Genomic DNA, 115,079 nt, shown 5'->3' with positions numbered 1-115,079 from the left:
TGCCCCACCCTGGCTCTGAGCAGGTAAGACTCATGACTCTCCCTTCCCCCTACCTGTCCAACAGGTGAGTCACAGGGCGCCATGGGAAAGGACAGACGTCTTCACTGGCCTGCTAACTCAGCGTCAGGCATGAAGCTTCTTTGGGCTTATTCATCTTTGCCCCAAAGTAGTAAAAACATACTTTTATAGCATTTCATACAGCATTTTGCTGGGCTGGAATTTTTTTTTCCCCCTAAAGATGGAATGAATGCTCATGGAATTTAGAGTTAGTACGCCTGGGTTTGAGTTCTGCCACTTAGTGACTATATGATCTTAGACAAGTTACTTCACCTTTCGCCTGTTTCTCCTCATCTGTAAAGTGGGTACATTAATTATAACTATCTCATTAGGGTGTGTGGGGAATAAATAAAGTAAGGTTTGTGAAAGGACTTGGATAACTGCTAAATGTTAGAATTTAAATTCATGTTACGGGTTTTTTAATTCTCACAATTCTGGAAAATTGCTAGGACAACAAAACTATCCTCATTTTAAAGAGGAGAAAACTGAGGTCCAGAGAGGACACAAAATTAGAAAGTGGCACATCCTAAGCTAGAACTGTTCTAATTACAAGGCCCACCAAATCACAGGTTCACCTGGTGGAATAAAATATCAAAGCAATGAAGAAAGGGTGGGAAGAGACAAAAACAACACTTGGAGAGACATTGAAGAGCAATTTTTTGAAACGAAGATGAAGTATTGGTGTGTGTTAGATATCTAGTGCTGCTACAACAGAAATACCACAGATGGATGAGTTTGACAAAGAGAGATTTATTCTTTCACAGTCTAGGAGGCTAGAAGTACAAATTCAGGGTGCCAGCTCCAGGGAAAGGCTTTCTCTCTCTGTCCTTGTCATCAATCTTCCCCTGGCCTAAGAGCTTCTTAATGCAGGAACCCCAGGTCCAGAGGACACACTCCCCTCCGGGTTCATCATTCTTGGTGGTGGTGGTCCCTGCTTGATTTCCTCTTACATCTCAAAAGAAATTGACTCAAGATACAACCTAATCCTGTAGATTGTGTCCTGCCTCATTAACATAGCTTCCTCTAATCCTGCCTCATTAACAACACACCCTAAAATCAAACCAAACCTGTTGCCCTCGAGTTAATTCCAACTCCTAGCGACCCTATAGAACAGAGTAGAACTGCCCCATAGCATTTCCAAGGAGCAACTGGTGGATTTGAACTGCTGATCGAGCTCTTAACCACTATGCCACCAGGGCTCCATTAATATCATAGAGGTTAGGATTTACAACACACAGAATCACATCAGATGACAAAATGGTGGACGATCACACAATACAGGGAATCATGGCCTTGCAAAGTTGACACACATTTTGGGGGGCCACAATTCAATCCATAACGTGGTGTAAGGAGACTTTGGTGAGTTTGGAAGAAATAAGGCAGCAGATCTAAAGAAAATCTATCACTGGCATAGAAGGCGTGGGCATTGAGCCCCTCACTGGTGGAAGAGCCTGGGTTCTTCGGATGGAACTTCCTGATAGGCAGGTTAAGACCAGGGTCCAGTATTTTATTTTTGTGGTCGATAAAATGAATGCCCGCTGGTAGCTGCACAGTATGTCAAGGATCCTACAGACACTCATTCATTCAGCTTGTGTGTGTGTGTGTGTGTGTGTGCATTGTGGTGGGGGGAGGGAAGGGAGAGTGGTTGCTCAGGAAAGGAATCCCGCCCCCCAAAAAACTATAGCTCCAAAGCTAGCACACACAGGATAGGGCCGGGTGAATGTACCCCAGCAGCATCTTTGACCACTTTCCCCACCAGCGAGGGAATTATGGCTAACATTCTCCCTTCTGAAGCTCGTGCCATCCAAGAAGTCTTCCTGGAGGGGGCCAGGGAGACGTCAACATTCCTGAACACATGCCAGGGCCACTGCCCTTTGCCTGGCTTTCTGAACCACCCCGCCCCCCTTCCAGCCGGTCTCAGCATTGTTATCCCTACCTTACCCCCACCCACTTGCTTTCCATCCTGCCACATAGTGCGGTGGCCAGCCCAAGGCTTGGGAGGAAAAGAGCTCAGAGGAAAAGAGCTCAGAATCCTAAGCTGTCACCACTGTGGAAGGATGTCACTTCCTCTCCCTCCCACCTCTCCTGCCCACCCTCCCACCCCTGCACACATGCGTGTGCGTGCATGCGTGTGCGCTCACACACACAGTTCCCAAACCCAAGCCTAGCTTAACTCCCTCTTCTTTCTCCTGACTTCAGCATATAAGTGGGGTAGGGCTGGCTGACTATAGAGGGGTGGAGGAGCTTGGGTGGAGTGGAAGGGCAGAAATAAGGCTTCAGGATAAAGTGTGTGTGTGTGTGTGTGTGTGCGTGTGCACACCACTGGTGCTCGTGTGTGTCTTCCCAGCAATGTTCCCTGCATGTCTCACCCTGGAACATGCTGCAACACGCTGGCCTCAAAGTTAAGCACACAGACTGGGGCTGGGTGGAAGCACCCACAAGAGCAGCAGGGAAGACTGGGATAAGAGCTGTACCCCCACCCAGATCAGGAAATGTTCTGCACATTTATCAAGCACCTACAATGTGCTTGCCAGACACTGAGGACACAGAAAGTTGTGTTGACTAAAATCAGCTGTCTGTATAGGGGTTTTGGTCTCATGGGGGAGGAGATGTGTAGGTAGACAGAAGGGGGTCACTGTGACCACAGTCTCTTCAGGAAGACTGACTGAAGTGAAGGAAAGGCCCCATGGCCATCATATCCAGTTCCCTGCCTCCACGGTTTTAAAGGCAGGGATTTCTGTTTTTGACAAATCTCTGGCAAAAGAAGTTCTCCATTCTCCCTTAGTAAATGCCTTTGTCTCCTTATTCGAACAGAGAGAAGTTCCTTCTAACGTCTAGCCTATTTCCTATTCCTGCAGTTTAAACTCATGTCTCTTGCTCGAAGCTCCAGAACTACCAAAAACACATGGTTAACTCAACCTTGCAGCTTTTTGGGGCCTCAGAGTAAAGAATGAAAAGGCACCAAGGTGGCCTATCCCAAGCTGTCCCAGAGACAGAAGTAAATGGCCAAAGGGATCCAAAGAGGGGCTTTCGGGAGGGAGTGGAACTGGTAGGGGAGGGGGAAGGCGCTTCTCTTGGAGAAGGTGTACAACAGCCAACGTCTGGACAGCCAGGCCACCCCTCCTCAGCTTATCTCATTTCCCCTCACCGTCCAGGAGGCCTCTGGGCCATATAAGGAGGTGGAAGAATGTCTGTTCTCTGTCCAGACACAGCCCTTTCCCTGCAGGGCCCCTTCCCCAGACAGAGGCAGATAGAGATTTAGATCCCACACCCACACACCCACACAGTCCTCCACGCTCACACCTCAGGGACACACTCATGGACACACACGGATACAGACTCAGATATAGGAACACCAGACACCTCGGTTTTCCCTTTCCACCACACACACACACACACACACACACACACCCTTCTCCTCTCCTCTTCAGCCTAAGGTGGCCTAAGGGGTGGCCACCTCTATAGAGGGAGGGCAAGGGTGAACAGTGTCAAACTTCAGGCTGATCTAGTGCCAGTAGCCATGGGGTCGACTCTGCCTCATGGCTACCCCACGTATGTCACAGAAGGGCTGTGCTGCATAGGATTTTCAATGGCTGATTTTTCCGAAGTAGATCGTCAGGCCTTTCTGCCGAGGTGCATCTGGGTGAACTGGAACTGCCAGCCTTTCAGTTAGCAGCGGAGTACGTTAAGCATGTGTGTCACCATCACCCAGGGACTCCTCAGGCCGATAGCGGTACTTTTTAATCACACTGGCGCCTCTCCCCTGGTTTTTCAGCAGAAGAAAAGGAGAGCAGACAATTGGAAGTTCTTCCTGGGTTGCAGACATTGCATCAAAGGCAATACAAAAACCTAGAGGCATCTCTCTGCCCAGGGGGAAAGAGGGCTCCTGTCCTGGTCCTGCCTTCAGAAGGCCCCCACTCTGGTCCTGCTGGGGTTGTGCCCCTCCACACAGGGCAAAGGGACAAGCATACAGAGTTCACACCTCTCCCTTCGGGACCACGCCCTGGTACCCAAAACTCAGAATCCTTTGCCCAGCACTGACTTGGCTTTCAGGGCCTGTGGGCCCCTTATTCTGGCTGTTCCTCTGAGAAGGACAGTCGCATCATAGCTGGTATGCGTACACTTAAGCCAGAGAGGTGACAAGGGCTGCAGTTATTCTGGGGCCAGGGAGCAGGACATGCGAGCTGGGCTATCTGCACCCATTATATGTACTGGAGGCCCTTCCTGTTGTGGGTAGAGCCAGGGGTGGGACAGGAAGGGGAGATGGTCCTGGGGCTCAGGGCTGGGGGCCAGGGAGCAGTTCTCCTGGGGGTTGCCACTTGCTGAGGAGTGTCAGAATTCTAAATTCCACCCTGACCTTTTAGGCCATTGTGGGAGTATACTCATCAAGATAAACCCTATTTAACGTAGTTTTTGCTTAAATGTTTAGACCGGTGGTATGTGGGCCTCCACTTCCATCTTGCCCCTGCCCCTGCCCCCCACCCCGTGTTAAGGGTGGGATGACTCAGGGTGACCCCTTCAGGGCCGGAGGAGAGGACAGGGATGCAGAAGCACCTCCCTGGGCTCCCAAACTCTTCTGGCTGGAGTGGGTCCAAGCATTGCCTGGAGCTGGGAACCCCTGGAGAGGAGGTCCTACCCTTTCTGCTGCCCTTTGTCCAGGGGAGGTGCCTCGAGGCCAGAGGCCGCCCACGCCGCTCCTGTGGGTGTGTGGCAGCTGGCAATGCCGGGAGGGCCCTTAATTACAGAGGTAGCTCAAGCAACACTTCCCTGCAAGGAATGTGGGCGGGGATGGAATGTCAAAGGGAAACCGGGAGACAAGAAAACAGAGATAGGATGGGGCAGAAATAGCATGGCCAGGGCCAGGGGCTAGTGGTGGAGGGGAGAGGCTGGAGGAGGGTCAGGACCTCTGTAGAGAATGTCTGTCCCTGGTTGCCCCCGGTTACCCATCTCAGATTCCCACTGGTACAATTCCAGGACTTCATTCAGGAGCCTAACACGTTGGCTCCAGGCACCAGATCTATTCTGGTAGTGGGTTTCCCTGGCTCTTTTGAGGGAGGGGGAGAAGGAAGGGGCAAGACTTCACCACCTGAGTCACCCTTTTCCTGGGTGCCTCCACGCACAGGCTGATGCAGCTGGGGCCCCACCCCACCCTGCCAGCCAGCATGCCCCTTCCTCCCCTGACAACCCAGGAGAGATGTCTGCCCTGACTGGTGCCCCTCCCACCCCCAGGGATCCACCCCTCCCCCACCACACACACACAGAGGGGGGACAAGGGCAGGAATTTCTCCTCCACCTGTGGAGAATGCTTGAGAAGAAATAGCCTAATCAGAGCTGCCTTCCTTGTATAAATGGGGAAACTGAGGCTGGAGCCAGAAGAGGGACTTCCCTAAGGTCACACAAGCAAATTGCTGGTGGGCTGGGACTAGGACCTTCGTCTCATGTCTACCAGCCCACTCCTCCCATCTCTTTAGGTCTCTTTCCACCCTAACAAAGGTAGGGTACAGTGGGGAAAGAGATGAGGGATGACTTTGTGGAAAGTATGCTTGAGGTGTGACTTCTGGACAACCTTGGGGTTAGAGACCCAAGGCTGGGGCTTGGGGCGGGGGTGGGGCGGCAGGACCCGCTCAGGGTGCGGTAACTCAGCCTCACTTCCTCTAAGCCGGCTAATGGCGCCACCCAGGGCCATAGTAATCAATTATGCAAAGAGACCCCGCACCCACCTCCCTGCCTTCCTCGCTGGACTCAGGGGCCAGGACTCAGAGGGCCTGGCCTAATACATTAATCCCTTCTTCCCCAGCTCCATCCCACAGCCACCAGGGAATTGAGAGTTGAGATCCTTGAATATTTCATCAGCACTTCAGCCTCCAGTTGAAGAAGCAGCCAACTTACAGCTCATGGATAATTTATGGCCCCAGCAGAGAACCTGGAACTAGTGAGGGGGAGGGGCAGGGTGCATAGGGGAGGGGGAAGCACAGACCGGGTGTTGATAAAGGGTGTAGGAGAGGAGCCAGCTGGATCCAACATGTGTATGAGTGGCGGAAAGCTCCAAGGCCAGGGACATTTCCATGTTTGAGAATACCAGTGTATTTAAAAAAAAAAAAAGCTATCAAAATAATTATGTTAAAGGTTAAAGTCATTTGACAAGTATTTTCTGACTTCAGTCCTGTGCCTGTCTCTCTGTGGACGTATAACCTCATTTGGAGATAACAAAAATATTCAAGTGGGAGGTCTTTTATGGCTGAGAAGCCCCAGGGCCCAAAGGGTCCCCTGATCCCCACATTCACTGGACCAGCAGAGAGAGGCAAGACTTCCCATTTAGTGTGGCTAAGCCCTGCCCCTTCCCAGCCTCTTCTTTCAGGAAGGCCACAAGGATTTAGCTAAGTGGTCAAGGGAAATGGAGGTAATCTGGCTTGGCTCTGCCTTACTTTCTTCTAGGAACGTAAATCGCACTTGCATTCTTCTAAAAGAGAGATAGAAAAGGTAACCAGAAATAGAAAATGTCAAGTTTGGCCCCTTCTTTGTGGGTGACCTCCCTTAGTGAGTTCTTGTATGTGGGGAGGATGGGTAAAGGAGCAGGAGTACCTGCCCCCTTACCTCAGTTTCCCCACCTGAGTCGTGGTATGAGAGGCACTCCCACCCCAATGGCTGTTTAGGGACAGAAGAGATGCTATCCAGGCACCCCAGTGCCAACTGGGACCCAGGCAGGTGGTGATTATAGGGTGGTGATTATAGGATTACAGGTCAAGTCTGGGGTTCAGGCTTGGGCTGGGTCAGGTGGGCCGCCCAGGCCCCCAGCACAGTCTGATCTAATCCCTGTGGCATCCTGGAGCTTGGTCTTGGGAAGGGAGCAAGGCAGGCCTGTGCCAGTGAGCTCAAAGTGAGCCCTGTCCCTAGGGGCCCAACCCAGCCTCTCTGGGCCTCAGTTTCCCCATCCATGAAATTGAGGCCATCTGTCAGGGCTGTCCTCGGACAGCAGTTACAAGGGCAGGCCTGGATGAAGGCCCCACAGTGGGGAAGCTGTGGGGGCTCAGGTCCTGGTGCTGCTAGGCTCTCCCCAGTCAGGCTGAGCTGCTGGCTCCAGTACCAGCAGGACACAGCCTTCTAACACTTGAAGAGACCTCTCTTTGTCCCCAGGGGAGACTCTGCTCTCAAAGAGACAGGGAGCACCAGGGAAAGACTTCAAGAACTATTTGCCAAACCTAAAGAGGGAATTTCTTCCTTTGGAATTTATTGGAATTTTGGGGGAGCCTGTGGGACTCCCCCTTCTCCAGGCTGCCACCAGTCAGGATTCAGGGAGGGGCTGGACTAAGTGACCCCAGCAAGTCTGACTTCCTAACATCTGGCCCAATCCCATGGAGCTAACAATGGCGGGGGGCGGATCTGGAATCAGGCCTGAGAGAGGGTGCTTGCCTGCCCACTCCCCTCCCTCCCTCCCTCTCTTCCTTCCTTCCTCCCTTCTCAAGCTCCTTGCTTCCCTCAGTGGGCTGTGGCACTGGGGGCTTTGTCTCCACACTGGCCCCCACCTTCCTTTCCCAGGCCCCAGCAACACCCTGAAGGGACAAGGCCAAGCCCAGAGACCCAGGGCTCTCTCCCTTCTGTAAGCAGCAGTGATTTGGCGAGAAAAGGATCAAATGTAGCTCAGCCACCAGCTGCCTCGAGGAATCTTGGACAAGTTGCTTTCTCATTCCTCAGACTCACTTTTAACAAGGGAATGGATATCTAGGTTGTAAGACTGTTTTGCATGTTATAAACAACTTGTCAAGTGCCTGGCACCTAGTAGGTACTCAATCCATTGTAGTAGTTATGCTTTCCCTAGGAGGGGGCCTTTCTGGTTCCAGGACACAGCTGTGGAATCATTCTGACTCTGACCCTATTGTGTGAGGTTCATCCCCAGTGCCCTTCTGGCCATCCCTAACCCACCCATTCTACAGATGCTGGAGCCGATGAGGTGGTGGGCTGGGCTGTGGAGGGGCCAGGTAAGTAGCTGGGCCAGGTGAGACAGAGATAGGGAGGAGTGAGAGCGGCTGGGCTGGGAGGGGTTGGAAGACTGAGCTGGAGGGCCCCAGAGGGCCCACGCTGGGACTCGGTCTCACCGGTTTGGGGAGCTGGCTAGGCAGTGGGGAGACGCTGGCATCAGGGAGAGGCTGGCGGCTCCCTGGGAAAGAGAAGCTGAGTAAGGCACACCTGACTGGGAGGGGTCGGCTCAAAGCCTGGATGGGGGCAGGGTGCCTAGAGAAGAGAAGGCCTCTGCTCCCAGGGAACATCCCCCCGCCCCCGCCACAGACTCCACGCTCAGATGCACACTCAGACACACACATCTACACACTCACTTCAACTGCAACCACTCAGCTCTCCCCATCCCTCGTGTTGTTGCTGTTTGGTGCCCTTTTGTCCGTTCCAACACATATCAACCCTATGTACAACAGAACAAAACACTGTGCGGTCCTGCGCCATCCTCACAATCATTGCTATGCTTGAGCCCATTGTTGCAGCCACTGTGTCAATCCATCTCCTTGAGAGTCTTTCTTTTTTTCTGTGACCCTCTAATTTACCAACCATGATATCCTTCTCCAGAGACTGATCCCTCCTGATAACATGTCCAAAGTATGTGAGACATAGTCTTGGCTGTCCTTTGCTTCTAAGAAGCATTCTGGTTGTACTTCTTCCAAGACAGATTTGTTCATTCTTTTGGCAGTCCATGGTGTATTCAATATTCTTCTCCAACACCACAGCTCAAAGGTGTAAATTCTTCTTCAGTCTTCCTTATTCATTATCCAGCTTTCATATGCATATGAGGCGACTGAAAACACCATGGCATGGGTCAGGTGCACTTTAGTCTTCAAGGTGACATTTTTGCTTTTCAACACTTTCAAGAGGTCTTTTGCAGCAGATTTGCCCAATGCAACGAGTCTTTTGATTCGACTGCTGCTTTTCCATGGGTGTTGTGGATCCAAGTAAAATGAAATCCTTGACCACTTCAATCATTTCTCCGTTTATCTTGATGTTGCTTATTAGTCCAGTTGTGAGGATTTTTTGTTTTATGTTGAAGTCTAATCCATACTGAAGGCTGTCTTTGACCTTCATCAGTAAATGCTTCAAGTCCTCATTGCTTTCAGCAAGCAAGGTTGTGTCATCTGCATAATGCAGGTTGTTAATGAGTCTTCCTCCAATCCAGGTGCCCCGTTGTTCTTCACAGAGTCCAGCTTCTGGGATTATTTGCTCAGCATATAGATGGAACAGGTATGGTGAAAGGATACAACCCTGACACACGCCTTTCCTGACTTTAAACCACACAGCATCCCCTTGTTCTGTTCAAATGACTGCCTTTTGATCTATGTACAGGTTCCTCATGAGCACGATTAAGTGTTCTGGAATTCCAGTTCTTCGCCATGTTATAGTCTGTTATGATCCACAGTTGAATGCCTTTGCATAGTCAATAAAACACAGGTAAACATCTTTCTGGTATTCTCTGCTTTAATCCCTAGTACCCAGCTCTAATTCCCAGTCACTCAGCTAACATAACCTTATACATTACTCACTGTAACATTTCTTGTTTACTGCCTGTCTACCCCCTGGAGTGGAAGCCCCATGAGATAGATCTGCCTTGTTCACTATTGTACGCCCAGCACCTACATGCCTGGCACGTAGTAGGTGTTCATAAATGTAGGCTGCATGAACCCTACAGAAACCACATTCGTGAATGTAGCACACTTGTCACATGCACACAGACCCCTGTGCAGAGAAATGCCAGACACTCAAAAACACACACACAGCACGCGCTCACACCCAGATTCACACATCCACACACACACACACACACTTTCAGACCCACACCCAGCCTTCCAGATTCCGAAGTCTGTGCTCACGCCAGGCACACATCTGCGCAGACACGCTCAAGCACATCCCTGCTCCCCACCCTCTGAAGTGCCAGCCCCTCCCAGAAACAGGGGGAGGGCCCCACAGAAGCTGACAACACAGCAGCTTGAAAGGGGCAGGGTGGGGCACGAGCCCCTTGGCCTGGCCACTCTGGCACCTGGGAGCTGCTGGGAGACGCTCCCAGACTGTTGGTTTCCCCAGCTGACCCGCCTCTGGGAGGAGGGAGTGAGGTCACCAGCACCCTCAGCCTTGATCCAGCCCAGCTCCAGACTCAGATTCGGGTCTCCTAGCCCCCATCCAGACCAAAGGCCCAGGGGAGGGGCTTAGGGCAAGGCAGGGAGTCCTGGGGACTGAGGTGGGTGGGGCCTGATCAGGTCACCAGGCACATCTAGGGGGAGTAAGGGTGTGGATGGTGAGAACTCGGTTTCCTGGCTTGGACTCCACTTTCCAGGAGGAAGGGAAGATGCTTCAGCCTCCTGGGAGAATATAGGGAGTGGGCAGAAGTGTCACCTGCCTGGCCCTGGCCCATAGAAGCCCCTTTTGCCCCCACCTCCCTTCCTGATGTACAGTCAGGTTTCAGGAGAAGGGGGGCACCAGTCAGGCAGGGTGCGAGGAGGTAGCTACTGGGCACCACCCTTGCCCACACTCCTCTGAACCCTCTGTCCCCTGGAGCTGATGCAAGATTGGGCAAGAGAGGTCTGGCCCTGTCCCACTGCTCCTCAAGAGGTCCCAAGTGATCAAACCCTATCCCGAGGGCTCCTCTGGCCACTGACGGGCTCTAGCCGCAGTTCTGGATGGGAGAATGGACAGAAGCCATGCTCGCTCTGGCCCTAAGGAACCCAGGAAGTAAATGCCCTTGGCTCCCTCCCCACATTCCCTGGGGAAAGCAAGGCAGAACTAGGAAAATACATACAGCACGTCCCATCTTAGAATTCTGAAACCACCATCCTCCCGACTCTGAAGGAACTGGGTCCTCACGCCCCCTGGCGGGGATCAGCCATGGCATGCTACTTGCTCTCACACTTGCATGCTCACACAAACAGCAGTCCACAGAGGGCTGTGGGAACCACCATACTGTGCCCTCCTCACCACAGCATTCTACAGACCAGGAAAGACGAGCGCAGAGCTGGGGAGAGACGTGCAGTTCCACAACTCAGCCCCGGGAGACTGGATCCCAGGTGCCGCAACTCACTCAACAACAAAGGTTTATTGAGCACCCACTGCCAGTGCACCAGGAGCCTCTGGACTCCAGGTCCAGTGCTCTTCCTCGGCCCCAGCGGCCCCCTGCTGTCTCTGCAATTTGGGGTAAGATGCCAACCACCAGGATCTGGAACCTTCTCCTCAGGAGACAGGTGGCCCCCATTAGCCCACTGCTGGCCTGTAGCACCACCACCATCCTGTGGTCCAGAGGCAGGATGGGGCCTGGGGAGGCCACACTCACAGGCAGGACGGGGTGGGGGCCGGGCAGCTGTGTCCATTTTAAATTTTTAATAAATAGCTGCTACTGCTGCCCAGGCTGGAGGAGGGGCGACGCCATTGGGCTCAGGCTTCTCAAGCTCTTGAGAGGTGCAGGGGCAGCCCCCTTCTCATGCCAGTTCAGGCTCTGGCTCTGAAAAGGAGACAGCATTGGGGTTAGCCCCCTGCCCACTCCCAACGGGTATCAGGGTGCTATCTGGGAAAGGGGGGGTGGAACGTGGGGCACGCAGGAGGGACCCTCTCCAGGAACAGGTCTATGCTGGTTCCATCTCCAGGAAGGATGCCTCGCCTCCATCCCCAGTCAGGGCAGCGCCTCCAGAAGAGTGATCCCAGAACACACACAGAGCACTGCCACTGCAGCCCGGTGGGTGGATCCATCAGTCCCAACCTCTAGCACTGACCACATCCCCACGCCCTCCACCAGGACACAAATCACTCACCAGCCTCAGCCTCGTCGCCCTTGGCATCCGGTTCCTGCCACCAATCAGCATAGAGACCTTCCTCATAGTCACCCTCCCCCTCAAACTCAGTGTCAGGTGGGGAGTCCTCAGGCTCCATGGGTGGCTCTGCCTCCTCCAGCACCATCTTGAACAGCCCGGGGTGGAGGAGACACCAGATCACAGCAAATTCTTGGCCAAGGGGACCTCCAGTTCTATTCCTTAGTCCCCAGAGCTCCTCCCTCCCCAGTGTTAAGACCTAACACAGGAATGATTTGAGGGTTTTTCCCAAAAGGTCCTTATCCCAAAACCCTACCCCTGAACTGATGCGTGGGCTCCACCAGCAGAGATTCAGTGTTAGCATAAGTAGTGCCCTCTCCACAGCCCCCTTACCTTTTAAGTATAAATCCCCTGGTGAGAAGAACGCTATTCTATGCACACTGCTTGCTCCTGCTGTTTTCCCTAGCCCCCTGTGCCTAGATAGCTCTTGTATATCCCCTTAAAGCCAGGAGTCAGCTCCAGGATGGGGTTCTCAACGAGGACCAGAACCCTCCTCTGGTGCCCCATCCTGACCTCTGTTTGCTTTTCTGCCTCCCCCACTAGACCATGAGCTGCTTGAGAAAGAGACTGTGCCTTTCATCAACTTACCCCAGCCCCAAACACTGTGCGTGGCAAACACCAGACAACAAATAACAGTAATCAAAATGGCTATCACTCACTGAGCACCTACTATGTGCCAGCTCTATTTAAGGTGCTTTACACACTTGATCTCATTTAATTCTCACCACAACAATGGTGTGAGATGGGCATTATTTGCCCCGTTCAATGGAGGAAGAGACAGAAGTTCAGAGAGCTTACTGAAAACTTGCCTGGAAGCTACCTAGCTGGTAAGTGGTAGAGCCAGGTCTGGCAAGCACCAAAAACTGGGTGCTAACCATTGTTCACCCTGCCCCCATGTTTGATGAGGAGGCCATAGACGGGTGAACTCAGGAGGGAATGAATAAATAGCCACTGAGCAACAAACCTCGGAGAAGTTCAAGTTCTCAAGCCCTCATTCATCCATTTATCTATTCATTTACTTGTTTATTCAAACTCAGTTTCTGAGCACCAGCTCTGTGCCAGGTACCGTGGGAGGGCTGGAAATAACCAGGTCTCCATCTTGTCCTGGAGCACAACCCTCCAGAAGACTGGCTGGAGAAGGGGGCTAGGGTTGAAATGCAAATAACCAGCGCAGCAAATAACTCCAGTTATGGCCAAAGGAGATCAGGGAGGCACAGAGGGTCAGGGTTGCAATGAAGCCCAGAGGAGAGGGCCAAGGCATGCAACAAGGGCCTCCTGGAGGAGGTGCCATCTGAGCTGGACAGGATTCAGACTCGTGGGCAAAGGGGAGGGGGGATGAGAACACTGAGCCAGGGAGAGAAGGGAAGGTGTAGATAACAGACAGGCAAACCTCTTCCGCTTCACAGCAGCTGACTGCTGGCGGTTGGGGCTGAGCTTTGGCACAGAGGCCCAGGGCAAAGGCCCGAGGTGTCCTCCACCGTGGCCCGGGCCTGGAGAACAGGGGGTCATTTACCTCATCATCTGACTGCAGGTACATGTGTGCAAATTCCAGCAGCTCCTGCAGTTCAGCAGTCTGATTGTGGTAGAGCATGGCTTCCTGGGAAGAGCAGGGGCGGGAAAGCACGGTGGGAAAATGGTACGGGCAGCCAGGACCCCTAGAATCTGGATTCCCTTTCCCTTTTCCAGCTCAAGGAGCAGGCAACAGGTTTTAGCTCACATGCTGATCAGATCATCATGGCTGCTAGGAGTGATGGATGGGTTAAGGATTCTGGGGGTTCAGTGAGCAAGAGTGCCTCGATCGATTAGCAATGTCTGCCACTGACATGCAAAGGAGGAGTGGCATCATGTGCCCCACATTTGACAACCTTGCCCTAGACTCCAGGGGGTTTCCTCCTTGGTCTAGTTAAGGGCCCCCTAGGGAAGAAGTGCAAAGGTCAGAAGTGATAGTAATGAGGGTGGGGAGGATAGTAGCAGGAGTGGACACTTATTGGGTACCTTCCACAGCCCAGGCACTGAGCTGGCAAGGTAGTCAGTACAAGTCCACTTTGCAGATGAGGCAACAGATTCAGAGACTGTCAATGACATTCCCAAGACCACACAGCTGGTGGAGCTGGGGTTTGAACCCAGGACTGACTCCATCCACAACCCATGCTCTTTCCTCTTCCCATCCAGCCTTCCAAGGAGGCACGGTCTGACCGAGCGTTTTTAATCAAGCCGTGTGCCCCTCGAGTGCCTCGGAAGGCAGTGCCCACCTCCCGGGGCTGGAAATCCTCCTCCTCCAGCCCCCAGCGAGCCCGGTGGAAGCGGTAATACACCAAATTCTGCTGCATGACGCTGTCTTCAGGATCAAAGAGCATATAGCTGGCAGCGCTGCGGGCGGCCTGGCGCACGTCATTCACTGTGGGCGGGCAGGGCAGGAATGAGGATCCCAGTCACTTCCTCACATTCAGGGACAACCCCACCATGCCCACCCCACCCCATCTCCCAATTCAGTCCAGTGCTCCTCACCCCACCCAATAACAGTGCAAACTAACATATACTGGGCACTTGCCATGTGTCAGGCCTTGCATAACTCATTTAAACCTCACTGTTATTATCATGGAAACCCTGGTGGCTAGTGGTGAAGTGCTACGGCTGCTAACCAAAGGGTCGGCAGTTCAAATCTGCCAGGTGCTTCTTGGAAACTCTATGGGGCAGTTCTACTCTGTCCTATAGGGTAGCTATGAGTCGGAATTGACTCAACAGCACTGGGTTTATCACTGGGTTTGTTATTATCATCCCCATTTTACAGACAAGATACCTGAGGCCCAGAGAGGTTAGGTAACATGCTCTAGCTCATACAACTGGAGAATGACACCACTGGGGAATTAGAACCTGGCAGCTCAGCTCTCAACCTCTCTGCCATCTGACCGCACGAAGGGTCTCCCTGGCCTCTTGGTCCTCAGCCCCTCCACTCCAACTCCAGCCTCTGTCTCAGGTTTGGGCCTTCAGCACTGCAAGAACTTTGGAAGTTGTCCATCCCAGGCCTCAGTGGATGCCAGGTCTCCCTCCAGTGAGGAGATCCACACTCTTAGGCCACAAGTCCTGGTGCTGTTTTTTATTAGCCATGTAATTTGGGGCCAGCCGCTTGCCCTTTATGAGCCTCAGTTTTCTTATCTGAAAAATGAGTCCATTTTTCCTAACACCAGCTGCATGGGGTTGGTGAGAGAATCAAGTGAGATAAAAAGATGTGGCAGAGCTTTGTAAACTGCCTAGTGCTGTGCCCTCTAGTTTTCTCTCAAGGCTGCTCTATGTCCTCACCCAGAAGCCTCTCATCTGCCCAAGGTCCCCAGGGTTCTTTTTCAATATCCCTCCATCCACAACCGAGATTCTCTCCCATCTCCCAGGGTCCTCAATTCTGAGGGACAGCTCCCTGTAACTCTGTGAGGTCCCCAGTACAGTCCTCTCCCTCACCCCTTCCTCCCCTGTCCAAGCCGGCCCAGGAGGCTCACACTTATAGTAGGCAAATTGCAAGTAGTGGTACATGGTGGCCACGAACTTTTCCACGAAGTAGCCACCCACGTTGGGGGTCAGGTTGGCCTCACAGTCCACCTTGCACTGCAGGGATTCTGCAAAGAGATCTGGGGGTGGGAGGTAGCAGTAAGAAGCTGGTGGGCTTAAAAACTCAATCCCACTGTTGGAGATTACTTCAGATAACCACCATTACCTACTAAGCCTCAGTTTCCTTGTGAAGGAAAGCCTTCCAGTGTCCAGAAAATGGGTTGTTACAATGAAATGATACAATATGTATAAAGTGTTCCACAAACAGTAAGTGATACTGAGAAGACATACCCTGGGGTGGTCCCATGTCCCCGGCTGATTTATCATCCCTGGCTCAACTCCACAATAAAGCCAGAGGGAGCCAGGGTGGGGCCTCTGGGAGAGTGGCAGGGGGAGTTTAAGGCTCAACTGAAGCCAGAGAAGCTGAGGACAGTTCGCCTTGAGGGACCACAGGGTTAGGGATCCTGAGACGAGATGTGATTTCTGGCCACACTGAACAGGTTGCTTTCTGCATACCCGCCAGGATGTTTTCCACCTCAGCACCTTTGCACCTGTATTGCCCTCTGCCTGAAAGGTCTGGGAGTCTACCCCTCCCAGGCCCTTTTGGAATGTCACCATCTCTTAGTGCTGATGTACCTTGGAGAATCCCTACTGTAGCCCTCTGCACCAAGTGTCAGGACAGCTACACCTGTCTCAGTTAACAGACTGAGGGCTCCGGGAAGCAGAGCTCATTCAGCACCCCCACTTGGTGTCTGTTGGGGGTTCTCAGGCTCTATGGGTAGTTCTGCCTCTAGAGAGCCCCACAACCAGGGGTCTGGAGCAGGGACCTGCGATGGCTGGGTAGAAGTCTTTGAAGTCCACCTGCTCCTGAGCCCCCTCGCAGCCGGCCAGACATCGGGCAAAGACAGCTAGGTACTCAGCCAGGGCCCGCTCCATGTCCTCGATGCTGCTTCGGAAATCCCCGCTGTTGTAGAGCTTCACGGCCCGGAGAAACACGGCCTGTGGAAAAGGGTGACAGGGAAGGTCAAGGGGACTTCCATTCCCACCCCTCTTCTACAAGTGGGGGTCAGGGAGGAGCGTCAGGGCCAGCCCCACTCCCCTACCCCTCCACCCCACCTCGTAGGGCTGGGCCTCCAGGTCCGTGAGGGGCTCCTCTGCGGCGTCCAGCAGCCCCCGGTAATAGTTGAGATACTTGGCGGTTAGCTCGTGCTTCGGATTGCGCTGGAGGAAGGTGTAGGCCGCGGACACCGCCTTCTCCAGCCGGTTAGCCTGGGGGGACGAGGGGATCGATAAAGCCAGAGCCCGCAGCCCGGAGCGCACAGGGGATTTCGTGCTCCGGTTGAGGGCAAGGCTTCTCCCGCCCGGTCGGAATACCAGACGCCGAGAGCAGCGCGGAGCTGCGCCCGAGCGCAGACGCCGAGGGTCCGGGGCGCCCACCTTGAACAGCGCGTAGTGCAGATACTGGTAGGGCATGCGGCTCTGGAAGTCGCGGAGCAGCTGCCGCGGCGGGTAGGGCACCTGGAAGGCGGGCAGCGTCCGCTTGCAGCGCCGCAGGCAGGCGGCGCGCTCCAGAACGAGGCCGAAGAGCTGCAGCTCGCGGGCCCACTCGTCGCCGCGCCCGCTGTCGGGGCTGGGCGCGGGGTGCGAGGCCCCCGGTTGCGCCTGGCCGCTGCAGTTGGCGTGGCAGAAGGCCTCGCTGTCCCGCAGCAGCCGGTGCAGCCGCAGAGCCGCCTCCAGGTAGCGCGCGCTCTCGCGCCAGCTCTCGCCCTCGTACTGCTCCAGCGCGTGTCCGTAGGCCGCGGCCAGAGGCATCAGGTCTTCGGGCGGGAAGCCCCGGAAGCTGTACTTCTCGTACTGCGCCCCGGCGCTGCCCAGTAGCAGCCACAGGAGCCCGCACGCCGCCCACCCCATGCCCCCTCCGTGCCGTCGGCTCTCGGAGCGAGAAGGCTGCCAGCCGGACCGGAGGGCGCAAGGCCTCGCCGGCGCGTCTGCTGGGTCTTAGCGCCCGCGCTGAAGGCAGCAGGCGGGGGGAGTAGCCTGAGTCAGGTCCCCAGAGGGACGGAGGTCTGCCTGCCTCCTCTTCTGGAGAGGGTCCGCTGATGTCCTGACTCCCCTACGTTGGCCGATCCCCTGCCCTGGCCTTGGGGATCTTGTGACACCATGACAGATGATGGGTGGGTGGGTGGGGAGAACATTTCACGCCAGGAATGGAGAGCCCAGAAAGCTCCTCCCTACACGAAGACAGCCCCCACCCTAAGATCAAGAAATTGAGGGAGCTGCCACGTCCCCCTACTGGTCTCCCCTCACAGCGCCCCTTCGGCACGCTCCCCACCCGAGTGCCCGACGAGTTCACACTGAGTGTCCCCATGGCCCACGTCGGGGAGGCTCATACCTCGTTCACTCTGCACACCCTCCGTTATCAGTGTTTCCATCCCCAGGTCACAAAGTTCTCGAGGACCAGCTTTTAAAACGGGGACAAAGCAGCTCTTCCCCGGAGAAGCTTTCCGTTGGAGGACAGTAGGGGTGAGGAAAGCACTAAGATATTCCTCCTATTCTGGAGAGGCCTAGATTTGGGGGTGACAGCAAAGGCAGCAAGGACTGCCTCAGCCAGGCTTTAGGACCCGGGGCATCCGGAAAAAGACACTGAAAGTTTTGTGTTTTTTTTTTTTTTCCTTTTTCGGGCGTTAGCTCAGACTTCTCATCTTTCTTGAGCCTCTCTACCCCGCCGGGCCCCAGATCTCCCGGCCCGGGTGGAGTTGGCGGTGGGGGAGCCGGAGTGCTTTGTGGTGCATTTCTCGGTTTCTAACACGTTCAGCCTTGCCCTCTCGTCCTACCCTCACCACCACCCCCCCACCCCACGCTGTCCAGCCAGCTCAGTGTCCCCAGCCCCCATTCCACGTGGACCAGCTTGGGCGGGGGTGGGAGGGAGGACAGGAAGGGGGGGAGCTAGCTCTGGGAAGAAGGGGAAAGGAGGTTGGCCGCGGCAGCTCCCTAGTTCGTCCTCACTGCCGGCCGACCCAGCTCCAGGCACCATGTTCCCCGCGGGCCCCCCCAGGCACACCCTCCGCCGGCTCCCCCTGCTGCAGTTGCTGCTGCTTCTCGTGCAGGCCGTGGGGAGGGGGCAGGGCCGTGCCAGCCCGGCCGGGGGCCCTCTGGAAGATGTGGTCATCGAGAGGTACCACATCCCCAGGGCCTGTCCCCGGGAGGTGCAGATGGGGGATTTTGTGCGGTACCACTACAACGGCACTTTCGAGGACGGCAAGAAGTTTGACTCGAGGTAATGATTGGCGCCCCCAGACTCGCCACCCCCTTTCCTGAGCGCCCTGCCAGCCTTTCTTCAGTTCTGGGGTCCCCTGTTGCCCCTTTTAAGCTCTGCATCCAGGCACTCACTCCATGACCCCCTAACACCAAACACAGCATCTCTGGGGACTCCCAGACACCCATCTCCCCAAAGACACTCCCTACTCCCCGTTACAAACCTTTATCTCTCAAAGGACTCCGATTTCTTTCACACAAGCTCCTCACTTCCCAGGGTACTTGATAATCAAGGTGAACTGCTCTGTTCATTTACCGTTGCTTTTGGTGAGGGTGGGGGATTCTGTCTACAATGTTGGGGGGAAGGGAATGGTGCCTGCTGCATGGGAATCCTCAAGTGGTCTCAGCCTGGGACCCCCTACCTTCCCACTACTCTGACACTCTTTCTGGTTCTTTCCCTGTTTTCAGTTACCTTTGCGTTGGGAGAAGAGGGAGAACTTTAGGGGGGGTGGAGGTTAGCAGCTGGTGGGAGTTAAGGGGGCACATTATAATAAGACGGTAGGATGGAGAGCGGGGCATAGCTGGTTGCAGGGGCCCTCTGTCTACATGTCACATGATTGAACGTGCCACCCTGGGCTTTTTGGAGGGTTTTCTTGCCTTCTTCTCCAGGTCCTGCAGGCCGTCTGCCCTCCCCCAACTCCTCCCTCCCTCTCTCCCTCCATCTTAGCTCTACCAGGCCAGTGCCATCACCCATCTTGCTAACGTTGGGGTTTGAAAAACGGATCTCTCTGGTCTGCTCCAGACCTCTGGTCCTCTGAGGCTGGTGCGGGCAGGACAGAGCTGTGCACTGGCCTCGGGTAAACTTTGGGTTCCCATCCCACACACAAACCCCATATCACACCCAAAGAAGTCAGTACCTCTTAGACCCGTCCCCAAAACACAGCTCAGCCCATGGCAAATAAATTAGTGGACATGACTTTGGAGGCAAGTAGCATTTTGGGGAAGAACATGAACTCCAAAGCCCAAGACCATGGGTTCAAAACCACTCTGCCTATTATGGTGGACAACTGTTTTACCCCTTTAAGGTTCACTTTCTCCTTGTCTGAAAAATGGAGATAAAAACAGTACCTACTTCCTAAGGCTGATGTTAGGACTCACACAAGATAACGAAGGAATCACTGCAAATTGAAACTACCTGAATACCCGTTAACACTTGGATGGATAAATAAATTGTGGTAGATCACACAGTGGAATTCTATATAGCAATGAGAATGCAGAGTCTACTATTAAATGTGACAACTTAAATGAATCCCACAAACATAATATTGAGTGAAAGAAGCGAGAAACTGAGTATATACTGTATGATTTCATTTAAAAACAGGCAAAACTATAGTGATAGAAGTGCTTACCCTTGGGAGGAGGTAGTGACTAGAGGCTTCTGGGCTGGTGGCAATGCTCTGTTTGCCATGCTGGTTGCAATGGCTTTGTTGGCTTCTGAAAATTCAGTGAGCTATGTATGTTCACTTTTCTGTATGTATGTATAAAAGTATTTTTAATAATAATAATAAAGATGATGACTAAAGTGAGCTTCATGAGGCACCTGGCTGTCCGCGGATTCAATACGCATGAGCTTTGTCTCTGGTGGGACCTTATGCCCTGATGATTTTTAACTCTTAAAAACTCCTGTGAAGGAAGCGACCCAGACATGAAACCAGCTCAGTGGTTTAGGTATAGTGAGGTCTAGGCAGTAGCCAAGGATCCAGTGGTTAAGCCCGCAGATGCTAACTGAAGAGTTGGCGGTTCGAACCCACCAGCTGCTCCTCAGGAGAAAGATGTGGCAGTCTCCTTTCATAAAGATTACGGCCTTGGAAACCCTGTGGGGCAGTTCTACTCTGTCCTATAGGATCATTATGAGTCAGAGTTGGCCCGATGGCAATGGGTTTGGTTTTTCTGGTAGACAATAGCCAGGAGTACAGCCAGAGCCCTTGACCTCTAGGAGTGGGACGAGGGTTGGGAGTTGGGGGATGTGCCTGGTGGGACTCTGGGAGCCTGGCTGGGCCCAGGTTCATGCAGTGTTGAGCCTGGAAAACTTTCTTAACCCATGATCTCCTTTGATCAAAATAAAAATTTTCCACCCTTCCTTAACTTCTGAAAATTCAAAATAAATTTAAAATGTACCTCAAAAGAAAAAGAAAAGCTATGGCAATTTTAGAATGGGCCTTTTAAAAAAAATTTAAAACCAATCCCCATCCCCACTTCCGGCCAATGCTGCTTCTCCTTCCTTTCCTTGGAGAATCAATGGTGTGCCATGGCAAAAGCCTGGGCTTTGGAGTTCAACAGACCACATATTAGCTGTGTGACCTTGGGCAAGTCACTTAGTCTCTCAAGTCTTTATTATTTCTCATAAGAAAAATGAAAACAATCATGCCTACTTCATGGGAGAAAAGATTCAATAAGACAATGAATGTAAAATACCAAGCATCTAATCTGGCATATAGTAAATGCTCAATAAATATTCCCCTTCCCTGCCCTGCTGGACTTACACCCCCTTGCTGTCAGCAAATAGTAGCATCGGACAGGCCTGCCTGCCCCCCATTCCAGGGTAGTAAAAGCCCCTGGCCTTCTTGGGGGCTTCCCTTTAGTAATAGCCCATCCTCTTAAGAGGGGGGTGGGGAGGTCATGGCTGACCTAGGAGGGAGACGTGAAGAGGAGGTGAGGAGCACGTGGCCCCACAACTGGTGTAGGAAGGAGAGTAGTGCGTGAATGTTGTCTGTGTGCCTCCTGAACATGTATGGACCATGGGCAGAGGGAACCATGTGGCAACCGTGCACAGCTTTGGCCACTGTATCTCATCTCTTCCCTCCCCTAGCTATGACCGAAGTACCTTGGTGGCCATTGTGGTGGGCGTGGGGCGCCTCATCACCGGCATGGACCGGGGCCTCATGGGCATGTGTGTCAACGAAAGGCGACGTCTCATCGTGCCTCCCCATCTGGGCTATGGCAGCATTGGTTTGGGTGAGCAGGGCTGAGGAGGGGCACAGGGTGCGGATGGAGGACACCAGGAGGCAGAATCAGGGACCCCTGGGTCAGCAAACTGGAACTCAGAAAAGCAAGTGACTTGCCCAGCGTCACACTGCACAATATGAAGAGTGGGATGTCTGGAACTAGAGTTTAGGTCTTGTGCTCCTGGGATGCGAGGAAGGGGTATAAGAGGGCCCTGGGTGGCACAAGTGGTTTGTGATGGACTGCTAACCTGAGGGTTGGCACTTCAAACCCACCCAGCAGCACTGCGGGAGAAAGGCTTGGCAATCTGCTTGCAGGAAAGATTACAGCCAAGAAAACCCTATGGAGCATTTCTACTCTTTAACACATGGGGTTGCCGTGAATCGGAAGTGATTCGATGGCAACAGGTTTGGTTTTGGTTTTTTGGGTGGGCTCATCCAAAAATGGCTAAGAAGAAGGGGTATTGGAGGCGGTGGGGAGCAAGGCCAAGCAGGACTCTCGGACCCCCTGTCCACCCCCACCCTGTGGGACCCCCTTGTCCTCACAGCGGGGCTCATTCCCCCGGATGCCACCCTCTACTTTGATGTGGTGCTCCTGGATGTGTGGAACAAGGCAGACACTGTACAAGTGAGCACCTTGCTGCGCCCGCACCACTGCCCCCGTATGGTCCAGGACGGCGACTTTGTCCGCTACCACTACAATGGCACACTGCTGGATGGCACCGCCTTCGACTCCAGGTAAGGGCTGGAGGGGAGCCCGGAGGTGCTGGGGACTACGACATATGGAGGAGAACGTGGGGCCCATCCTGCCTGTCCCACCCCCAACAATATCATCTCTACCTCATTCTCGGCAGCTACAGTAGGGGCGGCACTTATGACACCTACGTTGGCTCTGGCTGGCTGATCAAGGGCATGGACCAGGGGCTGCTGGGCATGTGTCCTGGAGAGAGAAGGAAGATCGTCATCCCTCCATTCCTGGCCTATGGCGAGAAAGGCTATGGTAAAGGGAGGCAGGGACTGAGGGGGGGTTCTCCACAAGAGGGAAAACCAGGGCTGCCACATACAGTTGTCCAGGTTGTGCACTGCACAGGGGCACCCAGCCAAGGAGCAAATAGGGATGAAATCTAGCCCTTGGTGATTGTTTAGCTAAGAACCAAAATCCGTTGCCGTCGAGTCGATTCCAACTCATAGCAACCATGTAGAACAGAATAAAACTGCCCCATAGGGATTCTGAGGAGCGTCTGGTAGATTTGGACTGCTGACTTTTTGGTTAGCAGTCATAACTCTTAACCACACCACCACCAGCGTTTCCTATCTAGCTAAGAAGAGGTGCGTTATTGTGATTTACACAAAGCCTCAGTGTGAGCTGGTAGTGCCCCTGAAGAAAACCCAGCTCAGGCCTCACAGGGAGAGCAAGAAATAGGGCCACTGATGCCATGGAAGGAAAGGGTTCTGGAGAGCAGGGGCAGCACCTTTTTGCATGGTGCCTACACAGGCTTTCCTGAGTTGAGAAGGAGCCCCGCTTTGCTCCCTACTTGTATGGTTCAAGCCCTATCCCTCCCCCAGGGACTGTGATCCCTCCACAGGCCTCCCTGGTCTTCCACGTCCTGCTGATCGACGTCCACAACCCAAAGGACACTGTCCAGCTGGAGACGCTGGAGCTGCCCCCTGGCTGTGTTCGGAGAGCCGTGGCTGGGGACTTCATGCGTTATCATTACAACGGCTCACTGATGGATGGCACCCTCTTTGATTCCAGGTCAGGAGAGTCCTGAGGAGGGTGGGTGGGGCTGGGGGGGTCGGGCAGAAGAAGCCAGGACAGGAAGAGAAATACCAGGTGCTGGCAAAATGGTTAAGCTCTTGACTACCAACTGAAAGGTTGGCAGTTTATAACCCACCCAGGGGCACCTCCGGAGAAAGACCTGGCAATCTACTTCCAAAAGATCACAGCCATTGAAAACCCTATGGAACACAGTTCTACTCTGCACATACGGGGTTGCTGTGAGTCGGAATTGACTCAATGGAAGCTGGTTTGGTTTTTTGGTTTGGGGTCATCCCAGACAGCCGTTGTGGGGTGGTTCTAAGCTGCCTGGAAGCGGGAGGGGCCCCTTTGACCCCCCCCTTCCTGGCCCTCCCCACCTTGTATTGCAGCTACTCCCGCAACCACACCTACAATACCTATATCGGGCAGGGTTACATCATCCCCGGGATGGACCAGGGGCTGCAGGGCGCCTGCATGGGGGAGCGCCGGAGGATCACCATCCCCCCCCACCTTGCCTATGGGGAGAATGGAACCGGTAGGGTTGTTCCCACCACCACCACCTCAGTTCCTCTGAACCGCTCACTGACCCTCCCCCGAGTGTAGCCTGTGCCCCGCCCCCACCACGGTGGGATCCAGCCACTGCTCTGCCCCTCTCCCTCATAAAAGTATATACATTCTGTATCAGGCCACCCACCCAGTTCCTGCCACAGACTCCATCCATCTTCTCCAGGGGCAGTCCCGTCTTGTCCTCCCAGTTCTCCCCTTCCATACGGGGAAGGACAGCTGACTTCTGGCTTAGGGGAGGGAGGATGGGTATGGAAGAACTGAAACAGCGGCATAGCCCTGGGATGCAGAGATCTAGTTTTGAGAGCCAGCTTTGCTTGGCACCTCAGTTTCCTTGCCTATAAAATGGGACTAATCATTTTGCTCACCAGTTACAGGGAATTTGCAAGGAGAGTGTAAAAGGGCTCTCTAAACTGGAATGCTCCTTGCCCCACCTGCTCCCCGCCTCCCCCCCACCACCAACAAAAGCACATTAGAAGAATTGACTGTGTGGACAAACATCCCACCCCATCCTGGTTTGAAACCCCAGGGTGAGGAAGAGCTTAGAGACTGGGCAGCCCCTCCTAGACCTCTGAGCTAACTTGCTCCTGAATTCTGGCCTCAGGAGACAAGATCCCTGGCTCCGCTGTGCTGATCTTCGATGTCCACGTCATCGACTTCCACAACCCTACAGATCCAGTGGAAATCCAGACAATCTTCCGGCCCCCGGAGGCCTGCAACGAGACCTCCAAACTTGGAGACTTTGTTCGATACCACTACAACTGCTCTCTGCTGGATGGCACCAAGCTCTTCTCGTCGTGGGTCCCGGGCAGGGCCAGGGCTGGGCAGGCGGGTGGACAGGGGCGAGGGAGTCCTCCTGCCAGTACCCTTGACTCTTGCTCCCCACCCCGTCAATCCCCAAGTCTCTGGTGGAGCTTCCAGACTCTTGCTTCGTCCATAGGTTCCCCATCTCAGTGAGGGAGACAGGAGGCATCAGGAGATGAAACTCTTTACTCCGCAGGGGAAGGGGAGGGGAAACTAGCCTTGGGGGAGAGCTGCTACTTCCACTTCATGGAGGGGAAACGAGCAGGGAGAGATGAGGCCTCCAGGCCACGCTTCAGGGGCAGTGGCAAGAGGAAACTGGGAGTCTCATCTCTGCTCCTCCGCTAGGCCTGGCACTGCTGTGTTGGGGGGTGGGCACCAGGAGGAGGGACTAGGGAGGCGAGGGCTCATCTTGGCCCTTGTGGGAGAAGGGAGTGTGAACTGGCAGAGGCCGGGCTGGCGCCAACCTGGAAATTGTTTTCTCCTCCAGCCATGACTACGGGGCCCCCCAGGAGGCAACACTGGGGGCCAACAAGGTGATCACAGGCCTGGATACAGGCCTGCAGGGCATGTGTGTGGGAGAGAGGCGGCAGCTCGTGGTGCCCCCGCACCTGGCACATGGGGAGAGCGGAGGTGAGAGGGCAGGGATTGGTCTGGCAGGTGTTCCGTCCACTTTGCACTTACTTGTCTTGGGCCTCTATGGCTGATGGAAGGAGTCAGAAAACCCTTCAGGATGATTCTGTAAACATCCTATGCCCCTCTCTTCAGCTCCCAAGTTGGGGAGGGACACTCTCTCCCCAATTCCCCTTACTGAGGCCTGTGGACCAGGGAGCAGACGAGGAAGGCTGAGGAGTCAAGTCCAGACTCTGGTCTGATTAGGACACCTTCCTTCTCTCTTCTCCTTCCCTCAGCCCGGGGGGTTCCTGGCAGCGCTGTGCTGCTGTTTGAGGTAGAGCTGGTGTCCCGGGAGGAGGGGCTGCCCACAGGCTACCTGTTTGTGTGGCACGAGGACCCTCCAGCCAACCTGTTTGAAGACATGGACCTCAACAAAGATGGAGAGGTCCCTCCGGAGGAGGTGGGTGAGGAGTTCCATGCCCATGCACATGCCCCCGCCAGGAAGTCCATTTGCATGGTGCCCTTGAGCAATAACGCAGTGCACGTCCACCATCCTGCTTAAGCCACCCCCGGCTTCCATGTCCCTGCCTCTGTGCTGAGTCACAGTGCCTTAATGTCCTTGTCCTTCTGGCGCCTGTGCACCCCAGTCCCCTGCAGCCCTGGCCTGGTGCTGACTCCCCCATGACACACCTCCACCCTGGCCCCACTCCTATCAGCTCAGGACCCCAGCACCAGCTCCTCTCCTCCCAGTCCTTACTGAGGTCGGGGGGGAGGAGCTGGGGCAGCCTGAAAAAAAATACCCAGCCTCTCTAGTCTCTACCTGGGGGCCCTTCCCCAGGTCGCAGTTGCTCAGCTGTGACCCTCACTCCCCACTTCCCCTTACTTCTTCCCTCCCCCAGTTTTCCGCCTTCATCAAGGCTCAAGTGAATGAAGGCAAAGGACGCCTCATGCCTGGGCAGGACCCTGAGAAAACCATAGGGGACATGTTCCAGAACCAGGACCGCAACCATGACGGCAAGGTCACCGCTGAGGAACTCAAGCTGAAGTCAGACGAAGACCAGGAGCTGGTCCATGAGGAGCTCTGAAAGGCAGGAAGCCCAGGCCTGGTCTCGAACGCAGAGGCCCACGTTTTAGGGGACAGTGGGCAGTGGGACTGACCTTTGAACAGTCACTCCCCTCTGCCGAGATAAAGTCTGGGAGCCATGAAAAAAGTTGCCAGAGGAGCCAATGCTGGTCTTCCCAGTAGCCATAGGTTAAATTCCACAGTGCAGACCTCTATTCCATTTTTATCCTCCAACCCCAAACTCCTTAAAGATTTTTGGAGTTAGAAAGCCAGTCTGACAATTAGTGGAGCCTAGGGATTAAAAAAAAAAAAAAATTTTTTTTTTTTTTAGGGGTTGAACAGTGCCTAGCCCCTCACCCACACCCCCACCACATTGCCAGACACTGAGGAGACTGAGTTGATTTATTCCCCCAGACTCGCCCGTTATTTACACCTCCCCTCGCTCTCCCCAACTCTCTGCCTCCATCCCCCGTTCCTCTGTTGTGGCAGCTCCCCCAGAGTGTGGATGAGGGCTGGGAAGACCCCTCATCACCCTCCCTCAGCTCTGGCTGGTTCCTAGGGAAGGGGGTGGCTCCCGGAGGGCAACCCTACCTCACCCTGTCCACTCCCCCACCTCACTGCATCCAATAGAGGTGAGATGACCCCAGGGTGCTGGAGGTGAGGGCTGGACTTTGTGTGGCCTTTCATCCCTAAAGAAGTCTCCTTTCTCGAAGGGTCCATGGAAGAGGCAGAAAATGAAGGAGAGGTGTGAGGAATCCTGCTTAGATGGGTCTTCCCTTGCCATGAGTCAATTCGGGCTCATAGTGACCCAACAGGACAGAGTAGAACTGCCCCATAGGGTTTCCAAGGCTGTAATCTTTCCAGAAGCAGGCTGCCACATCTTTCTCCCATGAAGCAGCTAGTGTGTTCAAACCACCAGCGTTTCAGTTAGCAGCGAGCACTTAACCACTGTGCCACAAGGGCTCCTTCAGATGGGTTTCAGGGCTATAGAATCCTTGGGTTTTGTGCTGGGATAAATTTGAGAGGCTCATTTGGGGCTGAGGGGTGGGAGTCAGATCCTTCTCCTTTGTGCCAAATAAAAGATTAACCAAAAGGCTCAGGATGTGGTCTTTTTTTTTTTTTTTTGGTGGGGGGGGGGGGCTGCTTTAAAGCCACAGACTTGGGAAGAAAGATGAGACGAACCAGGCTGTTCCCAAGACCTCATCAGCTGGAGGCAGGGTCCTTGAGGTCTCGGCCTTTTCTCTCAGGTTTTCTGCCTCAGGCCTAACCTGGGGGCCTCACTGGGGAAAATGAGCCCAGGTCTGGGGATGAGGGGTGAGGAGATAAGTGTCCAGAGAGGAGAGGAGCCTGCAGGGAGGCATGGAGAGATGATCCTTGTCCCCCAAACTTGCAGTTGAATGGGAAAGACAAGGCCCTTGACCCCAAACACAAGACACAAAGCTCTAAGATTAAATTAAACCACACAGGCTGAATTACACCTTTTCACATGGATGGTTTCCAATACTACAACATGTCCACCTCTCCCTGCTCCTGGCCATTGGCGATTACCACCTGCCCAACCTGCCTCTTGCCAGAAGGAGAGGTAATTGAGTTGAAATCTCCACAGGGTCTTGGGGGAGGAGTCAGTTCAGCTGCCAGCCTTACCATCCACCTTCACCTACCTAGCTGGATTCTGGCCAGTGCAAGGGAGATGGCCCAAGCCTTCCACAGACAGGATGGCCCGTGGACGTGAAGCAGGTGCTTGAGTGGGAAAATGATAGGACTAGATTCACACTGAATCGCCCCCACAAGCACGGACTTCTTGCCCAGGATCCACCAAGACATGAATGCTCCCATGGTCACACTCCCTCACCCCAACGCATCCAGAAAGTTCCTCAAGGCCTTGACAGTAGTTACAAATCCAGCCTCAGATAGTGACCACCCCCTCCCCCCAGAAACCTGACAGGACAGCTCTGAACTGAAGCAGTGAAATGCCTGCTGGCCAGTGTGGAGGCAGCATGAGGCAGAAGAAAAAACCCGGGCTTTGGTCACAAACACTCCTGCTCATATCTTCATTCTAGCTGTGGAGTGTGGGCAAGTTACTCAGCCTTTCTGAGCCACCTGCAAACTGAGAACTACACCTGCTCATGGGGTCACTAGGAGAATGAAACAGCAGGCCTCAGAGCGCCCAGAGTGTTCTGGCACACAGCAGGCACTCAGTATCATTAACATTCCTATCACCTTCCCCTTACAGACCTACAAACACAACTTTCCAACAGCCAGGGATCCTCTACAAGAAGATGAGGGGTACGGATTTCTCTGAAAGAGGCCAGGCTAAGAAAATGCCAGGTGAACTGTTTGTTCTAATTTTTCCTTCAAAAACTGCCCTAGAGAATCTACAACACAGTCTACAAGAACCACGGTTTCATCTACCCTGAGACCAGAAGAACTAGATGGTGCCCAGCTACCACTACCAACCATTCCAATCAGGGCCACAATAGATGGACCCTGATTGAATGGGAGAAAAATGTAGACCAGACCTTCAAATTCCTAAAAAAAAGTTGAACTGAAACTAAGCCCTGAGGTCACTTTGAAGATAAAATACAAACTAGCTCAAAAAATAATGAAAATCACCCTTAAGTACTGTTCTCCTTTAAAAAATCACCTATATGTCAATTGGTATAACAAAATATATTAAGAAAACCTGCTGCATCCCACTTTGGTGAATGGAGTCTGGGGTCTTAAATGCTAGCAAGCGGCTATCTAAGATGCATCAATTGGTCTCAACCCACCTGGAGCAAAAAGAATGAAGAACACCAAAGACACAAGGTAAATATGTGCCCAAGAGACAGAAAGGGCCACATAAACCAGAGACTCCATCAGATGGTGCCTGGCTACTACCAATGACTGCCCTGACAGGAAACACAACAGAGAATCCCTGATGGAGCAGAACAGTGGGATGCAGACCTCAAATTCTCATAAAAATACCAGACTTAATGTCTGACTGAGACTGGAGGGACCCCAAAGGTCATGGCCTCCGGACCTCTGTTAGTCCAAGACTGGAACCATTCCTGAAAGAAGCCAACTCTTCAGACAGGGGTTGAACTGGACCATAAGACAGAAAATGATACTGGTGGAGCCAGCTTCTTGGCTCAAGTAGACTCTGGAGGTGAGATGAGAAGGCAGAGGGGGACAGGCGCTGGTTGAAGGGACATGGGGAATACAGGGTGGAGAGGAGGAGTGTGTTGTTACATCAGGGGGACAGCAGCTAGGGTTACACAGCAAGGTGTAAGTTTTTGTATGAGAGACTGACCTGATTTGTAAACTTTCACTTAAAGCACAATAAAAGAAAAAGAAAAATCTAGGAAAAAGAAAATCACCTATATGAGACCGAATGGTCAACAATTACTTTAAAACAAAGATGAGACTGTACAGAGCTCTCTCTTCAGGTCCCTGGTCACAGCCCCTCTTTAAGATTACAGACTTGGCTGCCTCAACACAACTGATTCCAGACTGAATTTGAAGCTTAGCAGCTTCCCCAGAATAAAGCCAAACCATTGCAGGTCAGAAACTTTCAGCTCCACCCCGGCCACCCTAATCCCCACAGATATATTCTGGCTGTGCTCAGGTGGTCTCCTGGGCTAATCGGTGGTTTTCAAACTGTGTTCTGCAGAGTTCAGAGGCTTCTTGGAGGTTCCTGTGCCTCAAGGGTCAAAGAGGTACAGGCTCTGCTCCCACAACACAGACACACACCTCCGGGGTCAGAACAGCTGTTTTTTCATTTTTTTATTTTGATTTGTTTCACATGTTAACAGTTGTTTGAAGAACAAGTTCCGGTATTTAAAAATTTCAGAGGAAACAAAAGTTCCTGGACTAGATGATCCCTCACAGAGACATATTTACGGAAAATAGCACCTATGGCAAGCACTGAGATTTTGTCCCTGCAGGCCCACAACAAGTGCCCTAGGGCAATCTCTAGATTGCACCCCCCTCCCCATTTCAAGATGAGCAGATGTTGATAGCGTCAGCAGAGACGCCTTACCCCGTCTTGTCTGGCTGTTTCTGTGGGTCCCTTTTATTTTGTGGTACCTCAGAATGTCATTCCCTCCCTGGTTTGGCATGCCCTTGGACTTGTGCCTGGGGTAAGTGCCCCTCTCTGCCCCCTTGAGGGGGCATGTGCCTACTGTGCTCGAGGAAGGACATTGGGGCATACCAGGTTCATAGAAACTGCTCAGTGGAGCCACCCCCACTCCCCACCCCACCCCTTCAAGTGGCGCAAGCCATACATGCCATACCTTAGATAGGCCTCTGCAGTAGAGTGCTAACATCCTGCAGGTTCACGGTTCATTTCCAAAGCTTCTGCTACCCTCCCACCTGGTGGGTCCACCCCTAAGTCTGGTGAACACAATGGAAGGTGCTAACGGAAAGGAGGGAGGAGGGGCACGGGCCCAGCAGCAACAGGCTGCCCTGGATTTCCCTCTGGACACACAGGCAGGAGCAACGCTCGCAGTGGAGCTCCTCAGGTGAGGCGCCCCCTCCTCCTCATGCCCGTGGGCCAGCCCCAGCCTGTGCGCTCAGGAGCCCTGCATTTCCATCCGGTCCCCCTGGCGCAGGATGTCCTGCAGCAGCCCGTTGACCACATCCAGCGTCTCATCCTTCTCCAGCACAATATCATAGGAGTCCATGTAGCGATCCCGCCTCTCCTCCACCTGGCCCAGGTGACAGAAGAAAACCAAGAGGTCCCAAAATACTCTGCTCCCTCAAGCCTTGGGGCTGGGGGAGGAGGGCACTGGAGCACAAGTCCCCAGCTGAAGAATCAGGCAAGAAGAGTTTAAGGTTACAAGCACCTGCCTTTTGAAGACAGGAATGGGTAATGGGCACGGACTGCTCCAATTATTCCTTGGGTCAACGTCAAAGGACAGTAACAAAGATTAAAACCAAAAAACCAGATGTTACCTCTAATCTACCTGGATTGAATTTTTACAAGGCTCGAGCATTCTGGTGAATTCAGCACCTCCTGGCTGGGGGCAAGGGCTGACAGCCTTCTAAATTTACCATACTTTCTGCTGCTTTACGGCCATAATGTTCTCCCCGTCAGTCTCTGGTCTGTCCTTGTATTTTCCTTCCCTACATTATAAACCCACATCCGGAATACTGCCATCTCCCATAGCAACTGCCTCAAACGTATGATTTAGTAGAACTGGTATTCAGCCTCACCATTTTCTGAGCTAGGTGATCTAAATTAGTTAGCCTCCTTGCCTCAGTTTCCTCATCAGTAAAATGGGGAAGACAAAAGTCATTACCTGGGAGGGTTGCTGGAAGGATGAAATGGGTTAATGTACGTGAAGTGTTTAGAGCAGAGCCTGACAGTGAGCGCTCAGTAAATGCTGGCTACGATTAGGTGCCCAGCATCACTCTTTCTCTGAACTCCTGTGTCATGGTACATGGTGAGCACATAGCTGGTGTCATGGATTGAATGGTGTCCCCCCAAAATATGTGTCAACTTGGTTAGGCCATGATTCCCAGGGTTGTGTCATTGTCCTTCATTTTGTGATTTTCCTATGTGTCATAAATCATAATCTCAGCTTGTGGTTAAAGAGGATTAGGGTGGGAGGTGACACCCTTGCTCAGGTCACATCCCTGATGCAATCTAACGGGCGTTTCCCTGGGGTGTGGACTGCACCACTTTTTTGTCTAGCACGTAGGTGTTCTATAAGCATTTATTACAGGGATTGAAGGAGAAGAAAGACGCAAAGAGAGGAAGCCCCGGTCCACTACCCACCTTGTCATTTAGGAAGCCAATTTTGAGAATGTTCTCCACATCTGGAATCCCGTCGGCCATAGTGAGGTCTCCCATGGAGTCTCCAAGCAGGAGGATGTTGGTTTTGCCCTGAAACTGCTGGAAGTAACTGGAGTTCTCACACACAGAGCTGTTCTTGTTGTATGTGTGAATGAGCTGGCCCTTGAATCCCTGTAGGAAACCCTAAACAACCAAGACGAGAGACAGACAGAAGAGCTACAGGGATCCATATATGGCCAGTTTTCCACTGTCTCTGTCACAGAGGAAAGGGAATTCTGAAAGCCATAGATAAGGCCAAAACTTTACTACAGTCCAAACTAGAGGAAAACTATGGCCTGTAGGCCAAATTTGCCCTGATTTTGTAGTTTTACTAGGACACAGTCGTGTTCATTGGTTGTCTATGGCTGCTTTTGTGCACTACAATGGCAGAGTTCAGTAGCTGTGACAGAGACTGTATGACCCACAAAGCCTAAAATATTTACTACCTGGCCCTTAACAGAAAAATTTTGCCAAACCCTGGTCTAAACTAACAAGGTCTATCAAATATCATCTACTCTGGTCAAAGTATAAAGCATGATATATGCTGTTTGGGTTACAAGTATGCTAACCCTCAGCTGCAGTCCATGTCTTAACCTCTGGTCAAAATGATAAAAATTCTGGCCATTGGTTTAAGGAAAAGAAGTCAGAAGTGGTTGCATTGGAGCAGCCAACCGGCTCTAGAAATAACAAGTCAAAGGCCAAGCCCTTCAGTACCTAGGATAGCACATAACCCATGACAGTGACAAGGGGGCTGGGATACCCCACAAACTACCAGAAACTAGGTCCCCCATGGCAGAGAGCTGGCTGTCTTCCAAACACCAAAGATAGAATCCTTCAAAAGTAACCTGTCTTTAGCTGTCAAAACAACAAAATAGTAAAATAAAAATAATTGCCTGAGGGCAAAGAAACCAGCATGCATTCCTTCTCCCTTCCTTCCCCAAGTTAGGGTTGATGTACTGAGCCAAGCACCCTGGCTTATGGTTCCCATTCCTCTTCCATTCCCAACTCAAACAAGACTTGGCTCACATTTTCATCAAAATCCATGTAGTTAGACACAATATGGATGTTGGGGTGGAAAACTTTCATCTGTCGGATAATTTCTTCCAGGATATCACCGACGCCCGCAGAAAAGATGAAAAGGGGAACGTTGTTATGGTAGAGTATGTTAAAGAACATCTTGTATCCCTCCCTAAAAAGAAATGAATGAATTCTGAAACGGCACAATGACAACCAGAAGCACTGCCTCTGCTGTTATTTATCGACTTGGATTACTTATTTTCCAATTAAAAAAAATTTTCTTAATTGAGGTCTAAAATACATACAAGAAAGTGGGTAAAGTGCATTAATTTTAAGTGTTCATAGCAATTAAATTTTATGTATGTTTACAGCCTTGTAACCACTACCGAGATCAAGGTTCCCTCATGTTCTTTCCCAGTAAATACCACCAAACCATTCTGATGTCCTGTCACCATTGATTAGCTTTGTCTTTCCTTGAACTTCATATAAAGGGAACCATATTAACTCTACTCTTTTGTATCTGGCTTATTTCATTCAATATAATGTCTGTGCGATTAATCCACGGTTTATATTTACCAGCAGTTCATTCTTTGTTACTATCCATTTTCCTACTGAGATGGTTCCAGATTTCAGCTATTATGAATAAAGCTGCTATGAACACCTTGTATGTGTTTTATACAATGTACAGTATACACTGTACTTGTACAATGGTTATATGCACTCATTTCCCTTGGGCAGATACCTGGGGCAGAGGTTGCTGAGGCAGAGAGTAGGCATCCATTCTGGGGCACCTTCACTGAGGAATAACCCACTAGCCTCTCTCCCTTATTAGGATACACAATCCTTGGGGACAGCCCTTGCCAATAACTTCCTCTATGTGCCCCATCCTCCTCCAGAAGAGGGCCCTGCAGGGAGAGCTGCTCAGTGAAGGTCACCGACGATCCAGGGTCCCAGCCTAGCCAACGACCAGGTCTCAGTAAAGAACACCAGTCATCATGTTGTCATTATTGTTGGTTGCCATCAAATTGATTCCAACTCATGGTGATGCCACGTGTGCAGTGTAGAACTGCTCATAGAGTTTTCAAAGCTGTGACCTTTCAGAAGAAGATCGCCAGGCCTGTCTTCCGAGGCGTCTCTGGGTGGGTTCAAACTGCCAACCTTTTGGCTAGTAGTCAAGCCCTTAACCATTTACACCACTGGGAACCCCAAAGTCTTTCACCATTGTGAAAAATGAGCTAGACTCCATTTCAGATGAAGCCCTGGTCAGACTCACACTACATCCACAACCAGCAGACTGCCTCCTAGGAAGCACCCCAGGGTAGAAAATCCTTTAGTTGTATCCAGAGAGCAAAAGCAAGATCTTTTCATATCAGTTGCTCATGTTGCCATGTCCCTTCTGACGCTCCCAGTAACTTATCCTTGCCACTTCTCCCCAGCCTCATCTGTAAGCATAACAGTTTCAAATAACCTGGCATAAATGTTTTCCAGAGCACGAAGCTTACCTAAGCATTGCATCGGACTCTCTCACCATCTGGGCAATCTGAACCTTCTGAATTTTCTGCTGGCATAGAAGATCATGAGCTTTGGTCCACCTAGAAGCAGATATCCCACAAAGCCCCAAATTCAAATCACTGAAGGAAGTAAAGTATCCTTTCCTTTTATGGAGCCAAGAACCCTCTGCAGGTATTGACAATGGAGGCCTCATCCTTCTCACAGAACCATTTCCTGAAGGACTAAGGCTGTCCTTAAAAGGAAGAGGTTGAAAAACAAAACAACAGAGAGACAAGAGGCGAGTGACTTAACCGCTTAAATCAAAGCTCTTCTGTATCTCCTCCTCCATGACCCATACCCTCTAGAGAAGTGGGGCTCTGTACAGTGATGCTGGTTTCTATGGGAGGGTTACTTCCCCAATGTACTTATTCCCTGAAACCCAGGAGCCTCAAACTTAACCCAAGGATTCTTTGAGGACCCCTACTCTGGCAGCAGCCATAATTAGCCCTGGGTGTCTCTGGGTAGTTTGTTCTAATAGCTGGGCTAATGGCATTCAGTATGCCCTCCATAAGGTAAGGGAAGCCTCTCATCTCATTAAAACTCACAGCTCCCCCAGCCCCACTCCAATCCATCTGAAGGACTCAGGAGCTTTTCTTCACCACCATTACTTACCATTCCACCATATGAGGTATCTTCTCTCTGGCGGTCCGGTTTGGATCGATCTCAATTGGGTAATAATGGTGAAGTAGCACCTTTAGCTGGGACATCCACATGAAGAGAAAAGCCATTAGTCCATGTCAAGTTTTCCCCACCAAAGTCCTATAGTTTAACATTTAAAAAAAAAATCACTTAGAAGAAGTAACTTCAGGTGAGAAAGTATAAGTTTTCTTGAAGTTCTCATTTGTGGACACACGACTTACAAGAGTCAAGTTTCTTCTCTCCCGTCATCTTCAACCATAACTAGTCAACAGGTTCACACTAACCCATTTGATAAAGTCCAGGGAGTGACTGGATCTATAGAGCTGGTCATTCCTTTGTACTCACCCTGAGAGAGTGAGGTCTAAGAGAGTCAACAATATAAGGAGCTTTTACACTCAGAGAAGAGAGTTACTAGAATTTGTTGTTGTTACAAATTAGCTCAGTTATCCGGGTTTAACCAGCAAGAACCATCAAGAACCAATTAATCAGCCAGAGCTGATCTGTTTCCCAAAATCTGGGCCACTGTCTCAGGTGATAGGCAAGATGATTTCTTTTTTTTAACGGTACTTTTTTTTTAAAATTGTACTTTAGATGAAGGTTGACAGAACTAGCTGTTCATTAAACAATTAGCACATATATTGTTTTATGACATCGTTTAACAACCCCACAACATGTCAACACTCTTCCTTCTCAACCTTGGGTTCTCTATTACTAGCTTTCCTGTCCCCTCCTGCCTTCTAGTCCTTGTCCCTGGGCTGATGTGTCCCTTTAGTGTTGTTTTGTTTTATGGGCCTATCTAATCTTTGGCTAAAGGGCGAACCTCAGGGGTGACTTCATTACTGAGCTACAAGGGTGTCCAGGGGCCATGCTCTTGGGGTTTCTCCAGTCTCTGTCAGACCTGTAAGTCTGGTCTTTCTTTGGGAGTTAGAATTTTGTTCTACATTTTTCTCTAGCTCTGTCCGGGACTCTCTATTGTGCTCCCTGTCAGAGCAGTCAGTGGTGGTAGCCGGGCACCATCTAGTTGTACTGAACTCAGTCTGGTGAAGGCCATGGTAGTTGTGATCCATTAGTCCTTTGGGCTAATCTTTCCCTTGTGTCTTCGGTTTTCTTCATTCTCCCTTGCTCCCAAAGGGGTGAGACCAACAGAGTATCTTAGATGGCCAATCACAGGCTTTTAAGACCCCAAACGCTACTCAGCAAAGTAGAATGTAGAACATTTTTTTCAAAAGCTATGTTATGCCAATTGAGCTAGATGGTCCCCAAGACCATGTTCCCCACAGTCCTCAGCCCAGTAATTGGTCCCTCAGGGAGTTTGGATGTGTCTATGGGGCTTCCATGACCTTTAGGCAAGATGATTTTAGATGGTACATGGATGAACAAATTTTTTGCTTTAATACTTCAAGAGTCATTTTAATATATGTCACAAAAGGAAAACTAGTCCATCAAACTCATGGTTTCATAAAAATATTTCTTTCTTTTCTAAGTTAACTGCATTCAAATTTTTAAAGGTAGGATAATTTAAAGAAAAAAAATGAATACTTCTACCCACCTCCTAGAGTTGCAGGGAGAATTAAATAATGTCATGTTAAAGTCTCTTGTAAACTCCATAGCTAACAGTAAGAATAACGTCCATATTCCCACCATCAATCATTACACGTCTTGGCCAAAAGGAAAAGCTGAGCATTACCGGTAACAATAGAAGAATGTTAATCTTCTAATGTCTTTATTCTGGAATCTGTGGTCCTAACCAGGAACTCTTTGAAGTGGTATATGACAGTCATCTCTGAGCAAAGAAGGGGAGTAACCCACCTCTTTCTGGCACTCTTCACTGATGATCTTGCTGTTATCCAGAATATCTGGAAAAACATAAAATTCCTGTTACTAGCTCCTCAGAAGCCATCATTTTGTCAAGCCCAACAAGGCAAGTTAGTATGACTTACTGTGAGAAGAAGGACACCGCTTGCCGTTATATGCAAACCTGCTCAAGGTCATGTCAAAATCAGAAATTACCTAAAATGCAAAAGGGAGATGATGCCCAGATAGGTTCCTTCTGTCCTGGCCTGGCCTAATCCTGGAGGGAGTTGGAGAGGGATGGCTCAAGAGGGACAGGGAAAAATGATCCTAGTGAGTACATGTGAGTGCTGAGGAGGGCCCAGTCTCTCCAGTGTGGAGGCATGCTGAAGAATCAGGAAGCCTCTGACTCACTAGCACCCATCTCAATACCACACAGTCCTTCCAGGGTGCCTCCACCTTTATGGCCCAGCTCTACATCTGCAACTTTTCTTGGAGAATGGCTGGCCAGGGCTAGTGTGGAAGATAAGGTCCCAGGTATTGGTATGAGGTGCTTTCTGTCTTAACTAGAGAAGCAGCGTGACCTTATTCAGAAATTTGAAATCAGGTTTTAGGCCAGGTGGGACTCTTCCCCCAAGGCAAAACAGGCGACCAGCCAGCTTGTCCTCAGATCCCTGGCCATTTCTAGGGGCAGAGGGCTTGCAGGTTTCAGCAACAGAGACAGAAAACAACCGGGCAGGAAGCCCCCCCGGCCGGCCCCCGACCCGGCCCAACCTCTGCCACCCCCCGCCCCCCGCGGTACCTGCAACCGGTCTCCCCCGCCCCTGCGGAGTGCGCCGACGATCTCCTGCACCCGCTCGGGCTGCCGCATTAGGACCGTGGACTTCATCAGGGTGCTCACCTGTCCCGAGACCCGAGAGAACAGCTGACCCCGGCACCGGCTGGGGCCAAAGGGGAGCCCTGGACTCGCTGAGCACCCCTGCGAGGCCGGGCCGGGGTGCGCAAGGGGGCAGAGGGCTCCAGCGGAGCTTGGGGCGGATACAGGCCGGGGTGGCGCGACAGGACCGAAGCGGCCCGCTAGAGGCCTCGGAGCGCCCCGGGGGTCGGGGGCCGCCCCACCCCGGATGCTCCTTCCCGCCTTACCTCGTCAGCCATTGCGCTGCGGCCTGCTCTGCGGCGCAGGGACAACGTCCGCCCGGCGACCCGATTGCGCAGGCGTCGCCTCCCGGCGGGAGGCGGGGGTGGGGGAACTGGGGGAAGATCGAGGGCGCAGGCCGCCTTTGGGGGCTAGTGCCCTGCGCTAGGAAAACTTGAGCATTATATTTTGAGAAGGGTGAGGGTCCCAAGAACTCGAGGTTATGTGGGAGTGCTGGGTTGCCATAGGGCCTTGAGTGGGCACCCGCTTCTCTTTCTGGAGCAAAAATCCTGGCAAGAGTGGCCATTTCCTTGAGATGGGCAATATCACAACAGACCCAACTGAAATTAGAAGAATCATTACGAATATACTATGAAAAATGGTGCTCCAACAAATTTGAAAAGGCATTTATACAAAGCCAACAGCCAACATCATCCTAAATGGAGAGAGTCTGAAAGCATTCCCCTTGAGAACAGGAACCAGTCAAGGATGCCATTTATCACCACTCTTATTCAACATTGTGCTGGAGGTCCTAGCCAGAGCAAAAAGCAAGGAAAAGAAATAAAGGGCATCCAAATTGGTAAGGAAGAAGTAAAAGTATCCCTATTTGCAGATGATATGATCTTATACACAGAAAGCCCCAAAGAATTCACAAGAAACTAATAGATTTCAGCAAAGTATCAGGATACAAGATAAACATACAAAAATCGGTTGGAGTCCTCTATACCAACAAAGAGAACTTCAGAAAGGAAATCATCAAATCAATAGCATTTACAATTGCCCCCCAAAAGATAAAATACTTAGGAATAAATATGACCAGAGATGTAAAAGACCCATACAAAGAAAACTACAAGACGCTATTGCAAGAAACCAAAAGAGACCTACGTAAGTGGAAAAACATACCTTGCTCATGGATAGGAAGACTGAATATTGTAAAAATGTCAATTCTACACAAAGCGATCTAGAGATAAAATGCAATCCCGATCCAAAGTCCAACATTTTTTAACAAGATGGTGAAACAAAACAACTTCATATGGCATGGAAAGAGGCCCCGGATAAGTAAAGCATTACTGAAGAAGAAGAACAAAGTGGGAGGCTTCACACTACCTGGTTTTAGAACCTATTACACAGCGACAGTAGTCAAAACAGCCTGGTACTGGTACAACAACAGATACATAGGCCAGCAGAACACAGAATTGAGAATCCAGACGTAAATTCATCGACGCATGACTGGCTGATATTTGACAAAGGCCCAAAGTCTGTTAAATGGGGAAAAGACAGTCTTTAACAAATGATGCTGGCATGATGGGATATCCATCTGCAAAAAAATGAAACAAGACCCATGCCTCACACCATGCACAAAAACTAACTCAAAATGGACCAAAGACGTAAATATAAAATTTAAAATGATAAAGGTCATGGAAAAAAAATAGGGACAACGCTGGGAGCCCTAATACATGGCATAAATAGAATACAAAATATAACCAACAAAGCACAAACGCCAGAAGAAAAACTAGATAACTGGAAGCTCCTAAAAATCAAACACTCATGCTTATCAAAAGACTTCACCAAAAGAGTAAAAATACAACCTACAAACTGGGAAAAAAATTGTCGGCTACGACATATCTGATCAGAGTCCAATCTCTAAAATCTAGAAAATACTGTAAAACCTCAACATCAAAAAGACAAATAACCCAATTAAAGAATGGGCAAAGGTTATGAACAGGCACTTCCACAAAGAAGACATTCAGATGGCTGACAGATACACGAGGAAATGCTCATGATCATTAGCCATTTGAGAAATGCAAATCAAAACTACAATGAGATATCATCTCACTCCAACAAGGCTAGCATTAATCCAAACAACACAATATAATAAGTGTTGGAGACGTTGTGGAGAGACTGGAAAACTTATACACTGCTGGTGGGAATGTAAAATGGTACAACCACTTTGGAAATCCATTTGGTGCTTCTTTAAAATGCTAGAAATAGAAGTACCATAGAATCCAGCAATCCACTCCTTGGAATATATCCTAGAGAAATAAGAGCCTTCACATGAATAGATATATGCACACCCATGTTCATTGCAGCACTGTTCACAATAGGAAAAAAGGGAAACAATCTAGGTGCCCATCAACAGATGAATGGATAAACAAATTATGGTATATTCACACAATGGTATGCTGTTGTTGTTGTTGTTAGGTGCCATCAATTTGGTTCCAACTCATATCGACCCTATGCACAACAGAACGAAACACTGCCCTGTCCTGAGCCATCCTTACAACCATTGTTGTGCTTCAGCTCATTGTTGTAGCCACTGTGTCAATTCACCTCGTTGAGGGTCTTCCTTTTTCTGCTGACCCTGTACTCTGCCAAGCGTGATGTCCTTCTCCAGGGACTGATCCCTCCTGACAACATGTCCGAAGTATTAAGACACAGTCTCGCCATCCTTGCCTCTAAGGAGCATTCCACACTTCTTCCAAGACAGATTTGTTCGTTCTTTTGGCAGTCCACGGTCTATTCAATATTCTTCACCAACACCACAATTCAAAGGCATCAATTCTTCTTTGGTCTTCCTTATTCATTGTCCAGCTTTCACATGCATATGAGGCAATTGAAAATACCATGGCTTGGGTCAGGCACACCTTAGTCTTCAGAGTGACATCTTTGCTCTTCAACACTTTAAAGAGGTCCTTTGCAGCAGATTTACCCAATGCAATGTGTCTTTTGATTTCTTGACGGCTGCTTCCAAGGCTGTTGATCGTGGATCCAAGTAAAATGAAATCCTTGACAACTTCAGTCTTTTCTCCGTTTATCATGATGTTGTTCATTGGTCCAGTTGTGAGGATTTTTGTTTTCCTTATGTTGAGGTGCAGCCCATACTGAAGGCTGTGGTCTTTGATCTTCATTAGTTAGTGCTTCAAGTCCTCTTCACTTTCAGCAGGCAACGTTGTGTCATCTGCATAACGCAGGTTGTTAATGAGTCTTCCTCCAATCCTGATGCCCCGTTCTTCTTCACGTAGTCCAGCTTCTCGTATTATTTGCTCAGAATACAGATTGAATAGGTATGGTGAACGAATACAACCCTGATGCACACCTTTCCTGACTTTAAACCAATCAGTATCCCCTTGTTCTGTCCGAACAACTATGTAAATGTTCCTCATGAGCACAACTAAGGGTTCTGGAATTCCCATTCTTAGCAGTGTTATCCATAGTTTGTTATGATCCACACAGTCGAATGCCTTTGCATAGTCAATAAAACACAGGTAAACATGCTTCTGGTATTCTCTGCTTTCAGCCAGGATCCATCTGACATCAGCAATGATATCCCCGGTTCCACGTCCTGTTCTGAAACCGGCCTGAATTTCTGGCAGTTCCCTGTCGATACACTGCTGCAGCCATTTTTGAATGATCTTCAGCAAAATTTTGCTTGCATGTGATATTAATGATACTGTTCTATAATTTCCACATTTGGTTGGATCACCTTTCTTGGGAATAGGCATGAATATGGATCTCTTCCAGTCAGTTGGCCAGGAAGCTGTCTTCCATATTTCTTGGCATAGACGAGTGAGCACGTCCAGTGCTGCATCTGTTTGCTGAAACATCTCAATTGATATTCCATCAATTCCTGGAGCCTTGTTTTTCGCCAATGCCTTCAGAGCGGCTTGGACTTCTTCCTTCAGTACCATCGGTTCCTGATCATATGCCACCTCTTGAAATGGCTGAATATCAACTAATTCTTTTTGGTATAATGACTCTGTGTATTCCTTCCATCTTCTTTTAATGCTTCCTACGTCATTTAATATTTTCCCCATGGAATCATTCACTATTGCAACTCGAAGCTTGAATTTTTTCTTCAGTTCTTTCAGCTTGAGAAACGCCAAGCGTGTTCTTCCCTTTTGGTTTTCCATCTCCAGCTCTTTGCGCATGTCATTATAATACTTTACTTTGTTTTCTCGAGAGGCCCTTTGAAATCTTCTGTTCAGTTCTTTTACTTCATGAACTCTTCCTTTTGCTTTAGCTGCTTGACGCTCAAGAGTGAATTTCAGAGTCTCCTCTGACATCCATCTTGGTCTTTTCTTTCTTTCCTGTCTTTTCAGTGACCTCTTGCTTTCTTCATGGATGATGTCCTTGATGTCACTCCACAACTCGTCTGGCCTTCGGTCACTAGTGTTCAATGCATCAAATCTATTCTTCAGATGGTCTCTAAATTCAGGTGGGATATACTCAAGGTCATATTTTTGCTCTCGTGGACTTGCTCTGATTTTCTTCAGTTTCAGCTTGAACTTGCATGTGAGCAGTTGATGGTCTGTTCCACAGTCGGCCCCTGGCCTTGTTCTGACTGATGATATTGAGCTTTTCCATCGTCTCTTTCCACAGATGTAGTCAATTTGATTTCTGTGTGTTCCATCTGGGGAGGTCCATGTGTATAGTCACCGTTTATGTTGGTGAAAGAAGGTATTTGCAATGAAGAAGTCGTTGGTCTTGCAAAATTCTATCATTCGATCTCCAGCATTGTTTCTATCACCAAGGCCATATTTTCCAACTACTGATCTTTCTTCTTTGTTTCCAACTTTTGCATTCCAATCACCAGTAATTATCAATGCATCTGGACTGCATGTTCGATCAATTTCAGACTGCAGCAGCTGATAAAAATCTTCTATTTCTTCATCTTTGGCCCTAGTGGTTGGTGCGTAAATTTGAATAATAGTCGTATTAACTGGTCTTCCTTGTAGGCGTATGGATATTATCCTATCACTGACAGCGTTGTACTTCAGGATAGATCTTGAAACGTTCTTTTTGACGATGAATGCAACACCATTTCTCTTCGAGTTGTCATTCCCAGCATAGTAGACTATATGATTATCCGATTCAAAATGGCCAATACCAGTCCATTTCAGCTGACTAATGCCTAGGATATCGATGTTTATGCATTCCATTTCATTTTTGACTATTTCCAATTTTCCTAGATTCATACTTCATACATTCCAGGTTCCAATTATTAATGGATGTTTGCAGCTGATTCTTCTCATTTTGAGTCATGCCACATCAGCAAATGAAGGTCCCAAAAGCTTTACTCCATCCACATCATTAAAGTCGACTCTACTTTGAGGAGGCAGCTCTTCCCCAGTCATCTTTTGAGTGCCTTCCAACCTGGGGGGCTCATCTTTCAGCACTATATCAGACAAAGTTCCTCTGCTATTCATAAGGTTTTCACTGGCTAATGCTTTTCAGAAGTAGACTGCTGGGTCCTTCTTCGTAGTCTGTCTAAGTCTGGAAGCTCGGCTGAAACCTGTCCTCCATGGGAAACTCTGCTGGTATCTGAATATCGGTGGCATAGCTTCCAGCATCACAGCAACGTGCAAGCCCCCACAGTACGACAAAATGACAGACACATGGGGGAATGGTATACTATGCAACAATAAAGGACAATGAAGAATCTGTGAAACATTTCACAACATGGATGAATCTAGAAGGCATTATGCTGAGTGAAATTAGCCAGTCACAAAAGGACAAATATTTTATAAGACCACTATTATAAGAAATCAAAAAAAAGTTTAAACACAGAAGAAAACATTCTTTGATGGTTATGAGGGTGAGGAGGGAGGGAGAGGGAAATTCACTAACTAGATAGTAGACAAGAATCATCTTAGTTGAAAGGAAGGACAACACACAATATGGGGAAGTCAGCACAACTATACTAAATCAAAAGCTAAAAACTTTCCTGAACACAACTGAACACTATGAGGGACAGAGTAGCAGGGGCAGGGGTATGGGAATCAGGGTTTCGAGGACATTCAGGTCAATTGGCATAACAAAGTTAACTAAGAAGATGTTCTGCTTTCCACTTTGGGAATGGCCTCTGAGGTCTTAAAAGCTCACGTGCGGCCATCAAGATGCATCAATTGGTCCCAACTCACCTGGAGCAAAGGAGTATGAAGAACACCAAAGACACAAAAAAAATATTAGCCCCAGAGACAAAAGGACCACATAAACCAGAGACTCCATCAGCGAGAGACCAGAAGAGTGAAATAATGCCCGGCTACCTTTTTTTACCATCAGTGACCACCCTGACAGGGAACACAACAGAGAGTGCTTGATGGAGCAGGAGAAAATTAGGGTGCAGAACTCAAATTCTAGTGAAAACACCAGACTTAATGGTCTGACTGAAACTAGAGGAACCCTAGAAGACATGGCCCCTGGACTCTCTGTTAACCCAGAACTAAAACCATTCCTGAAGCCAACTCTTCAAAAATTAAACTGCACTATAAAACATAATACTCAAGAAGAGTGTGCTTCTTATTTGAAGTAGATACACAAGACTGAATGGACAGCTCCTCTCCGGAGGTGAGATGAGAAGGCAGAAAGGGACAGGAGCTGGGTGAATGGACATGGGAAATCCAGGGTGGAAAGGGGGAATGTGCTGTCACATTATAGGGATTGCGACTGGGGTCACATAACAATATGTGTGTAAGTTTTTATATGAGAAATTAACTTGGGCTGTAAACTTTCACCTAAAGCACAATAAAAAAAAAAAATTTAAACTTTTTGTACATTAAAAAAAAATGGTTATGAAGCCAAAAAAATAGTGACCAATTCAAGGCTTAAAGGTTGCATTGCAAAAAAACTCCACAGCCTGGGAAGGGACATTAAAGAGCCATAAAGTGAATTTCTGGCTTCTGGGTAAAGTGAATCTGTTAAACACCCAGAAGGTGGTTCTTTTACCGGGCCCACTCCTCACCAGAGAAGAAAAGGAGTGGCTAACACATATCCAGGGGGCAGGAAGACCCTGGACAACCGGGCCAGGATGAAGCTTAATCAGCTTTTCCCTTCTGCTTCCTCCAGCTTGGATTTCCTTGAACTCAGCATCTGGGGAGCCAGGTGTGGAGCTCTCCAGGCTAGATGGATGAGATGGATGCTACAAGGATACTGGGCACCGTGTGAAGTGAGTGACAGGAACTGGAATGAATAAAAAAGCTCTTATGTGATGTTGGTGCTCACAGTTCTCCGCTGGGTTCAAGGACATGGGAGGAGATGCTGGGTGGTCTTCAGCCTGAGAGGTGTGGTGGGGGAGGGGAAAGGGAAGAGGGCAGGGACAGGGGGAGTTCCAGAATCTTAGAGAACAATCCTGAGAGTGATCTCACTGCGGGCCCAGGATTCTGGAACTTGGACTGCCCGATGGGTCCTATTTGAAAGATGTAGTAGGGAAAAGGAGCGACAGCTGGCTAAAGGGGCCACCCGCAACCCTCCCCGACACCCTTGGAGAGCAGCCTCTCTCCGCTGATCCCAGGGTGCCATGGAGATGGAGAGCACGGCGGCCTCCACACGTTTCCACCAGCCTCACATGGAGAGGAAGATGAGTGCGATGACCTGTGAGATCTTCAATGAGCTTAGGCTAGAGGGCAAGCTCTGCGACGTGGTCATCAAGGTCAATGGTTTTGAGTTCAATGCCCACAAGAACATCCTCTGTAGCTGCAGTTCCTACTTTAGGTATAACAGGGTTGCTGAACGCAGCCTAAGGGGAAATTGGGCTCATTTTGAGACGGACATTTTGATTCATGTTGTTTCCCGTCCCATCATAAGTTCAGGGACATTATCAAAGCTCTGGGCTCCTTTGCCTTCTGAAGAGGCATAACTAGTGCTAAAGCCTCTTCGCTCTGATTCTCAACTGGATTTCAACCACCGATTGGTGGTCCTTTTCTCTTTAATTTCCACCCAAATATGTCTCGTTTTTGGGAAGGCTGGACACCTGTACTAGATTTCCTACTTACACTCAGATGAATTTGCTACTTCAGCCACCCCTTATGTCCCTATCCCAGGAAAGACTACTTCAGAAAGGGTGATAAATTAACAAGGATTGGGGGATAAAAAGTGAGATGAGAGGAAACAATCAAGGAAATATTTATCAGAAGAAAAAGGGAGTTTTGACCAAAATAATTGTAACTCAGGAAGTGGAAGGACTATTTTATTCACGAGCTGAAAATATCTGAGTAATCAATTCTAATGAAGATATGATAAATGTGTCATACCTGTTGCTAATAATTTTCATTCATCTTGACTCTGGAACAGGGTCTGTAAAAGGGCCAGACAGTAAATCTTTTCAGCTTTGCAGGCCATAAGGTCTCTGTTGCAACCACTCACCTCAATCTTTGTAGTGCAAAAACAGCCATGTTGTCATTGTCAGTTACATAGAGTTGATGCCGAATCATAGTGACCCCATGTGACAGAGTAGAACTGCCCCATAGGGTTTCCTAGGCTGTAATCTTTATGCAAGCAGGTTGCCTTCCCTTGGAGACGCTGGGTGGATTTGAACCGCCAACCTTTTGCTTAGCATCATGCATTTAACCATTGTGGCACCAGGGCTCCTTAAAGAAGCCATAGATAATACTAATAGGCATGGCTGCATTCCAATAAAACTATTTAAAGACACTGGACTTAGAATTTCATGCAATTTTTACATGTCAAAATATTTTGATTTTTTTTTTTGACCGTTTAAAAATGTAAAAACCATTCTTAGCTCATGGGTGGTGGAAGAACAAGAGGTGGGCCAGATTTGGCTCACAGGCTATATAGAGGTTTGTAGACCCCTGTTCTAGAGGAAGAACTTGATCTCTAAGCCGATATTCCCTTTAACCTCTTGGAAAAATGAAGCAAAATATACTAGGGCAGGGACTTTTGTCTTGTTCAGCACCTAGGAAAGTGCCTAGGTACATAGTAGGAGTTCAATAAATAGTTGTGGAATGGTATTCGTTATTCATTTAATATTATTTATTAAGTGCCTATTTTGTGGACAAGCGCTGCTCTGGGTATTAGAAATAAAGCAACGAATAGATAGAAATTCCTGCTTGCATTCTAGCAGGGGAAATAGGCATTAAATATTAAGTAAAATATGTGTCCAATCATCATAAAAACCAAAACCAACCCGTTGCCATTGAGTTGATTCCAGCTCATAGTGACCCTATAGTGATTCTATAGGACAGAGTAGAACTGCCCCATAGCGTTTCCAAGGAGCAGCTGGTGGATTCGAACTGCCATTCTTTTGGTTAGCAGCCAAATGCATAACCACTGCGCCAGCAGGCCCCCAGATCATCATGAGTGCTAGGAAAAAAAAACAAGAAAAGGAACATAGGGAGTGGTAAGTAGTTTTCACCCCCTTGCTGACAGTATGACATTTGAACCAAGAATTCAAGGGAATGAAACCAAAACCAAACCAAACCCGTTGCCGTCAAGTTGATTCCGACTCATAGTGACCCTATAGGACAGAGTAGAACTGCCCCATAGTTTCCAAGGTGAGCCTGACAGATTTGAACTGCCGACCATTTGGTTAGCAGCCGTAGCACTTAACCACTACGCCACCAGGGTTTCGTCAAGGGAATGAGGGAGTGAGAATTACAGAGATTTGGCAGACCCTTCCAGGCAGAGGGAACAGAAAGTACAAAGGACCAAAGATGGAAGTGCCTGTGGTGTGTTCAAGAAGCAGAAAACAGGCCAAAGGGTTGGAGCAGAGTCAGTGAGGGGAAAAGTGGAAGGAAGTACGGTCTGTGAGGTGAGGGTTAGTGGTGCAGATCTCCGGGGACTTTTGTAGTCCCTGGTAGGTGCTTTTAATTTTACTCTGAGTGAAAAGGGAAGTCAGTGGAAGCTTTTAAGTGGAAGAGTAACGTAACCTTTTATAAGAATGAGACTGGCTGCTGGGATGGACTACAAACCCCGGAGGTATCAAGGACAGAAGCATGGAGATCAGTTAGGACATTACTCTAAATAGTCTGAGCAAGAGATGGAGGTGGCTGGGACCGAGGACGTAGCAGTAGAGGTGAGGAGACTCTAAATAGTCTGAGCAAGAGATGTTGGTGGCTGGGACCGAGGACGTAGCAGTAGAGGTGAGAAGTCATCAGATTCTGGATGTGATGCATAACACTTATTAAACAAATGTATCGCTCAAGTTTAGTTTCCTTCAGCAAGGAGGAATTTGGTGGGCAATGGGTTGGTACAGAAGAATAGACCTGGGTCCTAGTCCCAGCTCTAGACCTCAGTTTCTCCAGTCACAAAATGAGAAAAAGACCTAGTTACCACGAGGATAGAAAACTCTGGTGGCGTAGTGGTTAAGTGCTACAGCTGCTAACCAAAGGGTCGGCAGATCAAATCCACCAGGCGCTCCTTGGAAACTCTGTGGGACAGTTCTACTCTGTCCTATCGGGTCGCTATGAGTCAGAATTGACTCGACGGCACTGGGTTTATCATGAGGATAAGGTAAGAGTAACTGGAGTCAAGGTTCTTTGAAGAATTCTCCCCTTGCCACTGTTTATGTATAAAGCACATAGTCTTCCCCTCTCTTCTTCAGGTCAATTGATTTCCAACACACTCCCCACATGCTATTTCAAAAACGCCCAAACCTCCCTTAACGAGAAAAGGTAGGGGAGAAAATGGCAAACTGGAGAGAAATGTTTCTGTGGCTGCTAGTTTCTTTTTTTTCTTTCAGAGCTTTGTTTACAAGTGGCTGGAACAACACTGAAAAGAAGGTATACAACATTCCTGGCATTTCTCCCGACATGATGAAGCTAATTATTGAATATGCATACACCCGGACCGTCCCTATCACACCAGACAACGTGGAGAAGCTGCTGGCTGCTGCAGACCAATTTAACATCATGGGTATTGTCAGGGGTTGCTGTGAGTTCCTCAAGTCAGAGCTGTGTTTGGATAACTGTATCGGCATCTGCAAGTTCACAGACTACTACTACTGCCCTGAGCTGAGGCAGAAGGCCTACATGTTCATACTGCACAACTTCGAGGAGATGGTGAAAGTCTCAGCAGAATTCTTAGAGCTCTCAGTCACTGAACTTAAGGATATCATTGAGAAAGACGAGCTCAACGTCAAACAGGAAGATGCTGTGTTTGAGGCCATTTTAAAGTGGATTTCTCATGACCCCCAAAATAGGAAGCAGCATATTTCAGTTTTGCTTCCCAAGGTCAAGTTTAGTTGCTTTTTTGTGGATGCTTAATTGCTCACTCTTGATTCATTTTAGCCCAGAAGGATTGCCCTAAGGGCCACATTCAGATGTACGACAGATTCCAGGGCTGTATCTCCATGCACTTAGATGGACGGTTATTTCCTACTATTCTCCGAATTGTGCATTTCACTTTTCCCTTTCCATTGCTACCTCCTTCTCCTCTAGTTATACTCTTTGAGCAAAATCCTCCCTGGTAGTGGGGGAAGGAGAGGGCAAGGCCTTCAAAATTTTTTATTGGATCTTCCTTTCACCCTTTTTCCATTCTATGAGTTTCCCCAAACCCAAGTTAGAAGTTCAAGTAAAAAAATGTTCAAAAGCTAAATAAACCATGAGTATTGCATACAATTGTAGACAAAACCAAAAAAACCCAAACCTGTTGCCATGGAGTCAATTCTGACTCATAGTGGCCCCATAGGACAGAGCAGAACTGCCCCATTCGGTTTCCAAGGAACACCTGGTAGATTCGAACTGCTGACCTTTGGTTAGCAGCTGTAGCTCTTAACCACTATGCCACCAGGGTTTCCCAGTAGTAGCCAGTTGGTGTTCAATGTTATTGTACAAATAGAGACAGAGACATTCAATTACTAAATAATCACCACAGCTTTTTCTGGTCTTATAGTACTCCCCAGTGGCAGAGGAATGGGCCTTCTAGTTCATTCTTAGCATGTATATGTATAGCACCTCCCCAAAACAAGTATTTAAACTGAGTTATAAATTTCAAGACAAAACAAAATATAATCCTAGAGCAGTTCAAAGGCAGACCGTAAAACCAGGGTTAAGGATATGGCTTTTCCAGGCATCCTCATCTCATCTGAATGACTTTCTGTATTTCCTTCTTAGGTTCGCCTGGCTCTAATGCATGCTGAGTACTTCATGAACAATGTTAAGATGAACGACTATGTGAAAGACAGTGAGGAATGCAAGCCAGTCATCATTAATGCCCTAAAGGCCATGTATGACCTAAACATGAATGGACCCTCTAATTCTGACTTCACCAACCCACTCACCAGGCCTCGCCTGCCCTATGCCATCCTATTTGCAATTGGTGGCTGGAGTGGTGGGAGCCCCACCAATGCCATTGAGGCATATGATGCTCGGGCAGACAGATGGGTGAACGTCACTTGTGAGGAAGAGAGTCCTCGTGCCTACCACGGGGCAGCCTATTTGAAAGGCTACGTTTATATCATTGGGGGGTTCGATAGTGTAGACTACTTCAATAGCGTTAAGCGTTTTGACCCAGTCAAGAAAACTTGGCACCAGGTAGCCCCAATGCACTCTAGACGCTGCTATGTCAGTGTGACTGTCCTCAGCAATTTTATTTATGCCATGGGAGGATTTGATGGCTATGTGCGTCTCAATACTGCTGAACGCTATGAGCCAGAGACCAATCAATGGACACTCATTGCCCCCATGCACGAACAGAGGAGTGATGCAAGTGCCACAACGCTGTATGGAAAGGTAAAGACCAGCGTGGGAGGGGAAGATTGGAAGCAAAGACCAAGCCTGGAAATGATGGTTATTCTGTTTTTTGGGGTGGCTGTACTCATTTTGCAGTATTGACCCCTTCTTTAAATGACTAAGTGGCATTATTATTACTTATTAATCAAAAAGCAATGCATGCAAACATGAGGGGAAAAATCCAGATTGTACAGAATGGCATTAAATGAAGTGTTCCCTACAGCATACACACTTCCTTTCTCTCTACACCCCAGAGGTGACAATTTTCATACCCTTCATACTCTCTTCACACAGGTCTACATATGTGGTGGGTTTAATGGGAACGAATGCCTGTTTACAGCAGAAGTGTACAACAGTGAGAGTAATCAGTGGACAGTCATAGCGCCCATGAGGAGCAGGAGGAGTGGCATAGGTGTAATTGCTTATGGAGAACACGTATATGCTGTAAGTTCCTCTAGTACCACAACACAAATGATTAACCCCTAGATTTTATATTTGCAAATAGGTTTACCCTAACATAGGCAAGCATTTGAAAACCTTTTTTTTTTTTTTAATGGTACATAGCAGAAGGGGGAGGTACAAAACCACTGATCCTCCCCAACTAGGCCCTTCTCAGTAAACAGAAGCAATGGCTAACAGCATTTCTTTTGTAAACTACAGGTAGGCGGTTTTGATGGAGCCAATCGACTCAGGAGTGCAGAAGCCTACAGCCCAGTGGCTAATACTTGGCGCACGATTCCCACTATGTTTAATCCTCGTAGCAATTTTGGCATTGAGGTGGTGGACGACCTCTTGTTTGTGGTGGGTGGCTTTAATGGCTTTACTACCACCTTTAATGTTGAGTGCTACGATGAGAAGACTGATGAGTGGTATGATGCTCATGACATGAGCATATACCGCAGTGCTCTGAGCTGCTGTGTGGTACCAGGGCTGGCCAATGTTGGGGAATATGCAGCTAGACGGGACAACTTCACAGGATTAGCACTGCGAGATGAAGTAAAGTATTCCGCTTCGACAAGTACCCTACCTGTATGAGCCTCTTCATTTAGCTAATAAAAAGTCTAAGCAATAAGAATTAATTCTTTTTTTAAATAAATGCAGTGTTTAAATTTGTAAGAGTACTAAAAAGTGTTCAACTTAAGGGAGTCAGGATTGGATGAACGAGGGAACAGGAGGAAAGGAAGAAGGCACTTATAGTTAACAGTGTATAATTAAAAAGGAAAAAAAAATACAGTACAAACCAGCTCTAAAGAAATATGTTTATTTAAAACTTACATTGAAATGATTAGTAGCTTTAACATAGAACAAGAGAGCTTTAGGAACATAAAGCAAGCTGTTTTACAATGTAACGTCTCAGGCTGTCCCAAATACTGCACCTCCTCTGACTCCAGGGAGAGAGACAAGATAACACTTTCAGTAGAGGAGAAGCCTGGATACTGCTAGGCCAAGAACTCACCGTATTAACTCAGACAAAGTACTTATTTTACAAATAGCTCAGTGAGTCCTAGCACATGGATCATAAGATCTCTGAACAGCTAGCAAGCACTACTTTTCACCAGTGCATTTCGAGGCGGGTTAACAAGTGCTCTATTGTATGTGCTTCACTGTAAGACACTGGTCGTAATGATCATATAGAGTAAGACAGAAGCCCACAAAGGTAGTCAACAAAGAGCAGGAATTTGGCTAATTAACTTCCTTGAAGCAAAATGACTACTATATTATGTTAGTTACTATATCACATGACTTGACCATGAGCTGTTTTGTTTTCAATGACCAAACAGTATAATGTAAGCACTGTAACAAAAACGGACTTTTTCTCAAGAAAGTAAACTGGAGTGATGTGACAAAATGTATGTCAAAAAAAGAGACTAAATTGTTTCTCAAATATTCTCCAGTTAAATGGCAACCTGTAAGCACCTTATTTTTCTAGTGTAAGCAGAGAACTTACTTCACAATTCTGTATATTTTCAAAGACATGAAATACGGTCAATCTATCCTTTTATGTAAGCTTCATTTGAGGAAAGTACAAAAAGTCCCTTTAGATTAGACCAAGTAATTAAAATGTACAATTCAGCTTACTCCTACCTACAGTGTAGTGTTGTTATTAGAACTGTGAAGCAGAGAATGAAGTATTTTAAACATATCACATGCTATGCTATTTAGTCGAGAGAGAAACACAAAGGGGAAAAAAGTGACCTAGAAGCTACTTTACCAGCAGCCTGAAAGGTTTAAAAAAAAAAAAAAACCCACACATCTTCATTTACACTATCTTTTCAGCTTCAAACGGAATTCTGTTCTATATAAAAAGGGACAGTACTTTAATTTTTTTGGTCCCAGAAATATTATATAAAACTACGTGATCAAAAAACTGATGTCAATGACTGAGCAAAACAATTATTTTTCAACTGACACAGCAAAAGCAAAGTTGAATATCAAGATACACAAGACTAATCATGCAAACAACTGCAAGTGAGATGCATTACTTAAACACTAAGCTCATGACTGACATTCTCAGTATATACCATTGGCTGTTTTTTTTGGTTTTTTTTTTTTTAAACATGGTGGGATAGGTATAGTTGAAGGATACCCATTCTAAGATGTAAGTGGTCTCATTCAAAGTTAGAGTTATTACTTTTTGGCATAATCAATTCCTCCCTCTTCCACAAAATAAAAAGCAACAAAACAAAGTTGGCATGAATACATGTTAAACTGTAGTTTTAAAGCCATGTTTTTGACTACTCAGATTACCACAATCTTTAAGTTTTTATCAAAAAGGAAATTTCTCTCCCAAAGAGTCACCTTCGGTCTTGGTTATCATAATGAGAACCTTTCCAAACAATCTGGGAAGTTATTTACGATTTAGAATTTCAGAATGTCAGCCTTGAACAGATTTAAACAAATCTGGTTTCTTTCCATATTAACAAGTTAGTTAGGATATTTCAGAAACACAAGTTATTGATGTGAAATCACACATGTGAATTCAAATGTGACAATTAGGAATTCAGTAGTCAGGAAAACCTGCACACATCATCATGCAATGAAGGACTTACCCCTTCTTTTCAGCCATGGCCTAGGCTGCCTGCTGAGTTAAAAAACAACAGTTTCAATCAAGGTTTCAAAACCAGATTATACCTAAATCTTACGAGTTATAATCTATGCCACATCATGTGAAAAGAAAGAAAAAAACTCTACAAATAACTTGGTAATGGCTGTCTCAGAAGACAACTCTGAGACAAAAAAAAAGAAAAAACACTTACATCATACCCTTCTGGAGAGAAACTAGTGTTCCAGGGAGTCACTAAGTTATTTCAACATGACCAAAAAAAAAGTTTGTTATGTGTCTAAAAGAAAGAAATGAGAACTTCTTCAATGAGCTTTTCTTACTTGCATATACCTCTTATAACTTAGAAAAAGTTGAATTAGCACTTATCAGAATCCAAATGGCTTTTACTAAAATACTACAAATAAATGGAAATCAAAAAACAAGGAGAGGTGGGGTAGAATAACAAAGCCTCACCTAGGAGCAGACTTGCAGCTTTCCCCCCAGTCTCAATTAAACGGTTTTAAAGCATATTTCCAACATGTTTATCGAAAAGCCTTGTCTCAGGCAGGGATACTTAGAAATTTCAGGAAGGTTCTTAGCAGAGGGTCCAAGGGATAAAACATTAATAGTCTTGCAGCAAATGCAGAGTCAAAATTTCCGGTTGGGCTTTTTTCTTTTTATGTTTGATCACACAATTACTAAGAAAGTTGGCTTTAACTATAATGGACTAGAAAAAAAAAATCACTGCACTTGGAATTCAACTTCTAGAGTAGTATACTAGAATGTCTAAGAAGGTGAAGACATTCTGTAAAAAACAAGAAAAATTTACTGGACCCACATTGCAAACCATTAGAACAGGATCTCTTCCTGCTAAAGGCCAAGTCCTTTCTCTGTTAACTAGGAAGGGGTCAACCTGAGTGCTGATGTGTATAAAGCTCCGGAGTGTCTAAGAGAAGCAGATGAACGCACAAACAAACATGAAACACAATTGCAGGGGTAAGGTTTTAACAGCCAGAATTATGCAAGCAAGTTCAGTATTCTGGGCTCAGTCAAAGTTCCAATGAAAGCCTAGGGCAACTGGATAAACTATCGTCACAATCAGGGCCAAGGTATAAAGGAGTGTCTCTTCAGCAACATTTCTCTAAATTGGTACTTCCTTTCCATTTTGAAGAAAGTTTCTTTAGGAAAGGAATGAGGATTCTACAGACTATACATTACAGCAAAAATTAAAAGTGAAGGCGTTGAGTATCGATTGTCATAGGCATTATTCACACTCATTAACTTATCCTCAAATAAGCCTGCAACTTCTGAAAAAAGTTGAAAATTTTTTAAATGCTTTTGATTCTCCAGTTTACACTAATAATACTTTTCTTCCTATAGAAACATATTTCACATATGTAACTTCCTATGTGTTCAATCAGTTAAAGGATAGTACCATACTGTACACAAATAACGCACACCTTCTACATTCGTTTGTCAACCGCTCCCTCCCCAAGATGTATTTTTTTAAGTGTCGCTATGCCAGTTTTTTTTCCATGTTGCTGTAAAAAAAGAACTAGCATAGTGCACTTAAAACACCTTGCAGGAGGAGGCAGTGGTTGGCAAACAAATGTAGAAGGCATGCGTTATTTGCATAAAAATATGGTAACTTTTGCCAATTACCATCATCTCAGCTTGACGGCTTGAAGTCTACAACACAGTTCTTAAATAAATAAAAAATATTCAAAAATGCATGAGTCAATCACAAGTTTTTCATCAGTCATCTCTTCTAGAAATAAACACATACAACAAAACATCAACACAAACGTTCTGAAATCATCTTGCTGAAGATTTGTGCTTTTTCCTTCAAATTTCAGTCTCACTATTGCACACGCCTTCTGCAGAAGAGGGCTCAATGCATAAATTCTCATCTTGTCAGAATCAACCGTTCAGGAAAAAACGAAGAGGAAAATCAAAGTCAATGTGCAAATAAAACTGGTGCTTAAAGCCTGTTCAAAACGTAAGTTCCTAAGACAAAAGAGTTATAACTTATTGGCCAGAAACTGCCAAGTAACTGCACCTGATTTTTCCACTTGTCTTTAATAAGATCTTATTTAGCTAGTACACACATACAAACCCAGGACAGATAAAGATCACAAGCTAACAAAAGTTGCCGCGTATGGAACTGAGTTCCCCATTCTTCAGTTTTTAACTGCTTTTCCTTTACACGGGATAATACTGTAATCAGTTCAGGTAGAAAATAAGTTATCAACATACTTTTTCTAGTAACAGTTTGGATCGCTTCAGCCTCACGAAAGCATGTGTAACTGTTTTAAGCTGCACCTACTAGAGAACCTAGCATTCAATCTGAGAGCTTGGCACTCGTCGCATGTTTAGGGCATGGCGATGAATTTCTTGCATCTGTCTGATCCGGTCCTTCTGCCACATTAAGTTTTGAGGCATAGGGTATCGCTGTGTGCCATGCAAGTACCGGTATGGGATTCTCACGTGGCAAGCAGTGGCTCTACAACGAGGCTGTGGCATGGGAGGAAGAAGCATCCACCTCTTTCTCTCAGCACAGTATCGGTAGGCTTCTTTCCGATACTGTTTGTCAATATCATCACTGTTTTTCCAGCCTCCGATAATGAAAACATCATCTTTGTAATAGCAAATGGCTGCTCCTTCAATGCTTAGGACTTCTGGAGGTAAGCTTTCAAGGATCTCATCAGAAACCTGGCTGGCAATTTTTCGCACCGCCTCTTCATTCTCTAACGAGTAACTCTTAGGACAGCAGGATGCTGTCTGGTAAAAGTTTGAATTAACCACAGACATTTGGAAAAAGCAGTAATTGTCAATAAGTGGCAAAGACTCCACATCTTGCCACTGTCGAGTCTCTGTGTCGTAACAAGTAATTACAGCCTTTAATCCGTCTTCGGTGTCACGATCCACAGGAGTGCGGGCAGCGATGTACACAAACCGGTCTTCAATGGCAAGTGCTTTGACATCTCGAAGAATCTTTGGTGCTGATTCCAAGTTGTGCCATTTATCAAGCTCAGGGTTATAAACAGTCACATCTTTAAAGCCAGGACTAAAGTTGCCATGTCCTCCAATGCTATAGAGCTTTCCTTTGACTTCTGTTAGCCCAAAAGAATGCTTTCTTGTCATCAGACTACAAACATGTTCCCACGTATTCAAATTTGGGTTATACCTTTCCACAGTTTTAGCAAACCCTGGTTCCATTGATCCAGCAACATATACGTAGGATTCTGTTACTGCAACCGCGTGTCCATCGAGGTGATTATGAATATGAGGCAGGTTTACCCATCTGTCCTCGTCAACAAAATATCCCACACATTCACTTAAATAGTCCCCCCCTTCTGACACGCCTCCAATAACCATGATCACGTCCATGTTTTGCCCATAGCGAGGTAATAAAGAGACATGAGAAGCGGGGTGCTGGAATGTTCCAGACTGTATGTTCTCAGCTCTCAGGGCATGCCTCTCCACTGCATCTGCCACCAGCTTGACACAAACTTCATTATTGGCCACCAGCCTCTCTGGTTTGACATGCCGAGTAAGATAAGTCGGTTTCATCTGGGACAATCTGAGCAATTTAAAGAGTTCTTCAAAGTATCTCTCTCTCTCTTCGGCATTTCTCTGAACCCACTTTAAAACTGTTTCAAAGAGAACCTCTTCAGAATCAACCGTAATTTCCAAGTCTGAAAGCCAGTCTCGAATGAGATGGAAAGGTAAAGTATAAAATTCTTCATCCTGAATTACTTTGTGGAAATTTCTCCGTATCATATCAGCAGCTTTCAGAGCAAGTTGGCTCAGGGTGTACATGTGAGCTAAGCTGTGAATGGCCACACAATTAGAGAGATGAAGTTTTTTCTTGAGAAATTCTCCACAAAATTCTTTTAAACGAATTAATAAAAACCTAAAATAAAGAAAAAGAAAGGATTAATTTCCCCATGTGCATATTTCACGAGGTTGCATTTTGAGAGCGTATGAGTTGCATAAATTGAAATGGTGAGATTCATTTCACCTTAGACACAACATCTGAAAAAGCAAATCCTCAAATTAAAAAGTATTATGCTGAAAAAAGTATGTTTAAAAGCATAAATATAAACTACCTTTATATATAAAAATATTTAAATATTATTTATATCACTGTTTATAGATAACTATATATGATTTCTATATAACATACAATTATACACAAAGTGGAGTTCTGAATTATGTAACAACGACAAAGTGGAACACATCCTCTAACAAAATACAACTGTCCCATGCTTTATTTTCACTGGAATTTGCTCTCTACAAATCCCAATCCAGACTTGCCCCTGCTATCCTGTCTTAATCTCTTGCCATCACCAGCCTCTTAAATGGGGCAGGGTCTCAGGGAAGAGATTTTATTAAACATCGACTATATGGTATAACCATTCCCCATCTAGCAGTTTGTCCTACTGTGGTGGCTTGTCTGTTGCTGTGATGCTGGAAGCTATGCCACCCAGTATTTCAAATACCAGCAGGGTCACCCATGGTGGACAGGTTTCAGAGGAACTTCCGAACAAGGACAGACGAGGAAGCATGGCCTGGTGACCTACATCTGAAAATTAGCCAGTGAAAACCCTATGGATCACGATGGAACAATGTCTTGTTTGCTTGCTTTGGACACTTCATCAAGAGGGAGGAGGGATCAATCACTGGAAGAAGATATCATGTTTGGTGAAGTAGAGGGCCAGCGAAGGCAAGGGAGAACTTGCTGGGATGGATTAACACAACAGCCGCAACGAAGGACTCTAACATGCCAATGATAATGAAGATGATACAGGACTAGGCATGAGGTTGTACATAAGGTCGTCGTGAGTCAGAGTCAACTCAACAACAGCTATCAATCTATCCATCTATGTGGTATAAAGTAAGGGCCAAGCAGGACCTATGACTCCTTGGAGGGTCTGTTTGGTCAGATTACCAGAAAGAACAGCAGTCTAGGCTTTGTGTTAGAGGTTTTAATCTTCTTTTCAACAGAGCTTTCTCCTTGGGCAGCTGGGTTCCCATTAAAGCAGGGATGACAAAGACAAACTTCTGAAGAAGACAGGACACAAAACACATAGTGCACACGTAAGGAAAGTCCAGGTTAAAAAACAAAAGACAGTGGTTTGGCATGTAGGTTTTCCGTCCACATATATTCATTTAAAGTTAAATTAAAACAAAAACAAAGGTTTCAGACAAACTCATATATCTGGCAGCACTGAGCCGTGAGGGTAGCCAATTTGAGACCACCACTTAAAAAAAATCCTCCAATGGACCGTGATTTCAGGGGACATCTAGGTCAATTGGCATAACAAAGTTTATTAAGAAAACGTTCTGCATTCCACTTTGGTGAGTGGCATCTGGGGTCTTAAAAGCTCGCGTGTGGCCATTTATGATGCATCAATTGGTCTCAACCCACCTGGAGCAAATGAGAATGAAGAACATCAAAGACACAAGGAAAATATTAGCCCAAGAGACAAAAGGGCCACATAAACCAGAGACTCCATCAGCCTGAGACCAGAAGAACTAGATGGTACCCAGCTACCACCAATGACCACCCTGACAGGGTACACAACAAAGAGTCCCTGATGGAGCAGAAGAAAAGTAGGGTGCAGAGCTCAAATTCTAGTAAAAAAGACCAGATCAATGGTCTGGCTGAGACGGGAGGGACCCCAGGGGACATGGCCCCCGAACTCTGTTAGCCCAAAACTAAAACCATGCCCGAAGCCAACTCTTCAGACAAAGATTAGACAGGACTATAAGACATGGAATGACATTGTGAAGACTGTGCTTCTTAGCTCAAGGAAATACATGAGACTAAGTGTGCAGCTCCTGTATGGAAGTGAGATGAGAAGGCAGAAAGGCACAGGAGCTGGTTGAATGGACACAGGAAATCCAGGGTGGAAAAGAGGAGTATGCTGTCACATTACAGGGAGAGCAACTAGGGTCACATAACAATGTGTGTATAAGTTTTTGTAGGAAAAACTAAACTGTGAACTTTCACTTAAAGCACAGTTGGAAAAAAAAAAAAAAAAATCCCCCAAATGGCAAACCTTAGACAATATAGGGATGATTTCTTCAGGCCAGCCACATTCAATTTGGTAACCACTTGTTATCATCATTATTATGCTTAATAACTAACTATGATATAAAGATGAATAAGACAGGCTCCCTTCACCTTCTTCAAGGAACATATCATCTTAGAGAGAAAACAAATACAAGGTGGAGTGCCTGGGGCTGTAGTGGCTCCCAAACATGTCTAGGTGCTGGAGTCATCTGGGAAGTTGAACCAGTTAGATATATATAATTCCTAGGCTTCCTGCATCCCCACCTGGAGCCCCTGTTTTTGGCAGGCACTCTGGGTAATTCTGAGATAGCATCCCTTAGACAAGTGTTTGGAAATACTGCTCTCTGTGAAAATAGTAACAACTGTCACATAACATTTGCCATGTGCAAGGCATCATGTTGGGTTCTTCCTATCATTTCTAATCCCTACCTGATAACTGCCCTGCAGGGAAGGTATCATCACCAACAGATTCCATGCGGGAGGAGGAAAGGGGAACCCTGCCTCAGAGCTGATGGAAGATTATACATGATGTTGCAGGGCACTTAGAACAGTGCCTGATACAGGGCAGCAGCTCAGCAGCTGACAGACAGAGAGAAATTTCAAGCAAATTGCCTGAAGTGTTCGCTCCTCTCCTCACCCCGAATTAAGCAGGGGCAAATCTGAAAACAAAAACACCCTCCACCCAAATACAACATCATACGACAGAAGCGAACACAGCCTGAGTGTGATGACTTTCATTTTCTTCAACAACCCTTATACTCACCCCATCCACCCCACCTTTGAGAAAAGCATCAGGCAGAACTTCATCGTCCCACCGCCCGATCTGCCTGCGTGTCTGCCTTCCCAGTCTAACCTCTCCATTTATAATATGGATCCTATCCCCCCTCTTGGTTTCAAGGACTTTGCTCCCACATTTATCCCTCCAATCCCGTAGCATCAGTTTCTCCGTTTCCACTGAATACTTCCATCAGCAAACAAACAAGCTCTAGTATCTCCTATCTTAGCAGGCGAGAAAGATATACTCCTGCTATGGACTGAATGGAAACCCTGGTGGCACAGTGGTTAAGAGCTTCACTGCTCACCAAAGGACTGGCAGTTTGAATCTGCCAGGCGCTCCTTGGAAACTTTATGGGGCAGTTCTACTCTGTCCTATAGGGTCACTATGAGTTGGAATTGACTCGATGGCAACAGGTTTGGGTTTTTTTTTTTGTATGGATTGAATTGTGTCCGCCAAAATTTTGTGTTGTCTAACCTCTTTTTTTTTTTTTTTTTTTTTAAAATGCCTGTGTTTAAAATCCTATTTGGGAATGGGCTGTCTTTGTTATGTTAATGAGACAGGATTAGTACAGGGTGTGTTTTGAGTTAATCTCTTACAAAATATAAAAAGAGCAGATTACAGGAGATGCCAAGCCAAATGAAGATCACCCAGCAGCAGAAGCTTAAAGAGACAAGGACCTCCCTCCAGAGAGAGAAAATCTTCCCCTTGAGCCGACGTCCTGAACTAGGACTTCTAGCTTCCTAAAACTGAGAGAGAATAAATTTCTGTTTCTAAAGCCACCCATCTGCGGTTGTTATAGATTGAACTGTGTCCCCCTCAAAACATGGGTCAATTTGGCTAGGCCATGATTCTCAACAGTGTGTTATAGTGCAAATTTCGTCATCTGGTATGATTTTCCTATGTGTTGTAAATCCTATCTCTATGATGTTAACGAGGTGGGATTAGTGGCAGTTATGTTAATGAGGCAGGACTCAATCTACAAGATTGGGTTGTGTTTTAAGTCAATCTCTTTTGAGATATAAAAGACAGAAGTGAGCAGAGACATGGGGACCTCATACATCAAGAAACAAGAGCCAGGAGAACAGCACGTCCTTTGGGCCTGGGGTCCCTGTGCTGAGAAGCTCTTTGAGCAGGGGAAGGCTGATGACAAGGACCTTCTCCCAGAGCCGACGGAGAGAGAAAGCCTTCCCCAGGAGCTGGCACCCTGAATTCGGACTTCTAGCCTCCTAGACTGTATTTTCTCTTCGTTAAAGCCATCCACTTGTATTTCTGTTATAGCAGCACTAGCTAACTAAGACAACGCTCCTTGGCCCTACTCAAACATTTCCATCTGTGTTCAGTTGTTCTGATCCCTTTCATAGGAAGATTTAACTTAAATGGCTCTTGTCAAGGCCACCAAGGACCTACATTATTGCCGAATAAAATGACCACTTATGCTTTGGAAGCATTGGCCACCCCCACCTTGACACTCTTCCTTTCTACACTTCCATGAGATGGATCTCCTCAGCCGAATCCTCCTCAATTGTGTGACATATTGAAGAATCCCCAGCTCCTTCTCTTCCTTATGTACAATCTCTTCCTAAGTAATTTCATCCAAACCCATGGCTTTAATCACTAACTATATGCTAATTTCCCCCAATCTGTATCTCTAGTTCCCAGTGTCTTATACCCAATTGTCTACTCAGACACCTCGATCAACATCTTGCAGACTTTTTTCCCCCTTAACATCCCACATTGAATCCATCTGCCTATTTGTCTCCTCCACCTTCAACGGTTAAGCACTAAGCTGCTATTTGAAAGGCTGGCAGTTCGAACCTACCCAGCAGCTCCCAGTGAGAAAGCTCTGGCGATCTGTTTCTGTTCTGCAGCAGTTCTGTCCTGTCACGTGGTGTTGTTGAGTCAGGATTGACTGGACTGCCCTCAACGACAACCAACCAACCATCCAAAAACCAAACCCACTGCTGGCCAGTTGACTCCGACTCATAACGACCCTACAGGACAGAGCAGAACTGCCCCACAGGGTTTCCAAGGCTCAACTGGTAGATTCAAACCGCTGACCTTTTGGTTAACAGCCATAACCCTTAACCACTGCGCCACCAGGACTCCCCAACAACAACAACACCTTCAAAATAATGATGTCCATGGGTGGCGCAAACGATTAAGTGTTGGGCTACTAGCTGAAAGCTTTGGAATTTGAACCCACCCAGAGGTGTCTCAGAAGACAGGCCTGGCGACCTGCTTCCAGGTCACAGCCTTGAAAATCCTATGGAGCAGTTCTACTCTGCAACACCTGGGTTCGCCATGCGTCAGAATCGACTTGACATAACCAACAGCGACACCTTCAAAATATGAACTGGAGCACTTCTCATCACTTTTACTTTTCCCTCCTCAATCCAAGCCCCCACCATCTCTCACCTGGATCACTGCAAAAGCCTCCTAGTCCTCCAGCTCCTGCCCTTGGAACACAGCAGAAGTCTTCAAACTAAATCACATCATTCCCCTGCTCAAAACCTTCCCAACTCATTCAGAGTGAAAGCTCATCTTTTCACAGGCCAGCAAGGCTCTATGGGATCTGGATTCACTCCTATTACCAACCTGAGGCCTCGCCTACTCTTCTCATCATCCTTCTGCTCCAGCCACACTGGCCCCATGCTATTCCCCAATATCCAGACAAGCTCCAGCCTCAGGGCCTTTGCATGTATTCTCTAGTTGAAAACACTCCCTTGCTTCCTTCAGTTCTTTGTAAAACGTCTTCTCCAAGAAGCATTCTCTATGCATTTATTTAAAAAACAGTTCCTCTCCACCCAATACTTTCTGTATGCCCCGACCATGCTTTATTTCTCATCACAGCTGTAACAATCATCCAACATACTATATATTTTACTTATTTATTGTTCATCTACCAATGTAAGTGCTATGTGCAAAGGAACTTTTGTCTCAATTCCTCAGGATCTTAGAACCCAGTGTCTGCTCTGATGCCTAGTATGTGCTTAATACGTACGTTTGTTAAAATAACAAATCCATAGACCCCAAATTCTCATAAGACCCAGACTTAATGGTCTGACTGAGACTGGAAGGACCCCAGTGGTCATGGCCCCCAGACCTTCTGTTGCCCCAGGACAGGAACCATTCCCGAAGCCAACTCTTCAGACATGGATTGGACTGGACAATGGGTTGGAGAGGGAAGCTGGTGAGGAGTGAGCTTCTCGGATCAGGTGGACGCTTGAGACTATGTTGGCATCTCCTGCCTGGAGGGGAGATGAGAGGGTGGAGGGGGTTAGAAGCTGTGGAAATGGACATGGAAAGAGAGTGGAGGGAGGGAGCAGGCTGTCTCAATAGGGGGAGAGTAATTGGGAGTGTGTAGCAAGGTGTATATGGGTTTTTGTGTGAGAGACGGACTTGATTTGTAAACTTTCACTTAAAGCACAATAAAAGTTATAAAAAACAAAACAAAACAAATCCATAACATTGCCTAAAGACTCCTTCCCATCTCTGTAAATAGCATTCAGCAGCTTCCTAACCAGTCTCCAGCATTCATTCTTGAGCCCTACAATCCATTTTCCACAGCAGCAGAATTTTTTAAAAATCTTTAAATCCGATCTTTTTTTTAACCCATCTTTTTTCCATCACGCTCACAGTAAAATCCAAACTCCTTATTCTGACGCATTTCACACCATTTGCCACTGTCCGCTAGATCCAGCCTCAAGGCTTGTTTTCCCCCCCTTCTCCAACCCAAATTGGATCACTGGATCCTGCCTTGTGCTATTGGCCTGGAATGTTCTCTCCCCGCCTTAGCATGGCCCGTTCTTTCTTGTCATTCACAGGTCGGTTTATATGTCACCTCCTCAGTGAGTTCTTTCCTCTACCCAATCACTATGCTTTCACCCCTTTTTAACGTCAGCACAGCACAGATTACATACAGACTTTCTTTTCATTGCCATTGTCCTTCCCTCTAGAATCTGAACCCCATTAGTGCAGGGCGCTTTGCCGGACCTGACAGCTGCATCCTCAGTGCCCAGCACAGCGGCTGACCCACCGAAGGCGCTCAATGAGTACTAAATGAATGCATTTGCTCAGCGCTCACTAGATCCCCACCCGCAGGCACTGCCCTCCCGACTTGGTCCTGCCCCCCCGCCAGGGGCTGCACAATCCGCTCCATCCACGCGCATCTTCACCTCCCAGCGCCGCGCCCTCCGCAGCCTGGCATCCCTGGCTTACCTGTCGGCTAACTCGAGCACCTCGTGCACACTGCCCGTGCTGACGCGGATCCGCCCGGTGTACATGTACTCGATAACGGCTTCCACCGTGTCGGGCTCGGGCCCGGGCTCGGAGCTCCACTTGCGCATCTCCACCCGGCCCGAGCGGGACTCGGAAAACTGGCCCGAGAGTAGGGGCGTGAAGTACTCGGTGGCGGCGGCCAGCACCGAGCGGTGGGCCCGGAACTCGCGGCCTCCGGCACCGCCGAAGCACAAGGTGATGTCGCAGAAGAGGCCCTGGCGCCGCTGCTCATTCTGCCTCCAGGACAGCTCCGAGCAGTGAGAGCTGCACTCGAAGTCCTCGGCCTCCGGGCCGGGATCTCCTCCGCTGGCCTCCATTGCAGATATTCCCGGCCCAGACCCGAAGTCTACCGTGCCGCTGCCTCTGACTTCGGCTGCTAGTCCCGCTGAGCCGGCGGCAGCCGTCTCCATGCTTTCCATCTCCAGCACCTGAAGGGATGCAGCCGCGGCCGCCGCCGCCGCAGCTGCCACCGCTGCCGCCGCCATCTTGGCGCCAACGCGCCTGGTCTCCGCAACCTCGGAACGTTGGGGCCGTTCTGATGCGACACAGAGGGATTCTGGGATTATAGTGGGCGAGGGGCGGGGCCCGGGCCGAGAGCCGGGGGCCGCGCATGCGCTTCCTCGTCCTTCCCAAAATCAGGTCCACGTTTGACATGGTTCAAACTTAATCTTCCAGTTAACGTTACTTCACTCGACTCCCGAGAATCTCCCAGGGCCTCCCATCCCAGATCTCGGTGGGAAGATGGATTTTTTTTTTCTTCCCCTTAGCAGCATAATCTTGGCATTTTGTATGGTAAAAGCCTTCTTAGACCATCACCCATTGTTAACGTCGTGGGTAGTAATATAGGATTTTGGTTTTAAATGATTTAAAATGGCTTTGGAGTAAAAATACTACCAAAATGAAGTCTTTGGATCGAGCTCCAGCTAAGTGGATGAGGGTAGCAAGTTACTTATTGTCTTTGAGCTATCTTTTAAAAATGGAGGTAACGGTCTACCTTGGGAGATCAGTGTGAGGATTAAATGAGAAAATGCTTGTAAAATGTTTAGCATCGTGTTAGGTCAATAGTTACTGTTCAGTATATACAGTAAAACCTGTGAAAGCTGGAAGCTGTATAAGGTGGAAACGTCAGAAATGGAAAACGCAAGTATTTTCTTCTAATAGAGAGCCGTAGAAAAGTGGTAAGAGTGGCTCTGTGGAGACTGGAATGTAAGGGAACAAAAGTGGAAATAGGGACACCAGTCAGAAGACCAGATATGACTAGATGATAAAATCCACTGCCATCGAGCCAATTTGGACTCATAGCAAGCCGATAGGGCAGAGTAGACAGCTGGTGGATTTGAACTGCCAACCTTTTGATTAGCAGCCAAATGCTTAACCACTGCAATACCAGGGCTCGACTAAATAATAGAGTAAATGAACAGGATTCAGCAGTAGAGAGGTAAAGGATGATTCCTAAGTTTCTGGCTTGAGGATCTGGGTAAGCTTTGGTTCCAATTCACTGAAAAAGAAGGAGGTGCAGGTTTAGGGGAGAAAAGTGTTTTCATTAATTCTATTTTTTGAGAAGGTGGAATGAGCATTTTAAAACTACATACAGCAAATCATTAGAAAGCACAGTAGAAAGAAATACAGATGAAAGGGTATGGATGACACAAGACACTAGGACACCTTCATCGTTACTATAGTTTATTTAAACGAAACCATGATAATACAGAGGAGACTGAGGTGGCAGCTGCCCAGAATCTTTGCGAATTACAGCTGCAAACTGGCTGGAGAAGAGTCCTTGGACCCACACTTTAGTAACAGACGCATAAGTACAGAGAAGATGAGACAAGACCTTTCACAGCTTTTTGCTTTGCATTTCCATTTTAAACATATGTACGTTACAACTTTACACATTTTAAATTACTACTCCACATATTTTGTGACAACGGCTAAGGATGCAAATGGTCCCATCCCCCTGACATAATCAGATGCAGATCTGCAACATGGAAAGTTTCAGCGGGATATCAAACAAACCTCTGACACGTAACATACGAAAAGATCCTTAAAAAAATCAGGGTAATACAATGTTCTTCATGTTAAATGAGGAAGAAAGGGAAGTGAAAAAAAGATTAGGGGTACCTTCAATGCAGTATCTCGACGTCCATTTAAGTTTTAATCTCTTTCTCCAAGGGAAATATTTTTTTTAACTAATGGAAAAAATAACGCCCTACAATGAGGAAAAACACTATCCTGACAATGCTTAGATGCTTCCATATAATAAATACAGCAGGTAGCAAAGCAAACATCACAAGTATTGGCTTGGTTTTTATTTCTATGCTTATAAAAAAAATATCAAGCTTCTTTGTGTAGACTGAATGGTGTTAGCCTGTTGGAGCTGGTTTTCGGCACCGGTACACCAGCAGCTGTTTACATTCCGGGCCCATCCTATAGTAGGCTCCAGTGCCAGCTGTCTGTGCACTGTTTCCCAGGGGAGGAGTTCTTGGCTTCATTTTACTGCAGTAGGGTTCCTGGCTCAGTTACATACTCATGTGTTCCGGAAGAACATATGAAATATCGTCCCATGGATGACGATACAGCCCCTGTTTCAGCCTCTTCTGATCAAGATAGTGTCCTAAAATGCAGCAAACACATTTTTCAGAGTTTGGCTAGGAAGGGAGGATACAGAAGGAAAATCTTTCTAAAACAAAACAGGTAGGTACAAAGAAATGGGGAAGTAAATCCAAATCAATTCAGTAGGTAGGTCTACCAGCCTTGGTAATAGGGAACCGCTGGATTTAACCCTCTTTTCCTGGGCTAGCAATTGAAGTCATTTTCAAAAACAAAGATAAAAGTAAGGGGGGGGGTGGGGGAGGGAGGGGTGGTTAAAGGAAGAAAGAGAAGATTAAGAACAATGATTAAGAAAATAATGACATCGCTTTTGTAGAAACTCACTACCTGGGCCAAGTGGTGTAGCTGAACTGTGGGGTAAAAAAAAAATCCTTAAAACAACAACAAACTCACCAATGAAGCCCATACTCCTTCCCAACACAAAGATGCCATTGAGGGCTCCAATGTCAATATATTCATCAGCTTCCTCCCTGTAACACACAAGTCAACTTGTAGTTTTAAAATGTCACATGACTGCCTTCTTCCCTGTAGACAATACTACTTCTGCCCAGGAATGAGAAGCTGTCTTTGTTTTCAAAGTAGAAAGGAGGAGGAGTGCTCTGGCTGGTAGCGTTAGCAGCAATTTTTGTTTTCTTCTTTATACCTCTCCATATTTTCTAAATCCTTCATAACGAACATGCAGTAACATGCAGCACTTTTATAGTTAGAAGGGAACACCAACAACAAATCAATACTCGTTAGGAAGAAAAGGGCCGTAAGGCTTACCGAGTAAAGGACCCACAGTTTCTGAGCATGTCTACAAATGCAACTCCAATAAAACCATCGACGTTCAGGATAAGATTTGGTTTCTGGGAAAGCAAAAAATTTACAGCATTTATTATTATCTCTCTTTTTTTTCTTTTATTTGCACTTTTCCTCTAGTGCTACCATTACTACAGGATTTGACCACCATTTAAAAATCTCCATCAAAACCTCCCAGGTCATTAAAGAAGACTGTGTCTTCCTCAGTTCCAAATGCCCAGTGTCTAGCAAAGAACCCAACACCTAGCTGAGACTCAGTATGTGTCTATTGAATTTAATTATAAAACAGAAATAAAATTTTCCAGAAAATCAGATTTGATTTCAACTGCACAATCAAAATATGACCTAACTTCTATGCTCACCCCGCCCCCACCAAGAAATTCACCCAAAAATGTAATTTGGGAACTTCTTCTTTTTTACCTTTGAGGTGGTAATCTTCTCTACTTCAAGGGCGTAATCGAGCAGCGGGGTGGCCGGGAAGTGCTGTTTCACGTAACCTTTGAGGATCTGCACGCGCATGTCCGGGTTGTTTATCTACAAATGGACCCCAAGTTACAGAGCGACCCACCAGAGCCCTGCTGGTGAGGGACGTGTTTGCACTTGGGTCGCAGGGTGACAGAACCGTATGCGTTGCATACAGGAGATGTTTCAGGGATGGGAATCTGCCTAAGGGTATGATTCCACATGGCATATATTACAACACTGCCGGGGCTTAAGGTTTTTGAAGTTCTCTTGCATCTTACTTGGGCCTCAAAAGCACCTTTGTAGATTCTCTCTTCCTCTACAAGTAAGGAGCTGAGACTTGGCGATGTTAAGTGACTAAGCCACAGTCAAGGTGTTAGCAGGAGCTGGGACTTCCCTAGCTTTGTAGCCTAGTCAAGCTGTAATGAAGTTCTACACTAAGGAAGCATATATTGGGAGTGGGGCAGCAAAGCACCCCTGAAATTTTAGGAAAAACCAGGACCTTCAGTGAATGGAGACTGGCCATCTGCTAAGAGACTCACACTAAGCAATAATGTCAGTGGGGGAGTAGAATGATTTTAGGCACAGCTCAAACCCCATTACCACAGCGGCCTTCTCCCTCAGGAAAGTGGCAGATTAGGTCAGTCCAGAACCCAAGAAAGAAAGGACCTCCAAAGACTGAGTGTGGCAGTGCAAGTCTAGTGTGACCTTGGAAAAAGGCCTGAGTTGTGGACTGGAGAGGTGCTGTCTGCTCAGAAGCTGGGACGGAGCAGCAAGGTCCAGCAAGCCCTGGATGGAATGTTCCGCAGAACTAACCACCTTCCCTCGCCCTGACACAGCCCTTGCTCACCAAGCAAACTCTGGATCTCTAACCTGAGCTGGCGAAGCATTTGGATGCCTGGAAGGGAGTGTCCTGGATCATACACATGATGGGCACTCCTGCCATGGAGATGGGAAACCCCTTACTCCCTGTTCATGCAGGGCCCTCTTATGTTAATGGGAATCACACTCCATGCCCAGACCAGCAAGGTTCCAGACTAAATAAGGTTTCTGGAGTTACCAGGCCAAGGACGCTGGGACAAAAGGACCTACTAAGGAGTTGCCCCATAAGGCCTTTAACAGCTGCCAGATACCTCTTCTCTTTCATTTTGCTTTCTAAACTCAACCAAAAAAAAGAAGGTAGCATAGCAAGGGAGGCATAACTTTACTTGCATAAAAACACATTACTTGCATAAAAACACAGTGATTAGACTTCCTGCCCCAGTGATATCAGACTTAACCATGTGATTTGCTTTGACCAATGAAACATGAGTGTAGGTACACCGTGAGACTTCCAAGCAAAAGCTGTAACAGCCTTCACAGGGTCCCTTCTGATGTGAGACCAGCATGTCCCAGATGGGCTGCTCCTGCAGCAGAGGTCCCGGAATAAAGATGACATAGAACAGAGCTGTGTAGCCAACCCTCAGTGGATATAATATAAGAAATAAACCTTTGCTGTTCCAAGCCACTGAGATTTTTGGAGTTGTTTGTTACTGCAGCATTATCTGGCCTAAGCTAACTAATACACCCGTTTAACTCCGGACTTTAGTCCTTTCTCTTATTAAAGCTCATTTGGGAAGCTCAAGTTACCAAGTTTCTAGCTCATCATATTTTCATGCTACAATTTAACAAGGTAAAAACTGTTTAAGGGCCGTCTATATTACAACATGGAAAAAAGAGCTACATCTGTTAACACATCCAAAGCTTCACATTTTGGGAGTCGAGGGCGTGGGTGTTCCCAAATAAGCTGATGCTCATATAGGGTCGCTATGAGTCAGGATCGACTCGACGGCAGTGGGTTGGTGTTTTTCTATTGTCATCACCCACCAGGTCTTCCAGGCCCACCCCTTAAGGAGAGCAATAGCTCACCGATTTCACTCGATGACCGATGCCCATGATCAGTTTTCCTTCTTTTTTCATCTTATTCACAAACTCCATGGGGATGATGCCACTGTCAAAGGCTTTACTGAACATCTTCGCAGCTGCGTCCAAGGCACCCCCAAAACGATCCCCCTGTAGGAGAAACAGCCTTGTGTTGCCCTGAGCTGCAAGAGTCTCCTGGAGCGTCGCAGACCACTCTGGTATGTTCTGAACAGCCCCCTGCACAGGGTCTTACACTCAGGGGTTCCTTTTAGGACTTGGCTGCAGCCAAGCGGCATGATGCCAAAGCCCAATGTCCTCGCTCACCTCCCAGGGTGACAGTACTTACAATGGTAAGCAGCCCTGAGGTGAGGCTGGAGACCAGGTCCTTCCCGGCCCGAGCACAGATGATGGTGTTGTGAGCCCCAGAGACGGCTGGCCCATGATCAGCTGTCACCATCAGGCACATCTCAATGAACTGGCAACAGTACTTGGGCAACCTGGGGATGGTGAATAAAGGGGCAGGGAGAGGAGAGTTGGAACAGAGGTGAGCTGTTAAACAGGAGGTATGCTGACAAGGACATGTCCCTGCTTTCCTCATTTCCCTGAACATGTCACTCACATTCAGGAAGGGTACAATCTAAGTCTAATACTATCATAGAACTCCAAGGCAAAACTTCCTGATGCTTGGACAGCTCTGGACTTGGCTGCTATTAAATACAACTTTTAAAATAGGGCTAGCAACCAGGGCTTGGAATCTCTTTGTTAGACAGCAGTTTCAGCCTGAATTGCTACATCAGGATATGACTTGTATTTGTGGCTACGCTCCATGTGCCAGACAGAAAGGAGGTGAGACCTCAGTCCCTTCTGCAGGGTGAGGGCCCCAGGCTTTCTGCACAGTGCTCAGCCTCCCAGCCAACAAAGAACAAAGTCTGCAAATGCCAGAGCAGACAGAGTGAAGCCTGCTCAGGTGTTACAACCCATGAACTTTTTCCAGGAAGGGCCCAAAGCAGGAAGAAGACCCATCTCTCCATAGATGAGGGCATGACACAAACTAAGACCCGGCTTCTGCACAGTACTACCCCAAGCCAGGGGTCCATGGAGCACGTATTCGCTGCCCCCTTGCCCAGCTGTCAGTCCCAGGGTCAGCTAGCTTTGGAAGTTGCAGAGAAAAATCAATTTTCTCTAACATTTAGGCTGATAAGAGGCACAATTTTACAAAGAGGATACAATATGAGGTACTTCAACTATTCCTGTTCAGCAACTCTGCCAGGCCCACTCTTTAAACTATCAGATCCTTCCAGACTTCCCTGCTTACCCCTACCTTTCTCTCAAGAGGCCTGCATTTACCAACTGTCCCATTTCCTTAAAAGTTCCCAAGGGAAAGGGGCTGCTCCAAGGTACCCAATGAGGTCATTGCTTTCCACTCCTCTTGGCTTAGACTGGCTTTTCAGTCCTTGCAAGGCTTGGAGAATAGCCCATGTGTCCTTCCTCTGGCCTTTCAACTGATCTGTGGCCATAAAGACTGACCCTGGAGATACTTTCCGAGCCTACCCAGCTCAGCCTTTGAGGGGAGAATCACCAATTCTGAGTTGCAAGGAGGGCCCTACCATCTTCTGCCCTCCATGCCTCACCTTTTCTGGAACCAGAGGAGGCCGAGGACCCCACCGATGCCCATCTCTTCCTTGAAGACCTCGGTGATGGGCATGCCCGCGTAGATGAGCTCCTGTCCTCGTTCATCGCAGATGCTGGTCATGAATGAGGCGGGTTTGCGGATCAAGCCCAGCTCCTGAGCAAAGATGGGGCAGAGGAAAGCAGGGCTATGGTGACCACAGAGTTTTCCAGGACCATCCCACTGTCTGTGTTCTCACAATCAAGGTGACCCAGAATGTCTTCAATTCTGGAGGCCATAAAACAAATCTCAGACAAACTCCTCCCAAAAAAGAAGTGCAAAAGGTTTTTATCAGATCATATAGGGCACAGAAAACAGGGACGCCATGCCCATGGCACATACTCAGCACTAGTGTTATTTCTGTTCTTTACTGAGTATTTACTAGGCTAGGCAGTATGCTAAGCAGCTACTATCCATGGGTTCATTTTAACCCCACAAGGAAAAATCTCGCTCTCCATGTTACAGTAAACGAGGCTTAGAGAGGCCAAGTAACCTGCCCAAGGTCATATGGTTAAGAAATCTAAGAGTCCATTTTTGAGCCCAAATGGAAATCTTTTCAATCTTCACATATAACTGCCAACCGCCCACCAAAATGTAATGAAACACATGGCAGGAGCAGCTCAGTATGTCCTTCACCCAAAGCGGGGTGTAAGGGAAATAAGCGTGGGAAGGCGGTAGTGATCTGAGCTCCTGAACTTCCTGTTTCCAGAGCTGGGGCACCCCTGGGACAGCATCAGCCAACTCTGCCCAACCCTGCTTCTTCAACTACCCCTGTGGACTTTAAAAAAAAATGCTTTTAAGTTGTATTTTAATTATAAAAGTAACCTGAATATGTCCTCCTTTTTAAAAATTTAAAGCATTACAGATGTAGCTATGTCCCCTTTGACCTCCACATCCATCTTGACCTTCTCCCTTAGTGTTTAGTGGGCAACTTTCTGGGCCTTTCTTTCCCTACTTTTATTTGTATACATACACAAATTGTGTGTGTTCATTTTTCATAATCATATCATAATATATTCTCCCATGATGTGCTTTGTTTACTTAATGAATCTGAGCTCTAAAAATGTTGGCATATATAAATCTAGTAGTGTGTAGTATCCCATCATATGATAATACGACAATTTGTTGTTGTTCTTAGGTGCCATCGAGTCAATTTCGACTCATAACAACCCATGTGGCAGAGCAGAACTGCTCCTTAGGGTTCTGTTCTGTAATCTACGGGAGCAGATTGCCAAGTCTTTCTCCTGTGGAGCTGCTGGGCGGGTTTAAGCACCAACTTTACGGTTAGCAGCCAACTGCTCAACTGTTGCACTACCTTATACCTCAGTTAAGCCATTCCTTGTTGATAGCTATTAACTAAAAAAAAAAAAAATTCTCAGGTACGTTTGTTTATACATACAAGCATTTCTCTGGTGTAGCTTTCTAGACACGGAATTAATTGCTGGGCCATAGGTATGAGGATTTTTACATTTGATACATATTGCCCAACTGCCTTTCAGAAAGGTCGTGCCAATTTCCATGCCCACCAACAAGGAATGAATGTACCGGTTTCCTCACACCCTAACAAACTCACCATGTTATCAAAGAATTTTCTTTATCTTTCCTGGCCTGCCAGGGGAAAATTGGTATCGCAACTTTTACTTTGGTTCCTTTTATAAGGAGTGAGGTTGAGCATTTTTTCATGTTAAAAGGCCATTTCCTACCCATTTTTCTAACGAGTTACTGCTCTGTTTTTATTGATTTCTAAGAGTCATTGTACGTTAAGAAAGCTCGCTCTTCATCTATCACACGCCCTGTGGTCATTCAGGCAGAGTAAAATCTCTACTTCACTCCTGAAGTTCCTTAGCAAGTGGCAAGCAACTCTAGGACATATGCTTCCACTTCCAGGTCAGGTGACCCAGCTGTGGGCGACACATGGCTGCTGCCAGTCCTTGTGGACACTCCATTTCTTTTACCCATTGGTCAGACGGAGCCACCTCAAAAGCTGACTCCAGCACCCAAGGCAGGGCTGGAACCCAAGAGTCAATGCTCGAGGTTTCTTCTGATGCCCCTGGAGAAACCTCTCTCAGGCACTAATCTCCCTTGCCCACATTGTTAGGAAAGTATGAGGTACCTACCCTGGCCCAGGAGTAGTCCATTGGCACTGTCGGGGGCGGTACCTCCTGAGCAGGTACGATGACTCCTTTGGCCACAAGATCCTCGTACACAGACCTGGGGGGTGAGGGAGGGGCAGAAGAAAAGACATCCACGTGGATTTTATTATTCTAGACTCTTCTAAGCATCCCAGAAACACTCCTCTCATCCTCAACACCTTAGCTTTCTTCACCTCTGTACCCTCTCCTGTCCGTGGCTTACTCTTACCAGTTGGATTCCCAAAACAAAATGAAAACAGGTCCTGGCCAAGCTGCCGCTACCTTCCCTTCTCTAAACGGGCCTTCTTAGAACTGAATCTGGAAACCAAAGAAGGATATAAAGAGAGCAGCCCAGGGAGATTTAAGAGGTAGAAGGAGGGAGAGCCAAGAGGATATCCAACTAACTCCTTCATCAATTGATTCGAGGGGACACCCTCTAAACATCTCTATGTTCATCTCTCATTTGTAGTCGCCAACTCGCAGTCAGTAGGTAGGCTCAGAAACTGGACACGTTTCGACACCAGGCTGAATGGCTTGTAACTGGGCAAGAGAAAGCCGCTGCTTTCACAAATCAAATCGAAACACAAAAAGGGAAAAAAAAGGATTTGGGACCATCCACATGGGTGTGCTTGACACCTGAGAAGGACTAGGACTATCAGACACTCCTGGGTTGGGGAAGTTGCTGTCCCTGGGGACCAAGGACAGCAGCCTGGGCTGGGAAGGGGTTTCATAATGGAGGGAGAAGCTGGCACCTTCTGAAGGTTCACTTACTGGATAATTTCTCCAAGCTCATCGAAGCTCTGGGGCACAAACACTCCTGCCTCCTTAAGAGCCTGGTTCTTGGCTACTGCGGTTTCAGAAGCCTGGTTGGCACATGCTCCAGCGTGGCCAAATTGTACCTAGGAGGCAAAGGAGAACAGCTCTATGGGGCTTGTTGGTTCCCCAAGTGAGAGGACACAAACATCCTGGGCCATGTCAACACAGATTACAGGCCAGCATTGTGTTTTACATGAATCACTTCATTCAAGCTTCAAGCAAGTTCACTAAATAGGTACAATTATTCCTGTTCTACAAATCAGAAAACTGAGGCACACAAGTTTACGCGCTTACTCAAGGTCACACAGCTAGAGTGTACTGGAACCAGCATACAAAGGCTGGCAGCCCAACTCCAGAACCACCCTCTTAATACTAAGACATGTTCAGCTTCCCCTGGGGCGGTGGTCAGGGGATCAGAGGCTGGTTTTGAGCTATATGTGAGAAGTGAGGTTGAAAACTGGAAGCTTTAGGCTACGTTGAATTCACAGACATGATCTGATTGTCTCACACATAATTTTTTGTAAAATAAGCATTCACATTAGAAAAAAAAAAAAACACTTTTAGGAATGTATTCTTCAGATACTACTCTCCCAAGTGTAACGGGTTGTTATGTTCAAAGATATTCATTGTAGCATCATTTTTACGATGTTTGAAATAGTAACTACCGATAGGTTGCTACTTAGCTAAATTACGGCATGACACTTCCATACGATGAAATACTGCTGTCGATAAAAATAATAAAGCAAAAAAATTAAAAGTAAAACAAAAGCAGATGTCCTATAAAAATACAAATTCTTGGCTTCTTCTAAAAACTCAGAAGATTTTGCACCACTGGGCCCAGACTGAAGGAGCCCTGGTGGCACAGTGGTTAAGTGCTCGAGGGAGAAAAGACCTGACGACTTGCTCCTGTGGAGCAGCTGGTGGGTTCAAACCTCTGTTTAGTTTGCAGCTGAGCACTTTAACCACTGTGCTACCAGGATTCCTAACCAGTGTATAGTAACCCGTTAACTATGCACAGCACTTCTCTAAAAGCTTTACTCTTTCCAATAACTATAGCTTAATCTTTCCAATAACTATAGTTGTTTCCTACAAACAAAAAAATGGAAGCCCAGAGGGATAAAGTTACTCGCCCAAAGTCACACAGCTCGGATGCGGTAGCACTTGAACCCACGCTATTTGGCTTCAGAGTTTATGCTTCTGAATATTTAGTGGCCTTTAATGGTCCAACCTGCTGCTTTGGTTAGCAAAGCCTGAAAACACATGTCTGAGAGTGTGGGTTCCCCATGTGCTCTCTGCAGGATTTAATACGCATGGGTGGATGGGGCGTGAAGAAGAGGTTCTATGTTCAAATAAACTTAGAAAACTGTGGGTTCAACAAAGTCCAACAAGTTTCACTGTGGGATTTCTCAAAACTAAACCCAAAATGCCTAAGATGGAGATAAATGATATGGCATTTTCCTAACTTACAGAAGCCCCCTTGGTTTCTTTCGGTTGGTTGTTTTGTTTTGAGGACCATCACTACAGCAGCCGTGTTTTGTGGAACATACTTCTGCCAAAGGCCGCAGGACGTACCTCGGAGGAGAACATGGTGGCACAGGTCCCGATGCACCAGCAGACCACGGGCTTGGTGAGGCTGCCTTCCTTGATGCCCCGGCAGATCTTATACTCCTCAGTGCCTCCTACCTACCAAGGGATGGGAACAGGAGAAAGCCCCCAAGCTGGCGGAGCCTGCCTGGAATTGTTTTGAGAGCTGCACTGACAGCCACCAAGTTTAGAAAGATCAGGAAAAACTGCCCCAAACTGAGCAGGAGCCAAAAGCCACCAAGTATCCTATGAGTTATGACTTGGCCAGAGAATGATGGGACATGGGCTTTGGCCAGGTAACAGAAAGAGAGTTTAGGTTTCAGGCTGGAAGCTTTAGACTGGGTGCAAGGAGGAATTAGAAAGGGACAGCAGTTTTCCCTGGGACTCCCCTTTCCGGATTTGGGTAATAAGATGATTTGGCATCAGACCTGCTCAGAGGCACGAGCAAGTAGGGACAGACCACCCAAGAGGCAAGGCATGCACGGGATTCCTTGTGTTTGCTTACTAATCTTTGACGTGGTGAAAACCAGGTGAAATTATGCACTACGGATTAGTAAGGAAGCACAAGTAAGCCTGTGCGTACCTTGCTTTCTGGTTAATCTGCCCTGGGAGCAATGTATGGAGTTCTAGTGGAGTTCTAGGTCTCTCCCAACTTTTACAGGCCGTACTTTTTACTCCAGCTATCCAATGCCCACCAGGTAGAGGCTATGGTCAGCCAGAGCCAAGATTCTCTGCTGGAGCTAAAAATCTCATGCCACTGGAGGGCAAGAACCCCTTTTTCTGGAACATACACGGCAGAGTTAAACAGTGACAATCTCTAGGCTCCAGAGTCTAGGGAATGGGATTACCAGGGACTGTCACTTTAAGTTATATATAAACAAGTGCTTGGATTTTTAAAAAACTGAGATCATGCATTACTCTTACAATCAGAAAAAGGTAGATTTTTTTTCTTTTTAAATAACTCACCTCTCCGAGAACCACAATCATTTTGACGCCTGGAGTGTCCTGGTAACGTAAGACATGATCCATAAACGTTGAGCCGGGGTACCTGTTGAAGGCAGAGAGGACACATGGGATCAGGAGGCGGCTTGGGGAGGTGTGTGAACAGGCGTGGGAAGCGTGTTCATACTAGGAACACTGAGGAATTTCCTCGGGTATGGATGCCCAGTGAGGGTCCAGATGTCTTAGGAACTCTAGGGGTGGGAAGAGGGTAGCAAATGGAGCAGAAGGAAAGGGAAGGGAAGGAAGAAGAGTGCCTGCAAAGGAGAGGCTCACTCGGCAGTAAGACACACCCTGGAGAGCACAAGTATGGTGGTTTTAAAATATGTCTGCAATTCTTTGAAAAAGATAACGTCTGCTTTCTTTCCTTTTATGTGGGCTGGACTTAGTGATTTGCTTCTAATGAACAAAATGTGGAGAAACCGATTCTATGACCCAAGGCTAGATTATAAAAAGTATAGCTTTTGCCTGGCCCTCTCTCTCTTGAATTGCTCCCTCTGGGGGAAGCCAGTTGCCATGTTCTGAAAGACCCTCAAGCAGCCTGTGGAGACATCCACACAGAAAAGAACCAACTTGCCAGGCCACTGAACAAGCTGCCTCCAGTCCCAGGCAAGCCTTCAGCTGACTACAGCCTCACGAGGGACCCTAAGTCAGAAATGCCCAACCGAACTCCTCCTGAATCTTGACCAATGGAAACTGTGAGGGAAATAAATGGTTATTGTTGTTCGAAGCCACGAAGTTTTGGGGTAACATTTTACACAGCAAGAGAAAATACAGCACGCCAAACTATGTCCCATAGAACACCAAGGATGACGGGTTGTTACTAGTTCTATAATTTTTTTTTTTTTTTTCAATTTTCTACTGCCACATGACTTTGCAAAAGGGCTGCTTAAAAGCCAAGCAGGCATCTCTGCACAGCTTTATGGACCCCTGATATGCTCAAGAGCATTAAAAATCCAAGAGGACAATATAACAAGCAACATTTTCCAGACTTATTTGACCAGGAGCCTTTTGTTAGGGAGCACTTGTAGACTAGGGCTCCCCAGGCCACACCTCTGAAGACCTCTTCCTCATCCAGGCATTCCACCTGAAGTGATGTGGTGGAACCAGGAGGAATGGCAAGGTGACTCACGGTCTTAGTAGCTTTTGGTTTCTAAACCAAATAGCGGTAGTGATCATCATCGTAGCAGTAGTAACAGTAAAACATTAATAATGGCTAGCATTCATTATGAACTTGCCAAGTGTCAGGCCCTATGTTAGGTATTTTACATACATGATCTCATTTCATCCTCGTGAGGCGAGTGCTACAATTTTACCCATTTGATATGTAGGGGGAGACCTGGTGGCGTAGTAGTTAAGAGCTCGGCTGCTAACCAAAAGGTTGGTAGTTTAAATCCATCAGCTGCTCCTTGGAAACGCTATGGGGTAGTTCTACTCTGCCCTACTGGGTCACTATGAGTCAGAATAGACTTGATGGCAATGGATTTGGTTTGGTTTGGTATGTAGGGTAGATGGAGATCTAGGGAGGTTAAGCAGCCTGCCCAGGACCCCTACCCTGGTAGACAGGGTAAGAGGATTTGATTTCCTGGGGTCCGATTTGAGAACTGGCCCCACTAAACATGCACTCTGCTGTCTCCCATTGGCCACACTTCAGACACCAGACAGAAGGACCACAAAGCCCAAACGCATTTTAAAAACACTTTTCCCTGTACTTCCTGATCTGATGCTCATGTCAGTCCTGCAATAAAAGTAGAGATGCCCCAATGGATGGGCTTAAGCAGCATTCCTATGGACCTAGGACTTGGTGGCAGCAAGCTGAGACTAAGAATCCAACATCCCGTCTTCCAGTCCACTGCTCACCTGTCCCCACCAATGGCCACGCCCTCATAAACACCATCCGTGGTCCGGGAGATAATATTATTGAGCTCGTTGGACATGCCCCCTGAACGCGAGACGTAAGCCACGCTGCCAGGGCGGTATAGCTTGGAGGCCAGGATGTTGTCCAGCATCCCACCTGTATTCCCAATCTTAAAGCATCCAGGCTTGATGCCTCCAACCTGCAGGGGCAGAAACAGCAGTCAGGAAAGGAGGGAGGAAAGACAAGTTTCAGTTGATTGCAGAGTTCAGGAGAATCACAAAGCCCTGGTATTACCTGCATGGCCCACTCTGGCTAGGCTGGGAGGAAAATGACCAAGAGAACTACTGCCTGCCCATTGGGTTTTCTGCTTAGAAAGAATTTCTTCTCTTTCTCAAGAAGCATTATAGAGAAAGGAGAGTCTCAGTGGTAAAACATGGCTTACTACCACAGACTCAGAAGGACACTCCAGGCCAAGTCATCTCTCTTGCTCCAAGAGGGCTGCAGTACCCCATAAAGGTCACTAGCCTATAACACAGGTACACTTCTCTGCTAAAAATTCCCTGCCTCTGAGATGGAGGGTCCCTGACTTAGTTAAAAAATCTTAGCTTCCAAGAGATTTTTAATACAGCAACTAAATAAAAACAAAAAATTAAAAAAAAAAAAATATGACAAAGCAATTTCTTCTTACTTAGAGATCTTTAGGTTAAAAATAAGGCCTCCAGGTAACTTTTTCTTTGGTCTGTAGTTAAGGGAATAATCAAAGACTATGCTTTTGTTGCTTAAGGGTGGGGAAACACTAAAAAAATAAATCTTTTGGTGAGCCCCTTGAAATTACAAAGGTGATACAGACTAGGGAGAAAGCCATTTTGAAAGTTAACTGGAAGTGGACAGCTGATGCCACCTGGTACTCCCTAGGTCTTTTCAGCTTGAGAGGGAGACAGAGAGTCTACAAGTGAGTTTCCTGAGGGCCTAAAACTTCATACCATAGCCTCAGATTTAAAAGAAAACTTTCTGGGGGAGAGCTCACAGTGGCAGGTCCAATGATGGTCACTCCCTTCTGGTCTGCCTTCTTGATCAGCTTCCTTGTGAGGGCCTCTGGAATGCCTTCAGCTATGATGGCAATGGTCCGGATCTAGAGGATGAGAACAGTTCCTTCCTGTTAATCTTTTGCCAAAGACAGGGCAATGAGGCAGCAACTGTTCAAGGACCCACCCTCCAAGCCCCCTGTGCCGCCTTGCAGGCTCTAAGAACAAAGTAATGGTAAAAGCATGCACCTCCTTCTTCCCACAGGCCTTCCCTGATCACTCCAACTCTCTCCCAAAAAGCAAGGCAGTGGACAACTGGTTAACAACAGAGCAACTCACTAACTAAGCAGGAGCAAATGTTTCTGAGTACCTGCTACAGCCAGAGCGGCTGTATTTTCTCCCACCTAAAAATTCCCAGGAATCAGACCCACATGCTCCCTACCTTTCCTTGTACCTGCTTATAAGGCAGCTATCTATGGTTTTCTCCACTGTGCTCTCTCTGACTCTATGTCCCCATAGACAGGGCCAGTACATGAGAGAAATGAGCCGTTTCCATACCCAGACCAGAAGGTAAGCTGGGGGAGAAAGTCGGGGGGTGGGGTGGCCCAAGAACCATCTCTATTTGACTCTAGACCAGGAGGCTGGCAAACTTTTTCTATAAAGAGCCTGGCAGTAAGTTTTTAGGCTTTGTGGGTCACATGATCTCTGGGGCAACCACTCAACTCTGCCATTGTAGCATGAAAGCAACCATGAGTAATATGTAAATGGTGAACAGGGCTATGTTTCAATAAAGCTTTATTTACAAAAACAGGTAGTAGACTAGATTTGGCCTTTGGGTTGTAGAATGCCAACCTCTGCTCTAAGTTTTAGAAGTAGCTTGTTTTTAGCAGGAATGCTTTCTTTTTCACTTCATCTAGTTATCAAAACGAGCTTACTTTCTCCAATCATAAGACAGAAATAAGCCAATCTGGGTCTGGAGAATAATTTTGAACAAGAGAGCCAATATCCTAATCTATAAAGGGCCCTTGCAAACCAGTAACAAAAAAGACAAACACTCCAATAAAAAAATGAAGGTGAAAGGCAAGTCATGAAAAACAAATGACCAATAAAACGCTTCAAAAAGCACATCTTCGGTAATCGTCAAAGATATACAAATTAAATATTGCCTATCTATTTGACAAATATGTACGTGTTTTAAATCCAAACATTCAGTGCTGGCATGGGTACAGGGAAGCAGACGCTCTCAAACTACCAATGGGAGTTTACAATAGCACACACTTTCTGGAGGGCACCGGGACAGGACAGACCAAAGCTTTCAAACCTGCCCATACTGACACAGTAGTTCAAATCCTAGAAATTTACACCAGGGAAATAAGTAAGGATGTGCACAAAATGGTAATCTAAGGACACTCATCGCAAGACTTGGAAGAGCAAAAATGATGTTTCCAATAATTTACTGATGTGGAAAGAGTAAGTGAAGAAAACAGATTATAAAATAGTTACATACAATATTACTGCATTTGTTCAAATCCAGAAAAAGACGCGGATAAGGATATACTTGAACGTCAGAAGCTGTTTCTGGGACACGGGACTTGAGGTACTTATTTTCTTATTATTTACCAGTATTTTTAAATTTTTCTATAAGTATGCAATACTTTCATAGTAAGAAAATCCTTTTGATTCTGTTTTTCAAGCCGGTCTCAGGTAGCACAGGGGAGCTAGAAGGGGCGGATGACTCTGAATTGACTATAAATCCATTTAAGTGGTCACTGCCCAGTCCTCTCTGCCCTCAGTTACTGCTGTACCTTCTAAAGATCAGGTGTCTCCAACCACTTTCACCCAAATAGGCCACTCCCAAATCTCAGCTCCTTTGTCCCAGGTGGTAGTGACTATGGAGTCCACCTCTGGCCCTCAGGCCCTGTCGACCTACCTGTGCATAATTCATGGTCTCGATGGTACTGTCATAAGCTGAGCGGAGTGAGGCAAAGTTGATCAGCACATCTACTTCCGGGTGTTTCTTCATTGCATCTGCCATGTTCTTGAAGACAGGGATCAGGATCTCCTTGTGACCCCAGTAAAACTTCTGCTTGTGGTCGCCACTGTAAGAAAGAGGAGGAAGGGTTAGGGCATCCCCACCATGTCAGGGCTAGGAGGTTTCCCCTCTGTTTCTGAAGAGCTGGGAAGAGAGAAGCCAAGGGGAGGAACTTCACCCAGAAGGGGGAAAGAGCAGAGTCTGCCCTGAAAGAGCTTCCATCTGATGGAAAAAGACCATCAAGAACACCAATTGCCCCAGTCTCTGAGATGAACAGACCCTTCCTCAGCAAAGTGGGTAAGCCAGGTAGGGCCTCAATCTTTGTCTTAGCAGCAGAGGGAGGGAATTAGGTGAGGAGATCCTGCTTGGCAAGTCCTCCTGCTACGGTGAGACTCACGTGAACGGGTAGACCATGGCAGCCACCGATGGCTCGTCTCGGGAGCACACATAGTCAAAGTCCAGCATACCCTGCACAGCCCGGGTCTGCATACCCCACACGATGGCCTTGGAGTGGCGGCTGAAGAGGGTGGTGTTCTTTCCTGGTGGGCAAAGACACAGAAAGTGCACCCAGAATACACCCCCCAGGAAACTCACAGGGGCAGGGGCTGCCCACTAGACCCTCTACACCCCAAGTACAAGGACCGTGGCCCATCAAAACTGCAAAGGAATGTCAAGGGGACAGAAGTCTGAGAACTTGGAGAAAAACTACCTCAAATTTCCTCTGAAAGGAGGTGGCAAAGAGAGCAAAACGAGCTAAGAAGACTTGCCTGGCTGGTAAATAGCTTTGAATGAACAGAGAAAGGTCTCCCCATACAAGAACAGGCCCCACAGACGAAGACTCCAAGGAGGAGAATTCCGACAGGACCTGCTTAATTTCAAAGGAAAGAGGTGTCATCAGCCTCTTGCTTACGTGCAAACGGAGTTTTGACATTATTTTTAAAGCCAGTGAGGAAAAATGTTAAGCTTCTCCCAATTTCGGTGACCTCAGGACTTTAAACAGCTCTCCAACAGCCCTTATCTCCCTGTAAATCTGGATGTAAACCAGGTCAGGGTTTGAATTCTCATGAATTCTAGGTCTGTGAAGGTCCAAAGAAGAGGTCCACTGCTGCTGGAGCTGCGGGCAACAGGGCAGCTGTCACTCTGACTGCGGGTCTGCCTGGCTCTGGCACCAGGCAGGGGACAGTCCTCCCCTCTTTTTCCCCTTTACCAGGCAGTTCTTTTCTGCTCCGATAATGCTCTGGGACGGGATTGCCAGTGGAGAGGAAAGAGGTGAGAGTCAAAAAGAAGGGAACAAAGCAGCAGGCACAGATGCATTCCTCAGCCTCAAGGGACCGTTTATCACCTGCTGGCAGGTGACCTCCCCTCCAGCTCCCTGCAAATCCAGGAGACAAGCAGCCTGCAGGGGAGGTGCTCAGCTCCCCCAAGGAGAGCAATGCATCAGGCTCAGTGGCATCTGGTATTAATTAACCCACTGTACCAGGGCAGGCTTGGCTAGCCAAGGTTTGATTAGATAAAGGGACCATTTCCCAAGGCATGTAGGATTCTCATCCCTATAGGCGGCCTCTTCCAACACAGCCATAAGCTCCTGATGACAGAAAGTTCCTGATTTTGCAAATACCTGGGATTTACTGTCGCTGGGGCCCGTCTGGGTTCCCATGATTCACGAGCTCACAGAACAAGGGAAGCCACCTAACCCAGTTTCTTCACTTCCCAGACCCAGGAAACTGAAGCCCAGAGACGCCAAATGACAGATCCCGGGGCATCTAACATCAGAACCAGGATTACGGAATAATTTAAGACACAGCTCAATTGTGCAACTGAGGAGGCAGAAGATAAAGTCAGTGCTACCGGGCCCTGCCCAGATTCTTTCCAATTCCCCAGTTATAGACACACTGCACAGCCTTCCAGGTTTCTAGCTCTCTCACTGTCTAGCCAGCTATCTTATTCTTCCACCAAAAGCTCGTCCCTGGTATTAGGAGCTCTGGGATGAAGTTGGCAGTGGTAAGGCTGAGGCAGAAAAAGCAGGAATCCGATGACATCATAAGAAGGAAACCAGACACAGTGACCCGCGGCTCCCCCTCCTGCATGCCTGTGGCAGCGCCCACTGCTCTGGGCCACTCCCCCTCCAGTTTTGACCCCTCCCTCCTTGCTGCTCCACTCCACTCTCCAAGGCTGCGGCCTGGCTCTCCTTCTACAGCTTCCAGCCCCTCCCCAGCTCAGAGCCAGAGGGGTTGTACCATGAGAAGGAGAGTGACAGGGGCACATACTAAGCAGGGGGTAGAAACGGAGGAAGACTAGGGCTTGGGGGCAGGCCACACCGAGGCAAGGACAGAAAATGTATCAGACAACACTGCAACCCGCCAGGGGAGGGGGGATACAAAGCACATGGTAAAATGATAACCGAAAACAAAGTCACACAGGAGCTGGGGTGGGGTCGGGCATCCTACCTTGCAGGGGTCTTGGACTTGGGACTGAATCTGTCAAAGAAAATGACCAAGGCAACTGAGTGACTGGCTGACAGCTGGAGGCTTTGGAGGGAAAGGGTGGGAGCAGGGATGGGTCCTGTGGACAAGCCTCTTAGTGCAACGCTCTTACCATCTCTTGCCTGCTCCACAATTGACAGGAGGAGGAAGGCGAACAGGTGAATTCATCGATCAGCCAAGCATGAGCAAGGAAGGGCACAGAACCAAAGGGGGGAGAGGGAGGGGCGAGGGAGGGGCAATGCAAGGGGCCAGGAGGAGAACAAAGGCCTGGAGGTACGGAACTCCGAGGCCTCCCGAGGCCAGGGTGCCCTGTGGAGGAACAGCTGGGTGCCCTAGTTAGCCCTGCCTTACCCTCTTAATGCCAATCCCTTTTTGTCCACATGAAGCACAATGACTGAATGAGTATGAAGCCAGGACCTGTCACCCCAGGCTGTGGACAAAGCTCTTGGTTTGGGGATCTCAGGGCAGTGGCTTCTGATCTCGAATCCCTGGAGCTAGTGTCAATATTTCACAGAATGCCTTAAGCAAAATGTGTAGCAGGAAGAGACTGCCCAGGCGCCATCAGCTCACTAACGCCAGTTATTGTTATCTGGTTATCTACTGCTAGTCACATGGGCTGACTGGCAGGGATTATGGCAAAGTCCAGATGGGCTGGTAGATGAGCCGTTTCCTTAAGGTGGATTCACAGGGGAGGGAATGTTGTGGTAAGAGCCCCAAGATGATGGGGATGAGGGAAGGCCCCGCTGTCATAGGAGCTTGCTCTGCTGTACTGAGCTCTGGGCTCCTACCGTCCATGTAGGAGGACAGTCTGGGGACCTTTCCATTACCCCATCTCCTCCACACTTCCCTGCCCAGCTCACCACCCCACCCCCCGGGAAGAAAGAGGGTGGAAGATAACAGGGTGGGGAGTAAGGTGACCTAGGCACATGTGGGTCCTCAGAATCAGGAGACCCATGGGGCAGGCTCAAGTCACCTCATTCTCACATTCCCTTCCCATCCCATGCTCTAGGCCCACTCCTACACAGAAGCCGAAACGATTTTCCATCACCTCTGCCAGCCCAGGCAGGTCTGGAAAGGGAAGAAGGACAGGGAGAGGGCCGAGAGGCCATTCCCTGCAATGTGCCTGAGACCTGTAGGAATTACCTTGTGGCATGGCAGGCTTGGCCTTCTTTGCAGGAGCCACCTCGTCAGCCCTGGACTCAGAAAAAGATGCCGTCCTGCTGGGGGCTGGGGTCTGAGGTGGGACAAGGAGAGAGAGGGGTAATCATGGGTAGCAATGGGAAAAAAGCCATAGGTCCTTAAGGCCCCAAAGAAATCATGCAGCAAAAACTACTAACGGTACTGTTCTTTACGAGCTGCTTCCAAAACTTCTATGCCTACTCCTTACATATCGACTATCTTGTTATCCAATGTTTCACATTTACATTAACAGTAAAAAATCTACTATCTGACAATTTTGCACATTAACAACACCCACTGGCAGTAACAAGTGCCAAGGTGCGAGGCGAGAGTACCACTGGCTGTGAAGGTTAAGGTTATGTGGCAACTTGGCTGGGCCATGATTTTCAGTGGTTTGTTTGGCAGTTATGCAACGATATAATTTGGTAATTAGGTAATGATGCAGTCATCCCCCATTTTGTGATCTGATTTGATCATCCTTCATTTTCGCATAACGCCAATTTTCACACAAGAACCTGGCCTTTGGAACCTACCCACGTCGATAAGCGAGGAGTGGGTGTATTTTCAGATGAGCAAACTGAGGGTCCAAGTGGGAATGATACTTGCCAAGGCCCCTCCCTCAGTGAGAAGTAACAGAGCCAGAATTTGAACTCAGGTCTGATTTTAAAACCCTTGCTTCTTCCATTATACTACCTTGACTAGCAAAAACAGAAATTGGCATAGCAATCCAGAAACCAAATACATACTAACTTCCCCCCATATCTTTCCAATGCCCCCAAATGGAATGCTCTAGAAGGGTGGGTGGCAGTAGTGGATAAGATTAGATGGTTCCTTTAAGGAGAGAGGAAGACTGGTACCTACCGACGTGCTCCCGCTGGCATTGAGGAGAAAGTTTGCAGTGTGGGCCGCTGTGGGTGGTTGATTGGGGATGGGCCGGTGACCCAGGGCCATGCCCACAATGGCTGTCATGTGAGTCTCAGTGCCAAAGACATGGATGGGGATCCCAGTGGTCTTCCCTGTGGGGGAAGGAAAAGAATCCATCATTCCAGTTTTCACATCAGTGGCCACGTCCACATAACTCTGCAGAGGTAACTCAGACTTTCTGTGCATGACAAATCACCCGCGACAAATTAGCTATCATATTTTCACCACCCAAACGAATCTCTGTAAAGACCACCTACTGATAAGGAAAGCAAGAAACAGCTCTACTGTCAAGTCTCAAGTGACCAAGGGCATTCTTAGAACCCACACTCCTCCATGGGTGGCCTGGTCCCAGCTCTCCCACCCCTCAGCCCCAGACACCCATGTTCTCTGCACTCCAGCCGCACTGGCCTCTCTGTTCCTAAACACCCTGAGCTCATTTCTCCTGGACTCTGGCCCTGTTCTTCCCTCTGCCCCAGATCTTCTCTGGCTGCTGTCTTGTCACTCAGCTCAGCTCCAGTGCCACCTCCTGAGAAAAGCCTTCCCTCACCTCTGCCAGTCACTCTCCCTCACATCACCCTATTCTGTTCATAACACAGATCCCTATCTAACAGCATCTCGTTCATGTAACTGTTTATTTGTTTAATGTCTCGACCGTGAGAGCACGACGTAGTAACACTCACTTTGCTGTCCCCAGGGCCTGGCCCTCAGCAGGTACTCAGTTTTAGGTGAATGAATGAAAACTAGGACTTGGAGCCACCTCAGGTGATTTAGGGGGATTTACTGCTTGCCACAGATCCCAAACTGGAAAAATGGGGGGATGGAAAGGTCTTGTCTCTCCAATTAAAGGGCAAGTGCACTGAGCGAGAGCATCTTATTTCTGTAACCCTTCTGACATGTTACACAAATCCCTGCTTCCCATGTAACTGCTCTCATAACAGGGGCTGCATACCCTGAAGTTTAGGACAGGGGCTCTGTGTCACCAAGGACAGAGGATGGGAGTATAATAAAGTCAAAGGGCATCAGTCCAAAGCTGCATACTCAGAAAGGAAAGTAGGCACACAGTCCAAAGCCTGGCCCTCCTTCAGGAATCCCACAGAGATAGGCCACCTGACATTCAGGGTGGGAGAGAGAAGAGGTCCCCCAGCTTACCGACTTCTCCCATCACCCGTAAGCCCTCCTGATAGTTGGGGCCACCTCTTCGGACAAAGATAGTGACTTCATGATCTTTTAGAGGTCCCTGGTAATCCCGAATTGCTCTCACGATGCCCTGGAAGCATAAAGAGATGCCAGAGACCCATGACCAAACACAAGGTAGCCATGAATCAATGACATAACCAGGATAGACGAATATACTAGGATGTATGTAACAAGGGCGGCTTCTCATCAAGTAAGGCAGACCCTGGCAATGAAGGGTTTTGCACATGTGGACTATGCACAGTCAACTCAAAGGCCTAGGGCACACGATCACTTGTAATGCTGATGAGGTGAGAGCGGAGGATGCCTCCAGGCACTGGGGCACAGGGCCTCCAATGTCAGCATGTGCCTTTCTTCATCTCTTGTTATGTCTGCAGTCATTCCTGTTATGTTACTGCAACTGGGGAGCGGGGGGACCATGTCAGGGTCCAGTGCAAAGCTTCTCAGAGATATCAGGATACCGTCTTCTTAAGTGTCAATGTTCTACAAAAGTTTCTTCAAGTGATTTAGGGAACAGCCCTTGCAATGGATACAAAAGAAGAGCTTGGAAAGGTGTGTATTGGTTCTGTCTCTCCAGAGAAAGGGCTGGTTTGCTGAGATTTGTCACCCAAAGTATTTCTCTTGAGGCTCTACACACAGTTCCTGTTTCAGGAACTCTATCAACGGCGCTCCCTTTGACTATAAGGTTGCTTAGAAATTAAAACAAAGCCATAGCATTTCACCTGTTTCAGATTTGTCTGTTGAATCGGGGACAGTTATAAAGGCTCTTTCAGGGAGGACCAATGAGGCCTAAGAAACCCTGCTTGCATAGTGGTTAAGAGCTACAGCTGCTGACCAAAAGGCTGGCAGTTCAAACCCACCAGGCACTCCCTGGGAACCCTATGGAGCAGTTTTACTCTGTCCTATAGAGTCGCTATGAGTCAGAATTGACTCGATGGCAACGGGTTGGATGAGGCCTAGTCCCCTCTTCCTGAAAGAGCAAAGTTTTGAGGCTGACACTTACTTACTTATGATCCTCAAAATGTATATGGAATTACCAGATGCTGGCACGCTCTTCGACAGCCTCACTGAGCATCTGACAGTACAGAATATTAAGGGGCCTCCTGAGGAGGCTACTTTGAAGGGAATGGCTCTTGAGACATGCTAGCTCTGTTACCCTTGACAAATGACAGTCACGTTTTCTATAAACCACGTGCCCATATCTGTGATTCAGGAGCCCCAGAGCATCAAAACACTTTCCTCGTCCTACCTTTCAGAGAAGGAACTGATGGTTTAGAGAGGACAAAGACTGGGAATTGCAGAGAACCAGGGAGTGTTAGAACAAGGTGCTGAAGAGAGGGTTAATTGAGCCCATTCTCCAAAAACTGGTCCTGAAAGGAGGGACAATGGAAATTCGCCTCTGCCCACACATCCAAATGGGAGAATTACGGTCCAGGGAGCGTCAGCGGCTTGTCCACAGACACACAGCTTCAGACCCAGCTCTCCTGACTCAGTGTTCTCTGTACTTCCTGAGAGGGGCGCCTGGGCTTCCCTGGACCGGGAACTCATGGGGAGTTGCTCTGTCTCAAACCTTGCTGATGAGACCCGTTCCCCACTTCCCCCAACACCGCATCATCTGTGGCTGATTACCTTGAACGTGGCAGCTACGTTGGTGAAGTTTGCGATGCTGCCTCCGATGATGAGGATCTTACCTGAGTTTGGAACAGGGACGTAAAGAATGCATTAGAAAGGTGCACCTGAGCATCTTATCAGAAATCTAACTGAGGGAGTTATTAGTTCTCTCTCCCCTCAGTGAGGGCCCCCCAACTCTTCGGAGCTTTCAGGGCAGAGGCAGGGAGTGAGCAGGATGGTCTGAGGCCCGTTCAGCCTTATCTACTCAACTCTCCATCACCTGCACCACCGAGCAGGCAGTGAATCCAAACCCAGAGAACCGCTCCATCTTTCCTAGCTGGCATCCAGAACTCCAGCTGGATTTCTGGGTGCCTCTGGCTGGACTCTCTATCTGCTTCAAGGGAACAGGAATTGGTATGTGGCCCTAAAACACTGGACAGGTGGCAAAGGGAGGCTGGGAATCACACCAACCAAAAACACCAAGCCTGTTGCTGTGGAGTTCACTCTGACTCATAGCGATCCTACAGGACAGAGTAGAACTGCCCCATAGGGTTTCCAAGGAGCGCCTGTTGGATTTGAACTGTCAACCTCTTGGTTGGCAGCCATAGCTTGCCGTAGCTTTTAACCACTGCACCAGCAGGGGTCTGGGAATCCCACAGCCCAGGCAATAAATATGTAAGTGCGTCATGAAGAACTGAGTTTACAGAGACCAGAGTAAGAGCACACCACCGCCTCCTCCACGCTCGCACTTTGAGCTTTACGCACACATGGCCCCTTGCCCTTTCAGAATCCCCGTCTTCAGAGATGCTGTCACTGCCCATTGTGCAGTCAAGGAAGCTGAGGTCCAGCAGTTAAGTGATTAGCCCAAGGCTGCAAGGGATCAGGAGCACAGGCTCAGAGGCTCCTAGTACAAAGCTGTTCCCACTGCACCCCACTGAGGAGGGGGTGTATGTGTCTCACCATCTGGGTGTTTCTCACGGGTCATGAGGGACAGGATCGTCTTGGCATAGTCATAGGTCTGCTGCTCACTGGGGGCACCAGAGTACTCTCCATAGTTCGCCAGCTCATTGACGCCCCCCAGGTCGCAGATAGTGTCACTGCAAAGGAGACACCAAAGTCAGTGCTGGCTCCGAATCTCAGGGCAGAGAGTGGCAGCCTGGTGCCTGGGAGGACATGCAGATCCCCCGAAACGCTAAAGTCAGCCTGTGAAACTGCCCTCACAGGGCTCCAGCCCTCAACACACGCAAGTCACACTAGAAGACTACTTGCTCCATCAGGCTTCGCCGGGCAGTGCACTCTGTAACCCCATGTGACCACAGGGCACCCAACCAGACAAAAACAAACAACCAGTTGCTGTCAAATAGATTCTGACACGTGGCGACCCCACGTATGCAGAGTAGACCTGTACTCCACAGGGGCTTCAAGGCTGTGACCTTTTGGAAGCAGACTGCTAGGCCTTTGGGTTTTAACTTTTAGGCTTTAACTGTTGGTACCATCATGCGGCTCTGGACCAGACAGTGGCGGGTAAAATGCACAGTGAACACCTCCCCACGGCAAAGACAGGAAATACTGCACAGTCCAGAAGTCCCTGGCAGTCTGCCCAATAAAGAAGGAAAGGTACAGTGCGGCCAGAGGAAGGAGCCCACTGCATCATGGGAGGGAACGTGGTGGGCTATACGCCTAGAAAAGAGCCGTCATCTGCTGTGCTCTAAGTAAAAATGCTAACGATTACACAGTGTGCAGAACAGGTATGACCCTATTATTTCTATAAAGTGAAAGATGTGAAAATACATCATTACAGGCATTAAAACGCCTAGAAGGGCATAACCACCATGGTGACCTGGTTGGATGAAGGGTGGGGAAAAGGTCCAGGGAACTTTCACTGTCTAGTCCATTTTCTTTATTTGCTCTGCCTTCACTTTGAGCACGTTATCACTAATTATAAGAACTGAAGAAAACAGAAAAGGTTGCAGAAGCCACAGGGTCCAGGGCTGGCCTTCAGCAGAGTTCCTCAGCTGAGGGCCGCTGCTCTCATTTGCTACACTACCTCCTACTCCTCTCCAGGTGAGAAAATGGAGGCTCCAGAGGTGAAGCCACTTGGTCCAGGCCACATGGACAATGGGTGGGCCCCAGCACATGCGGACCCTGGGTGGACCCGGCTGGCATCCCAGCGGCAGCCCCCTCCAGTCACCTGTACACGACAGAGGCGCCACCCCCGGCCACCATGGTCCAGATCCTCCCCTTGGGGTTCAGTAAGGTCAGCTTCAGGCTCGCTCCACTTTTGGCATCCAGGTCTGCAATGTAGGCTTCCTAGGAACCAGAGAGCAACAGGTGGGCCCTTGGGTGGCCCCCTTCACAGATCCCAGGACCCCTCCCCTCTCCCTGGAGGCACACAAAGAGGTCGCTCGATCACCTTAAGGGAGAAGGAGAGGACTATGCAGGGCCCACATGCTGGGGACAAAACATGACGGCATCTTCAAGTACCACAACCACCCACAGCCAGTTACTACCTAGGGACAAACTTCCTGGTGCCTTTCTCTCCTTCCCTCTGCCCAAGTCCTAAGCCTCACTACGTCACTTCACTTCCACCCTGTTCCCCTCACCCCCGCTCCCAACTCTTGGGGGTGCCTCCTCATCACACATCTCCTCCCCTCCCCAGGTGGTACTCTTCTCCCAGCCCTGCCTCCTCCTTTGGCCTGGGTTACTTCACAGAAGGTCTGGTCCTGCTGGGAGAGCTTCTCAGGGGATGGGGTGGGGAGGAGCAATTAAAATTCCCAGCGAGTGGCCAGAGAGAACTACCTTCCCGACAGGATTAGGGGGAGCCACTAGGAATTATCAAGAAGCAACAAATCAAGTTAAGAGCCCAGGGAGGTTGATTGAGAGAGAAGTCTAAAAGGGTTTCTGGCTGGAATTCAGAGGCTGGGTGGACTCCCACCCCCACCGCGCTGGGGTTTTAAGAAAATTAAATGGTTCTTGTCCTTCCTTTCTCTGCCAAGTATACAGCCCACAAGGGGGGCCAAATGCTCCTCTGAGATTAGTCACCCTCCCCCAGGACCTCCTCATTGCCTGTCTCCTCCCCAAACCAGCCCTACCTCTGGATAAGCCTCTCGCCCGAAGGGGGGAGGGAAGTCGATGTCACCCCACTTCACTTTGCAGATATAGTCAGCCGTGGCGTCCACCTTGGCGGCCAAGTCAAGGATGTAGACGCCATCTTTGGTCACAACTGGGAGAGAAGCAGAGGCAATCAGACACCAGCTCTGGACAGAGGCGACCACCAACCCCCAAGACCTTCTTCACCAGACTCCCCCCAAACGCCACTCCCATGGGGTACCACACAGGCCTAATGACCTCCTGAGTTCTACGAAAAACCAGAATGGCTCTATGGAGGCCCAGCTTTCCCAACATTAAAGGAAAAACAAGTTCTGCACAATTGGCTCCCCCTCTCTGATCTCTAGGTGATATGCTGTGGCAATGTTTAAACATCTTTATAAATCACCACACTCTTTGCTTTAAATATCGAACCATTCATCATCTGTGGCCCTGCCACTAAAAAAAAAAAAAAAAAGTGCTTTAGATATATGTTGCTGTTAGAAGCCCCACTAGCTGTGCACATCTGGGTTTCCTGGGGCTCAGCTGGGAAAGCTTCAGTATCAAGTAGAATGGGACACTGTGGGGCACACTGGGCCCCCAGCCAGCAGGACTCATTTACTGCAGCCTCGCTGGGTATCCATCTTCCTTTTCCCCCAGGGCCATTTAGCTAATTAAGTTTAGCACACAGCCATCTGGTCCGTTAGGGGGACTGCATCCTCAGCGGGAAAAGGATTTGATTTCTTGGCTCCCTGGACTTTGCTCTGAGAAGCCGTGCCTAGCATCAGCCTGCACCATTCTCCCCCCACACCAGGGCCTGCCTCCTGCAGAGCCTGAGCAAGCCTGGACCAAGCTCTTCTTAGTGTGGACCAGCTCCTAGCAGGGACACTGTGCCTGGACAGGGAGGAGGGAGGGCTCCCAGGGCACCAGGAGGAAAGAAGGGTCTGAAGGGGCACACCAGTGTAGAGGCAGCCCAACTCCCCGATCTGGTCAGACAGCCTAACCCACTGGCAGGAACAGCAAGGGAGTGCGCAGTCAGATCAAAACCAGAACTTCCCCATCACTAAGCAATTCGAGACCAAGGAAAGAAGATGGAATAGGTTAAAAAGAGGAATAATTGCCTTCTGAGAGCTCGGAAATGGAAGCCTGCAATAAATGAGCAGATTCCTCCACACACACAGAGCTATCTGACCAGTGTTGAACCCACGGGGGCTAATTCTCAGAAGGTCAAGGCCAGGGGTACTATAGCCACTGATTCTAACTGACCCTTGTCCCTTCCCTCCTCCAACAAAGCCAGTTACCAAGGGGGTTGATCTCGAGGTAGGTGAAGTACAGGTCCTCATAGAAATCGAAGAGGCCAGAGATAAAGCTGGCCAGAATTCTAGAAGGGAGAGAGAGGGAGGGAGAGAGCAGTCAATCCACCAGGAAGTGCCTCAGCAGCATAGCACCCCACCTCCCCACAGCCATCTCTCATTGCCACAGACAGCTCCACTTCTTGACACTGCCCTACCAGCCCCTGACTTCTTGCTTTCCTCTGCAAACCCTGCTCCCCAGACGTCATGCGTCAGCCACTGAGGTGGAAAGGAGCTGTCAGGCAGAGCTGGAGAAGGAGGCATCAGACAGACAGGGGCAGGAGGTGAGAGTGGCTGACAGCATGTTTGGGTCTGATTCACGGCCAGCCTCCCCTCTGACCCAGCTCTTCTCCTTTGGACAGGGAGGGGTTGCGCCTGCCAACCCTTCCACCCAGACAGCAAAGGCGGCTCCGCTTCCTCCCGTCCGTGACCAGCACTTCGTTCATCTTCCCCGTTTCCCGGTGCCACCTCCCTGCTGTCCCTTTCACTCAACTCTTTCTTGTCCTCAGGGGCGTGGACCAACAGGTGCTTCTTGATGTCCTCAGGATCCAGCTTCTCGTCCACACCGACACGTAGTTTCTGGGCTTTGGCATCCACGTCGCCCACATCCACACCACCCTCGTGGTGGAAGAGGACGTAGTCCCCTTCTCGAGTGGCATAGATACAGACGTAGAACTCCTCTACCTGGCAGGTAAAGAGACCATTAAGTGGCGAGGAGCACTGAACTGGGGGAGACAGAACCACCTACACCAGGAGAGGTGTAGGTGAAGAGGCCATGAAGTGATGAGGAGCACTGAATTGGCAGAGACGGGGATGCCTCATCTCTAAACCCAGTAGGAAACATTCACCCAGGGGAGACCAGTTCAACACCTTCCCCTTGCGGACAAGGAGACGAAAGGCCACTACCCCAAGGGCTGACAATCCAGAGTGTGAACTCAACTGAAGGGGGAGTCCTGACTTCAAGTCTTTCTCATTCTGGCACTGGGAAGTCCCCTCTGTTACCAGTCCTAATTCCTCCCTGCTGCAAACTAAGCCCTCTCGTTCACTTCTGCTCCGTAGCACCCTCAGGCCCTCAGCGCAGCTTCAGAGACTTGGATCCCTTTGACTGGATTTTTCCTTGCATCATTTTAGGGTCAACAGACACAAAACTCCAGCCGGGAGAAGACCAACCTTGGAGCCGCCTCACACATACCTGACTGTGGGGGACGAAGGGCTCGATCAGAAAGTTCTTGAGAAAGCCTTTGGCCTTGCCGACCTACGGAGAGATCGAGGAAGATGAGGCTGAGAGACAGCATGTCTTACCACTCAGGGTAGGAGGTGGGACTGCCCTCTGTCCCTCCACCCGCCCTCCCGTCAGAGGTGCCACAACACCGGGCAAAGAGAGATTTTCCCAGAAAGCAGGGCGCTGGGGTCACAGACCCATAAGCTCACAAAGTCTTTGTGGACTTTGTGTGTCCTGGCTTTGTGCCAGCCGCAGTCTGACACATACTGACCTCGCACATTCTTTTCTGCCTCCTCTGGGGGGTGACATATGAGCTGTAACACTACCCCCGCCCCAAAAGCACAGAAAGTCATCTCCCTCCCCGCCAGTACAGAAACTGAAGAGCTCAGACAGACCATGGCTACCTGGAGCTCGGCCAGGGAGACCAGAGGACTTAGAACTTGGGGAGGCGACCATTCTGCTTTGTCTGCCTTGCAGTGGGCACGGTGACCCAGCCAAGGCATGGGGCACAGCAGGGAGGAGGAGAGGAGAGGCAAAGCTTGATGCGGAAAACAATTCTACCCAGCCTTTCCCAGCTGAGGACAGCAGGCCTGCCGAGCTAATCAGTTTGAGTGGGTCCCTGGCGGCTGGCAGCTGAGGTGAGACAGTCCTCATCCCAATACACCCCGAACCCTCCACCCAGCCAGCATGTCACTGCTGAGTCAGAGGCCAGACAGTGATCCATCAGAGGTAATGAGCCGCTCCTGCCAGCCTGACACTGCTGCTAGTTCCGATGTCCCCGGTACCCCCCTCCAAGAGCTCGTTGGGGGAAGGGAGAAGGATGGCCTCCCTTGGGACACTGCTCAGCCTCACAAGCCAGCTGTCCTCTCCCCAAAGGCCTGGGAGTTTAAAAGTCAGGATCCTTCTGCCCCCAGACTCTCATGCAATTTCAAGGATCCTTCTTTACCCACGAGGGTTCAGATACAAGGGAATTAACATTAGGGGCTGTTATGGATTGAACTGTGTTTCCCCCTCCCCAAAATAGGTGTTGGAATCCTAACCCCTATACCTTTGGGTAGGAGTCCCTGGATGGTGCAAATGGTTAAGAGCTCAACTACAAGCAGAAACGTTGGTGGTTCAAACCCACACAGAGGCACCTCAGAAGACAGGCCTGGCGATCTGCTTCCAAAAGGTCACAGCCTTGAAAACCCATGGGGCAGTTCTACTCTGCACACATGGGGTCGCCGAGAGTCAGAATCAACTTGATGGCAACTAACAACATTCCTTTGGGTACAATCTAATTTAACACTATGTAATCGCCTTCCATAACGTAATCTAATGTAATGGAATCAATCAGTTGAGGTCATAGCCGTGTAGGGCAGATCCTAAATCTAATTACTTTTGAGTTATATGAAGACCAGCATAGATGCAGAGCAAGCTGGCAGACACTGGGGAAGACAGCGGCCATGTGAGAACCACCAAAAAACCAAGGAATACCTGGGCATCTCAACAAGGCAGGAACTGACACAGCTGAAACCCTAATTTGGACTTTTAGCCTCCAGAACTGTGAGAAAATAAATGTCTGTTCCTTAATGCCACCCACTTGTGGCATTTGTGTTAAAGAAGCACTAGGTAACTAAGACATGGCTGCTTTGGGGAAGCCCATTTAAGGAGGATGATGTCGCCTTCGCCACCTTCATCCCTACTTCCAAGTCAGCCAAGGGAGAGCACAGCCCCAGTCCCTTCAGAGCCACGTGTGCAAAGCCAGGTGTGAACGGCACATCCTACCCAAGCTAAGCCAAGGCCCAGCCACCATGCCCTGCCCCCAGTTCTGGAGCTCCCTTTGGGGTAAGGAGGAGGAGAAGAAATGCGATTTTATTTCCAAGTAGCTCTCAGCCTTCTTAGACCAGATTTCACTTTAGGTCTCCCATTTACATAGCTGAAATTAATCAAGGAGCTGGGAGAAGCCAAGACCTGAATTTACTCTTCAGCATGTTAACTATCTCACCCTAGGTTCTTGGCTCAATAACGTCTCTCTGTCTAAGCAATGCTGTATCTCCCCTTTCCATCTTTTCTCACCCACTCTTTTAAGCATGCACAGCAACACAAGCCACCATAACCCTTTCCGGAAATTGGAAATTAAGGAGTGCCCGGAGCAATCAGAGTTGAATCTCCATGATCATTAAAAAAGCAGACCGTTTCAACCTGGCTCTCCAATTGTATTGGGGTTACTTTTCCAGCACATCTTGCCCAAGCTGACAACAAGGGGATTTTGGATTCCCTGATGGAGTAGTCGGGAATAAATACCACGACTGGCCCTGCTGCCCAAGGCACTTGGGTGGGTCAGCTCCACAGGACTTCTGCCTTTCCCAGATTGCAATACGACTGGTTTGTGGGGGTGGTAAACAGGGCTGCTGATCCGGAAGTGACCATGTTCGCTTCTGTTACCACAGCATATCAACCCCAACCCTCTACTCAGACTCACCGTGGCCTCCTGTCCCAGCCGTGGCTTGAGCCAGGACTTGACCCCATCCAGAGTCAGGTTGACCCCCACTAGCCCCAGCTTTCCACGCCGTTTGATCAGCTGGTCTGGCTTGACCACCAGGCTCTGGAAGAGGGAGGAGGTGGGTTTGTATTTATACCAGGGAAGGACAAGGCAGAGTAAGAGGTGGCAGTTTAGGCACCCAAAACATCTAAGACAGCCTGGTGGTTTCCAATCCACCCTGCTCCCAAAACCAAACTTCCCTCATCTATCCCAGCCCACATCTTTCTTTAGACTCCTAGCAATCTAGAACCACCCATGTCCAGGACAGAGCCTGGCGGAATAGGTGCTTAGCGAATACCTGCTGAATAAATAAGTGGCTTGCTACCTTTCCCTAAGTCGTGTATTAGCTTCTTCATTAAATTATAAATGCTTCAGAATACAGACCGGGGCCTATGCACCAAAAAGGCAGAACAGAGAAACAGAGCCTGGGGATTGCAAAGGACCTTAGAGGTCACCTGGTCAACCCTGCTCTGTGCTTGAATCCTGCCCAACAAGCAGCCACTGTTCATATGCCTCTTGGACCAGGAAATCCACTACCACCTGAAGCAGCCCCATTTATGCTTGGGCTGCCTCATAGCGGGTGGGAACCTGCATCCCTGAAACCACCACCATCCACCATCAATTCTAGCCCTGCTTTGGCCAGGCCAAAGAAGACAAATGGCTTCCCAACAATGGCCCTGCAATGATCTGATGATAGGAGCCTCTACTCCAGGTGGACATCACAGGGGTCAGCCATTCCTCCAAGAGTATAAAGTCACACTTCCTGATCACCCTGATGCATCCCTGATGTACTGGGCAGGGGATGTGCCTACTTTTTATCGGCCATCCGTCAAGCACGGCAGTACCCTAAGTACTTTCCAGACGTTACTGTTAATCCTCATAGCAAACAAGGTTGAGTGTTAAACCCCACTTGACAGATGGGGAATCAAAAACCAGTGAGGTGAGATGGCATGCCCCAAGTTAAGTGGTTAACAAAAAGAAAGCTGAGATTTGGACTCCAGTTTGTCCTATTCCAAACCCGTGCTGTGTACACCATGCCAGGGTATCTTAACAAGCAGGGCCTGGAGCTGAACACACAACCCTGCTGGGTCTACTGCCTGCTGCCCATTAATGCAGGCAGTCCATGATTATATAACCTGTTCAGACACCTCTAACAAACCCAGCGCTTTCTCAGCCCCAAACCTGGGCCTGGAAGAAGGGCCCAGGATGGATGTGGGGCTCACCTGGCTGAGCAGCCAGGGGTGGTCCTGCAGCAAGCGGGCCCAATCTGTGTCAGGGGTGACCCGGGCATACTTGAACCGGTTCTGGATGGCTGAGGTGGTGCAGATGTACTTGTAAAGGAGTTCTTTGCCCGTTTGCTCTGAAATCGCCTTGGCTGACATGGCTGCAGAGGGTCCTGCTCTACCTGCTGGGGTGAGAGGAGCTGGTCAGAAGGGGCTAGGGAAATGGAGGCCCATTTTCCCCAGCAGGGCAGACCCACTTCCAGGTGCCCCGCAGATGATAAAACCAGATCCCAGCTCTTCTCAAGAGGGAGGAAAAGGGCAGGCCCAGCAGGAAGGATGGAAGGGAGATCTCAAATAGCACTCTCGCCAGCACAGAAGGGCCTGGAGATGATGGGTGGAGATGGTGGAGAGATGGTAAAGCAAAACAAAGGTGGCATTTTCCCTGGGACTCTTGGCCACAACCCTGTCTCTACTCCCTCTACACAAACTAGCTCACTCATAACCACATTCATCCTGGAACGAAGGCAGTTGGACAGGAGACCAGGAATACCACTGGTGTGGCCCCAAATCCAAGTGCTAGTGCCACAAAGACACTGACACACACCCTTCAGTTCTCTGACCTGTGGGGAACACAGCTGGAATTGCACAATGCTGGCCTTACTCCCCCGCTCCACGTCTCCCCCAACCCAGACTCTGATCTCCCCAACATCCAGACTCACGCATAAACACACACTGACACACTCCACCAGGCCAAGAGCCAGGCCAGCAAGTTTACTTAGCCTCAGGCCAGAGTAAGGCCCCAGGCCCTGGTGAGGTAGGGAGGAAAGGGGAAGAAGCCCCTCAAAGTCCATCTCTCCCAGGAGCTAGATTCCCACCCTGGAATACAGACCAGACACAGGGCGGGGGACACTGTGACCTCCAGCACATCCCATCTGCCTGCTGAGTCATCCAGTTGCTAATTTAGAGCAAAACCCACTAAGCAAAACAGAGGCCTTTCTGGGGACCACCCTGTACTGGTCACTTGTATCTGAGCCAGAACTATGGTAGGGGGCAGAACTTATCCTTAACCATATGTATACAGAAGCTTGTCTGTACATACGTATACAAACATATGTATATAAAAGCCCTGTGAAGCACACGTAGATTCATAACCCCATTTCTAAGATGAGGAACAGAAGCTCAGAGAGGATAAAATAATTTTCCCAAGAAGCCCAACTAATTAAGCAGAGGACCCAAAACCAGAACCCAAAACCTCTTACTCCTGGTCCCCAAAGAGAAGAGACTGTTCCTCTAAGAACCAGGCCCAAGTCCTCCCTCCACCTCAGAGAAAGGTCTTTGATGACAATTTCTTCACCTTCCCTCCCCACCACCTTGCCCTAAGACACCCATTCTCCCATAAGGTACCCTGAGGAACAAGTCAGGGGGAACAAGAGAGAGAAGGGAGATGGGAAGGGAAACCAAGTCAATTCACGCCAAAAGCTTGAATTGAAGCTGTTGAATTTGCTGGGGGGAAAAAAGGCTAAGTGCTAATAAAGGTGGTTGGTGACAAGGAGTGGGCTGCTTTACTCACAGAGGGAGATGGGTCTCCATTCCCAGCTCAGGCAAGGTCCACATTCAAGGGCCACTTTACACCTCCCCCTGCCCAGTAGGTCAGGCTGGACTTCATGTTCTAATCCTGCCTTGGCAGCTCCCTCAGCTAGTCTCAAACTCAGCGCAATGGGCACATTCAGCCCAGTGTCTGGCCCAAAGTAGGGGAGCTGGGAAGGGGCTCAGAGGAGCTGTTCCCTTCTCTGGCCTTCCCCTGGGATGATTCCGGCTCCTTCTCAACATGAGTTTCCAAAGGAGATGCCCCATCCAGCCCCAGTGCCCCACAGTCCTCGACTCCCCACCCACTCCAGTTCCATATCCCAATCTTCTTGACTCATACCAGAAAAACTGGTCCTGAAATTGGATGTGCACACATCCCCCCTCCCGAATAGAGTACAGCCCAGGGCAGGAGAGGAGGAGGGGCAGCCGTTGACCACCCTCAGCAGTGCAGACCCTTCTAGCACATGGGATCACAAACTCCAGGAGAAAGAAAGCCCCTCAGCTGGGCCTCCCCAGAAAAAAGCAGTCGGACACTTCCATCCTGGCATCTCCCAAAACAGACACAAGACTCAGCTTTGGAAAGGACAAGTGAGAGAAAAGGGACCTTCTGCAGCTGGAAAAAAAAATCAGAATTTTCTTGAGCCCCAGATCAAATCTCAAATCTGAGAGCCCATCTCCAAAGAGCCTTTGGAAGGGGGAAGGGGAGAAGATATACAGGGAGATGATACAGGATAGATGAAAAGATCTGCCAGTTTACCAAAACAAGATTTGCCACCAGAGCACTTCGGCTTAGGCCCTCTCCAGGGAGAGACAAAGAATTTAAGTGATAGAATTAAAAAAATGGGACAGAGACCCTGGCCTCTGCATATTCACCAATGCGGGGTGATAGGGAACTGGCTCACAAATCCAGAGAGGAGACTAGGTGGACACAAGTCACAACTTAATCACTCAGAGGGGTCTTGAAATGTCTCTAGGACAATGGCCTCAGGCTCTTCTGAGCATATGAAGAAAGCTATGGCCCAGAAAAATGGGCACATACCCACTCGTGCATATAATTTCAAAGTGTTCACCTGTGACTATGATCTGATGGCCCACGGAACACCAGTTAAGAACATCTGCTCTAGTGACAGCAGGACCCAAGTTAAAGTGTACACCAACCTGGGTTTGTGAAGCCACCAAAGTCTCAGGCTGCCTTCCAGGAGCTGAACGTGCTGTCAAGCCAGTAATAGATGGCTTCAGGGCAAAGCTAAGACCGTGAGGGTCCACTTTTGGACACCAGAACTGTTACCTGGTAACAGATAAATTTCTAGACCATTTAGGGGAAATCATGCCAAGGAAGCCCGAACACACACATGCACACTCACTTACTGTTCAAGGGAGAGAGACCTTACGAGCTGAATGAGGTCTTTTCTGCAGACAGGGTGAGTGACCCAGGACTGACTTCACCCACAGCAACCATAGGGAGCAGAAGCAGCCCGCAGGGAAGGCTGAATGAAAGAAACCTGTTGGCCAGGAAGGCATCCCTGGGACACAATCAGTGGGGTGGATGTACCAGGGCTGCTACTTAGGGTCTCTCTATGGGAGGACCAAAAATTACTCACTTTAAGATTAGTATCTGCAGGATTTTTTTTTTTTTTCCCCAAAAGACAGGCAATCCCTGGAGTAAAGGAGAGGGGTGGAATTCTGTGAGTGACCCCTACTGAAACAAGCATAGTACCAGAATGGGGGCAGAGACACCAGCTGCCCAGTGTCTGAGGCTCTTCCCATCACTGCCCCCCAAGCTGTTTAGGAAGCTCTCTAAGAAGTGGAAATTACCCCCTTTCAGCAGCTGGGGTCTACCAGAGGGCTGAATGAGTGCAAAGTTGAACGCATGGGAGGAGGGGTGGGCTGGCTGAGACCAAACTGGGCTATGCACTCCTCCCCACCACCTTCTCCAAAACCTGTTCCAGGCCGACTCCAGGGACCACCTAATGGCAAAACTCGTTGATACTACACGGTGTCTACCAAGATTGGAGACAGCAGCAGGCACAAGGACTGGCCCGCTGCCAGGTCCCACAGGAGGGCGGCAGCAGCATCCTACGGCCCCTTCAGGACCTTGCCTGGGCCAGGCTCGGCGTCAGCGCCAGGGGTGGGGAGACGGGCACCCTGGCCATCTGTCGCTTCGGGCCGGGACCGACGGCACTCTAGCGCGACAAGGGTCCTTCCTGACCTGCTGTTCCATAGCCAAGTTCTCGCTGCGAGGAAAGGCCTCAGGCACCCTGGGACAGCCTGGCCCCGCGTGGCCCGCCCCGCCGGCGCGCCTGGCTCGCTCCCTCCACTTCGGCGTGGAGCTCAATCAATCCTAACAGGAACTAAGAGGAAGGGCCTGAGCCCCGCTTGTGAGTGGTCGGAGGAGGCGAGCCGCCACCGCCTTCTCTACCTCCCTTCCCTGGCATGCGGTGGAAAGACCCGGATGGGCAAAAGGACGCGCGATAAAACTCGAGGAGGCACAGTAACTATTCCCGGGTTGCGGGGGAGAGGCTCCAGGAGAGAGGAAATGCAATTTGGCGGAGGGAAGAGAAGGACGGCAGCAAGCCTTGTGCAAACTCCCAGGAACTAGAATCTGGGTAAGTGAGAGGGGGTCGACACGCGGCCACAGGCCGTGGTCCCGGGCTATAACCCCCCAAAACTTCCAAGCAGGTGCAGGAAGGGCGCGTGAGCACCCAGCCAGCATCGGGGAGGCGGTTCCGGTATGGGGAGGGAGGCAGGAAGCTCCTGGGCCGGTGGGAGAGGCCCCTCTTGGAGAAAACAGCTGCTCGCCACTCACCTCTCTGCGAAGGTCTGTGCGCTGCGCTCCCTCCACAGGGCCCCACGTAACACCCACTATTACCCAGACCGCTCCGGTCTCTAGCAGCTGCCCGGGGTCCGGCTTTTGTCCCGGCCCAGGCGGGCTTCTCCCCGCCCCCATCGGCTCACCAAGGGAGAGGCCCGGCGATTGGTCAGCGCGCTCTCTAGCCTGAGCGCCAGGCCTCCTTCCAATTCGCTGCCTGGCCTGCCCCGCCCCCAAGGGCGGGCGCCACGTCTGCTGGGACTTGTAGTCCCTCTGGCCCGTCGGTCCCAGACTGCGGGCGGGCACCGCCTCTCTCGACCCGCTGGGCGGGGTCTCGGGTGGGGAGATGGGCGGGGCTGCGCCGGGAGGAGAATTTACGGGGTTGGGGGCCGTGGCCTGATGAGCTCAGGGGCTGGGCGGACCGCCAGTATGATGGCAGTAGGTGGGGGGCGCGGGGTGTGGGCGGAACTAGTTGTAGCGCCGCTTTCGGAACCTGGGGAGTCCCTTCCTTCCTCCCCATGGGAGAAACTGACGTCTGCATCTTGGCTGCCTGAAATCGGCCACACCAAAAGCAGTTACTTAAACCCGTTGCGGTCGAGTGGATTCCGACTCATAGAGACCCTACAGGACAGAGCAGAACTGCCCCATAGGGTTTCCAAAGAGCGCCTGGTGGATTCCAACTGTCGAGCGTTTGGTTAGCAGCCAAGCTCTTAACTCCTGAGCACCCAGTTACTTAAACCCGCTTTTTATAAGCGGCCGTGACACATGAAGCATTTGCTGTTTACACATGCGGCCTCTCTCCTCCCTGGATTCTCCCTACCGAGCCTGTAGGGCGAAGCTGACAGCAGCTACTAATACAGACCTGCCAGTGTGGAATGGAGCAGAGGTCGGTGTGAGCAGGTGGGGCTAGGAGAGTGCCAGTCACTTCTGTCCCACTCACCTGCTCACCCCTGCATGGACCAGGGCAGAGCTAAGAATCCAACTGGAGATTCTAGCATCAGGCTAGGGCCCTCCTGGGGTTGTCTCTGCCAGTCTCCTGCCTCCAACCCAACCCCAGGCTTAGACACTGGAATGAATAAACTGCCAGCACCCCTCTCTTCACTGCCTGTGCGGGTCATATTTTCCAAACCAAAAACTGGGATGCACAGTCTGACTTGTGGAGCAGAATATTTGAAATCAGTTCTGGTTGTTGCAGTTCTGACACTCTGGAGCTTCCCTACCTCCACCACCTCTGCCCCAGTCCTGTAAGTCTCCAAGCTGGGGCTGCCCTTGACCTAAACCACTGTCTAGCTCCAGGAAGGAAGCCAGAATCATTGGCTGACCAGCTTAGGTGAAGGGGTCAGCCCAGTGTGCAGAGAATCAACATGTTTGTGCTCCTCCCAAGCACCACAGGTCATACTCACATTGCAACACTCTTGTGGACAAAAACTTCCCCAAGGGATCCCCGCACCCCCTGTGATCCAGTTGCAGCCAGAAGTGAGGAAGCTGAACTGGCTGCCCATGTGTGACACGAGTGATCCCTGATGATGTCCTTTTCTGGACCCTTCCTTCATTTGCATCCTTCGGAAATGGCACCTCCTTATAGCCTCTCTCTCTCGGTCCTAAAATGGGGAAGAGGTACTAGAGAGTTTTCCACAAGTCTTTGAATGGGTCGCCTTTTCCTAAGGTAAAGAAAATATTTCCTATGAAGATACCCAATTTCGGGCTTTGAGGGGCAGCAGCTGAGGAGCTTTTGCTGGTGAGAAGATTGTAGTCAGGAGTGATGAACTGTGTGGCAATTATCCCTTTGGTTAGAAATATACCACCCCGGGGAAACAGGCATCTGATAACAACTCTTTGTATGTCAATTTGGCAATACCTGTCGATCAAAATACAAAATGCATGTGCCTGTTGACCCAGTAATTCCATTTCTAGTAATTTATCCTTCAGATAGACTTGCGTATGTGCATGAAGGTAGGAATTTGTGTCCATTTTCTTCATTGTTGTATGCCCAGCACTTTGACTGGGACTTGGCACAAAGTAAGTGCTAAATAAATATTTGCTGAGCAACAAAGACCCCCTTCTAGATGTTGCTGAAATCCCTGGGTGTTGCAAACAGTTAATGTAATAGGCTGCTAACCAAAGGAAGGTTGGAGGTTCCAGTCTACCCAGAGGTGCCTTGGAAGAAAGGCCTGGTGACCTACTTCCAAAAAATCAGCCATTGAAAACTGTATGGAATACAGTTCTACTCTGAAACACATGGGGTCATGATGAGTTGAAGTGGACTCCATGGGAACTGGCTAGGTGTTGCTAGGCCCAAGTTTAACTAGTTCGGGGCAGGAACAGCAGGAAACTGACTATCCAGGGAGTGAGGGAGGAGAGATTCTGACCAAAAGGTCCTTGAACCAACCACTGAATTTTGCAGTTCCCTCAGGGGTCTTCTTCCAGGCCCCTACCCCAAACCCCCAGCCTTCCCAGGGAAGACTCTTGATTCCCCACCATGCCCACGCAGAAAAGGCTGTCTCAACTTGCTCAATCTAGGCTCCTCATCTTTCTGTTCTCTGATTTAAAAGCTCTAAGCCCTTTGGCTCTTCCCATTTGAATCACTTCCTGCCTCTTCTAGAGGCTGGTGGACATGCCCAGACTTTGAGTATTCCACCTAAGTTCCAGAACCCTTAGGCTGGCTGATGACTCACTCCTAGATTTTAATGCATTTTAGCTAAAATTTATTAAGCATCTACTATGTGAAAGACATAGGCTGTAATATATAATCCTCACAGTAACCACTTGAGCTAAGAGCTGTCATCATTTTGCAGATGAGCAACTGACTCTTGTAAAGACTCTCTGACTCCAGGTCCCTTGCCCTGTGCACTACAACCTGCTGCAGGTGAGCAGGAGGGAAAGAAAATCAGAAGGAGTGGGTCTCCTTCATTTGACTGTGAGGTCCTCAAGGCCCAGGAATGTGCCTTGTTCATTTTGGCCCCCCCAGTGCCTAGCACAGGGCTAGGCAACTATTAGGCACTCAATATATATATGTGCCTGGTTGAATGCCAAAATGAATGTGTGAAAGAAAGGAAGGAATGAAGGGAGGAAGGGAGGAAGGGAGGGAGGGAGAGAGGAATGGAAGGAAGAAAGAAAGAAGGGATGGGGAGGTTGAAGAGGGAAAAGATGCAGCCAAGAGGAGGGTCTACCTGGATGTCTAACTCTAAAATCACCTCTGTCCCTGTGACAGCCAGAGACAGAGGCCCATCCTGACACAATAGCTGGGTAGTCCATTGTCTTAGTCATCTAGTGCTGTTATAACAGAAATACCACAGATGGATGGCTTTAAGAAACAGAAGTTTATTCTCTCACAGTTTAGGAGGCTAGAAGTTCAAATTCAGGGTGCCAGCTCCAGAGAAAGGCTTTCTCTCTCTGTTGGTTCTGGAAGAAGGTCCTTGTTATCAATTTTCTCCTGGTCTAGGAGCTTCTCAGCACAGGGTCCCTGGGTCCAAAGGACGTGCTCTGCTTCTGGCACTTCCTTCTTGGTGGTATTAGGCCCCTCTCCTGTCTGCTCATTTCTTTCTTTTATATCTCAAAAGAGAGTGACTCAAGATACAACCTAATCCTGTAGATTGAATCCTACCTCGTCAACATAACTGCTTGTAATCCTGCCTCATTAACACCATATAGATTATTATTTACAACACACAGGATAATCACATCAGATCGTAAAATGGAGGACAATCACACAATACTGGGAATCATGGCCTAGCCAAGTTGACACACATTTTTGGGCGACACAACTCAATCCATACAAAGAACAAGGAAATGATAATCACCAAAGAGCAGACAGAAGTTCTTTCATTCCATACATATTTACAGAGTACACACAATATGCCAGGCACTATTCTGGGCATTGGGGAAATAATAGTATAACCAGCAGAAATGGTCACCCTCATGTAGCTTACATTCTATCAGGGGAAACACACAACAAACAATCCATAAAATAAAAAAAGTATAAAGTACTTTAGAAAGTGGTAAGTGCTATGAAAAAAAAAAATAGAATAGAGTAAAAGGGGATCAAGAATACCTAGATCAGAGGTGGAGGGCAAGTAGGTTGCAGTATTAAGCAGGGTGCTCAGGATGACACCAATTGCAAAGGAGAGATGTGAGCAAATACTTGATGGAGGGAGACAGTCAATTCAATGGGTATAGGGAGGAAAGAGGAGAGAGGAGAGAGAATTCCAGGCCAAGGAAACAGCCAGAGCAAAGGCCCTGAGGAAGGAGCATATTTGGCATGTTCTTGTTCAAGGAACAGTATACTAGGAGGCCAGATGAGGAAGAGAATAGCTTTTATTCTGAGTGAAATGGGTACCCATTGCACGGTTTTAAACAGCAGAGTGTCATGATCTGACTTGCATTTTAAAAGGAATATTTTGACTGCTGTGTTAAGAGGGAAGGGCTGAGGGTAGAACAAGGAGACCTAGTTAGAAGGATATTGCAGTTATCCAGGTAAGAGATGATGTGGGCTCAGACCAAGGCAGTAAAAGTGAAGACGGTGGTTACCTGGCAACAGGATGACAGGGCAGGGATAGTGTTGTGATTGTGGAGGGGTCTCACAGGGGCTTCTGGGATGTTGGCAATATAATGATTCTTGTGTGTGCTGATTACACAGGTGTTCATCTTATAATTATTTATTATAAATATGTTCTATTTCACAGTGAAAGAGTAAAGAGGCAACACCAGAAACCCACCTAGCTAATGTCCGAGACAGGCTGGAATCCAATTCTGCTGCTCTTTACCCTACCAATTCAATCTAAGATGCTCACCTATATCCTGGTGGCCATGGCGGCAAATCCTGTTACCTCTCAAAGTCTCTTGTTTCATCTGTGGCTCCCTCCCTCTTAGAGAGTTACAAAGATCACAAAGTACTTTGCAAACTGCCCCCCCCAAAAAACTATACATGTTTTACAGCTTTAACTTTAGGTATAATTGGCATACGATACCAAAAACCAAACCAGACTCATTGCTGTCAATTCTGACTCATAAGCACCCCATGTGTGCCTGAGTAGAATTATAAACCATTCAATTGTACAGTTAAAATGTACAATTTGATGCATTTTGAGGTATGTATACCCCTGTGAAACCATCACCACAATCACGATAATGAACACATCCTTCACCTCCAAAAGTTTCCTTGTGCTTCTTTGTAATCTATCCCTCTCTTCCCTACTGCTCATTTTCCCAGCTTGGCTTTTCGTCAATATAGTTTAGTCTGCATTCTTTAGAGTTTTACACAAATTAAATCGTAGTCATTTTTCCACCTGGCTTCTTTCACTCAGCACAATTATTTTGAGATTTATCAATGTTATTTATGCATGTATCAATAGTTTACTCCTTTTTATTGCTGAGTATTCCATTATGTGAAGATACTGCAATTTGTCCATTCACCCGTCAATAGATATTTGAGTTGTTTTCGGTTTTGGGGTGTTACAAATAAGCTGCTAAGAATATTTGTGTACAAGTCTTTGTGTGGACATACACTTTAATTTCTCTTGGGTAAATTCCTAGGAGTGGAATGGCTGAGTCATATGGTAGGTTGTATGCTTGACTTTTCAAGAAGTCGCCAAATAATGTAGTTTATAAAGAAAATGTTCTACATTCTACTGTGGTGAGTAGCGTCTGGGGTCTTAAAAGCCTGTGAGTGAAAAAATGGGCAAAAGATATGAATAGACACTTCACTAAAGAAGACATTCAGGTAGCTAACAGATATATGAGGAAATGTTCACAATCATTAACCATTAGAGAAATGCAGATCAAAACTACAATGAGATTTCATCTCACTCCAACAAGGCTGGCATTAATCCAAAAAACACAAAATAATAAATGTTGGAGAGGCTGTGGAGCGATTGGAACACTTCTACACTGCTGGTGGGAATGTCAAATGGTACAACCACTTTGGAAATCGATTTGGTGCTTCCTTAAAAAGCTAGAAATAGAAAAAAAAAAAGAAATAGAACTACCATACAATCCAGAAATCCCACTCCTTGGAATATATCCTAGAGAAACAAGAGCCTTTACACAAACAGATATATTCACACCCATGTTTATTGCAGCACTATTTACAATATCAAAAAGATGGAAACAACCAAGGTGCCCATCAACGGATGAATGGATAAATAAATTATGGTATATTCATACAATGGAATACTACTCATTGATAAAAGAACAGTGAGGAATCTGTGAAACATTTCATAACATGGAGGAACCTGGAAGGCATTATGCTGAGTGCAATTAGTTGCAAAAGGACAAATATTGTATAAGACCGCTATTATAGGAACTTGAGAAATAATTTAAACTGAGAAGAAAACATTCTTTTGTGGTTACGAGAGGGGGGAGGGAGGGAGGGGGGAGAGGGGTACTCACTAATTAGATAGTAGATAAGAACTACTTTAGCTGAAGGGAAAGATAGCACACAGTACGGGGGAGGTCAGCACAATTGGACTAAACCAAAAGCAAAGAAGTTTCCTGAATAAACTGAATGCTTCGAAGGCCAGCGTAGCAGGGGCAGGGGTCTGGGGACCATGGTTTCAGGGGACATCTAAGTCAATTGGCATAATAAAATCTATTAAGAAAACATTCTGCATCCCACTTTGAAGAGTGGCGTCTGGGGTCTTAAATGCTAGTAAGCAGCCATCTAAGATGCATCAATTGGTCTCAACCCACCTGGATCAAAGGAGAACGAAGAACACCAAGGACACAAGGTGATTACAAGCCCGAGAGACAGAAAGGGCCACATGAACCAGAGACTACATCATCCTGAGACCAGAAGAACTAGATGGTGCCCAGCTACAACCGATGAGTGCCCTGACAGGGAACACAACAGAGAGCCCCTGAGGGAGCAGGAGAGCAGTGGGATGCAGACCCCAAATTCTCATAAGACCAGACTTAATGGTCTGACTGAGACTGGAAGGACCCCGGTGGTCATGGCCCCCAGACCTTCTGTTGCCCCAGGACAGGAACCATTTCTGAAGCCAACTCTTCAGACATGGATTGGACTGGACAGTGGGTTGGAGAGGGATGCTGGTGAGGAGTGAGCTTCTTGGATCAGGTGGACACTTGAGACTATGTTGGCATCTCCTGCCTGGAGGGGAGATGAGAGGGTGGAGGGGGTTAGAAGCTGGCGAAAAGGACACAAAAAGAGTGAGTGGAGGGAGAGAGCAGGCTGTCTCATTAGGGGGAGAGTAATTGGGAGTGTGTAGCAAGGTGTATATGAGTTTTTGTGTGAGAGACTGGCTTGACTTGTAAACTTTCACTTAAAGCACAATAAAAATTAAAAAAAAAAAGCCTGTGAGTAGCCATTTAAGATACTTCATTAGTCTCATCCCTTTGGGAGCAAGGGAGAATGAAGAAAACTAAAGGCACAAGGAAAAGATTAGTTTAAAGGACCAATGGACCACAGCTATCACAACATCTACCAGACTGAGTCCGGTACAAGTAGATGGTGCCTAGCTATCCTCACAGACTGCTCTGGCAGGGATCACAATAGAGAGTCCCAGACAGTGCTGGAAAAAAATGTAGAACAAAATACTAACTCACAAAAAAGACCAGACTTACTAGCCTGACAGAGACTGGAGAAACTCCGAGAGTATAGCCCACGAACACCCTTTTAGCTCAATAATGAAGTCACTCCTTCAGCCAAAGTGTAGACAGGCCCATAAAACAAAATGAGGCTAAAGGGGCACACCAGCCCAGGGGCAAGGACTAGAGGACAGGAAAGCTGGTAATAGGAAACCCAAATACAAGAAGGGAGAGTGTTGACATGTTGTGGGGTTATTAACCAGTGTCATAAAACAATATGTATACTGTTTAATGAGCAGCTAGTGTGTTCTGTAAACCTTCATCTAAAGTACAATTAAAAAAAAAAAAAAAAGCTGCCAAATTGTTCCAAAGTGGCTTCACCATTTTACATTCCCACTGTAAGTATATGGGAGCCCTGGTGGCACTGTGGTTAAAGAGCTCAGCTGCTAACCAAAAGGTAGGCAGTTCAAATTCACTCCTCAGAAACCCTGTGGGGTCAGTTCTATTCTGTCCTGTGGGATCACTATGAGTTGGAATTGACTTGTTGGCAATGGGTTTTGGTTTGTGAGTTTCAGTTGCTCCACATCTTCTCCAACACCAGGTAAGATCAGTCTTTCCAATTTTAACTATTCTAGTGAGTATGTAAGGAGCCCTGGTGGCGCAATGGTTAAAGTGCTCAGCTGCTGACTGAAAGGTTGGTGGTTTGAACCCACCAACTGCTCCACGGGAGAAAGATGTGGCAGTTTCTCAATCTTCTGTAAAGATTGTTGTTGTTGTTGTTAGATGCTGACTCATAGCGACCCTATGTACAACAGAACGAGACATTTCCTGGTCCTGTGCCATCCTTACAATCATTGTTATGTGTGAGCCCATTATTGAAGCCACCGTGTCAATCCATCTCCTTGATCTGTGAAGATTACAGCCTTAGAAACCCTCTGTCCTATAGGATCTCTATGAGTCAGAATCAACTTGACAGCAATAGGTCTGGCTTTTTTTTTTTTTAAGTGGGCGTATAGCAGTATCTCATTGTGGTTTTTAATTTGAATTTTCCTAATGAATAATGATGTTGAATGTCTCCTCATTTGCTAATTGGCCATCTGTATATCTTCTTTGGCAAACGATCTATTCAAATCTTTCAACCGGCTTTTAATTGGGTTGTCTTTTTTCTTACAGAGTCATTCCTATTATTATAGTTGTGAGAGCCCTTTATGTTTTATAGATGCAAGTCTTTTGTCAGGTACATGTTTTACAAAGATTTCCTCCCAGCCTAAGACTTGTCTTTTAATTTTCTCCAAAGTGTCTTTCAAAGAGCAAATAATAATTTTGATGAAGTCAAATTTATTTTTTTCATGCAAAAGCCTATTTAAGTGACACAAGGTTACTAAGATTTTTTCCTGTTTTTCCCCTACTTTATCGTTTTAGCTCTTACATGTAAGTCTATGATTCATTTCAAGTAAATTTTTAATATGTTGTGAGATAAGAGTCAAGGTTCCTTTTCTTTTCTTTTTTGGCATCTGATTGTCCCATATTTCCAGCACCACTTGTTCAAAAGATTATTCTTTTGCCATTGAATTCCCTTGGCACCTCTGTTGAACATCAATTGACCATATATGTGTGGATCTATTCCTGAACTCTCTATTTTGTTTCATTGATTGATATGTCTGTCTTCAGGCTAATACCATACAGTCTTAATTGTGGTCACTTTAAAATGAGCCTTGAAATCAGAGAGCATAAGTTCTTTGTTTTTCTTCTCCAAAATTGTTTTGGCTATTTGTATTTCCGTATACATTTTAGAATCGGCTTGTCAATTTCTGCAGAAAGGTTTGTTGGGATTTCATCAAATCTATAGGCCTCTTTGCAGGAGCATTTTTCTGATTAACTTCAGGTAACTTCAGCAGTGGTGTTCAACTCACCTATGAACCCACCCGAATTACCTAGAAAAGGACTGGTTTCAGTTCAGTGCACTCAGCTGCTGCTCCTTAAATACCCTGGGAGCCTACACACCTCTTGCCTTTGCTCTTCCCCTCCCCTGCCTGGGCCTCATGGACACAGCCCTACTAGTCTTCAGAGCAAATGCTACCTCGTCTATGAAGCTATCTCCACCCACCCCACACCCTGGCTGAATCATTCACTCATCTGGGCTTCCCAGCACGGTCCTCATCTCCCTCACAGGCACACAGAGCTTTGAATAACTTAATGTAACTTTGGGTAGTCATTACTAGTCCATGCCTCCGTCTACCTGATTAGATGGAAGTCTTCCAGGGAAGGGACCATGTTATTATTTATCTTGGTATTAAGGGTGTCTTTTTCTTTAATTCAGATTTTTTTTTTAGAGCTCATTGTAGATTTACATGAAGTTGTAAGAAATAATACAAAGAGATCCCATGTACTTTTTATCCAGTTTCCCCCAATAGTAAACATCTTGAAAAACTTTGGTTCAATAATATAACCAGAAAATCAATGCTGATACAACCAGGTTTCTCCAGTTTTACATGTACTTGTTTGTGCATGGTTAAGGACATCTTTTTACTAAGATTTATTTAACTTCTACTATGTGCCAGATTATGAATCCTGGTGGCACAATGGTTACATGCTCAGCTGTTAACTGAAAGGATGGCAGTTTGAACCCACTCAGGGCTCTGCAGGAGAAAGCCCTGGCCATCTGCTTCTGAAAAGATTTGACGCAAACCAGACCCATTGCTGGAGTTGATTCTAACTGAATAGGACAGGGTAGAACTGCCCCACAGTTTCCAAGGAGCGGATGGTGAATTCCAACTACCCATCTTTTGGTTAGCAGCCAAGCTCTTAACCACTGTACCACCAGGCCTCCTCTGTAAAGATTACAGCCTAGAAAACCCTATGGGGCAGTTCTACTCTCTCATATGGTATAGCTATGAGTTAGAATCACTGGATGGTATCCAACGGTGAACAACATGTGCCAGACAGCATGAAGGTCACAATCTTACTATTTGAAATAGAAGTTTTTTTAAGTAACATGGTAAAGGTAGTTAAAAGAGCTACCAAGGGTGCTATGGGAACCAACCTAGAAGCACCTAGCCCACTTTTTGGGGTGGGGGTGGGGAGGAAGTGAGAGAGTGGGTAGGGATGTCAGGAAGGGCCTTGGTCAGGGTTTGCCACTATCAGGTGCTCAGTAAATGTGTTAAGTTATTGTAAAACCCAACGTTATTCTCCATGTTATCAGTTGCCGACAGATTCCAACTCATTGCGACACCACGTGTGCAGAGCAGAACTACTCTGTTAAGTTTTCAAGGCTATGACCTTTCGGAAGATCTCCAGGCTTGTCTTCCAAGGTGCCTCTGGGTGGGTTCAAAATGCCAACCTTTCAGC

General features: G+C 48.2%; 6 protein-coding genes across 13 annotated transcripts; 2 read left to right on the top strand and 4 right to left on the bottom strand.

Moving 5' to 3' along the window:
• Positions 1-11,121: 11,121 nt before the first annotated feature.
• P3H4 (prolyl 3-hydroxylase family member 4 (inactive)) lies at positions 11,122-17,612 on the bottom strand. Its single transcript, XM_003414470.4, has 8 exons — positions 16,884-17,612; positions 16,563-16,715; positions 16,274-16,445; positions 15,398-15,526; positions 14,159-14,304; positions 13,420-13,503; positions 11,850-11,994; positions 11,122-11,542 (listed from the first exon to the last, which is right to left on the bottom strand). The coding sequence occupies exons 1-8, from the start codon at positions 17,355-17,357 to the stop codon at positions 11,520-11,522; spliced, it is 1,326 nt and encodes a 441-aa protein (XP_003414518.1). The 5' UTR covers positions 17,358-17,612; the 3' UTR covers positions 11,122-11,519.
• A 799-nt stretch (positions 17,613-18,411) lies between these two features.
• FKBP10 (FKBP prolyl isomerase 10) lies at positions 18,412-27,598 on the top strand. The gene is made up of 10 exons (XM_003414227.4): positions 18,412-18,723; positions 21,571-21,716; positions 22,252-22,441; positions 22,558-22,703; positions 23,270-23,459; positions 23,852-23,997; positions 24,631-24,823; positions 25,318-25,460; positions 25,739-25,902; positions 26,342-27,598. Exons 1-10 carry the CDS (start codon positions 18,479-18,481, stop codon positions 26,525-26,527), a joined length of 1,749 nt encoding a protein of 582 aa, XP_003414275.1. The 5' UTR covers positions 18,412-18,478; the 3' UTR covers positions 26,528-27,598.
• Positions 27,599-27,702: 104 nt separating this feature from the next.
• On the bottom strand, positions 27,703-38,514 carry NT5C3B (5'-nucleotidase, cytosolic IIIB). The gene is made up of 9 exons (XM_064271088.1): positions 38,465-38,514; positions 38,124-38,222; positions 37,471-37,540; positions 37,340-37,386; positions 35,504-35,589; positions 34,843-34,932; positions 33,350-33,512; positions 32,267-32,467; positions 27,703-31,193 (listed from the first exon to the last, which is right to left on the bottom strand). The coding sequence occupies exons 1-9, from the start codon at positions 38,474-38,476 to the stop codon at positions 31,059-31,061; spliced, it is 903 nt and encodes a 300-aa protein (XP_064127158.1). The 5' UTR covers positions 38,477-38,514; the 3' UTR covers positions 27,703-31,058.
• Positions 38,515-47,595: 9,081 nt separating this feature from the next.
• On the top strand, positions 47,596-53,197 carry KLHL10 (kelch like family member 10). 3 transcript variants are annotated; one of them, XM_064271087.1, is made up of 5 exons: positions 47,596-48,267; positions 48,934-49,423; positions 50,306-50,923; positions 51,218-51,367; positions 51,584-53,197. In XM_064271087.1, exons 2-5 carry the CDS (start codon positions 49,004-49,006, stop codon positions 51,956-51,958), a joined length of 1,563 nt encoding a protein of 520 aa, XP_064127157.1. In that variant the 5' UTR covers positions 47,596-48,267; positions 48,934-49,003; the 3' UTR covers positions 51,959-53,197. The 3 variants fall into 3 exon arrangements, with proteins under 3 accessions (XP_064127157.1, XP_064127156.1, XP_023409459.2); XM_064271086.1 differs by having other exon boundaries at positions 47,596-48,334; XM_023553691.2 differs by having other exon boundaries at positions 47,596-49,423.
• A 247-nt stretch (positions 53,198-53,444) lies between these two features.
• KLHL11 (kelch like family member 11) lies at positions 53,445-65,625 on the bottom strand. Of its 2 annotated transcripts, none has more exons than XM_003414229.4 (2): positions 65,045-65,625; positions 53,445-57,882 (listed from the first exon to the last, which is right to left on the bottom strand). In XM_003414229.4, exons 1-2 carry the CDS (start codon positions 65,587-65,589, stop codon positions 56,301-56,303), a joined length of 2,127 nt encoding a protein of 708 aa, XP_003414277.1. In that variant the 5' UTR covers positions 65,590-65,625; the 3' UTR covers positions 53,445-56,300. The 2 variants fall into 2 exon arrangements, with proteins under 2 accessions (XP_003414277.1, XP_023409458.1); XM_023553690.2 differs by lacking the exon at positions 53,445-57,882 and adding an exon at positions 57,895-64,074.
• Positions 65,626-66,770: 1,145 nt separating this feature from the next.
• On the bottom strand, positions 66,771-104,342 carry ACLY (ATP citrate lyase). 5 transcript variants are annotated; one of them, XM_023553693.2, is made up of 29 exons: positions 104,187-104,324; positions 99,794-99,978; positions 98,511-98,633; positions 96,017-96,079; positions 95,318-95,508; positions 94,774-94,853; positions 93,478-93,608; positions 92,577-92,695; positions 91,346-91,482; positions 90,404-90,465; positions 88,730-88,847; positions 87,518-87,672; positions 86,621-86,711; positions 85,442-85,471; positions 83,392-83,533; positions 82,893-83,061; positions 80,965-81,069; positions 79,940-80,136; positions 78,047-78,128; positions 77,069-77,179; positions 75,452-75,579; positions 74,666-74,759; positions 72,511-72,665; positions 71,226-71,376; positions 70,886-71,029; positions 68,936-69,049; positions 68,480-68,562; positions 68,108-68,184; positions 66,771-67,718 (listed from the first exon to the last, which is right to left on the bottom strand). In XM_023553693.2, exons 2-29 carry the CDS (start codon positions 99,950-99,952, stop codon positions 67,624-67,626), a joined length of 3,306 nt encoding a protein of 1,101 aa, XP_023409461.2. In that variant the 5' UTR covers positions 99,953-99,978; positions 104,187-104,324; the 3' UTR covers positions 66,771-67,623. The 5 variants fall into 5 exon arrangements, with proteins under 5 accessions (XP_023409461.2, XP_003414278.2, XP_010592756.2 ...); XM_003414230.4 differs by having other exon boundaries at positions 99,794-99,975; positions 104,187-104,293; XM_010594454.3 differs by lacking the exon at positions 104,187-104,324 and adding an exon at positions 100,051-101,674.
• Positions 104,343-115,079: the final 10,737 nt, after the last annotated feature.

This window comes from Loxodonta africana, chromosome 18 (genome assembly GCF_030014295.1).
Source record: "Loxodonta africana isolate mLoxAfr1 chromosome 18, mLoxAfr1.hap2, whole genome shotgun sequence".
In the NCBI taxonomy this organism is placed as follows: domain Eukaryota; kingdom Metazoa; phylum Chordata; class Mammalia; order Proboscidea; family Elephantidae; genus Loxodonta; species Loxodonta africana.
The sequence above is the reverse complement of the archived record's forward strand: the minus strand, read 5'-3'. Positions and strand labels throughout refer to the sequence as shown.

Coding starts and splice junctions, on each gene's coding strand:
- ACLY (XM_023553693.2), bottom strand. CDS start 99,952: ATGTCAGCCAAGGCGATTTCAGAGCAAACGGGCAAAGAACTCCTTTAC. Junction 92,696..93,477: donor GGCGAGAGGCTTATCCAGAG/GTAGGGCTGGTT, acceptor TCTGGTTCCTAG/GAAGCCTACATTGCAGACCT. Junction 88,848..90,403: donor ACGTAGCTGCCACGTTCAAG/GTAATCAGCCAC, acceptor TTATGCTTCCAG/GGCATCGTGAGAGCAATTCG.
- NT5C3B (XM_064271088.1), bottom strand. Junction 33,513..34,842: donor GAGTCCGATGCAATGCTTAG/GTAAGCTTCGTG, acceptor ATTTCTTTTTAG/GGAGGGATACAAGATGTTCT. Junction 32,468..33,349: donor ACATGGATTTTGATGAAAAT/GTGAGCCAAGTC, acceptor TTGGTTGTTTAG/GGTTTCCTACAGGGATTCAA.
- KLHL10 (XM_023553691.2), top strand. CDS start 48,878: ATGGCAAACTGGAGAGAAATGTTTCTGTGGCTGCTAGTTTCTTTTTTT. Junction 49,424..50,305: donor TTTCAGTTTTGCTTCCCAAG/GTCAAGTTTAGT, acceptor TTTCCTTCTTAG/GTTCGCCTGGCTCTAATGCA. Junction 51,368..51,583: donor ATGGAGAACACGTATATGCT/GTAAGTTCCTCT, acceptor TGTAAACTACAG/GTAGGCGGTTTTGATGGAGC.
- P3H4 (XM_003414470.4), bottom strand. CDS start 17,357: ATGGGGTGGGCGGCGTGCGGGCTCCTGTGGCTGCTACTGGGCAGCGCC. Junction 16,446..16,562: donor TGGAGGCCCAGCCCTACGAG/GTGGGGTGGAGG, acceptor CCTTTTCCACAG/GCCGTGTTTCTCCGGGCCGT. Junction 14,305..15,397: donor GCAATTTGCCTACTATAAGT/GTGAGCCTCCTG, acceptor GCCCGCCCACAG/TGAATGACGTGCGCCAGGCC.
- FKBP10 (XM_003414227.4), top strand. CDS start 18,479: ATGTTCCCCGCGGGCCCCCCCAGGCACACCCTCCGCCGGCTCCCCCTG. Junction 23,460..23,851: donor GGCACCCTCTTTGATTCCAG/GTCAGGAGAGTC, acceptor CTTGTATTGCAG/CTACTCCCGCAACCACACCT. Junction 25,903..26,341: donor GAGAGGTCCCTCCGGAGGAG/GTGGGTGAGGAG, acceptor TCCCTCCCCCAG/TTTTCCGCCTTCATCAAGGC.
- KLHL11 (XM_003414229.4), bottom strand. CDS start 65,589: ATGGCGGCGGCAGCGGTGGCAGCTGCGGCGGCGGCGGCCGCGGCTGCA. Junction 57,883..65,044: donor GTGCTCGAGTTAGCCGACAG/GTAAGCCAGGGA, acceptor TCTTTATTTTAG/GTTTTTATTAATTCGTTTAA.